We start from the raw sequence: 144,179 nt of genomic DNA, 5'->3' as shown, positions 1-144,179 counted from the left end.
CCACGTCCGTCATTTTTTCCCCTTCACCTCCTGGGGCCGAATTCTCTAAAAAACGGCCGTCGCTTTGAAACGACGGGGTAGCGCCATTGAAATGTATGTGTTCTGGGGTTGGGGCCGCCGCTTTGAGGTGGGCAACGTGAAGTAGGAGCTGCAAGAAAAGCACTGTGGCAAGGACGCGAAGCGACAAGTGAAATGACGGAGGGCAGTGGGTGTCGCTTCGCGTCCTTGCCACAGTGCTTTTCTTGCAGCTCCTACTTCACGTTGCCCACCTCAAAGCGGCGGCCCCAACCCCAGAACACATACATTTCAATGGCGCTACCCCGTCGTTTCAAAGCGACGCCCGTTTTTTAGAGAATTCGGCCCCTGGTTTGTCTTTTTCTCTTCACTTTGTACTAGTTGGTGATGGTGGCTCTTCCTACCGGACTTTCCCACCTCACCCTTTTCCGATCCTCATTCCAATTCTTCCTCATTATAATCTTCACCTCGTACTCTGGTATCCTGACGAACATCCTTTTTGGTTTGGTAATTGATTTAATATTGATTGCTATTGATTAATTCCTAATAAGGTTAAATCCATCTATTAGATGGGGCACGTCGACAAATATTTTCGCCATAGATCCGCCATAATTTAGAGCGCGCGACAGAGGAGAACAGTCGCGGTGCTGCTCTCGCACCGCCTCCACCGTAGCTAGGACATGTCGAAGCGCGTCTCGCCACCCGCCTCTGCCGATTGAAGCGCCGCTGGCACGGCATCTCGACGGCTCCCACGACTCCCGTAACCGCTTGTACGCGCTGCAAAATGGAATGCGCAGTCAGTGCAGGGCTATAGTGCCTAGAATATACAATATTCAGGGCGGCAGGAGTGGCGGCGACGATATAACGATACCAACGGACAACGAAATGAGCCACAGGCTGCCAATAAAACGAAGAAACGTGATCACCGAGACGGTTAGGGCGCCGAGCATGGTTGGCACGATGCCGGAGCAAGCCATATCCCGCGAGAGACGGACGAGATGCTCACGCATTTATTAAGATCAACAGATGCATCTCCTGCGAATTTAATGTTGTTTTAGGGGCGAAACACCTTAAGGCCGAGGCTTGTCCGGCGTCCGGCGTCCCTGCTCGCGGCACAGCATCCTGTAAATCGAAACGGTGAACAAAATGTTTACAAAAGGTTAACAAAACAAAATAAAGGGTTCACAAAATGTTAGAGAGAGAGGGAGAGAGAGAGAGCGCTCCTGGAAAGCCGTGCTGCGCATGCGCGAGGAGCATTGGATTAGATTAGGTTGGATTTGGATTGAATTGAAATGACTTGGATTGGATTGGATTAAATTATATTGGATTGGAAATCGTTTTAGCAGCAGTAAGCACTCTCACGGGTGATTTACGGTACGAACGATCCCCAGTGCTTCGCCCACTCGTCATGATTCATGGAGATGCGTGATTTTTTTTTTTGTTTCCTCTTGCCAGTAGCGGCGCGGGGATTTATCGGTGGGCTACGTGCAATCACGGAACTACAGGGAAGGGGAGTCGGTTATGCATATTTCGCAAACAAATAAACTTTGGACGACAATGCTGACCTTAGACGCCTTGCTTGTTCACCCGGTAGCTTATCGTTCAAAAGATACGACACGTCCAAAAACAAGCACAAGACACACGGCGCAGGCCACAGTATAATGGAGGATGAAAGCTCGTGCTGAGCACGGCAAAGAGTTGAGCGGCTGGCTGCGCAAGTTTGAAGACAGTACTCATAGTTCAAGTACAGCGCCACAGATGGGACACAGAGGTCGGAAGAAAACAGCACGAATTCCGCTCACGATGAAGTAAACTCCATCTTTGCTCGCGTTTTCATGCGTATTTATTTTATTATTATTGTTTCACTTATGCTATGTGCTGCAAGGTATACCTGTATAAATAGTCGCTCTGTTCGAAAACGGCAATACCCCTATCACACGGCAAATCCAATGTCATTCAAAGTGAGTGACATTATGTGCGGGTCTACACGGCGAAACAAATGTCATTTGATAGTGATAGCGGTTACGATCAGTGAGCTCGCAAAACCAAAAAATATATATTTTGACTTCATCTAGAACGTTTTCATACCATAGAGATAATATACTGACTCTAGAGGGAAAGCGCGCCGCTGAGCCAATGCATTGGAACCGTACGACACATAGTGGCATACAGGATACAACGATTTGAAGGTTGCCAGCTGAGCTTTTGCTTACTGAAAACGGCGAAAGCGATGGGTTGTAATCTGGCAACGTGCTACTGTGGCGTTTCCGCGTCCGGCTAGCGAAGCATGCCGGGATTAATTGTAACATGGCGGACCGCTGGCCAAGCGGATTATGTTTAGGCGGCATTAGAGTGAACTAGAATAGGGGAGTGTCCCGAGCGGCGGCGCTGAGCCACTCCGGTTGGCGTCGACACCGCGAGGTGGCGCGACTGCGCCCTTTCGCAGCTGGACTGGCGCAGTGAGACTACGCGTCTGGCCACGGGGCGGCCTCTTTAGCATCCACCGTGGTCCCGCGTAATTCGCAACAACAGCGCCAAATCCTCCCCTAGTAGTACGTGGCGTCTGAAAAACGTTGCACTTATCGTCATGGCAACGAGTGGCGAGGGGAGAAAGGAGGTTGGTGACGTCGCGGACGCTGCTGACGTCATTTTTCCCGCTGCAGCTAGGCCTGGCTGCCGCGCGCCGGCCCCTGAAACCGACGCTGGCCCAACTTCCGCGCCTGCCGCCGGTCGCTGCCTCATGGGCCGCTCGGCAATGGCACAAGGCGCGGAAGTTGGACGAGCGGCGGCGATGTCTCCAAATGGCCGCTGCCCGTCGTTTGTTATGTGTGAAGTAAAGCGCTAACCACATGCAGCGATTTTTCCAGCGACGCGACGAGCGACGCGACTAGGATCCGCAGTCGCCGAACCGAAGTCGCTCGCCGAGGCAACCACATGACAGCGACGGCTCGAGCGACTGAGGACGGCGATTTCAATGTTGCCGCACTCCGCATAGTGACGCGCTTGGTACGCTCGTTGTTTACAAATATGTAATACCAAATATAAGTGCGACAGCAAGAGTTTATTTGTTCATTTGTCATAAAAAAAACATCACTAAAATGTACTACGCCTTTCTATCTTGCTTTTCGCACTTCATTGCATCCCTAAAACTGGTTTGGGTTTGCGATAGCGCGCGCTTTTCCTTCTGCGCCTCGTCTCTCGGCTCCAACATGAACGCGATGAACGCAGAGGAAAAGCAAAACTTCAATGCGAAGCTCATCGAAGAAGTGCGCAGACATGAATTTCTGTGGAATGTAAGCGACAAAAAGTACAAAGCGACGCATGCCAAGGAGCCGACGTGGCGTCGTATCGCCGAACACCTGGGATCAACTGGTGAGCAAGAATTCATTGTAAACAACGGCTTGCCTGCATCCCGCAAAAGTAAATTCTCTACTGTATGCATTGCTGTAGCAGAATGCAATCCGTACGTGCTGTTATGTTTGCATTAAAATGTACGTTTCGAGCTACGGGGCTATTCGGAAACCCGCTCAGACCATATGTGCGCGTATTACGAGGCTCCGAGAACGAATTGCGAATTCTGAATTTTCGCGAGCTTAGCGCCGCCGACACATTTTGTTTTTGCAGTTGCGGACATCAAATCTCGCTGGAAGAATTTGAAGGACACTTACCGCCGCATTTTAAAGGCAAAGCTCCCGCTCCTGAAAAGTGGGGCTGGAGCAGAGGAGCTGGACGGGCCCCGGACTGACGAGTCCGACAGCGAGGACAAGTGGGTGCACTACGACAGCCTCCACTTTTTGGCGGCCACCATTATCACCAAAGGGCAAGTTTGGTTTCCTTTGAGCAGATTTACTGACCACCACGAGCCGTCATTGTTTGTTCAAATGTGATAAGTATATACACCACAACCTTTAATGCTTAACAAATTCAACCAGTAAATATATAAGGAATAAGATAACACAGGGAATGTTTATCTATAAACACATGAGAAAACAGGGAACACTTGCTGCGACCTATACAATGAGTGCCATATACATTGCACAGGTAATGAACATTAAAAAAAATATTGTGCACCCCACTGCTATACAATCACAGGAGAACCAGAGTAATTATACAAAACAAATGCTTCAAGATGCACAATATGATTAGGTTGGTCGAAAAATAAAGGTTTCCCTGAATGCCACTGATTTTGAAATCACAAAAATAAATGAAACGAAGTTTCTCTCAGCAGATTGCATGTGTGGCATCCTACACGTGGTTATCTTGCCATCTGCCAAGGCACAGCCAAGATAAAATGCAGGCCACAAGTGAAAATATTTTCCTGCGTGTTACTTGATTGTCTGAAGAGTCGTTTAGTTACTTGTAGGTGTCTCTAGCAAGCGTATTATCGTAAGCTATGCGGTCACAGACGGGGAGATTTTCTTTCTTGCAGAACATCAGGAAACTTGGCGCCCCTGGAAGCGCCAAACAGTTCGACAGGAGGAGACGAGAGTGCCCAGGCACTATTTTCAAAAATGTATGCCGACGAAGACAGTGACGGGGATGTCTCAACAGCCCGGTGTACCCCTCCCATGCCAAAACCATCGGCTCCATCAGCACACACTAGTGGGACAGCGGGGGGCACAAAAAAAAGAAAAAGGTATGAAAATGAAATTGCCAGCCTTACTGAGATAATCAGCAAGCCAGCAGATGAGGCTGAACACTTTGGTCTAGTGGTTGCGTCACGAATAAGGCGATGCCCAGAGCGTCTACAAGGTCAGCTGCAGGCGCTCATTCTGACCACCATAACCAACTTTGAAGAAGAGATTATCTACCGTTCCTAGGTCCACTTTCTCCCACCAACTCTCCCGAACTAGTACTCTGCTGAAATTTCTTGTGTAAATACCTTTCTGTGCATGACTACATCTCCTTGTAACTAAAGCTTCATTTCACTGTGCGATTTCATTGTTTACGAAAGTATTAGTTCATACATTTGATCTCGTTTACATGTGCAATACAAGTATTCAGTCAACTCTCACTATTTTCCAGTCACTTAATTTAAATTTTCAATTAATTAAAGTGATGTGCTGGTCTTTGCAATTACACGCAATCTCATGAAAGAAGCTGCTTGATGCGCTGGTCTCTGTAATTACATGCAATCTAATGAAAGAAGCTGATTGATAACTCAAAAGTCTAATAAACCGATTAATTAGAAGTTATTTAGATTCAAAAACACTGAGGCAATCATCATTTCTTAATATTCAAAACTTTCCAGCGCAAAAACGAACTCATATAATGTGATATTACAATTTATATGTGATATAGTACAAAATTTATATGTGATATAGTACATGTGCAATATCAATAGTATGCGCTAATCATTTACACGTACCTGAAATGCTCTAAAGGTATATTTCTGAAGTAAAATTTCATGTCCACCTTAGATGGCTGCAAAGGAAAGCTGTCGCTTTCTCGAAAACCTTGCAGTAGCGACAAAAATTCCTCATTCCAGGATTCAAACTCGGGACCACATCTGGTCTAACTTTCCCTCACTTTGAGTTCTTGATCAATTTGCTGCTAAGCACAAGGATGCGGGTACCCAGCCGTGCCGACTGCTTTTCTGATGGAGGTGAGAAGCAAAAACGGCCGTGTTCGAGATTTCGGTGCACGTTAAGACCCCAGGTGGTCGAAATTATTCTGGAGCCCTCGACTACGGTGCACCTCATTGCCTGCGTTGCATCAGTGCATTAAACCCTACAATCCATCAATCAGTTCTTGATTAATTTGCACTCGTGCTACAAACAACCAGCCTCCTGGTTAGCTCAGTTGGTAGCGCGACTGCCATAGATAGGCATTAATCCCAGGTTCGAATCCTGGACCAGGATGAATTTCTCTTCAGCCGCGAGGTTTTTGAGAAAACTGTATAGCTTTGTTTTGTAGCCATACAGCTGCATTTCAGGTGGATGTCAAATTTTTCTCTGCAGGAACCTACACCACCTTGGGAATTTCCCCGAAGTTTCGTCGATTCAATGTATTTTTGTACACAGTGCAATACTAAGACTGTTCAAGAATGCAATGAAATGTGATTTTGAAATGTGACCTTTTTACATGCTTTTAACTTTTGCAGGTATATTTTACAATCAATAAATAATCAAGTTCCTTGTACCACCTTGGGAATTTCCCGTAAGTTTTGTCGATTCAATGTATTTTTATACACAGTGCAATACTAAGACTGTTCAAGAATCCAATGAAATGTGATTTTGAAATGTGACCTTTTTACATGCTTTTAACTTTTGCAGGTATATTTTACAATCAATAAATAATCAAGTTCCTTGTTCATTCCTACTGTTCTGTTCATTTTTTTTACACGAGATCTTTTTCCTGCTTCACTGACTTGTTGGATGCATGTGATGCTTAAAGAGTGCAAGTAACACATGGGTTGGCAGAAGTGTTTTGCACCTGCCACAGTGGCTCAGCAGCTAAAGCATTGTGCTGCTGAGGTGAAAAGCTTGAATACAAGTTTGGTTCATTAAAAACACTACTTTGCCCTGATAGCAATGATATTAATCCTCATAGCACAGATTTTTGAAAAAGGGCACTGCTACTGCTCACGCTGTAAAAGGTATGCAGCTTTTGAACATGTTGCAGCTGTTGAATTATTGCGGCCTACATGCTCCAAACATCCTCCACTGCCACGGAACCTGTCCTTCATGTGAAAAAAAATGGATAAAGTTTGAGCGCACAGCAGCTGCAGTTTGTGGGCTTTTGCGGGCTTTTGCCCCTTCCAGGGGAAACATTGCAGCCCCCACTGCAGGTTCCTGCCGCCAACCACCTTCACACACATTCCCGAATGTGTCGCAGAAATCTGCGAAGCCTGCTGGGCAGTAGTGGGCTGCCGCATTTGTATCAATGCACAAGAAGTTGTGAAGGACACAGGTGGCCTTCACAGCATTCTCCGCGTTGGTGGGCTCCAAGTTGATGGTCGTATGGTATATGGCCCATCGCGATGCCAGGATGCCGAAGGCATTTTCCACGCACCTCCTGTAAGTCAAGATTATAGCAGACAGTTAACAAAAATGTTCTTTTTCTAACTGAGCAGCTTTAAACGGTTTTTCAGTTCGTTTCACCATGAGTGTCGGTGAAATTTTTCTTTTATCATTTCAAATTTGGGCCTCTTGCTTTTTGCGTGAAAATTATCCAATTATTTTATGCAAGCATGCCTGGTTTTCTGCCATGTTTTCTTTGCAACACAACTAAGGCAAAATATAGTTAAGCATTCCTGGTTTACTCAGGCGGTATAGATCATTGCATCTGATTGGCATTCTTGTATTTTAAATGTCTGCCAAATAGCTTCAGTTGTAAATGTAGTGCCCCATTCTGTCTGCATGCACTACATTAGTAACGACGCCATACCAAATCGTCTAGTCCAGCTGTCTTCCCCAGGTGTATTCATAACACCCCAGAACAAAGGCTTACCGCTGACTGATAGCATTAAGCATGTCCCAAAAGGATATAAATTACAGTGGATTGAACCACACCTTGCTCGACTGACACGATAATTGTATATCATGTCGTGGAGGTTGTCAGCCCGGCTTCCTGGCAGCGGTCGCATGAAGTCTGGCCGCAACTGGAATGCCGCATCTCCCACAAACACATGTGGGCAAACCAGCTGCGAGCCAGGAAGCTGTGCTGCCCTAGGCAAATTTAGCTTGCCCTGCTGCAGTCGCTGTCCAATGGGGGATTCCTTGAAAACCCCGCCGTCGCTGAGACGGCCAGGAGCCCCCACATCAACAAGGCGGAACAGATATTGACTATCAACTACAGCCATCAACACGATGGAGTACGTCCCCTGCAGAGAAAAGCAGACAAAGATGAGAATTCGTATATCCATGTTCATTTTGCTAATATGTGTCACCCATCTCGGAATTGAGTGAGCGTACAGTATAAATCATGCTGCCATGCATGAACAGTTCCCACATTTTTTTTTAAGCAAAAATACTAATTTAATGGCTGTCACTACAGGGAGCTAGTTATGGCCTTCATGCAACTGCAAGCATTTCGCAGGTAAGAAGGATTTATGCAATACTGTGTCTACTCCAGCTTGTCAAATATCTGTGCAAGCACTAGTTTACTTCACCTTGTAGTTGTAGTACAAGCTCCCTGAATTCTTGGGGCACTTGATGTTGACGTGCTTCCCGTCAACAGCTCCCAGGCAGTTGGGAAATTGCCAACGCTGCCAATAACCAGCAGCAATTTCCCGCCACTCCTGCTCTGTTGGGACCTGCACGAAACAACCTACGGTTTATTTACTGTGTAAAGAAGGTAACAAGCCTTGTACGTATTTCAACAAGTATGGTATCGCAAGAAACGGAAGAGTGAAGAACTATAGCATGTATCGCTGTTAGGTGATCAGTGAGCTAATTGTTCTGGTTTATTAGTAGAGCTACTTGTATGTTTATGGGTTTTGGGTGGGGGGCAAATGCATACTGGGAAGAGAAGGCTCTTCACTAAAAAGCAGTGTTATGTCAGCTGAAAAACTGACGTGATATTCTGCTAGGGATTGAGAAAATAAAAAGAACGGCTCTGGGCCCAGGAAATGGAACGAAAGGAAAGGACTGGCAAAAAGTACGGAGCGTACGTGGGACCTTCCATCTACGTACCTTCATGTAGATAGGAGACAGCACTTCCCAGAGCACTCTGCAGGTCAAGTGAATGGCCTGCCGCGCCGTTTCGATGCCGACACGAAACGCGACGGCCACGTCGGGAATGCGCATGCCCGAAGAGAGGTACCTGCGAGTAAAATGCGCAAACAAGAGTATGGGGATATATAAACAATTGCAGCCATTGAGATGGCATTAGGCCGAGAAAAATTATGTAGGATTGTGCACTAATGGCCCAAAATATATCCGGCGCTCGCGAAAGAGTGACATACACACCGCAGAGTTATGGCAAGGCGCTCGCCGGACGACACAGGCTCGCGGCACAGCCACTCTTTCGTGAGTCCCTCCTCCACAAGAGAGTGGAGAAAGTCGAAAGTAGCAGGTGACATTCTGAAAAACTTGTAGAACAGCGAAGGGTCCCCGTTTCTCATGAGTCTCATCTGTAAACAGAGTTTGAAAGGTTAAACTCCAAGAAAGTCGGAGGGCTTTCTCGCGCAGTTCAGCTTAACGCAACTCACCACTGTGAAGAATTCGCTTTCTTGACGTCGGTTTTGCCACACGGGTCTCACCCAGTGTGTGCGGGAACATTCTTGCTGCTGCTTCAGCATGTACACAAGCTTTAACATGCAAAGCTTTCTTCGACGCTCCATCGCAAAAGCCGTCTGCGCGGATTTTGCGCGCGCGCCAAATCTCCCCCCCGTTCTCTTCCAAAACCGGAGGTTGCGTGCTTACGTAGGGGTTCTGCTATTGGCTAGTCGCTGAGGCCACTTCCGGGAGGCGAGCGACTGTTTCTGGCGGCCCAGAACCGAGCGATTCGATGAGCGACTTGGTGCGCGGCGAAAAGTAGTTCGTCGCTAGTCGCGTCGCGCCCCAAGTCGCTCGCAAAATCGCTCCATGTGGTTGGGGCTTAACGTGTTTAATAATTGAACGAAGAAAACATGTAGGTGATAGTATGTTTTCTGGTGTCGAATTGTTGTCTTTGTGGCGATATTAATTGGAGTGTTACACAAACATTCTTTTTGCTTTGCGTTTATTAAAAATTCATAAGAGGACGTCTTTGATTCGAAGTCAAGAAAACACATGTACTACAATCATATATTTCACATACATTTTTTGTACACACTATAAGACTAAGCAAAAATATGACATATGCAAATTTAGGCATACAATATTGTACAATAGGAAAAAAACGTGCTACATACACATTTACAATAACACGGTTAGGCGGGCTAGTTGGTATTCTGAATTCATGGCTGTAACTTTTGCGCAACTTTACACGGAGACAGATACAGGTCTTCGTGTCCCTTTTTGTATCTGTCTCCGTCTAAAGTTGCGCAAAAGTTACAGCCATGAATACACATTTAGGTACACAATACTTGATTACGAAAGAAAAACTCCGAAAGTTCTAGTCCCTACACAGATATTTTTTTTCGCGCACACCTCGGCGGGAGAAGAAAAGAACTTGGAAGTTCCACTCAGTGTATACTTATTTCTTGGGCTCACCTCCAGAGAGGAATGTTCCTTAGACATTAAAAAAATTCGTTTCAGTTCAGAGACACAATAATTGGGAGCCTATATGTTAAACGAAAGCACGCACACGTATGCTTCAAGCCCTGCCTTTCGGGTGAGACAAACGCAAACTCTGAAAGAAAGCGTTGAACAGCCCATTAACCTGCATACACTTTGGAGAAATCATGTTCACACCAACAAAATGCATCCATAAAAAACTGTTGCAATACAATGACCGCACTGTAGACACTCATTGCTGGATTATATCTACGCACAAAAACAATGCGCAACCATGTGCACGTCGTAGAACACAGAACACAAATCGAACGCACCCACCTTTTCTTTTAATGGCGCGTGAATGAACAGTCTGCTTACCGGTGGTGGGAGGGAAGGCGGGGGGAGAAGACACCCACAAATAAAAGCTTTCCTATATTGTAAGCCGCAGATATCGGCCAGGTTGTTACAAGCTACCCTCTAGCTCGGGCAGCGCCTCTTATCTCATCCTGTCCGATACGGCATGACCATTCTAACTTCAGAACGATGGAACACCAAACCCACTCGCGATAAGATGACAAGGCGCGGGCGCGCAGTTTAGATTGAACAGTAAATCCGGCAATGCTACTTGGTTTTATTTATTTATTTTTTAATTAGCGAAACGCTTGCAATGGCGGCTGCAGACAACGCATGTATTTCGGTTCGGCCTTCCAATGCTTTATGTGAAAATCGACTTGCATTGAACACCGCGGTGTTACGTCAGGTTTTTCGTAGCACTGAAGCAACGCTTGGCAGTAGTTTTGCCGCAAATATACGTTTTGGAGCAAGACGGCGGAGGAAAAAAATGCTTAGGGCGCAGCACCTCCATGCCACCAATCGCTGTGGTAGTAGCTACGCCGTGAAAGGCAAGCAGCGCGTACAGTTGAGCTTGCCTTCTTTGTGAGCCGGTGCGTCGTGATGACATTGGATGGATTGAGGAGAGTCACCGGAGGAAACGTCCAATGAAGTCGCAAACCGTCCTCGACTTGGGGCCCAAACCTAGATTCATACCTGCTGCACGAAACAACAAAAAATACCTTGATAAGTATACTGAATCGACATTCCAGCAGTTACTAAGGAATCAAAAGACGGCAATGCCACCACAAATTGATCTAGCAAGCAAGAGTGTGCGTGCCAAAGACGCGTTTACTTCTACCAAAACTTTGCGCACTTGCACAGCTGGGATATATTTGCACATTAGTTTCCACTCCAAGACGAGTGACATGTCTCATTAACTTTGCGTTACATGCGCGAATTAATTTGAAAACAGAAGAGTGCGATCGGTCGGCTTTTAAGGAATTCACTATAACTTGTACGAAGCTAATTTGCTTACCTGTCGTCTTTGGAGAAGGCGAGAAACTTGGCCGAACTTTACCGCCCTGTGTTGCTGCACCACAGAGCTGCGCAGGAGTGGTAACGCTCCTTCCTCCGCTACCCCGTATTTAGAATACATTCGAATGTATTTTATAATGCAGCGAAACTTTCAGCCCGTGGAAGCGTTTAGGCAACCCGCGCAACCCTTCGCACGCCGGCTCGCTCACGCACGCACCAAACTGGCCCGCCGTGCGCGCCGAGAGAAAGAAAAAAAAAATATTGACGCCGGTGAGCTGTTGCGCATGCGTGAGGAGGCAAGGAAGCGTTGACGGCGTGGAAAGAAACGCCGAGGGAAAGAGAAGGGCCACGCTGCAGCACCGTGCCGCTAGGATCGCCACAATTTCGGAAACCGAAACTAGCCAAAGTCGCCGACCAGTGGTCTGGCCTTGCTCTGTCCTGTTCTCGCGTTCTCTTTCGGCTTTCAAAGGCATTCAGAAGCTAAGCAAGATTCTAAACGGCCAAACGTGATTTTTGCTTTACTTACTGCTGCTCTAGGTCGAGCACAAGAACTGTGGCCTCGATGTGGTGAGCCGTTTTGGTTGCAGGCACCTTAGTTCCGCTATCCGCGATTTTGATTCACCCCGAGCTTTATATCTGGCGCGGGCGCTTCTGAATGTCAATGAACTGTCACTTGTGTTCTCTGCAACACGCCGAATATTGCCTGACGAATGATAATTACTTACTTCTCGCGAACTGGCATGGACTGTTAGTCCCAGCACAGGGCAGAGCATCGCGGTTCTAAAAACGCGTCATTGCTCGTATAGCAGCATTTAAAAGCGACAATTTTTTAGCCGGGGTATTGCAGTCAACTCTGATGTATTATTCAGCGCATGTGCGCAAATTAGCGCGTTGACCCCCCCACCCCAATCTTCTAAAATGAAGTTTAGACCCACCGCATAACACAGAAACGAAACTAACTGCTGCTTGCTTGCCAATATGGTACGGAGTCTTTACTATTTTTCAGAGATCAGAGGTGCTATCATGGCGAAATAAAAATTATGTTGTAGTTATTTCTTGTTATAATTACTATAAAAAAGAACAGTAACTAATGTTAACTCTTACATGCAATGCTACATGTTAAAGTTGTGTAGAGCTAATGGCCCAGCTTCACCTTTTTCAAACACGATTGCAATTTTTATAATATACATATAGTAAACGAGATAGAACAGATTACCTTTCAGTCAGCTGTCACAGTTTATTTCGCAATTTGATCCAGTACTACGGGCACATACTTTGCAGATTGCCGTCTTTTTGCATTGCTTCTGTTGATGCTTTTGATGTAGAAGTGAATGCGGGTCGTGAGGTAAAACGCACCTCTGCCGCAACAGCCTTACAATGATCACTGCACCCAAGTTCACACTGCTGCTTAGCCTTCACCACACTCAAAATGTCAAGGATGCTATCAAAATGAAGCTCAAGAAGACTGAAACATTCAGTGAACGCGTTCTCCATGCTTAGCACAAACCTGTGCAGTACGGTCTGTACACAAAGTGAAGCTCGCACACTGCAGCCGACGATTCTGTGAGGGGCTTGTCCTAATAGTGACAAATACGTTTCCCCATCCAGTCAGGATGCATCTGTTATTTCCCACACAATTCGACGCACAATGAAATCCTGTACTCAACCAGGCACTCTATGGCACATAATATGGGAGTGCGTCAAGAACCCAGACCTCCCACCTCCTTTAAATTTCCTTCCCCTACTCCTGAGCAGTGGGAGATATGCTGCTGTCCAGCTCCCTCCCTCAAGATCAACTTCTGCTGGTCGAGAGGGCCAGTCGAGCCGGGACGGCACATGGTTACCTGAAATGAGGAACCACCCCACCTAAAAGCTCAATAAAAAAAGTTTTGTCTCTCTCTCCTGCCGGCGCAAATTGCGCTTCCACTTTTTTCGAACCTCTTCGTCTCTTGGGGCGGCGAACACAGACGCCTTTGGAGAGCCCTGATAGCCGGTGTGACAGCCTGGGCAAAACAGTGCGCATCAGTCCTTCTTTTCGCCATCTTCCTCACATGCTGGTCCTTGACGAAATGCACTCTCTTACTGTTTTGAAAAACACGTCAGAACCTCCGCACCGATTCCACCGAACGCACGTGCACCCACCGCCTTCCAAGTTCTACGTTTCGTCCGGTCTGAGGGCTGCGGCGAGAGCGCGGGCGCGGCTGACCGGCTGCGAGATCGTGCAACAGCGCCCCTAGCCACCCTAGCGGCGGTCGACGGCGCGCGGCACGCCGAAAGCAACGCCGTCTCCGCCCGCTCGGGCCACTCCCCTATTCTAGTTCACTCTAGGCGGCCTCCATGTTAGGCGGCATGTTAAGCGGCGTCGACAGCATCGCGTAGTTTATCTCCTGTGGGTAGGTAACCGATGTGTTTTCGGTTTAGCGTGTGACTTATATGTACTGAGACTATTTGAGCAAGATGTGGCAACGCTCACACAACGCTCGCGCAAGCTCGAATTCGACTAATCGCATCCGGGAGGATGCCAAGGGATCAGCTGATCCGTACTCGGGCGCACAGAAAAATGAATCTCCGTCATGATCTCCGTGCATTTTTGCGCTGTGCCGCTTTATTTGCCATTCTGTGACATTTTGCGAGTCGCTCAATGCTTTACAAACGAAGTGAACTGTGGCTTTAGCTGAATGTGAAACCTTTATTGACACACACACACACACACAAAAACGTTCTCGCATGGGCCAACGGTGATATTGCCGGTGAGTCGCGGTCCCATTGAAGCACAGGAACGAAAGAGTGCGGTCGATCGCAGACCAACGGAGTGGCAGAATGTATGCCAAGGGAGTATGCGAAATACAGTCAGCGGCGTGTCCCGTTTTCCTTTCTGTCTGTATTCGTCAAGTTTTAGCTGCTTTCCACCACTTCAAAGGAAAAGCTTGCGGGACTGAATGGGGGCGGTAATTTGCCGCACAGAGCGCGCGGGGAGAGAACATGGACTTATTGTGAGTGATTAAAAAAGAAACCGCATTTCGTTACCTATTTTTTCGTTCTACCTTCCCGAACGTTTGCGCAAAAGTTCGAAGCACGGAGAGCTGAAAGCAGTTCCATGAATAAAACAACGAGAACCGAACGATTATAAAGCTCCTTTTATTTCTCTTCCAATGGGAACGATCGCTGGCTACCACTCCGTAGCCTGTAGTGAACTTGTGGTAGTCAAGGTCAGATCGGAATCGCTGTTCCGGTGTCAGTTCAGGGGCAATAGGTAGGGTGCTTAACGTGAAGAAACGAATGACAGCCTCGCAAGCGCCCGCAGAGGCACTTGCTCAGCGCGTGCATCCGAGTTTTACCAGTTGCACACGTTTCGCACGCACGCAGATCTGAGCTGGAGACTGCACACACACACACACACACACACACACTGCGCAAGGCAGGCATGAGGCAGGCGGAAGGGCTTTGCCAATCGAAACCAAAACTGTACTACGCAATTACTTTTTGTTCGCTAATTAGAGCTTAATTACACTAAAAGTTTTTAATACAGCTAGTGCTAATTACTGAGGCAAATATTTGTAACAATTTTGCTTCAGTCCTTTGTTTTAGTTAAATAATTACGGAACAACTTTTTAGAAGGCTGAATACAATTGAACTGGCAACCATGGGAATTGTATCATGTCAGCGCCCACGATTCGTACGGTCTCGGAGCTCGCTTTATCCCCCTGTTTCATACATTATATATTTTTTAAAACAGAACAAAGGTATATTTTTTTGAAAATAAAAATGAGAAAATCACCAGTTAAGGTGACAATTCGAGTCCGCAAAAAATCAGCATTAGGGTAGCGCGCACATTGAGGACGAAATTTTGTTTTGTGTTCGTACTTGTTTGTCTTTCTTTATTTGAAAAACAACATGAAGGGGAAAATATAAGTTTATTCACAGTTTTTATAAACAGTATTCTTTGTTTATTACTGAACTTGTGACGCGCTGTATGGCTGCTGAATGAAGTCCCGAACCTCGGTTAGCCGCTAAATGTCACTCGCCTTGAATGTCATTCGGTATGCTCGGGTAGCTCCGAGAGCTCTTTGGATAAGCACGGCTGGCTCTGTGGTAAAATGGGCCCAATCACTGCATGGATTGAGGGGTGTCGGTCATTAACTTCTGGACATCACTGTGTTATATGTGCTCCAACACCGACAGTGACTCAGCGGATCGCCTTGCTCTAAACGTGCCATCAGCTGCCAGCCGGTGTGCTATCAGGCGGGGTGTACAAGTTGAAAACGTGCGCGGATTTTTCCCCGATGAATGAGTCCTGCTGCGTTATAGAATTTTCGGGATAAAGATAACTTCCGTACAAAACGGCGACTCGGGGCGCAATTCTGAGTTGCGGTCACGGCTGAGCGGCCCCTGTGGTGCGCCGAAGACCCGCCTCGCTTGTTTTGCCTGACAACCGGGACGTGTGCCTACCGCTGACCACAGCTCGCTGGTAGGGTTGCCACCTTTCCCCGAAAAAGACCGGCCCTCGGGGGTGGGAGGAGGGGGTATATAGAATGTTTATTTTGCGTTGAAAAAAAAAAAAAAAAGACTTCGTGCAGTGCCATTCATTGTAGCGTTTTCTTAAACAGAAACCAACTTAAAGTTTGAACTTCAAATGATTCAGAGCGTGGTTATTGCTCTGTATGAGTTTCACTGAAAATTAACGGTAATTGCTGGCTGCGGCGGCAGAATTTCGTTGTTTTCTTTCTCCATTAGGTACCCCTCCATCTCAGGCAGCGCGCTTGCCCGCCTATTTTCTTTGCTCGCGTGTCTTTGCGCAGCTTGTCGACATATATTTATCGCCTTAGTTGTTGCACTGGCGCTTATAAAACGCCAAAAACTGACATAATCACGACATGAGGGCCAAAAACCCGGCCAATGACGGCCGGTTTTAAGTATGGGGCGGAAAAAAGTGTTGAAAAACCGGTCGGACCGGTCCAAAACCGGGCAGGTGGCAACCATACTCGCTGGAAGGGAACGCCTTTAAGCCGGAAAAAGAATGCTGGATCCATTGGTGGATCCTTTGTGATTCGTAAGCATCTAGTTCCTCAAGGTTCCTCAAGGCTCAGTACCAATTTGTGGGTGGTACTGGAACTTCTTTGACGCCGTATGACAGGTTTGGACTGTTAGTCTGATTTGTGCACTTTGTTCACTAAATCATTTAGAGTGCATCACCCTTACTACCGGGTCTGCTTTGCAATAACGAAAATCGGCCCGGCGCGCACACCGTTTGCCAGCCGAATCCGCACACCGTGCGAGACACCTCGAGAAGCGCCACCGCAATTATCGCCACCGAGAGAGAGAGAGAGAGAAACAACCGAGAGTAACAACCGAGAGAAACAACCGCCACCGAGAGTTTTAGCATACGGGGTACCGTCCGCTAACGCTACGGCGGCGGGTAGCGGGGTCCGTCTGGGAAGGTGAAAATTCGTTCCGGTGGGGGGATTAGTTCCGCCGGCCCAACATTACTAGTTTATTCTAGTAACGTTGCGCCGGCCGGCCTTCGCCATGCTCGCGCCTTCTCTCCACTGAGGGGCAACCTCCTCTCCCTCCCCGCGCGCGCATGCGCGGTCGGGTCCCGGTAAGAGATAGAGAGAGAGAGAGAGAGAGAGAGAGAGAGAGAGAGAGAGAGAGAGAGAGAGAGAGAGAGAGAGAGAGAGATACATTTATTGAACGTCTAAATTGGGAGTGGTTCCTTATTCACTACAAACCAACACCAGCGGAATGCAAATACTGCCAAGAACCTGGTACACTACGACATATCATCCTAGAGTGTCGAAAAAACATGCACCCACCACCCCTTCCCCGCATTTCAAATCCCCCAGAGCAGTGGGAGACACTGCTGTCCAGCCTCTCGGCTGGACAGCAGTCTGTCTCGGCAGAGCTGGTCCCTCTCGGACCAGCTTCTGCTCATCGAGAGGGAAGCCGCTGCTAAGACAGCTCATGGATTCCTGTGAAGAGGGAGCCACTCCTACAAGAACACCGTAAATGCTCTCACAATAAACGTTTTCTCTCTCTCTCTTATTCACTGGAGCCCATATGATGTCATGGCCGCCTGCGCCCGGTCGACCAGCGCTAGCTGGGTCGCCAGGGAGGAGCTGGACATCAAAATCTCCCATTGCTCTCTAAAAGAGGGGGTGGGGGGATGGAGGAGGGGTGGATTTTATGAGCTGAAGTCGCACTCCCCAATTATGTGGCGGAGTGATCCTGGTTTTTTACAAAATTTGCATTCGGCCGAGTATTGCTCCGGGAACATGAGGCGTAGCCTTGTTGGGTGGGGGAAGGATCCAGATTGAATGAGGCGAAAGACTGTCTGCTGCTCCTTAGAGAGGCTAGGATGAGGTGGAGGGAGTGTCTGTCTTTCTAGCCGGTAGTGCTGCGTGATTTCTCTGAAAGTGATAAGCGGGCAGTACTCCACGCCTTCCTCCGCAGCCTGGGGGGCGAGTGCGCAGGCTTGTTGGTGGGCAAACTCGTTACCCTCCATGGAGGCGTGAGCAGGCGTCCACACCAATTTGATTTTTCTATTTGCTATTTTGTTCTGCAGCAATCTAAGGGTCACTGGTGACACCCATCCTGATTGGTAGTTCCGATATGCTTGCTGCGAGTCGGTGACAATTGTTTGTGCCGGCGTCTGTGTGAGGGCCAGAGCAATTCCCCTCTCCTCCGCTTCAGTGATGTCCGTGATCTTGACTGTTGCGCTTACAAGGAGACTGTTCTTGGTCGATACCACTATTGTTGCGTATGGCTTGCCTCTACAGCGGGAGGCGTCCGTGTATACGACTCCGGGGTCTTTTCCAAAGCTCGTGTTGAGCGCTCGAGCTCTCGCTGCTCTTCTCGCGTCGTGATGGGTGGGGTGCATGTTTCTTGGCAGTGGGTGAATAATTAAAGACTGGCGCCAGGAGGTTGGTATCTGTACCTGCGGGATCGCGTCGAGGGCCGCCCACCCTATCTTGAGGAGAATTTTTCGTCCATCTTTAGTTCGGCTGAGTCTGGCCTTTTGACTGGATAGATGACCTTCGATCAATTCTTCTGCGGTGTTGTGTATGCCCATCCTGAGCAGCTTGTCTGTGGACGCGCTCATGGGTAGTCCTATGGCATGCTTGACTGACTTCCGTATGAGTATATTGAGGAGATTTATGTCGCTTTTGCTTAGTAAGAAGTACGGTGTGATGTAGGTTATCCTTGAAATGACGAATGACTCGACCAAACGCAGGGTATCGGCCTCTTTCATTCCTCTCTTCCTAGTTGACACCCTCCTAATCATGTGCATTATTTGATCGGTAGTTTGCTTCAGTTTTTTTAGGGAGATGTCACTCTTGGTGTCTGCTTGTAGGTGAACTCCTAGGATTTTAATGCTGGGACTAGGAATTATCGCATGGCCTCTAGTTGGACTTGGATGTCTTCCTTGATGTTCTTTTTGGCTTTCGGGCGGACAACAAGGAGTTCGAACTTTTGTGGCGCACACTGGAGGCCACAGGCCTTGGGGTATATGACGTCCGTTGCTCTCTGGAGTGTGTCCTGAATATCGCCGAGGGACCCGGTTCCCGTCCAGACGGTGATATCGTCAGCATAGAGAGCATGTCCAAGGTTATCTATGGCATTGAGTCGTCTGGGGAGGTCAAGCAAGGAGACATTAAATAACAACGGTGACAGCACAGATCCCTGGGGCGTGCCTCTAGCTCCTAGTCCCGGTAACCCGCCACCGTAGCGTGAGCCTCCGCTAGCCGCTATGCTAAAACTCTCAGTTTTAGCATGTCTATATAGACAGTTGTGTTGGGTTCTTAGATGCAATAACGGCTACGTAAACTTGTCGGACGATTCTAAAGTTGGGTAAGGGCTACAATGACATCAGCGCTGTTTGCATTGACCTACGCTTGGCTCCACCCGTTATGAGTGCGAATAAAACTACTAGTATTAGTAATCATTTCTTCTTAAATGCAATAACTGCTACGTAAACTTGCTGGGCCCTTCTAAGTTTGGGAATGGTCTACATTGACATGAGCGCTTTTTGCAGCGCTCTGCACCTGGCTACGCGATCGGAGTAGCAATAAAACTATTAAAATCAGTATTATTTTCTACCACTTTAAATTATCTTCACTGGTTTCAATGACTACGGTTTCCACGCCTGCCTTAACGATGGGATACCTCGATACGTGGGCTTTGAAGAGAAAGGCACTTACGTACGAGATCGATTACCGTGTGGCCATGCAAACTTCGCGGCTATTTACACTTTCTTTCTGTAACCGTCAGCTTTGTGCCTTCGGTTTTGGTGAGCGACACTGTGACAGCATGGGAGCCTGAGAGCCGAAGCGGAACTCTACGTTTGTAGTTGTCATTTTATCAAGAGCCAAAGTTATTCAACCACTCAACAGCCCGAGGTACAAACCATCCCCCCCTTACCCTTCCCATTTTACCACCCGCGTGAGTAAAGGCTGGCACCGACAGTTAAAAAATGTGGCATTGTTAGCGTCAGCCTGTGTGTTTTAATGATTAAGTATTCTTTGTCCATGCAGTACCTAAAACATCGTGTAATGCCTCGTGAAGAAATAAAAAAACGCGCGACTAGTTGCTTAAAGGGGCCCTGAAAGGCATTTTGAGCACACTAAATGAACTAGCGCACTCGTTAGATTGGGTCGTCAACGTCAGCTGTGCCAAGTATTACTCTTTTACGCGCAGCGGAAAGCTCACACTTTTGTTGCAAAGTTTGTCGCTTTTTTCTCACCCTTCCCTTCGTGTTTTTGGACGCCGCCATCTTCACATGTCTACATCATCGATTCCCATATGTTCGTCATGAGCTAGACATCCTGCTATTGGGCGGCTTTTTCACGCACTTCCGGCAAAGAGATGAGTCGTCTGCTCAGCGTCGGCTCGCCGGCTGATCTGCCAGCGGAGTGGAGTGCTTGGACATTTTACGACAAACGAAACAAGTGTAAACAAACGCTTAACCGTTCGTATTGAATGCAACACGGTCATAACACGACATGGATATTTTCTTACCTGAGTACGTTCCCTAAAGAAAGCGTTGAAGCCCCGTGGCACTTCTTTCGTGCAATCGCAGAGAACGTCCTGAGCCGAATGCCCGGGTTTGACGGATACATTTTATTCAACTTCAAAACAAACCAGAGATGCGTTTCGAACGAACACAACGTCACAACATGCGTTGCAAGTCTGAACCGCGATTGACAGACGATCCGTTGCTTCCTCCTGCCCGTCGTAAATTCGGCACTCACCTCACGCTTTGTTTGCGGGGACGAACAGCAAGTCACTGAACTCTGGCACGCAAGCGAGAAGGCTTTTAGCCAGGCACACTACACATACCCCATGCGAGGTTGAGTCGTTCGTCGTTCGAGAAAGATAATCCAGACCATGGGAAGCACTATCCACACGCAGAAGTACAACGTCGCATTTCATCGCGAAACGAACGCTACACACAGGAGGCGATGCACACACACACACACAGCTTCGGTCGCTGCATTGGCTTAGCTGCAATCTTCGTTCGGACAGTCAGCGATGCTACGACGATACAGAGCTGCGTGAGGGCGACGTGCTAACCACTTCACGTATTTAAAAACACAGGGGAAAAGAACTTGGTTCATTGGAAGCAAAAGATCTTTCCTCCATTATTGTGCCTGAAATATACTGGCTAGTGTTGCTAGTGTGCCGAGGGCGGGCCCCAGGCGGGCGCCGGGAGCGATGTACGCGGCCGGCTGCCGCTTGGGGCGCTGCCGTGCGGGAGTGTGCGCGTTCGTCCTGCCCGAGCAGATCGCGCGGTTGCCTCCGCGCTGCGTAGCAGACGGCAGGGGCAGAACTTTCCAATGCCGCTTGCGACGAAAGCGAGCGAAAGCGACGGGAATTCTGTCGCGCCACGAAAATTTCTCCCGACAATTCGACAAACACGATCGTCGCGCGACAAAGCGACGAAATTCCCATCGCTTTCGCTCGCTTTCGTCGCAATTGCGAACGAGCCTTTATGCGCAATCTCCGTCCCACATAAAATAAGCTCTTGCTTGTCGCCTGAGCATACGGTTGATATGTGACTACGTTACACTGTGCTTGCGAGTGTATTTAAACGATGTCACTAGGTTTGAAACGTAAGTGCTCGGCGTGCAGCTTTGTAAACGCAAGCAGCCTCACGTACGCACGCTATTTTGCTGCTAATAGAAAGTTTTAGTACAGCGTTTATGCCTTTGCATACGCTAAACGCTAAATTTTTGCGTCCCGCTACGTAAACATCGCGAGGGGAGTTTTAGTAGAACGTCTCATCAGTTTTGCGTTGCGACACGCTAATGCATACGGCGCCATCTGTTAAATGTTTTCCGAAATGACTCGGCGGCTGATCTGTTAGCGGAGTGCCGGAGTGCCTGAACATTTTACGACTATCAAAACAAGTTCAAACAACGCTTTCCCATCAGTATTGAATGCAACACACGGGTGCAGCTTGGCAGAACACGGATGCTCGCTGCTCGAGTGCGGCGTTGGTTTGCTCTGCGCCTTCCCCTTAATCGCCACTGATAAAGCAATCCGATCCGGCGCGTTTTGTGCACGGGTTCTGTGTCGGTTTAAAATGTATTTTTTTCACATGCCGCCGGTAGTAGGAATTACAACCGCCGCAAAATAAGACCCGGCACCAGCGGCCCACATCTGAGACCGCGCTTTTTGGATAAACAGTGCGCGGTGCACCAAAGGAACGAGCGCACGATTCTCCCTGCGCGGCTGCGAGTTCGCCGCCGATACCAACTGCAGCTACGTACACCGCGAAAGGGCAAGGCCAGGCCGCACACATGCGGCCAGGTCTTTCGTTCGCTTTTCCAGCCTTTAGAGGAGTGTCCATGGTGTCAACAAAGACGAAAAAGCCGGAAGAGCTGGCCCGTAGCAGACGGCAGTCTGTGGGAGCGCAATAGCGGAAGTACGTCACCGCTGAGGAGCGAAGCATCATGGGAGGGGAGGCCAACAGAGAAGAAACAGTTGAAAGGAGGAGGAAATACGGCGCGACGATAATGCGCGGTTTTCGATTTACTATTTCTCAGCTAATACTCATCGCTTTAACAAAATTCTTGCAGGAGGAGATTGCTAATACATTGCTTTATTTGGTTACATGTACATCCATGCATCGGCGGAAGGCATTTCAGGACCCCTTTAAAATAGGGGTGCATCAGCCCGAGTCCTCCAGCACAGTCGCAATTCCGACATGCTGTAAGCAGTTAGGATTTGGAGAGGGGTGCATGGAACTGCAAAATTAAACAGGAAAGTCATCCAGCCCTCCGTCTAACGACGACGATGGTTGAACGCGAAGCTTTCTTCGTGCGAAATTGATTGGGAAAGGGTCCAAGTCAAAGACGCTGCTATGAAAATAACGAACTGCGTGCTGGTCAAATTCAAAGCTCGACTACTCAAAGTTAAAATCCAGAAGGCAACCAAGGGAACACACGAGATAGCTTTGCGATAAACCATCATCATCGCTAGACGGAGAGCATGATTTTTCAAGCGTCGGTGGCAGCTAGCTTGTAAGCCTCGACCGCAGCATTCAGTTTTGAAACTGAGGGAAGGTTTTCGTCAGGTCCTTCACCCACGCAGGAATTGTTTTTTGAACAACCATTAACCAACTAGCTAGCAATCATTGCAATACTTGTAAATCAATGTTTTTCCCCTACAAGCAATAACGTTCTACTCAGCATATCACTATCCGCGTTGTACCAAGTTTCAGTGAACATGATGAACATGATAATGTCAAACGGGAATTTAAATCGATGAAGTAACGTGAAAACTTCATCCTGTTTGGGCGATAGGGAGGGCGCCTTTATGTGTATTGACGATACTGAGCGCTGTGAATTAACCAGCGTCAGTTCAGATGCATATATTCTTGGTACTGCATATTTACAGCGTGTTCCGTACACATGAACGCAGAATAGATCACGCAATTTTGTTCAGGGCGCTTCCTTCGTTTTTGCGAGCATACATTTTGCCATTCCGCGTCCAGAGAAACCGCCAGTGGCAATCGCGTTTCCTTACTCCAGCTAGAAAAAGCAGGCGCTTCAATGCGGGACAAAGGTGCTCGTTTACGAAGATTGGGGATTCGTCGACAATTCCAATCTGGCTGTTCCTGAGGCGGCTCTTTCGAGCTTCCTCAAGCACAGAGTCGCGCTTCTGCCGGCTTTTAAGTTGAACAATCACGTTAGTCTTGTCTGCGTCTCGGGTGGGCACACGGTGACATACCTCAATGTCGTCGGCAACAAGAGGCTCACCTATCACTGTACCTGTCTTACATACGAGTTCCGTGACATCTCCGCCGTCAGTCTGCACTATGCCCTCGATGTCGAGGTTTGAGCGGCGGGAATGCTGCTCACACTGGTCGAGCCTCTTCTGAAGCTGCGCAATGGCACTCTCATGCTTGCTTCACATTCCACGTAGGCTTTCATTCTCCTTCCTTAATGCCTCCCTCCCCAGACGCCCTTCTTCGAATTTCTTTTTCATTTCCTCAAATGCCTTTTCCATGAATTCGACTCCTTCTCGCATTTTTTAAAATTCGGTACGAAGCTCCCGCATTTCACCACGAGCTTGTCTGTCAGACATAGCACGTCACAAATACAAATACAAAAAAAAAGGCAAGCACGTACAACACAAGGGGGGCGTGCACGCACAGCTAGGCTCCATGCCGCTACCGACATTGCCCGTTGTACTAGTTCGAGATTTAAACGTGGAAGTCTCACGGCTCAGCGCGTCCTGTGAGCTGTCCTCCGTAATCGAGCGGTTTCGGCCTTGTTTTGTGTCTTACACAGACAGTAAGATGCCTACGACGGGGGCAATGAAACGGACAGTCACATGTTTGACCGCTAGAATAACGCTCGATACCTGCCTGCTTTAACTCGCTATGGGACGGACGCATGTCGTTCGCTTGGAGGAAAAGCGGGAATCGAGGAAGTGTCGGCTAGAACACAAGTGCGAATTGGAGCCGCTGCCGTTGCGCCCTCTAGTTCCAGCTGGTCGGGTAGCTGCAAATCCCCCCCGATGAACGGAAACTTACCCGCTTGGAAAGCCGATGAGGGGCAATATTACTCGTTCAGCTTGAAGACCTCAGCTTTTAGAGCGACATTTTCGACGGTTTCTTTCACTTCTAAGCCCGCGCGGTTGCCAGCGTGCACGGGTAGGGAGGAGGGGGTGGGGTGCGCTGATCGGGTGTCCGTTGTGCTGGCGGGAGGTTTAAACGTTGACGTCAAACGGCCAAATGTGACTCGTCCCTTGTCCTCTCAGTGGTCCAGTGGATTTTGTTAGAGTGTTACACAAACAGTAAGATGCCTAAGATGCGGAATTAAAACAGACAGTTCCATGTTTGCCCGCGATGCCGAAGATCGGGTACTTCCATGCTTCATTCAGCTAATTGGCTAGAAAGTATGCTCAATCGCAAATTGTGAACAAACGTGTTTTCTTTCGTGCACTCCGTGGACTGCGTTCAGCTTCGCAGATCATCCTTCTTCACAGAGTGGAAGGGCACTAATTTTTATTTTGCCCGAGGCTACTGCCAAGAATGGCGGACCGGCAGCTCGCGCATGTGCAGAGCGCTACTGGAAAAAAGGTCCGTTGAGATGGCGTCCCGGGCGGGGCGTTCGCTCATGCTGCGTGCCTTCGTCCGTGTGCGCGAGGGTGTATATACACAGTTGCATCTCGGAGGCAGGAATGCATGTCATGGCGCGCTTGGGTGCACATGACTGCTTCAGTTAAGGGTCCAAAACATGGCACGGTCGCATACGGAAATGAATATGTGTATCCTTTCATCATCAGCCTGTCTACGCCCACTCACTGCAGGGTAAAGACCTCTCCCATTAATTTCAAATTATCCCGGTCCTGCGCTAACTGCGACCAATTTATCCCCGCAAACTGCTTAATCTCATCTGCCCATCTAACTTTCTGCCGCCCCCTGCCACGTTTGCCTTCTCTAGGGAACCACTCTGTTACCGTTAATGACCAACGGTTATCTTGCCTTCGCATTGCATGCCCTGCCCACGTCCATTTCTTCTTAATTTCTACTAATATGCCCTCAACACGCATTTGTTCCCTGACCCACTCCACTCTCCTCTAGTCCCTTAATGTTACACCTACCATCTTCCCTTCCATTGCTCGCTGCGTCGTCCTCAATTTAAGTTGAACCCTCTTACTGAGCCTCCAATTGTTTCTGCCCCGTAGGTTAGTACTGGTATCCTTTAAGGTACGCGAAAACGATGCAACGGCGTGCCACGTGCCGTCGGCAGGTCTCTACAGGAATAAGCGGGCGCAAAACATTAGGTGCACTGAACGTCGCATCCAAAGATTCTAAAGAGCATTTATAGTTTTTTTTGCATGCCGATTCCCACAAAAACTTCATTTCTAACAGCGCGAAAATACGGGACGAGACGGAATAACACACGGGACCAGCGCTGAACAAACAACTGAACGCTTTATTTTCGTACCAAATGATCATGACGTACTTTATAGATTACCTATGGGCACTCGAGGAAGATAGTGTCATTGTTAGGAGTCACATGAAAGGTGTTTCGGAAATTGGTATTGTAAATTACGTAAAAATGTTTTAGTTAATAAGAACTGCATAAATTCGAGCATAAGTTGTGTGTTGTTACTTGTTAGTTTACACAGTGAACTAAGGTTAGGGATAATTATTTCGTGAAATCCGCCACATTAAGTGCACGAAGTTCAGCGGAGTTATAAAAGCCGCAATGACGTCACGAGAAGAAAGCAGTGTGTTTTTTTGTGTACTGGCTGTGACTCCTGAAACGAAGTATCCCAGGCGCTGATGACACTCGTAAAAAGATGGATTCAGCGAGAGAGAGAGAGAGAGAGAGAGAGAGAGAGAGAGAGAGAGAGAGAGAGAGAGAGAGAGAGAGAGAGAGAGAGATAAACGGGTACTGTATCCCAAATATTTATTTTGTACAAATTACCGACTCAACAGGGATCTCGGCATGACGGCGTCTAACCAGGGTATGTTAATGGGGATCAATTCTGACTTAGTGCTCAGAGGTGGTATTACCAAATATAGTGAAAAAGTGGGGCAGTGGACATCACCAGGCCTGGGGTGCTGTCTGGTCTCGCATCCAACTCAGGCTTCACTATATAAGCGCAACCATGCCACGATGACTCGCCTGTACACTACAAGCACTATCCCACATCGACAGGACCTCGACACCCTGGTGTAATACTGGGCCACAACCTCACCGTGATCAAACAACCTCAGAAGATCTGGAGTTGAAAAACCAGACATAGACTGGACGCCGCCGAAAGTTCAACAAAAACGTTTTATCGACCAATACCACATAGAACGTTTCAAAGGTTAAAGAAACGTCGAAAGAGGCGGAAGCTTAAGAGAAACAAGAAGAACCTAGCTATTGGGAAAGATAGAACGTATAAAAAGGTAACATTGCGCGAGATAATGAAAGTGGCAGCACGGACCAGGAGGAAATAGTGAAACTGCCAATTTTGTTCGCATAGTCCAATTGTTAAATAAAGTGGAGGCAGAAATTGTTTTGAAGGATGAAAACAGAAAAATCAACAGGAGACGACGCAGTAATCTTGGATCGCCTAAAGGAGGAAGGGAACATTATCCCAGCAATGCTTGAGAAATTATTTTTAGAATGCCCCAGGGGTAATTTAGGGTCGTTTTCGGTGGAAAACTGCCAACCTAATGGCGATTCACAAGAAGGGTGATGCCTAAGAGCTAAAGGAGCCATGAAGAGAAAACACAAGTTTGGTTAATTCAAAAGATTGCCCCGTTAGAATCATACTGACACCACTTTTAACGTAAACTTCGCTCAAATAAGCTACATAATTAGGAAAAAGGGAATGGCGATGCTACCCACTAGCTTATTTCCCGGAACAGAACCTATGATGTCATACCAGCCAGCTCTGCGATTGGCGGGGAGCGGTAACAGCAAATGCAAATTAGGCAGAGCTTAGAAGCTTGCCGAACGAGCTATTTGCGCTTAAATGTAGGGCACATTCTTTTTAAAGCCGTAAGATTGGTGGGACAAACAGTGGAAGTTACGAAAGCACGCGTAAACATAGAAGTACCAATGCGTACTGCTGTTGGTACTGTGCGCACTATGCTTGGTTTAGCTGCACAGGACTGCGGGGCTTAGGGGTTGTCTCAGACGACACTGGCTGATTGACGCAACCAACGGTGTCGTACGTGACCATATTTTTCGAGCGACCACTATGTTTCACGAAACGATTACTTTCTTCCTAAACAAAAGCGAGCCAGGTTTAAATGCGGTCAAAAACAAACGAAAGGCAGAAAACGGCTTGCCATGGTATGGTGGCGCCATCTAGGTTCGCTAACGGTAAACAAGGCTTCCCAATCGGCTGCAGAGCGGCCGCTTCCTGTGATGTCATTGCAGACCATGAAAACGCATGATTTAGCGGGAAAATCAAAATTTTAACTTCAACTAATTAATTTCTCAGTGAATAAAGCAACGTTTGCATTCGGACAAGCGATGGGGACAATATAAAGCATGAACTCTTTCGAATAACACAAACTTGTATTTTGTCTTCGTGGCTCCTTACGATTCGCAGACCTATTAGCCTACTCTCAGCTGTGTACACGATGTTTACAAGTTAACGGCATAAGTGACAGCCTTGAATTTCAAGAACAATTGGAACAGGCCGCATTTAGGAAAGGTTACTTTTAAGAATCGATCAGATACATGTCGTCAATCAAGCAACGAATGAACTGTGGAGCCTACTAAACCCATTTACACAGCATTTATATGGTACAAAGAAGTATTTTAGTCTGTAGACACCACCGCAGTACTAGAAACATTAAAAGACACGTAATAAAGAAGGCGTATGACTTTTGAAAGTTTTATTAAATGAATGAACGGGCAGATCTATCCATCACAAGAACGGTGAAAAGTTAACGCTTAGGATGGGCTTGAGGCAGCGAGGCACTGTCGCACCAGGATAGTTAACAGTGTGCCTCGAACCGGTATTCAGGAAGCTTGACATCAGAAGTTCCGTCTGGGTGTAAATGAAGAATGATTTAGCAACTCGAAAATCGCGCACATCTTTTAGATGCGGAACATCTTATAGTCTGGGCATGTCCCGCGTCGGCGTCCGCACTCACACTGCGCATGCGCAACTCTCTTCCTTCCCTCTCTCCCACAGCTGCGCGATACTCCCGCCACTTCTTCTCTCGTACCAGCTGCGTGCACTTCGCTTTCGCTTCTCCCGCGTTCTCGCTTCTGCTTTCGCGGCGCATGCTCGGCGCTTGCGCATCTCTCCTCCTCTCGTCTCCTCTTCTTCAACCTTAAATGTAAATGGGGTAGCGCGCTGCGCGCGTTCAGTTCAGCGCTTGCTGCGGTTGACACCACTTCACTCTGTTCTTCCGATGAAGTGTGATGGAAGCAACAGTCCCGTCAGTTAGTGGGTTGGCGCAAGCAAGCGTCAGCACCACCCCACAAACAACACAACGGAAACACAACGGAATCCCGCGATGCTCCGCATCTACTCAGCGTTCCCTTCGGGAAGATGAGGCTAATGTTTTTTTGTTCAGTAAGTGCCTAGAACACATGCGCAAATGTTCCTGGCCATGCATTCTGGAAAGCTTGAGGGCATGGATAATTGTAAATATAAATATGAATATTGTAAAATATGGTATTGTATGTAATTGTAAAATATAAATATGAATACGTCGAAACTGCAGTTAAGTAGACATGCCGGAAGTGCCCCCTCATCTTCAGGTTACAAAATGTTTGAAGTGGATAAATATAGCTAGTTCGGACATCTTTGTTTACAAGTGTAAACAAGTTTACAAGTTTAGTCCGGAGCAAGCGCCGATCCCGACTAAGAGAACCCAACAAAGGCTTGTATAGGGGCTCGTTGTTACATCCTTGGATTCATTGTCTGCGCACTAAAGTATGGTTTGTCTGTTCCACTGTCTCTCTCAATAACACTAAGGCCAGCTCTACAGGCCTGGACCCGCCGCGGTGGCTCAGTGGCTAGAGTGTTGTGCTGCTGAGAGCAGGGACGCGGGTTCGATTCCCGGCCGTGGAAGCCGCTTTTCTGATGGAGGCGAAAAGCAAGAACGCCCGTGTGTACGATATTTTGGCGCACGTTAAAGATCCCCAGGTGGTGAATATTAATCCGGAGCCCTCCACTACGGCGAGCCTCATCGCCTGCGTTGCGTCGGCGCGTTAAACCATACAACCAATCATTAAACCTACAGGCATGGAACGCCTAAGGACAGGAAACGAGCGCCTTGAACCAAGGAATAAACTTAATCAACTAACTTTCGTTTGAGGTACAAGTGGCGCATGGGTTTGAAACTGTCGCATCGTTGTTGGTGCAGCCCGAGGAAACAGCGTCAACGCACAGAAGCCATTCTCTGCTCTTTATTTTTGAATCGCGTCGTATAGGGTGAAGGTCTGGCAAACGCTCTTATTGTCCTGTCGCGCCGGCGAGCTGATAGCGAACAAAGGGGCTGTGCTAAAGCTAGATAAGACAACGGCACGTGTTTGCGGAACCGGCAACATAGTAACAGGGCGCGTGGCAGACTCCCAGGGTAAACAACCAGTGCTGGAGAATGACGCCAAAATAGCGAACCTTTTAGGCAGCATTCACGAAAAAAGTCCCCCGCATTTCCCCGAGGGGGAGAATGTGAAAGTGCGAATGCACGGTTGTCGGCCCGCTTGCGGCGCTTGCGCTCGGCACCCGCAGCCCACCGCCTCGCCGCCTTCTCTTCCATCGGGTTTGTAGTATGACGTGTACACCACGCAGTTATCAAGCCGCTATAACGCCGCCGAGTCGCCAACGCAACGCCGCTGACGACGTAGTTTGAATGCGTTAAAGATATAAGGAGCGTTCCTAACGCTGACATCAGCGTGGCTTCCGTGGCTTAGTCGGTAGAGCGTCGCGCTGCGGCCGCAACGTCCTCAGATCGAAACCGGGCGCCGGATGCTGTTATTTTTTTATATAGTGTAGTGGCCTGGCTGGCGCGCCGAGAGAGGGTGTTGCGAGCTGGAGAGTAGGCGAGGGGGGAGAGGAGGCGCTACGCGAGCGCCCTCACGCGTCGGAAATCCGGCGCCGTTGCTAGGCTGCGGGCGGCGGACGAAGTAGGCTCGACTAAGAAGTGCATTCGCACTTAAAACGAAGGACAGCCAAAGCAATAATATATTCGTGCTGAAAGTTCGCCAAACGTCAGAGTTGGAGAGGCTGCGCACGCCAGAGGTAAAGAGAATGAGCATTGGCAGCAACGCATCCCTACGAATTCTTCCAAACTAGTGTCACCAAGCCTACAGTGCGTGTAATTCTCTCCACCACTGTGCGTGCGCCTGTGCAGGTATGCGTGCGTGCGTGCGTGCGTGCGTGCTAGTCGGTTGCGATGTAAGCCAGCCTTCTGGCCCATCCGATAGGGGTAAAAGGCGAAGCTGCTCGGTGACCTGGTGATCATGATCGAACGAAGTCAATACATTTGGGCGGTTTCCGCCCTCACAGTGAGGGACAAGCTGCAGCAATAACAGTATTATTAAGCCTGCTCAAGCGATCCGGGCGAAATGACGGGGCAGCGACTGGGCCAGGTGGTTTCCAAGTTACAAGTTGACATGCTTATAACTTATAACGGTTATTCTTAGCCCCTTTCACAATGACAGACGGAACTAGGCAACGCTGTTTTAGCGGACATATTATCGGTCAAACGTGGCATAATTCACTGTGAAATTATTGTACTAGAAGGCGATTTCCAGTTGTCATTTTCCGAAAGGACACTCCTCCGCCTTTCCCCACGAGCATTTTAATGCGTGGACGAGGTTTGGGAAACGTCTTTTTCAAACTTCTTTGTGTGTAACTACAGGTGGGAAATACGCGAAGCTCCGCACGGTGATGGAATCTTTCCAGCGTCCGAATGCTATATAACTCAGTTGCGCTCTGTTGCACTTAATCTAGAACCACGAGTTTTTCAAGTGGAGCCGATTCCACCCATCGTAAGCTCGTAAATCTCGAGTTTTGTTCTATCAGTCCCAAACTTTGCTCTGGTAGCTTGCTACACCTTCTTTCAGCAAAGAAATGGTTTGCTCAATGAGTGAATTCGCGACTAACGAGGCTATCTGTCCTCGCGTTATCGTGATCACTTCGCTGGGTTGCAAAATCTCATTTCGAAGGAATCGCACGACGCTGGCGTGTGATTCCTCAAGTAGCACTTGGCGGAAAAACAACAACAACAAAGAAACAAACTATAATGGCACCTATAGGCTATACGCGAGTTATGACCTCGGTGGGGAGAGCCTTTTTGCGGTCAAGTGCGCACGCGCGGTGCGTAGACCTTGAGCATTCTGTAGGCCTCGACCGCTGCGAGCGTTGACAGGTGCATGCTTCTTCCTTTTACAACCGTGCATTCACCGGAAATACGTGCCGTGCACACGCAATCAGATGTCGCGACCCGTGCGTGGTAGTGCACATTTACTGCTACATAGAAATATACCGCGTGCTTTGCGGTGTCGTACACTTTCCTGCAATGAATGCTTGCTAAATCCTAAACCTTAAATATTCGAGGCGTGATTGCACGCTCGTTTCGTGTTAAAAATGTGGTGGTAAGTAGGTCGATAAAACATTTTGTTTACTGGCACAAACAAAAAAAAAATCGCGCCAATCCACCCCGTGAATGTGGTTGGAAAGCAAAGCTGTAAACGGTACCCATCACGATTACCCATGCGACGTCACTTAAATTCACTCTCATCGCTCTACAAATAGCAAAACCAGAGAGAAGTGAACTGCACTTAACCACACCATTTATTACTTCAAAGATATATTCTTGGTAAGGTTAAATCAATGCATGAACCGTGTTTGGTTGAGTTGTATTGGTGTAGCACAAGAGTGGAAACTTTTTTTATAAAATTAAAGTAAGCTCCAACCCGGTGTTAGACGATCTGTCTTCTCCGTCTCTGCGCCGCGGACGGAGGCGACGAGATTTGCGCCAGAGAAGGAGGAGGAGGAAGAAATACTTCTGTTCAGATTTCTGAACGGCCCAGAGTGCAGCCCTGGGGAGTGATTCCTTCTTCTGTGGGGCCCATATGCAGTCCGTGCGGCCTGTGTTCTGTCCACCCGCGGAAGCTGGGTAGATAGAGAGGGCCTGGACAGCAGCATCTCCCATTGCTCTTATTGGGTAGTTGACGGAAAGAGAGGAGGGTGCTCAGGGCTAAACTCGCACACCCCGATTACGGGGCGGAGTGTTCCTACTTCAGAGCAAAATTTACATTCAGCGTCGTAGCGATTCGGATACATTAAGTGAAGACCCGTAGGCTGTGGGAAGGAGCCCGGATTGTATGAGCCGTAGGGTAGTTTTTTGTTCTCTGGAAAGGTCAGTTTAAAGCGATGGTACGCTCTGTCTCAGAAGGCGATAATGCTGGGTTATCTCCCTGAACGTGACAAGCGGGTGGCTGTCCTCGTGCAGCTTCATAGCACGGGAGGTAAAAGCGCAGGCTTGTTGGGTGGGAGTATTTGTTGCCCTCCATTGAACCTTGAGGGGGTGTCCAGATGAGCTAAATGGAACCGTTTGGGGAATGGATTTTAGCACGCGCAGTGCAGGTCAGGACACCCAACCCTACTGGTAATTCCAGTACGCTTGCTGGGAATCGATGACTACCCTCCGAACCCCTGGTTGAGCGAGAGCCAAGGTGATGGCTGCCTCTTCTGCTGCCGTCATTTCTTGGGTCCTAAGCGAGGTACACGCAAGGAGGTTGGTTCTGGAGGTAGCCACGATGATGGCGTATTGCTGCCCTCGATGTTTGGAGGCGTCTGTGTAGATAACTGCATGATCCCCACCGAGGGTGGTGTTTAGCGCTTGAGCCCGTGCTTTTCAGTGACCCTCGTCATGTGAGGGGTTCATATTTCTAAGCAAAGGGAGCATCTTTAGTTTTAGTCGCCAAGAGTCTGGGAGTACGTCAAGCGGAGTGACATTCTGGGCTGCTCAGCCAATCTGGTGAAGCATGCGGTTACCCATCGCAGTTCTGAGTCGGACCTTCTGGTTAAAAAGATGGCCTTCTATTAGCTCTTCCACCGTGTTGTGGAGTCCCGTGCTAAGCAGCCTCTGTGTGGACGCATTTCATGAGAAGACCAATGGCCTGCTCGACCGCCTTTCTAATCATTATATAAAGCATCTCTATGTCTTCCTTGTCGAGAAGAAGATACGGGGTTGACGTAAGTAACTCTCGAGAGGACAAAAGCTTCAATTAATCGAAAGGTACCGGATTCCTTTAGGCCTCGCTTCTTGGTGGCAACTCGCCTGATCATGTGTATGATTTGATTAATGCTGTTTTTGAGGCGCTGCAAGGAGACGTCACTCTTGGTGTTAGCCTCGAGATGTAGGCCCAGGATCTTGATGCTGGGGCTTGGAGCGATGGCCTGGCCATCAAGGAGTATTTGAATGTATTCCCATGTTTGGCGTGAGGGCGAACGACAAGGAGCTGTGATTATTTACGTGAACACTGGAGGCCACAGGCTTTAGCACATTGGCGTACTAGAAGTGAGATGCCATGCATTGATGTGAGCTTACTTTAATTTTTATAACTCTTAGCACATGAGCAAGGTGCGCACAGGGCCGCTAGACGGGCGTGAGTGGTCGCGTGACGCTTTCACGTGGCATTCAGCGAGAACGCAGGGGGTAAACCCGTAGATGTGCTTGGTGAGTACACCACCTGTCTTCCCAGTCTTCGCGTGGGCTCGTAGCTAAATCGGTAAGACAACGGGCTCTCGCTTTGTTAGTCTATTAGTTCCAGGTTCGATTCCCGGCGGTGCGAGTAAATTCTTTTATTTGTTCGCTAGAGTTTTCTGGTGACACCAACGGTCGCGAAAGAACCCTTGGGGGGTAGAGGTAAAAAGCTTTGCTTTAAAAATATGAAATAGATAGATAGATAGGTATGAAAACGTGATTATCTTGCACTATTGAGCATGCTTAGCCGAGGACGCTTTCGCGGTTGTGCCCCAGTTCCAGCGCGCGCTGGATGTGAGCCACATAAGCAAGCTGGTCTGTCAAGGTAGCCGTTCGATTCGAATCAGCCAGGCCGGGCCTAGCCGGATGCGCAAGGAAAGCGGTAAAAGCGTTTGACCAGGTCCCAAGAACGCTTTGTTACCTTCGACGTCGCTATCATGGAGTACAGTACAGCTATACATCAATTGTTCGCACATAAGATGTTTTCTAGGTCCTCTCATCCATTGCATGGGCTGCGAACAATGGCGTTGCAGACCAACACCGCGGCGAAGGTCCCTTACAAAACTTGGCATAAAACAGTAATCTCTACCGAAATGCAATGCGCCGGCCACACGCTAAAATGATACGGCCAAGTTACCCGGTGGTTTTTTAGGTGTCTATCAGGTTGTACGTGCATACGTGAGGGAGGAAATAATGATGTTCTAGAACACAAGTATTACCGAGGAATGCAAAATCATCCTTCGATATCAATATCTAACGGGTGTGGGAAATTTTGTTCTTTTGTGAGCGCTAACTTTGGTAGCAAATAAGTAGTTGCTTATTATGACGAGCCATTTAGGACATGCAGGCTAGGCGGACTTGTGTCTTCTGGCACACACATACATGGCCCACTTGCTACAAAGATGAACACACGCGCGAACTAGTTTGATAACAAGTTGTAATAAAATAACATTTTAGCATGTAAGCAACGTCGTTGTTGGCGCGGTGAAAAGATAAGTATGTGTATACCCACCGTGGAGGTAATTACTATGCGAAGGGAAATGGCGTTTGGTTATGGCCGTCTCCTGCTTTGCAGGAGGTCCTGGGTTTGATTACCAGCCCCGGAGCCCATACCCTGGGCGGAGCCAAGGAGCAGAAACGTTGTGCATACGGGACTTTGGAAGAAGAAGCACATGCGGCGCAGATTTATTCGTAGCCCTTACCCACTTCTTTCTCCGTGCCCTTACTTAAGACGTTCGAAGGGTAGTCTAACTGTTACCGTATAAACCGGATTATAGGTCGACCCGGTATATAGGTCGACCCCCTACCTTGAGGTGGGAAAAGTTGACAAAAAAAATAATTCGGCACAGAAGCGCACTCACAATGTCTATATTTATTTTAGACGCCCGTCCGTCACTTCCACTCACTATGCCTGCCGAACTCACTCGATCGAGCTCTCAGAGTCATCCGAGGATGACTGCTTCGCACTGTCATCTTCCACGCCATCAGGCACGTTGCTGATGGAGCACTTCCTGAACGCTCGCGTAACCATGTCGTCGGGCAGCGACTGCCCAGAGAAGGACACCCAGCTTGACACGGTCGCAACCGGCCCGTATAGGTATTTTTGTTGTCGCCGGCTATCCACTCATTGTACAGTTCGCGGAGCCCGTCCGCGCATGGCCTCCGGAGCGATCGTGAGCGAAGTTCCCGGACGAAGTCCGCCACTTTGTTCTCCAACTCGGGGTGCACCGCTTGACGTCCACGGAACGATCGGTTTCGGGGGTTGCACGCGCACAGCTTAGCTTTCTGGTTCTGCCAGTACCGCACACTTTTCTACGAAACGCCTAACTGGCGTTGCGCCGCCATATTCCCATTCTGCTCGGTGACTCAATCGCCGTCAGCTTAAACGCCGCGGTGAACTGGCGTCGACTGCCGCCACTCATCTTCGAACAGAGACTTACAGAAATGTACGCACGCACGCACAATAAACGAGTAAAAGACGAAAAACTAGAGAAAAGCGAAACCAAATAAAGGCCTGATAGTGCGAGAGAGCAGTCCGACACGAATGGCAATGGCGACGGACTGCGCTTGCCCACTGTTGCCAGACAACGATTTACATTCTGCCAATGACCGCTATATAAGACGAGGGGTGACTTTTGTGCGGATTTTTTTGGAAAAAAACTCGACCTATATTCCGGTTTATACGGTAAGTGCGCACGCCCTTGGCGGTAAACTTCAGTAGGTGACCAACTCTGCCGTCCTCAGACATTCCCGGGTTCACAGGCATGTACAGTTGGGTATGGAAGCCGTCCCCCGGTCAATGCTTGCCGTGAGAACCACCGTTATCTTCGGGATATCTTTTTGAGTCACTGCCCCGTACCGAAGCGATCGGAACCTGGTGAAAACAAATTGCCTACACAGTGCGTCTTCCGGACTTGCTCAGCTGTAAGCAACAAATACAATCGACATGTTATATGTTATATGCAACGACATGTTATATGCAAACGTATTGCAGGATCTTTTGGCATATTCTTTCGCGAAAGCGTTTTCTTTTTTTTTTTTTGGGGGGGGGGGGGGGGCTGGGTTTGTTGCCTACCCTGGTGCCTAGGTCGACTATAACCTACAACATCGGCATCAGACTCAATGCCGCTACTTTTATTAGAAGGGCTATCCATGCTGCTGCTATAGTGTCTCCACATAAGCTGAAGGCCAACCAAGACTGCACGGGAAATTCCTGACGCACGCATCTTTTTTGTTATACTTGTGCTATGCGTCGTAAGCCAGTGGGAATTGACCGCGCATCGAATGTTTCTTCCTGTTGTAGCGAAAGCTACACTACGCTGCCTTGGTGCCTCGGGCGCTCTTCGCGGGGTGACCAGTTTTGACCTTGAGAGCTAGAGGTCAACTCCCCCCCCCCCCCCCCCCACCGCAAGCGCCCGGCACGGACCTGCGACCCGATGGCTGGAAGAGATAGGCTTATTCTTGGATGAAACCAGCGCGACGAACGTGAACAACGACAAAGAAAGTGGAACCCAAGGACAGTCGCTGGCCTAAAAACTAAGGTTTAATAGCAAGAAGGGTGAATGTAAACACTTAGCACAAACAATAAAAAACACTGCGCGTGAGCAAAACAAGTTTACGAAAGCCACAGTGATAAGGCATCTAGATGGACACCGGCTGGAGTCAAAGCCGACGCACATATGCAATTTCTTTGGGATGAAGAGGGTTGAGTAGGTGCGCTTCGCATGGGCTCCGCAAATAGCTATTTCCGAGTGGAATATTTCTACGTCAACCTCATTATTTTATTACTGGTGCGTCGCTGATGTGCGCCGCTGCCCACCTGACCGCCTTCTGGAACTGTTGGACCATTTCCTTGGACCCTAACACGTCCGTAGTTTGCACGGTCCAGCGGCTCGGCTAACCCTAACGTCGAGCGTCGAACGGCACTCCGCCGGCGCCGGCGGTCATGTCGGCGCAGCGGCCCCCTCGCTACAAGCATGCCACGCGGCACCAGTTCCAACAGCGACGCCTAAGGCGCAGGCCTCAACGTTGGGAAGATGGAACCCGTCGTGGTTCAAGGTGAGGACATATCTCCTGACATGGTCACCCCCGAGAGGGGATGGCTAGAATGCTACCGCCAACGGTGGCGCTCGCACTCTGAAGCAGCATCAGAGCGCTAAATCCAGCTCCTCAACAATCACGCAGGATAAGTTCTCGCGACAGCCTCGCAAGCCAATCCGACCACCTCAGTTACCGAGGGAGCACCTCAAGATAATCATCCGCCCTCGTAATGGCCTTGATGTTACAAAGGCAGGCATGGCCGAACTCCGAGACGCCATACTTCGAGCTGCTGTTCTCCAAACTAACGAAGCCAGAGAAGACATAATGCGCACAAATACAGAAAAAAAATATCGTAGTAGTACGCACGCCGAATCTTGTGCGAGCAGAGAAATACAATGCTATTGCTTCTCTCTCCCCCTATGACCTAGAATACCCGACCACCTCTTATGCGGCCAGCCCTGAAGGTACATCCAAAGGGGTCATTCACGGAATCCCCGCCTACGACTCCCCCGAAGAGATCACTGCAAGCATCATACACTCGGGCAACCCGACAGCGATACAGGCGCGCCGCACGGGTCACACCAACACCGTCCTTATTGTATTTGAAGGCTTTCGGGTGCCACACTACCTCTACTACCGAGGAGCATAGTATCGCTGCCACAGCCACCGAAGAAAGACGGAAGCCTGCCTATATTGTGGGGCTCTCGGTCACCGCGCCGATGTATGTCCCAATCCTGACCCTTCTCGCTGCCAACAGTGCGGTGTCCAAGCCTCTCCAAGTGACCAACACTCATGCGAACCCACGTGCGTGGTGTGTGGAGGCCGCCACGTAATGGGTGTTAAACTGTGTAAGCAACGTTTCCAGCCGCCAATACACCGTTCACATCCACGCACCTCCTGCACAGAGCGGCAAGTTGGTGCCGCTTCCACTGACGCATCCCGGAAATGGGCTCCGGAAGTCTGCGAAAAACTTGCCCTCCCTCCGAAAACGACAGCAGCCACTCAACACGAAGCCCCGTCCACAGCACGTCTCCCGCCGAACACTTCAACGTACGAGCATAGGGCTGGGGACTCGCGTGAAAAACCTCCTCAGCGCATTTCGGGTCATCACCCCAGGGTAAGCTGGTCAGTTGTGGCCTCCCGCTCTCCTGAAGCTAACGAAGTAGCACACCTTAAGCAATTTCTGGACATGGTCCTAGCTGAAAACGAAACCCTAAAAACTGAACTCAAAACTCTCAAGGCATCCATCAACAGCCTTACTCCTCCCTCAACCTCCACCACGCGGGACGACACGATGGATACCGAATCCCCCTCTACACCGAAATCAGAACCCAAATCCCTCAGGCCCTGGACTAACACCATTCCTCTCCCTCCTCCTCCAACTCCTCCTCCTTCTTTCGCAACCTCCACCTCACGCGACAATGCAATCGATACCGAATCCCACCCTGCCAAGCGCCGCGCACCCCTCTCTTCGAAATCCACACCAGAATACATCACTAAAGAGGAGATTGAATCACAAATGCGAGAACTCCGTGCCAATCTAGCCGAAACGGTAGCTAAACAATTACAACCTTTTTCCGAACTGGTAACGACACTCCGCTCTCAGATAACAGACTTGAATTCTCGAATGACTGTATTTGAAGCCAACTGTTCACGACCATCCGCATTATCCAAAAAATCTTCGAAACCCTACGACCGACCCAAAACCCGTGCCACTTCTGATAATGGAGGTACAGAACATTATTATCTGGCAGTGGAATAGCCCGGGGATATCGCCGCAAACGTGGCAATCTCCAGCACCACATAGACTCTAAAACATTAGGCCCACCCCCAGATGTCATTTGCTTGCAAGAGACGGGCTGCGTAGCAAAATTATCCGAGTACAAATCCTTTCCAAACAGTGACCCCGACCTCGTGAAACGACCATCCTCGTCCATCGTAACCTCCCAGTAATACAACACACATCGACCATGTTTTCATCGAGCTCATTCCTCGATCCAGTAAACGACAGCAGAGTGTGTTCATATTAAACATATATAGCAGCCCCCGACTACAACGTCGTTTCCAACTACTTTATAAACAAGCGATCACTCTGGCAGGCAGACATCCCCTCGTAGTAGCAGGCGACTTTAACGCCCATCACCCCGCCTGGGGAAATGTCAAAGGGCGCCGTCTCTGGTTAGACTGCCAACAGGAAGGTCTCACCTTACTCACAGACCCCGCATACGAAACCCCCACTGCACCCGTTACCATCGCCAACCTCGCAACGTGGGAAGAAGCTCTACACGAACGCCTACGCAACTCTACACAAACAGTAGACAACAGTAGTAAACGCCTCTCTAAACAGCGGCACAATCGAACCATTCGAAGGAGAATAGCTGCTCTCGACCGCGACATTGAAAAATACACCCTCGTGACCCTCCAGCTCTTCACTCGTAACTGGCATTCTGCGTGCGAGGCTTTCAACTCGCACTTCAATCTTTCGCAGTCGTGGAGCATACTCAAACACCTGATTGACCCCTCTTCCACACCCACCACACAACGCCAACTCGTATCCCACATCACACATCAATTCACTGGTACTGACACCGAACTCTTCGATTATATTCAGAACAAATACGCTCCTGCTTGCCCCACCCTATCTCATTCACGTTACTGTGGGGATCCCAACCCAGAGCTGGATCCACCCATAACGGAGGCGGAGGTGCGGGCCGCCATCCAACACCTTAAAACCAAATCGTCTCCGGGCCCCGACAAAATAACTAACAAGCTATTTCGGAACCTCGACGACCCTACCATCGCCGACCTGACTACACTTTTCAATGAATGTTGGGAGAAGGGGGAACTCCCACCTCAATGAAAGACAGCCAAAACCGTTCTTATTCCCAAATCGGGGAAGCAGCCACACGCCGATATCCTCCGACCTATATCATTAACACCGTGCCTAGGCAAGCTCTTTGAGCACGTCGTTCTCACCAGGCTCAACAGTCACATCGAAAAGCGTCACCTGCTCCCTCACTCCATGCGGCGGTTCCGACCCCAGCTCTGCACTCAGGACGTCATGCTACAACTAAAACGCCACATAGTATAGATGCTCAATTCAGTTCCACACATAACACCAAGGCGATCTTGGGCCTCGATTTAACGCGAGCGTTCGACTCCGTTAGCCACTCGGCAATCCTGGAAGGAGTAGCCGCGGCTGGAGTCGGTGCGCGAGCATACAACTACATTTGTAATTTCCTCACGGGTCGAACAGCCACACTCACCCTTGGACAATTGACTACAGCCCCCATCCCCCTCGGTAGCAAAAGTACCCCAAGGATCGGTTCTTTCCCCTTTCTTTTTAATATGGCCCCACGAGGTCTACCCCCGCTCCTCGACTCCATCCCCGACCTACACCACAGCATATGCGCCGACGACATCACGTTGTGGGTTACTAGAGGATCTGATGGTCACATCCAAGATACCCTCCAAACGGCAACTGATGTCGTCGAAGCGTATGCTGCCTCTCGTGGTCTGTCCTGCTCCCCAACAAAATCAGAGCTTCTTTTATACAGACCTAAAAGACCATAAAAACTACCACCTTCCCCACTCCCCCTCATCCAAATCACTACCTCTAACGGCCAACCCATCCCAATAGTTGACTGCATCAAGATTCTAGGTCTCCGTATACAGGCAAACGGACATAATGTAGATACTCTCCGTGCCCTAGAAAAAAAGGGGTTTACCAAACTACACGACTCATCTCTCGCATAGCTACCAAACATCGAGGAGTGAAAGAAAACAACCTAATACGTCTCGTACAAGCCTTCTTCATCAGTCGCATAGCATACGTCACCCACTTCCTAAACCTCAAAGTCTGCGAAACGCACAAAAAAAAATTGATGCCCAACGGGTCTCGCAACTTGAGCGACTCACGAGGAGTGACACTGGACTCCACATTCTTCAGAGTCTTGGCCTCAGTCACCTGGCTATTTCTGACAGCCACGTCGACATTCCTCCAGTCATTCGAGACCAACTGGTAATACACCCCCTCCTTACACACATGCAGCCGGTTCATAACGAAGAAAGGCGCCGAGCGAGAGCACAGGCTTTACATAAGCAACACTCCTCCAACCCACATGTAGCCTACGCGGACGCTGCAGAATACCCAGGACGCGAAGCCATGGCAGCGGTCGTAGTTGATTCATCTCATCGAACACTAGCCGTCCTCTCCTTCCCTACTCAATTTCCAACCGTAGTCGAAGAAATGGCTATCGCTCTTGCCATTATTTCCAGCCCTAAGATTACCACGATAATAAGCGACTCCAAATCGGCCATTACCAATTACTCCAACGGGCGAGTTGACCCCCGAACTTTACGCCTTCTCCTGCAGGCACGCAAATTCCCGAAACGAAAAATATATATTATTTGGGCACCGGGCCACTCCGACCTCCCAGGAAAGGAATTGGCACACGAGGTTGTTCGAGAACTGGTAATCCGAGAGCCCAGTGACTTTGCAGAATCTCCTCAACCGTTCTCCCATATGGACCGCCTCTTGACCTACTGATCGGTAGTCGATCACTACCGACTGTCCAGAGCTCGCTTCCCACCACCCGACCCCAGGGACGTAGCCAGAGGGGGGGTTTGGGGGTTCGAACCCCCTCCGAAATTTTTTTCCGGGCAGCCCGCGAGCAACACTTAGTGTCCCTTTAGGCAAATCCCCTCCCTTCCGATAACCCCAACCCCCTCCGAAAAAAAATTCTGGCTACGGCCCTGCCCGACCCCTCCCTCTCCCGCCGCCACGCTGTTGTATGGCGCCAACTTCAAACATCCACATTTCCCACCCCTGCCCTTCTATCACTCCACTACCCCGAATTGCACTCTAACCGATGCCCTCTTTGTCATCAATACGCAGACCTACCACATGTGATTTGGTCCTGTAAAGAAAAACCCCTTCAAACTCTTAAAAAGCACCCTATTTTATTACAAATTACGAACGAGGAGCAGTGGGCTGCTCAGCACAGACCCTATGACCCAGGTCTCATATGAGCCCAGGTGGCCGAAGACGCCGCAGAGATCTACATGAATCCTGCCGTCGCCGCAAGGACACTGAAGTCGTCCTGAAGCAGAGTACTGCAGAGTACTGCATTCACAAATGGGAGATCCGGAGCCATTACTCCTTTCCACATTCCTCTCATTAATTTATATTTGTTATACCGTCAAAGAGCTCTGTGCTTCATTACAGCTGCGTTTCGCTTTACCTTACCCTTAAAGGAGCACTGACACGAAAATTTTATGTTACACTTTTATGGCTTTTATCGATGCTTAATGGTCTGGCGAACCTGAAACAGCACTTCAAATACTTCAGTTCGCGATAGTTAATTACATTGAACGGCTTGAAAATCGTTTGTTTCAAATTCCCGCGCTTTCCTCCCGAACGGCGCATATGACAGCCTCCCGGTTTGACGTCACCGCTTTGTGCGGACGTCACCGGTGCCCGCTTGAGAGGGTGTTGCGCCCGCTCGCCGCTCGTGGGGTCGCGCGCGTGAAGTGACGTCACGAGTTTTTGGCGAGCCCTGCGCGTCACTTCTTTTTCCTCTCCTGAAGTGATGTCACGCTGATGTCCATTTGCTGAGTGCCGCTCCGCGCGCTGCTCCGTCGGCGCGATAAATGCGATCCAATTGAACTATGTTCTTCGCGTCGCAGGCCGCTCATATTTCAGCCAGGGTATTCTGTTGAGTGAAGGAAGCGAACTGTGCAATAATATTAACGCCAAAAATTGGTGTCAGTGCTCCTTTAAGTTGCTCCTCGTGAGCTCTTAAGTAGTTATCCCCTTCGTTTATGCAGACTCCCAAATATTTATATTCCTTGACTATGGGTAATTCGACATGCTGGATTTAAACTGCGTCAATGCTAGTGTCATTGAAAACCATTATTCCCGATTTTTCTGCGCTAAAATTTAACCCAAGGTCGGTGGCTTCCTTACAGCTAATATTTATGAGCCGTTGCATATGGGTCTGATTACCAGCAAAATGAACAAAGTCATGTGCCGAAGACATTCCCAGAATATGCTGCTGTACTACTTCGCATTGCAACATATTGCAACATATCGCATTGCAACAAGGTTGAACCCTAATTGACTTTCTTCCAGTTTCTTTTCTAACGCTGACATGTAAAGCAAAACCGTATTGGGCTCAAAGGGCATCCCTGTTTCAGTCCCCGATGGGTGTTGACCTGCTTGGCGAATTTCTGCCCTTCCCATGTCAGGGCACTCCATTATCCTTACAGATTGCTATAAGGAACTGTAGTAACTCGTCATCTATTCACACATGAGGAGGGTAGGCTCTGTCACAAAGCACAGGAACACTGCACGATACCTACAGTACGCGCAAACAGAATAGCGGCGCGCTGAATGGTAATAGTGCGAACGTAATCTCCGGTGAATATATTCCAGAATTTAAGTTAGTTCTTTTGTCTGGCAGGTTCCTAGTTTGCTCCTATTGTAAATAGGCGTGCATGTTTAGAGATACTGTATTCTGCGCATAATTTTACTTATCTCGCTTGTGTTTTTGTCTCTTCTTAAAGGGGTCCTGAAATGCCTTCCGCCGATGCATGGATGTACATGTAACCAAATAAAGCAATGTATTAGCAATCTCCTCCTGCAAGAATTTTGTTAAAGCGATGAGTATTAGCTGAGAAATCGTAAATCAAAAACCGCGAATTATCGTCGCGCCGTATTTCCTCCTCCTTTCAACTGTTTCTTCGCTGTTGGCCTCCCCTCCCATGATGCTCCGCTCCTCAGCGGTGACGTACTTCCGCTATTGCGCTCCCACAGACTGCCGTCTGCTACGGGCCAGCTCTTTCGGCTTTTTCATCTCTGTAGACACCATGGACACAGGCTGGAAAAGCGAACGAATGACCTGGCCGCATGTGTGCGGCCTGGCCTTGCCCTTTCGCGGTGTACGTAGCTGCAGGGCTGCAGTTGGTATCGGCGGCGAACTGCAGCCGCGTGGGGAGAATCGTGCGCTCGTTCCCTTTGGTGCACCGCGCACTGTTTATCCAAAAAGCGCGGTCTCAGATGTGGCCCCGCTGGTGCCGGGTGTTATTTTGCGGTGGTTGTAATTCCTACTACCGGCGGCATGTGAAAAAAGACATTTTCAACCGACACAGAACCCGTGCACAAAACGCGCCGGATCGGATCGCTTTATCAGCGGCGATGAACGTGAAGGCGAAGAGCAAACCAACGCTGCACTCGATCAGCGAGAACCCGTGTTCTGACAAGCTGCACCCATGTGTTGCATTCAACACTGACGGGAAAGCGTGTGTTTGCACTTGTTTGGATAGTCGTAAAATGTCCAAACACTCCGGCACTCCGCTAGCAGATCAGCCGGCGAGACATTTCGGAAAACATTTGACAGATGGCGCCGTATGCATTAGTGTGTCGCTACGCAAAACTGATGAGACGCTCTACTAAAACTCCCATCGCGGTGTCACGTAGCGGGACGCAAAAATTTAGCGTTTAGCGTATGCAAAGGCCACAAACGCTGTACTAAAACTCTATTAGCAGCAAAATAGCGTGCGTATGTGAAACCGCTTGCGTTTACAAAGCTGCACGCCGAGCGCGTACGTTTCAAACCTAGTGACATCGTTTAAATACACTGGCAAGCACAGTGTAACGTAGTCAGATATCAACCGTATGCTCAGGCGACAAGCAAGAGCTTCTTTTATGTGGGGCGGAGATTGCCCATAAAGGCCCGTTCGCACTTGCGACGAAAGCGAGTGAGAGCGGCAGGAATTCCGTCGCTTTGTCGCGCGACGATCGTTTTTGTCGAATGGTCGGGACAAATTTTGGTTGCGCGACAGAATTCCCGTCGCTTTCGCTCGCTTTCGTCGCAAGCGGGAATGGAAAGTTCTGCCGCTGCCGTCTGCTACGCAGCTCGGAGGTAACCGCGCGATCTGCTCGGGCCGGATGAACGCGCACACTCCTAGAGTTCCCTGCGGGAGCTATATACAGGAACTCTACACACTCCCGCACGGCAGCGCCCCAAGCGGCAGACGGCCGCGTACATCGCTCCCGGCGCCCGCCTGGAGCCCGCCCTCGGCACACTAGCCAGTATATTTCAGGCACTATAATGGAGGAAAGATTTTTTGCTTCCGATGAACCTAGTTCTTTGCCCCTGTGTTTTTAAATACGTGAAGTGGTTAGCACGTCGTCCTCACGCAGCTCTGTATCGTCGTAGCATCGCTGATTGTCCGAACGAAGCTTGCAGCTAAGCCAATGCAGCGACCGAAGCTGTGTGTGTGTGTGTGCATCGCCTCCTGTGTGTTGTGGACGCGTTCGTTTCGCGATGAAATGCGACATTGTACTTCTGCGGGTGGATAGTGCTTCCCATGGTCTGGATTATCTTTCTCGAACGACGTACCACTCAACCTCGCATTTGGTATGTGCAGTGTGCCTGGCTAAAAGCCTTCTCGCTTGCGCGCCAGAGTTGTGACTTGCTGCTCGTCCCCGCAAACCGGGTGTGAGGTGAGTGCCGTATTTACGACGGGCAGGAGGAGGCAACTCATCGTCTGTCAATCGCGGTTCAGACTTGCAACGCATGTTGTGACGTTGCGTTCGTTCGAAACGCATCTCTGGACTGTTTTGAAGTTGAATAAAATGTACGCGTCAAACCCGGGCATTCGGCTCAGGGCGTTCTCTGCGATCGCACCAAAGAAGTGCCACGGGACTTTCTTAATGGGACTTACTCACGTAAGATAAAATCCACGTCGTGTTATGGCCGTGTTGCATTCAATACAAACGGTTAAGCATTTGTTTACACTTGTTTCGTTTGTCGTAAAATGTCAAAGCACTCCGGCACTCCGCTGGCAGATCAGCCGGCGAGCCGACGCTGAGCAGACGACTCATCTCTTTGCCGGAAGTGCGTGAAAAAGCCGCCCAATAGCAGGATGTCTAGCTCATGACGAACATCTGGGAATCGATGATGTAGACATGTGAAGATGGCGGCGTCCAAAAACACGAAGGAAAGGGTGAGAAAAAAGCGACAAACTTTGCAACAAAAGTGTGAGCTTTCCGCTGCGCGTAAAAGAGTAATACTTGGCACAGGTGACGTTGGCGACCCAATCTAGCGATTGCGCTAGTTCATTTAGTGTGCTCAAAATGCCTTTCAGGGCCCCTTTAAAGTGATTGTTCGGCTGCGGAATACTGCGCTCTGTCTCATTCCTTAGGACGATTTCGCCAAAAGCTTGGAATCACTCTTTGTCAATGGTTGTTGTCCGCTGATGATCATTTCGAACTTTTGGAGAGATCATATTACCTCCATGATGAATCGCTTCAGAGCTCTTCAGTATTTTTGAAGTTTTTCTGGTACAGTCAGCAACAAATGTAAAACCTTGCTTTGGGTTCAATACCACTGTTATTTCGTTGTTTTGTGGGAGCGACCAGGTGTAATTTTGTAGACCGCACCATTGGACTGCCAATTTTACCAAATAGTAAATATTTCAATCAGTAAGTTTTTTGGTAGGATGGTATTACAGATATGGGTTGCTAGGCCCAACATATCCTCTTCATAAATAGCTTTTACTTGGTCTTTGTGAATGAACCCAATGTGGGAACAAAACAGAGAGAGAGAGAGAGAGAGAGAGAGAGAGAAAGAGAGAGAGAAAGAGAGAGAGACGCACACGCACGCATGCACGCGTGCGCACGCACACACGCACGCATGCTCGCACGCACGCCTGTACGCACACACACACGCACACACGCACATGCACGCGCACACGCACACGCACACGCGCACGTACGCAAGCACGCACACACACGCACACGCAGGCACGACCGCACGCACGAACGCACGCACGCACGCACGCACGCACGCACACACACACACACACACACACACACACACACACACACACACACACACACACACACACACACACACACACACACACACACACACACACACACACACACACACACACACACACACACACACACACACACACACACACACACACACACACACACACACACACAGACTTCAGCCAGAGTGAAGTGAGCATCTTTGTGGTCGGGGTCTTCAGTCCTATGCACTGCGCTGGTACGGCCGGCTGTCTTCGCCCTTTCCGCTAGCGAAAGCTACGTTTCAAGACAAGAGCTGGCCAGCGTTATCTCCCACTGTTCGCATGAGGGTTTGTGGATGAAGGGAAGATCTGGGTTTAGTTGGCATTCCCTGACAATATTGTACAGTGTGCCTGGGGCTCGGCAAATAATACAGAGGGGATCATAGAGAGTATAATGGATGGCGTGAAGTCGTGTTCGGCGTGGGTATGTATTGGTCTGTAGTTGTCTCAGGATGACTTCCTGTTCTTGCATGATCTGATCTGTGTCTGAAGGGTACAGTTGTTTCGCTAGTCGTTAGTTTTGAGTAATGTCGGCGTATATAAGAAGTAGTTGCCAGGTCCGCTCCTACCCTTGTTGCAGTGCCCGGTGGGCGAGTTCTCGGGACAGGGCGTGTGCCCCCTGATTGCCGCAAAGAGCAGAGTGGGCTGGGGTCCATATAATTTTGACTTGCTTCTGTGGGGGTCATTGGAGGAGAACGAACCTGAAGTGCTTGTCTTGAAATCCTACCTGCTTGGTATGCTCGGCTGGAGGCTTGACAGTCAGACTCGGTAATAATTACTTTGGCCTTTGTCTGGGAGAGGGCGACGGCGATAGCCGTCTCTTCAGCCTGCTGGGCCTTAAATGACCAAGGCGTCAGACTTGAAATGAGGTCGGTTACGGAGGTAACGACCACAGACCTTACCAGGTACCTAGGGTGTTCCTCCGGGTCTGTGTGGACGACGTGATCTAGGCCTCCATACTGTTTTTCCAAAGCAGTAACTCTTGCTATGTGTCTTCCCTCATTATGTTAAGTGGACATGTTGCGGGGTGTTGGTCGGACCAGAATTCTGGTCCTTATGTCAGTGGGATGTCGACTGCGCATTCCGTGTTGCGAGGTGCCGTGCATTCAAGCTTACCCAGCGTTTCCCTTCCCGTTGGGCTTGCTCCGAGGCTTACCTTCTGCGCCGTTAGGTGGGTCTCTAGGAGTTCCTCGATGGGGTTGTGCAGGCACAAAGCCGCGAGGCGAACCGTAGAGGTGCTCGTAGGAAGTGCTAGGGCTTGTTGGCTTGTTTATAAGCCTGATTAAGAAGTGCGTCTAGCTTTTGGCGCTCCGATGCCCCCAGAACCGCGTAAGGAGCCACGTGAACAATTCTGGAGACGACGAAAGCCTGCACAAGACGGACCATGTCGTTTTCTTTCAATCCATCGCTCCTGTTCGCTATCCTTCAGCATCCGAACAGTTTGATGCGTGGTTTCTTGAAGCACATTGAGGAGCAGTGTGTTTTTGCAGCTTCCCTGGTACATCATTCCTCATATATTGATTGAGAATGTCGGTTTGATGATTATCCCGTCAAGCCATAGTTTGATGTTGCCTGAAGAGTCCCGACGGCATTTTTGGACAATGATGAGCTGTGACTTATGCGAGGCACAAGCTGAGCCACATCAGCTGGCATAGGTGTGTACGACGTCCGGTGCCGTTTGTAGGCTGACGCTGTGATTACCTTGGCAATCCAGATCGTTATATAGGGCGTGCTTAATGTCGGAGATTTTGTCTAATTATCTGGGAAGGCCTATCACGCCTATGTTGGAAAGTAGGGGCGATAGCACTGCCCCTTGTGGTGTGCCACGAGTGCCCCATTGTATGGGGGGAGACTGGATATTGCCAAGTTTAATGATTACCATTATATCTGACAAGAAAATTCTTGGCGCATGCGAAGTACCTTCAATGACCACGTAATTCGCGGCGCAGCACACTTGTGAGCCCTTTTCTAATAAGTGGCAGTGTGCGAATCGTTGTCCACAGATCGGGACATGTGATCCTCACCCTCCTCATCCTCAGTCTGTCAATGTCCGCTGTAGTAGCAAAGCACATAGCAAGTATACCTACCGCTCCTAACCTGCACAACTGTATTCATTCTTTGCCGTCACATTTTTGCACTGCTAAGGAGGATGTGATACCCTGTTAGGAGGTCTTCGAAGTCATGCCAATGCTGTAGTCACGCCAATGTGAAATTTGTGTCTTCTTTAGTACTTGAGAAATAAACTATAAAACAGGCCTGATACTTTGTTTTTCCTGCCTCTTCTGATGACAATTCAGCCTCAAGTTGATGAGATCCAATGTCATAATATATTGTAGATGAAGAAAGTACAGAAAAATGACGCGCTAATGACTTGGTTTATTTCAGAATATTCGTACAATGGTCATACGGGTCAGGTGCACGTGCTTATCACACAAAAATGAACGAGGTGAGGAAGCGCATATTTACAAAGTATGGGGATGCCGGCATCACATGTCTGCTTCTTGATGACCATGCTCGGGCTGTTTGAAAGGAATACGACGGCGCACACTCACTGACGTCCACAGATGAAAGCTACGTGGTATTTCTTCATGTTCTGCGTAAAATATATATTCTTCGCGGAAAAGCAAGCTTTTTGTGCGGGAGACAACGAAGCGCTTGACTGGTGTAAGAAGTTTTGCCTGCAAAATATATTTCCTTGGTTCACCTAAAGCTCCAACTGATGGTTAGTCTCGAGAAGAGGAAACATGGCTTGACCAAAGGTTATCTTTCATTAGCAGAACTTACGGCACTTTGCTGCACTTAAAATGGTACACGATAGGTGCCAAGATAATTCAGCGTGTTTCATTGAAACTATCAAGAAAAATGTAGTCTTTTGTTTCAGTAACGTGTGCCGCATGTAGGTTGTTAGGGCTTATGAATGCATAACCTTACGGGTCCCCGCCTGCGAACCTATGCGGAGATGTCTGTCAGGTATTAGAGGCGTGCTCATCAGCTTCCCCAGTGGCTCATCGACTCAAGCCCCTGTCTTCGCTTTGCGATTTTTCTTGAGCTTTCCGTTCAACATTCTTCGGCGAACGGGCGAGGAGATCAGGATGAAGTATATAGCCCCACCCACCAACTTGAATACCCTGGCTAGCAAGACCCGTTGCTCTACCAATCGGCCGCACATGAGTGACTGCAAAACTGGTCACCAGCTGATTTCTCGCGTCTTCCGTCTGGCTCTCTGCCTACCTCTTGAAGATTCATTGAAGGAGATACATTGACAGTCGGTCGTCCATGCACGCGAGACTGTCAGCGAAAAAGTGGCAAGGCTTGGCAGGTGTTTCTGGTTTCGTGTCTCCGTGTGAACGCACAATGATTGTGCCGCCATCCTCCTTTCTGGGAAGCGGACGAATTCAAGCGAACGAGCGCCGGGTGGCATTCTGCCTCTGCTGCTTCTGAGTCTTTGCTGAGGTCCGGCGGATGCGGCCCAGCAGGAAGTAGTTGCTGCTGCTGGACGGGAAGGGGCTGGCTGCGTGCGGCACTGGGCTGTTGAGCAGGAACGTCTGGAAGGACTGCAGCGGGCTGCTGGACACCACGTGGGTCGCGCTGCCGAATGTGTCTTCCAAGTCGTCGTTCTCGTCGTCGATGCCCACGTGGAACGGGTCCTTGTCTGCACGGTTGCAAAACAGAGCCCGTCGAGCGTAAGCTTCCATCTCGTTCACAGACCAACATGACAACGTACATACATGTTTGGGAAATCGCAATCAGTGTGTACTGATAATCGTTCAAATCAGATAACAAAACAGGCAAAGTTGAAGATACTGTATGATTTAAACGACGACTTCGGCTACAGAGCGACTGATGAGGAAACAAAATGATAGAAGCGCAGGTTGCTTAACATAGCGAGATGGCGATGTTTGCTTCAAAGTACCAGAGCTATAGAAAGACAAAAAAGCCGAAGTTTTAAGATCAGATCAGTCGTAAACGACTTTCTTGAAAAATGGCTGCTTGAACTTAAAACGTAAACGGCTGCTTGAACTTACAATACTCATCTGGCCCATTACTTTTGTTCTGTGGGAAGTCTGCGATATAACGACCTAAAAAAAAACCTGATACGTTTTTTGTCGTCATAATTTTAAGCATACAGAGAATGAAACGTTATTAATTGTTGGTAAATATGATAAGATCAACAACAGCCCTTCGTTAACGTGGGCATGTTTGGATTATTAAGTTTTAGGGATAACGTGAAGCACCGAGCGCAACTCCGGTATTTAAGCAATTTAGAGGCTAAATATAAAGAAAAGAACCGAATTCCCCTGATTGACCCGCACACCAGGGAGCAGTGAGCGTCGTAGAAAACAACGAAGTGTGTACAGGTAACGAAGGCAAGATGACTTAAAATGGGATAAACAAGTAGCATTCGTAACCAACAAAGCCCTTGCTTCGCTATATTTACTAAAGAGGTCGATATGTATGCCCACACCTGATACCAAATTATTTGCTTACAAATAACTTTTACGACCGATCCTTGAATATAGTATAATTTGCTGTTTGCCTCATACAAAACATCTCATTGCTAAACTATACAAAGCGTCAAGCAATTCGTTTAATCTTTAACAAATATTACCTACAAGAAGTCAACAGGTCAAAATTTTATACCTCAATTTTCTTTTTCAACGTATTCATGGCAGCCTCAACATACCACGTCAAAACTTTATTACTCCATCTGTAATCACGTCTACAAGTACGAAGCATGACAAACATCTTATAGAGGACAGATTACGCAATGACTCCTTCAAATACTCTATTATCGAATACTCTTATAAGGTACACCAAGTTCAAGCATGCTCCTCTTAAGCGATAAAATGTAGCGTGTAGGAACTTTCACACGGCTTCGCACGCACTGAGCCGAATGCTAAGGTTCGGCCAGGTAGCAAGTTCGGTGGGAATGTTTGCGACGTCCACTTACCGCAGAGTCCGTTGTAGGTGTTGATGGCTGGAACAAGACCTGGCCTGCATGTCGCCACGGGGGACTGCTCGTACATGGAGGTGCCGATGATGTTGCCACTGCATTTGGGATGTAACCGCGGTGTCATTAGAGAAGTATGCGTTTCTGTTCCGCACGGAAGAAAACAACAATTACCGGACACCTACGCGAACGTAATGCGATTATTCAGGCTTCACCTGCCATGCAGACCAGGCCTCCTACGGCTTACATCACCGCGAAATATGATACACTATGAATATAACATTCATATAGGCTCCAATAGCCAATACACAAATATTTTTAGTAATGTAATCACTTCCGATGCTTTTGACAGTGCCGAACCTACGAGAATCACTGCTGAATCTGGTTCGGTATTAGATATTTTAATTACAAACTCCCAGCTCTGTACAGAAATAGCTGGCGTGATATCGTACGATATCAGCGACCACCTGCTTGTGTTTCTCTGTGTGAACGGTAGTAGACTACAGACAAATAAAAACGAGGACGCATAGTATCAGCTAGTAACAGATACTACGCTTCACAAGCTCCACGAATACGTGCTAAAGATTGACTGGTCAAATGGAAGCCAGTTAACTGATGCAAATGAGCGGTGTGATATGTTTATTGGGCAATTTAATAAGTTTTAATTCTCTAATGTCCCTTTGAAGTCTCGCCAAAGAAAACGCAAATACAAAAGCCATGGGTAACAACAGAATTAAGGCGCGAAGTGGAAATCAGGAACCTGCTTTATCAAAGACTAGCGGTAGTACCCGGCGGTGCCCGGGGGGGCCATTATATTAAGGACAGAAATTGGTATTTGTTAGTCGCCATATTAGGCTACTTCATTGGGAAGTGGTACACACTCGGAAGCGCCTGCCTACTGTCAGTATATCGGCTTCTACTTCAGGCGCGTCGTGGTAATGTGTTACGACTGGTGTTCGTGTTTTACTCCAACTCTCGCTAAACAAATTGCACCAAGATGGCGCGTTTGAGCGAATGAGTCAGTGAGTGAAAAAGATTTTATTGAGCCGGCGAAGTGGGAGTGGTTCCCTATTTCAGAAAGCCATGTGATGACTGGGCAGCCTTCACTCTGGAGGAAGTATTGTCAGGACATCCAGATCGCGGATTGTCACCAGGTTCTCCCACAGCTCAAGGTTTGGAAAAGTGGATGAAAGAAGGAGGAGCTTGGTTTGCTTTCGCTCTTAATATATGAGGAAGAGTGCCAGGTTGCAGCCACAACTTGAATTCGGCAGGAGACTGCGCAGGGAACACATGATGGAGGCCGGCTGGGTGAGGGGTATTCTTCCTCGTAGGAAGTGCTATCTCAGAAGATATGAACGATGCTCATCGGGACAGTTTTATCATAAGTACCATGGGCTTCCTGCGGGAGGCGCGAGCTTGCAGAAAGTCCCAGCAGATACCGAGGTCTAACCTTTGCTCTTTTTACTGGTACATCTTCTCTTTTACAATTATGATATATGACACCTGCTCCTACTGGAGACGCGTAGTTGCCGAAGGTGTCAACAGATAGCGACCGCTTAGCGAACGCGGGAAAACTCAACTGAATTTTACGTCCAAAAGGATGCAGATTAAAAAATCTCCCTGGCCTTCTAATCCGCATCTTAGGACAAAATCCTGAAAGTGGCTTTTGGGCAATTAAATGGGCAGCATTTTCAAGAAAAAACGAATGGGATATATTAACTGGCTGGGTGATTATTTGCTAAAGTGTAAAAACACAGTGTTTTCCCGAAATCCCGCTTGCCTCTATTGGGAGGGTGTCATTGAAAAATGTTGTATAACAGTGTTGAGATAAGTCAGTAAGTTGCCTATCTCAACAAAAACCTGTTCGATATCTCCGATGGCGGGCGGTAAAAAAATTAATATGTGAAAAACAATTTTACCGCTTTAAACTGTCTCCATGGTGGAATTTTTAAAATTTTAAGAAATATTGACACCCAACACCGTAATCAGAACGTGCCCTTGCAATCTGTAGCCGTTTGAAAAAGCAGTTTGGCTAGACGTGTACATAACCTGTCGGGCCTTTTTGGCTCATCAGCCGTGTAATTTGTAAAAAACAATTTGACCCTTTTAGCGGCGTCGCAGAGCGAAATCCTTAAAAACGGTTCTGTGCAGTTGTATGAGTAACATATTCTAGCAAAAATCAGTTGGATTACTGAATCGGTGAAAGATTTATTTGAGAATCTTTAGGAACACCGTTTTAGATCCGGAATGCGGAATCACCTCGCTGGTGTAGGTTAGGGCGAATTCCAAAAACTACTTTTTAGGTATTCTTAAGGGCTACTTATATCAGCAAAAAGCGCTTCGATGTGTGGATGGGTGACCGAGAAAATCACGATTTCGCGAAACCACAATTTCGCCCTTTTCTTCGGCTAGGAGGGCAATTTCTGAAAAACCCGACTTAGTGAGCACCTACTCAATGACGCAAATAAACTCGTGAAATTTCAAGTCTCTAGGTCTAACAGTTTTGGCTGGGCGTTGATGAGTCAGTCAGTCAGTCAGTCGGGCACTTCTCTTTATAGGTAGATATTTCTTAGTGCACTAGCACCTGATGACTTATAGCAGTGCCACACGACTGTTTCGAGGGCCTTTGAACGGAATGTCATTTGAGGCAAATGCTACCTTGAGCTGCTCCATGGCGTTTTTCAGAGGCATTTGGTTGAAATGCCGCTGGAGTCAAAAGATCACAACACTGTCCGTCCTTTGGGAATCTCAAAGCCCTTTGAAACGCGAACGCTTCTACTCTCGCACGCAGTTTCTGCCTGCCATATTTACAAAATAATTGTTTACGAGTAAAACTTGCTTTTAAAAAGCCCATTCTTAATCACTTTTCTTTTTGTTTACTATCACTTGGCCTACGCTTGCAACGTAGCTTGGTACTCCCAACACCGGCGGTGCGAGAAAATATGCCTACGTTGTGCATGTTGTGCTCGTGGATGTAGATTATAATAAATGTTATCACTAATAATTGTGTGTTTTTTGCCCATTTTCACTCTAAAGTTAAACTTTTTGTGATTATAAGGGAACGAAAGTGGACAACAGTAGTAACACCAAAACAGGACGGGTGAACGCGGAAAGTCAACTGCCTTCGAGAATTGTCATGTAGATCGGCGGAACCCCTTCCAGTTAGAATGGCATTTGAAATTTCCAAGGATATTTGGCTCAAATGCCTGTTCAAACACTCGTGTATTCGTGTAGCACAGGTATCAGTCATTTTTTCAAAATCACAGAAGCAAGTTGACCAAGAAACTGAGATGCGCACGCAGAGAGTGTCACTTTTGTTTTCTAAACGTTGAACATGGCAGACATGATCTACTATGGTCTCGACTGAGCACACTCCTGCACCGCGGCAAGTCTCACGCCGCACCTTCGAAATTACAAGTCAATGGCCAAGAATTACCCGAAAAAAAAATTAGCTGATGCATTTAACTCCTCTTCTTTGGTACTGCCACGAGGACTATCTTGCAGGATGGCTTAGAATGCATGAGTACTCCCAGTAGCAATTATATATTTTTGTAAAGTACCACAGCTCACGAAATAATGCCTGGAATCCGGAACCTAAAAAATCGAAGGCCTAAATATTGAAGTCGGTGTAATATTCTGTGTAAAATATTTATTCTCCTTTAAACTGCGTTTTTAAAGAACGGTATAAATGTGTAAAGTGCCAGACGATACACTATTTATTGCAGAATGGCGCACGAACATAGACAACAACCGGAAAATAAAAATAACTCAATTCAGGAGCACAATAATCATGTTGGTCGGCAAAACTAAATGAGTGAAACGTACTGTCAAAGAACTAAGGTCTTGAAGTGTTGTAAGTATTTGAAACATTTTTTTATGTGTGCTACTTGAAATGCCCACTTCTTCATGGCAGGACAGGAAATTTTGAAATACTTAGGGGGACCACGCAGGTTTAGGAGTCAGGAACGAAAATGCATTTGTTCAGTCTAAAACTGTGAACAAAATACCTCGCGATGTTTTTATTATTTTGCAACCCGCAGCTTTCAATGCGTATTTAGCTTGTATGACCGAGTTCAAAGATACTATAGTGCATGCAGTTCAGTTTTTATTTAGGGCATCAGGGAAGTGCAAGCTTCTTCAAACAGGAAAACTAAAATAATCTCAGCAATAACGATTTCGGCCCTATAATAATGCTCTCGAGTGCCATTTAACAAAGTAACATATGATTGCTATTTTGAGGCTAATACTTCGCTGACGTCGCTCAAATCCTAATTTCTGCCCACCTTACTACAAAGATGTTGAAGAACAGATTATTCAAGTTGCCTATCGTTCAGAATGTAGCATTCATATCTAAAACCTCCCGTAAAACAACATCGGGTGCTGTATCTGCCCATTGTTTTTCCTGAATGTGATTTGAAAAAACACGATTCTGGCGAAAATAGCTCCATATAGGGCAATGAGCTTTGCAAGCAACTTTTTGTGTAACTTTCTTTGCTGGCTATGTTGCCCTTATTCTTTTAGACCGTCGGGCCGGAGTCAATAGGGGAACACAATAGCGTAGCTCACGCCACCGCAAACCGAGTTGTGCACTGTCATTGCAGTGCAAAGCTGGCTGCGCCTCTCAACGGGAGTAAAATGCGCCCCGTCATTGTTTTGCCCCGACACGCGAGTTGTGTCAACTGACAGAAGAGGCGCGCTATCTTCGTGGCGGTGTTGCTGGATAACCGGGCCACTCACCCGGGTCCGTAGTTGCACACGTAGATCTTGGTCAGGCCCCGCACGCTCTGGCGATAGTAGGCGTATCCGCACCCAATCTTGTACGTGTCGGCCCAGACAAGCTGTGGACAGGGGAAACAGAATGATCAATGACGATATTGTGGGGACCGGTGCAGGAACTGCGTTGCCTAGCAGAAGGCCGGCGGTGGGATTTCTGGCGGCATGCATCCCAGCATAGTCGCGAATGGAGGCGTAGCTGTCGCCCTCATGCGCCTGCTTTGAAGCAAACTTAACTGAGTCAGGAATGAGCACTGGGATCACGACATCGCTCCAAATCCCGCTTGTCACATGCGTATTCAAAAAGAGCAGTGGAACGTCGCTGTTCCTTACGCGTGACCAAAAGCCAGCCCTTTCCTTCAAAAGCCCCCTGCAAAGCGTTCAGCGTTCCACAGCCGTGCTTCGCGGAAAGACGACACTAAGCGGGATTTTTGTATAAATTTTCAGTATCAACGTATTGTTCCTCGGATTTGGCAGATTGACACGAGATGTCTTCAGCTCGCACGGTGCCTCATCTATTTTGCTTCAGCGAACAACGGTGCATTTACAGGTGGTGCTCGCTGATTTAGGGCAGTGATATGAACCAGGTTGTTTTCAAATCTGTCTCCATTTCTTGTATGTGTTCTTGAGCGCGTTGTTCCGCCTTGACATAGCGGCGGCTTTGCGCGGTAACGTTGCCTAAGCGTATTTTTTTATGCTCGCACGCATTTCTAATGCGTATTTTCCTTTTGTTTTGCTTGCATATCTGTTTTTCATTACGTCTTCAGCACCAGTACCATACCTAATTGAAGTCTATTCGCATCTATTGGAACTATGACGTCATGACATGTCACACCAATCATAACTCAAAATAGCAATGTCTATATTCTTTCCATAAAACATGTTTTCATGCACAATTTACGGATGATGTGCTGAATACGTTCTCCCTTCTTGAAATTGATTTCACACCATGCATTCCTGACTGTATAAGTGGTTCAAAATGGGGTTTATTCTGCCCATAGTTGTCCATAGTACAGTGTACTAGAAGATAGAGGTGTTTCGTACGGCGGAGAAACCAATGGAGATCGCAAATCCCTTCTGCGATGAAAAAATTGTATGGTGCGCAGGCGTTCCCCAGAGAACTGCTTTTGCAGCCAGCGCAACCTAAAGGCTTTTAAATCAAACTCAATAGTTATTTGAGGCGCTTTTATAAAACTTTATGCCATCAAATGAAAAAATAAGACAATTTAAGGCAATGAATAAGGATTAATTTAAAAGACAAGACTTGTAAAGCCAACTGGTAAGCGGCGGCCGCCAGGGGCGCTCTTACAACAGGAGTTCGTCAGCAGAAATTTTCATTGCAAAAGGGACCCTCCCCCGATCGGCCCCGAACAACGCACCTCCCTTATAGTGCACTGTAGCAATATGCTCAAAGACGCCCAGTATGCTCGAGGACGCGTACGTTGCTGTTGTATTACCTCTGCCCGATGTTTCCTTTTCTAAACCCTAGCAGAGCACGGGGCCAAGTCGAGACATAGAAGGAAGGTGATCCGCTTGCAGGTGCGTGCCCGGGCCGTTTATCCTCCTCACCTGCGTGAAGTGTCCGAGCTTCTTGCTGAACTGGAAGGGGCTGATGGAGGCGGACTTGAAGTGGAACTCGGTGGCCTCGTTGTACCAGGCGTAGATCTGCGAGTCCCAGTCGGGCTCGTCCAGAAGGTCGTCCTCGTACTCGTACGTCCACACCAGCGCCACGTTCTGGCCCACGTGGAAGCGACCTGCGTACAGCCAAGGTGCAGATAAAAACGTCTTGTGAAAGGTGACGGGGCTGGCATACCACCCCGGAGATGTGGCACTGCAAATTGACACCCGTTACTTAGCCGGGACAAAGGCAAGTTAGTAAGTCGGCGAAGCGCTAAAAGCGGGCCGTCCTATCTGCATAATGCTAATGCTTCCGACTAACACGGAGGCCCATAAAATTGTTTGATAAAACGGCGAAGTCTATTCGTTTTACAGCGTCGAAGACTAAGAAATTATTATTGAGAACCGTGTGCTTGCAAAATGTTTTGTGTCTTTAGACAAGGTTAAACGTTAATAATGTTGTGATGGTGTTGTAACCGGGCTGAGAAGCGTGCACAGTGACGCTGGGCACAGGTCACTGCGTCGTATTCCCAACGCCTACTTGCAGACATGTGTTAAGTGCAGAGCACTTTAGGGGCCCGCCTTGTCGTCGTAGCTCGTTCGCTGTCACACTGTCAAGCGACGGCCGGAATCAGGCGGCGCAGCGATATAACGGACCCAAGTAGAGCCCCATGGCGTTACGGCGTAACGGACCCAAACAGAGGCTTCGAAAAACAAGCGGTTTATATAGTATCCCCCGTGTTCATTTAGTTAGCAACGCCCGCTGGATTGTTTTTTTAAGCGAAAAAAGTGGCCTCCAAAAACACGCATTCCAAACTGAGCAGTAAGGCGCCGGCACGTGCGACATGAAAGCAAGGACAAAAAGAACAGAGCTCCTGCTCGCGCTGTTCCGGGCCGGGGGCGCACGAACATTGCGAAGGCGGGAAATTTGAATTGCATTGGACAAACCTGCGTTCCATTTATCAAGAAAGGAGTAAGACAGGGTAGCGAAGAGCGTGTTGGATGGTAGCAGTAAGCGGATAACGGCGCCATAGCCCATCATGGCGAATCACTGCTCTGCACTTCCGGTAGCTTTCACGTTGAGTGGAACGGCTTTAATTTTTTTTAGATTCAACTCATAAAAGGGACGAAAGAAATGAACTGAAAGTGTTTATACCGTGGGATATGCTAGCTCATACTCGATTACTCGATTTCAAACTCGGGTTACAACACGGCTTTAGGACCTGATGTTTATTTTTTTGCGTTAGTATTAAACTGATGGAATCGGCTACTTGCTGCCAGTGAATATCTTATCCTCACATGTGCTCATCATTGATTATGCCAAGGCGCACTCCATAGCAAAAGTTTACACATAACGATAACGCCGATTCGCACTAATTTCTTGTCTGAATTATAGGCCAGCATTTGTCGCAATTGCGTTGAGGGCTATTATTAAGTTAGAAAACAGCTTTCACACGCAGCCCCATTATGGGGCTGTGTGTGAGATTTCTTTAAAAATTTGCCAGCAAACTTTTGCTGACAACTGTACAGTCGGTCACCCAGCGTCTTACACTGAAATCTATTCGAGCAAAGTCTGACAGCTGCTGAAAATGATGCTTCCGCAGACGTAGTGCTAACTGTCTTGGAGCTGCCCTGTTACAAAAAAAAAAAAAAAAAACTTGATAGGCTCTGTTCTGACGTCCCGCTAATGCGTGTCTGTTCACAGTGAGTGGTCTATCTTAACAGGCGTACAGAAACAGGGGCGTATTCTACAAGATGAAACAGACACCTACACCGCAACCCTGCTTGCTAGAGTCGGCTGTTTCGGTACATCAAGGCAGCGGCTGCACCACCCTTCACCGTAGCCGAGCGAGTTGCTCAAGATGGTGCAACTGCGTAACTACGAACAGAGGGGGAGCAGAGAGAGAGGGCGGGACACTCACTGACGCTCCGCTCCTTGTCGTGGCCGTCGGTGCACTGGTCGGCCCAGCGTTGAGCGATCACCGCAAGCTCGTCATCCCAGCTCTGCGATGAGAAACACAAGACACGAGAATTGTTTCATTCAGGTGACACCAACTTGGTGCACGTGGACAAATACCATTATAACGAGAAGAACACGAATTGGACATTAGCGCACATTCCTACGGATCCCAACCCGGATTCCAACCATGAGGCAGAGATAATTAGAAGGATAAGAATGGGGGTGGAGTGCATACGGCAGGCATTCTCAGATAATGAATGGCAGCCTACCATCGTCCCTGAAGAAGAAAGTGTATGACACCTGCATCTTACCGGTACTCACCTACGGGGCAGAGGCTAGGAGGCTCACTAAGAGGGTTCCACTTAAACTAAGGACGACTCAGCGAGCAATGGAACGCAAGATGATTGTTGTAACATTAAGGGACAAGAAGAGAGCGGAGTGTATCGGGGAACAAACGCGTGTTAAGGACATATGAGTAGAAATTAAGAAGAAGAAATGGGCGTGGGCAGGGCATGTAATGCGAAGGCAAGATATAACCGTTGGTCATTAAGGGTAACAGAGTGGATCCCTAGAGAAGGCAAGCGTGGCAGGGGGCAGCAGAAAGTTAGATGGCCAGATTAGATGAAGAAGTTTGCGGGAATAAATTGGTCGCAGTTAGCCCAGGACCGGGATAATTGGAGATTAATGGGAGAGGCCTTTGCCCTGCAGTGGGCCTAGATAGGCTGGTGGTGGTGGTGGTGGTGGTGGTGGTGATGACGATGATGATGCACATGCCCATGCACATTCATGTACGAGGAAGATGAAGCTGCGTGCGGAGCGAAGCCAGCGCGACCGCTGTAAGGCTGCCATGTAGATAGAGTAAATACATCGTCCACCTGTCTCATTCTTCATGGCCTTAGTCCTGCCACCACGTAACAATATTATACCTTCTGATTTATTTTTTGCTTCTGTGCTTCTTTCAAATTTCTAATAAGCACAGGCTTCATCATTTTGGTTTGACTCTGGAGTGGAATTAAAATTCTTCTTCTTAGGTCCTTTTGTCGCCTGTTTGGGATACACTTTCCCTCCACAATTTTAATTCTAACGCAAAAATAAACATGTGCTTTTGTCTGTCGTACGCTGGCTTCAAAAATTGTGTTTGAGAAATAATTTTGAAGAGACAGCTCCGAAGCCCGAGAAACTGTCCCTGACATTATCAAAAGTCCGTGTGTGTGCGTGCACGGCAGTTTAAAAAAATGGCCCGTTTACTCGACAGTCCAAGTTCTGAATATAGATCGCACAGCATACCTGAAATCAGTTGGATGCTTCTCAGTGTATACGTGTTCGTGTGGTGTTCTATAAGTTTTTCACAACCAGCTTTGAGCTCAGGCTGGAAATGTTTAGTACAGTGTCGATGTCGATTTTCCATCGGGATTCGCTGTAAATGTAGCGCATACTTCGCATGCACGACTTTTCGCCGAGCAGTACTCCGGCCATTTCGCCGTTAAGGACCAAAACCTATTTCCCCACTTTACACAGATGGCGGTGATTAAAGCGAAGCTTTCAGCCTTTCATTGATGTCGTCTGTAGTCCAGCTGAACACAGTGCAGGAAAGCCAACTTTCTCTGACGGTGACGAAGGTCGTGGATGAAGTGAAGAAAAACTACAGCGCTTTTAGTTGTAGGAGCCGAACCCGGGCCCCTCGCGTCGTGAAGCCAACGTCTATCAGATTGCGCCGTCACTGCACGGTCGACGCAGTTTGGATTCGGAGAGGGGTGCACGGAGGTGCAAAATTAGACCGAAAATCAACCCTCCGTCTAACGACGGCGATGGTTTGAACGCTAGGGAAAGTTATGGAATGCCCGTATCAGTGAAGCTGTCCCGATAAGAAGCAGGTGCTCGCATAAAGAGCGCTCAGTCTTACGCCACACCCTACTAACAATCATAAATGAGCAGGGTCCGTTCGCTTCTCGGTTGGTCCGTTTTGCGTTGGACTTGATTTTGGAAATCTTCGCGTTCCCCCCTAGTTCTCGTTTCGGCTGCAGAGGGTTAGCTGATTTTGACCTGAGGTATTCCAAAAAAAACTCCTCTTTCTACGCGCAACGCCGAAAGGTGTACTTTCTTTGCAAAGCCGACCGTTTGGGTACGCGGAGTTGTTCAGCAAAGGTTTCTATGTGTGCGAGCAGCTCGTGCGGCAAGATGTAGGTTACCGATTACGGCGGTGGCAGCGAGCGCCGAAACCGGTCTGAAGCAGGTATGGACGTATAGTACGAGAATAAAGGCACCTGAGCGTTAAAGCACTGGGCACGTGAGATACAAGGGCCCCCAAGATCGCTACCCTGTTGTAGACAAGCCAGAAACGCCCGCCTACTCTGTATTCGGAATAGCCGTTAGTTGCTTGGCGAGAGGGTTGCTGCTTTGGAGCTACCCTCTAGCGGTGTTGTGTCTAAGTGTACCGCGGCCTACTTCAAGATTGTTTTCGCTTAATCAAAACGAATTGGCCGATGTTTTCGGCTGTGTTAGGTCACACACCTTTTAGTTATGTTCTCGGTTGACAAAGGATCGAGGTACTTTAAAACTATAGTTCCCTTTCTGTCATCGTCCATTGGTGGTGGTTGTTGGGCTCCTCTGTAAGCAATGGTCTTTGTCGTGCTAGTCTAATCTTCCAACTCGAGCAGATGTCTGAAAGATATTTCGTCATCAGTGCGACACTGCCCTAAATGCACAGTTACGGGCTGCGCTTTGTGGGTAGATTTTGATCAAGAGTCGCCAAGTTTTGCTCAGTACGGCAAGTACGGCATTGCAAGAAGGTTGAACCATGTAGGAATTGGAAAGGATATCGGATCTACTTATAAACGGTGGCTTTTCTAAGCCGCTGCGCGCTTATTGAGTTCATAACTTTTGTCTAGCTTGCGTTTTGATAATTCTAATGGAGCTCATTTTGGGGTCTGCCGATATAAACGTACGAAGCCGTTCTTTCGCTTCTTACTTTTATTTGAGAGGCAGAAAACACAACCCTTGGCAGACTACATAGCAGGCAGCATTTTCAAAATGTAAAATATATACACAAGGGGTACATTTTCCCATGTTTTTCAGTTTTTTCACCCGCACTTTTTATTTGTCGCATAAAAGAACTGTCATTTGGTGACGTGCATTCAAAAATTGTTTGCTATTCATATTCAAGTACTACGAGCCCCGTCATATGCGTCAGTAAATAAAAGCGCTAATCAATTACCCCGTAGACTCTGGGCGTCTCGATTGGGGGAACCTTTGTAGGCGGCTTGAATTTAAATCATGTATTTTCATTTTATTGAACGGGTACCGAGGCCTACAACGCCACGTTTTCCCGTGCGTGCATCACGCCGTAACCGGGTCTTTTCGACCCGCTTTTAGTCTTACTTTATACCAGCAATGTTTGATTTCCATGTAAAGAGATTTCATCTTTCTGGTTCGATTGCTTCTTTTATAATATTATGCCCTGTTACATCAAGTGCTGGGAAAAAACAAAAGGTGCCTACTCTATTCCCACTTACATCAGTGCAACCTTTGTCATTTAAACCTTAAAACTGTGATGTTTCACGGCACAGCAAATGAAATAAAATATTTCCTGTGTGAGTTGCCTTGCAAGACGTGAATGTTTCTCACTTGCGAATGATCCGTTCCCCACCCAGCTACAAGGAAAGCAAAGTGGTACCCAACAAAGAGAGAGGGAAGTCGAAGGAAAATCGCAATGAGCGTATACGGTCATCGCAAAGCCGCACGCCTCTTTCATTGAGGGTAAGGTTTAACGCGCCGACGCAACGTAGGCGATGAGGCGCGCCGTAGTGGAGGGCTCCGGATTAATTTTGACCACCTGGGGATCTTTAACATGCGCCGAAATCTCGAACACACGGACTTTTTTGCTTTTAGCCCCATCAGAAAAGCGGCCGCCGCGGTCGGGAATCGAACCCGCGACCTTGTGAGCACAACGCCTTCGTTTCTGAGCCACCGCGGCGGGTCGCACGCCTCTTCGACCGCGAAGTTAGCGTTCTACGCAGCACCAAGGTCGGGGAGTCGGGGTTAGCACCCTTGAGAAATCCGCGCCGCCGAGCCCTTTGACGCCTCGCTGGCTTTCTTGACAGCCGTCCAAGAAAACAAGTGGGGCGCCGTATGACGAAAAGGAAGCGAGTGCCAAGAGCGTGAGTACGATAGAGTCCTCCACCACCACCTCCTCCTTCACCCGGCCGAAAATGCGCTCCTCCTAGGTATTTATAACGCATATTTTTGTGTCCATTGTCCTATACTTAGCCGCACTTGTACGGACATGCTCCTCAGGAGGAAAAGGTTCTGTCTCTAAGCTTGCGGCTGTAATACCCGTGCCACACGTACACGAAAAACGACAGTAACTGCTTAAGGCCTTAATATGCCGTATGGCATTAATTGGTCGGGTCGTGCTGCACGCGAAACCGCAAAGGCATTAAATGTGTTAGGTATGATGCATGGTGATCATGACCAAAAAGAGAATTCCCTCATATTTCAGAAGTCTTTAACGCAGAGAAAAACGTCTTACAAGGGTTAGAATGTTTTTGAGAAAGAAAACGTTATGAGAAACAGTGTTTTCTTAAAAATGGTGTGAGCCGTTTCTAAAAGTGGCTTCAGCAGCTGCCGCCGCCTGCCAGTGGTAGCCAAATCCGAAAAATTCAACACGACGAGTGACACGATGTTTTGCCTTTTGCCGCTGTATTAGTGAACTTCGTCTTCTTAAAAACTTCGCCACCAAGATCGCGCACAAAATCGCCTTATTTCGATGTCCAGTTACGTTTCCGCGTCAAAACCCTGGTGCTGAGAGTTTCGTTGGTTTCATTTAGTGCTCATCGCGTTCGAGGGTAGGCAGATTTAAGGCGTTCGTAAAGGTAAATGAGTTGTCCGGAACTCCTTAAACCAAAAATGACATTAGAGCGAATGGCATTAGATTTTTGCGTGTAGCAGCGAATTAATAGTATGAAAGCTTAAGGTATTGAGCACTTAATGTCATTTTTTGTGTACGTGTGGCACGGGTGTAAGCTGCGCGGCGAGACATCGAAGCAAGCCGGAGAAAAATAGCAATAATACAATAAACAACGAGAACGGCAATATAAACCCTGCTGTGGCTGCTGATAAGTCGAAAGGTACAGTGAATAAATAAAACTCCTCGGCATAAACGTAGGCTGCGACTAAGAACTGCATGGAACTGCATGTTGCCGTGAATGTTGCGTGATATATGCGCGCGGCACTTTTCTTCAATACCACCTCGGGTAGCGAGTGAGCAAGATTTTGTAAAAGTCAGCGTATTTTAATTCAGTACAAAATGTCACGAGCTCCACGGTCGGAGTACAGGACAAAAGATAAAAGTAAACGCAACACAGAAATAGCAGTCAAAACCCCACTTGAATACTAAAGCACGCAGACAGACAGACGCAGTTTTATAAAGATATAAGGTGCACAAAGCTGCTTTATGTCTGAAGGAAACCGGCGGAATGATCTGCTATCGCCTGAGTGGATAAACATGTGCTGAGGGATACGTGATCTGGAGCCTGAACGTATACATTGCTTACACAAACTGTGGGCACAAGAAGTGCGCTATCTCCCAGTGGTATCGGTCGTTCTCAAGCGGCTATTACTACAATGTCGCTTACGAAAACCTCCCCGTGAACGCCGGTCGAAAGACGACAAAATGAGTGCAGCTTCGCCACATCCACCGAGTCTGCGTATTCTGGGCTGCGAAGGTGAGGCAAGCGAGTGGAGCGATGGATAGGTCCGTTAACGTTTGTTTTATGAGCATGGGTATGCACAACGGCTATCATCATCATCATCACCAGCCTATCTACGCTCACTGCAGGGCAAAGGCCTCTCCCATTATTCTCCAATTACCTCGGTTCTGTGCCAACTGTGACCAATTTATCCCCGCAAACTTCTTGATCTCATCTGCCCATCTAACTTTCTGCCGCCCCCTGCCACGCTTGCCTTGTCTAGGGATCCCCTCTGTTACCCTTAATGGCCACCGGTTATCTTGCCTTCGCATTACATGCCCTGCCCACGTCCATTTCTTCTTCACAATTTCTACTAATATGTCCTTCACACGCGTTTGTTCCCTGACCCACTCCGCTCTCTTCTTGTCCTCTAATGTTACCCCTATCATCTTCCGTTCCATTACCCGTTGAGTCCTTCTCAATTTAAGTTGAATCCTCGTAGTGAGCCTTCAAGATTCTGCCCCGTAGGTGAGTACCGGCTATTGCCGCCGTCAACTATTCAGCATCCCACCGTCTCTTTATGCATGCGGACGCACTGCAATTTTACACCGATGGCAACTTAATTCAGCGCCGTGTTTATCCTTTGTGAGTACACGACGCATTTGTTCCAGATTTTAAGTCTGTGAACTCTTTTCGAAAACATAGCTGCGCGCTGCGCTCTTCAAATGTATCTCTGCGAAACTACTCGGAATTGTTCAGTATCAGGGGAGCCCGCCAGTCACTGAAATCACCGTCTCGCCACGGACACAACAGCTAATTTGGGATTAAATTACGTCATGTTTTACAGCGAAGCGGTTAGCCTCTAGCTAGTCAGGAAAATTTCGTGCCGTAAATAAAAAACCCAGGCTGGACCCAGCAGTTCTCGCCTCAGACGCCGACCCCATGCGGCGTCAGGCTAATCAGCTCGAACAGGCCGAAACTTGAGAAATTACACATTGTCTTAGCGTACCGAAGTCTAGTAGCCGTGAACTCCCACTGCTCGTTGCAGATAAATATGCAGTGATCGAGCTAATCACGGCGGTTCTAAGCGCGTTTGGCGGTACTATAGACTGACCAGTTTGTAATAATTTGAACAGCGTCAATTTTCTGAAGATATCCCAATATTTTTACACTACATTTGACGTAGTACGGATCATCTTGATAGACTTGTCACAGATGAGAAAGTGGAGGGCCCGCTACGTCCCGCGCTCCCGAAGGAAGAGAAAGCACGCTCGTTGTTATGCTTGAGTGAGGACCGCCGGGCCCGGAAGCGCGCAAGTCAATGGTCGCCACGGAATCTGGCCGCGGAATCTGGGCGGCCTTGTGCGCAACTGGAGCGGAGGGCACCTCTCGCCATCTGGCGCGATGTCTTGGAAGCTTCTGCCGACAGATGCAGAGCGCGGGAGTTTCGTCGCGTACCATTGGCAAAACATGCAGGCGTACAGGGCAGCAAGCGTCAAAATGTCCGCTAGGTAATCAATTGAGTACAAATAACGCGAGTGGCGTGTTGAGCGATGCGGGTTTTGGGAATTTCGGTTCGAGCGTCCGGTGTGCGGAAGCACAAGGGAACCGTATTATATTTGATTGTTGAAAGGGTCAGACTATGTTTGGCAGTTACATGTCTCAGCTACGTTTCATGTACCCAGGCATGCTATGCATACAACGCTATTAATGGTCATCCCCGAACGTGTAGTTAAAAAAAAGAAACTGGCCTCAGTTAAACTTTTCATTTCAACCTCTTTCTGCATTCGTCGCCTCCGAAGCATCAAATTTTTGATGGACGATGCAGGGGCTTTAAGTTTACAACACTTTTCGAGAAAAGATTCGTCCAGTATCAAGCAAGGACGCGCATATACACGCTAGGTAAGGCGACTAAAACGTCTTACTCCGAGCGCTTCTGATAGCTTGCCCTATATTCGAACGGGCGCTTCGTTCCTGAATCCCATGAATCCCCTGAACCCTGAATTCCATGATGATTCACTAGTTTAAGAGAAAACTGCGAAAAAATTTACACCATCTTCCCGCGAGGGGAAACATGGGGTAGATGCGACGCATCGGGGGTTGCCGTTGCGTTATTCAAATCATCGGACAATGTCATCGGAGCGCCGGCGGCGGAACGACTGAGCGGAGCGGCGAAATTACCGCTTATATCAGCGGATTGAGAGAGAGCAGCGCATAGCAGCGCATGCGCATGTGTTAACCGAGCGCAAGCTGCGCGCTAACGCACAGCTGGTACGGCGACGGGAGCGAGCTGACCGGGCTGACGCACAGATGGCGCTGTGGTGAGAGCGGCGGAGCGCGCAGCTGCCGCACCGAGGATGCGGGCTACGCCGCGACAACGACGCGGGACAAGGCGAGTTAAAGAGGTGCGTCGCATCTAAAATTGCTGACCTAAGGGCGATTCACTGGCGTAGTTCAACAGGCGCACTGCTCACTTTCACGTTCAGTGGCCACGGTCGCTTGCTCGAGCGTCGCATACAGTGAAACAGGAATGAAAAAAAAAATACTTGAAAGCTGGGAATATTCATTACGAAATAGTATTACTTTGTGTCTGCCTGGCGTGATTCAATTACGACACAACAGAAACAGACACAAAATAATAAACGCGAGGGAGGCGACAATTTATTAGAATTTAACATGTTCTTATATGCATGAAGGCTGTTGGGTATAACTCTCGAAATTTTTTCATAGATTTCTGACTTGTACAACGAAGACGTCCCAATATTGCTCAATGGACGTCCACACATTTGAAGAGCATCTTTGAAATGTGTTTAGCAGCCAAACGGATTTTTTATAGAAAGGCGAATTTTAGAGCCCGTGGGCAGAGATGTTAAGGCGCAAGAAAACGCAGCTGTGCACTGATGTTTCGCCGTTTTAATTGATCTTCAATGGAGGAGTGATCTGCTACAAAAGGCGAGTTCAATGCTCACGCGTTGCGTTGAAACTTATGTTGGATGGAAATATGCTTTTAGAAACGAGGATGCGACCGGACATGTAAGAATAAATCTGTTCGGAGAGTACGTGGAGTGTTATAAGAATCACTGTGAAAATTGGGGAAACAAAAGCTAACACCATTTACAGTTTTTTCATTTCAAAACCGTACCCTTCTTTTACTGCGGATAAGCGTTCCATTTCACTGCTGATAGCTGTTGCTTAGGGAAAGTTGGTTCAACTAGAGGGCTAGATTCAACAAGAGGTAAAACAGCCAACATAAAAACGCCCTCGAACTGCACTCAACAGCTAAAAGTGAGGATGAATAGTGTCAATATAGGCCCCGATTTCGGAACATGCGCGTTTATAGACATTTATAAGCATTTAGGCACAAACGCCAAAATAGGCATCTATAGGCACTATAAAAACACCACTAGAGCCCTTCTTAATCTCTGATTCATGCTCATATATCAAAATGGTGCGATAGGAGCGCAAGAAAAAAAAAAGGCATTTGTCTAAAGTCCGGTCTCTACTTATAACACGTGGTGGCAGATGGAAGGGCGCCATTATGTTCTGACATTCCTGCATGTGCGGTTTGGATATTTCGTAATTTCATTTATAAGCACCGGAAGGGATTAGCAAACGCCCCTGCATGCATCTAGTACCGCGCGTTGTCCCATGCTGAACGCGAACATTCTGCGAACAACGATTACGGTCGCAGAGAACATGTTACGCCATCGATTGCACGCGAGGATTACGGTCAGCGAAGTGAGAGGAAAGGGAGGTTGAGGAGCATGTACGGCAGTAAAAAGCGCGAATAGAAGTTGCGATAAAAAATTGGCGCGCTACACCTCTGTGAAGTTTTTTACGATCGCTGGTACTTCTGCAGCCTTTCTTGGCTCTCTTCTTTGCACGATGCTTGTTCTTTGTAGATTACTTTAGCGAGAAGGATTGTAGGAAGAGTGCATTTCGTGTCTGGAAAATATGATTTCCCTTGTTTGCTGGGAGTTTCCTTTGGCTGCGTCGTAAACGTTCCGTGGGAGGCAGCTTTGTCGACACTGGTTCGACTTAGTCCCAAATGTGTTCTTATGATCACTGCTTTAATTGCTCTTCGGACTAATAGTGTACCGACTACTACAAATAACGAAACCCCAAGACAGGAAGCGAAGCCACTGGGTGGCACACTGTGACGCGAAATGAATAAGCAGGGCTGAAGACGGGGCGTCAAAAAGGGCGGATGACTTTGAACCTAACACTTTCAACTCTCCTGTGAACTCTTCTGCAAAATCATAAAAATAGAATTATCGCCCGCAGCACAGAAATATACAAAATATGCGCTGACCGACCACATTTCTTGCAAAGGTGATATCGTTTTTCCTGCAAAAGCGTTAAAAGTGCGCTAAACAATAGACCGCGCTTCCAGAATATTTCCCGAACATTGGTGGGTGATTTTACATTCACCGATAAAGGGCTCACGAGCGTCAAAACTTGCCGGAATGTGCGCACAGTCGACCGTACGCGCATACGTACAGTGCAGTCGGCCGTCGTTCAGAGAATTTTCGTGTTCTCCAGGCCTAGCGTTTCCCTGTATTGCTACCTGACCAATGTACCCTCCGTCATACGACGGTGGAGTTTCGTAGATCACGCGCTTCGACAAACCCCATAGCTTATCGCATCGTTCTTTTTTGTCCATGCAGATGTTTAACCATGTTATCGTTTTGCCGAAAAGAAGGTTACAATGCTTGTTCGACCATGCAAACATAACCTCGGCGCCTGTCCTTTTAGCAGTTCGCTCGAACTTGTGTGAAGCTCCGTGTACAAATGGCGCAACAAATGTGGTGCGGGTCTTCGATTCCCGGCGATTACTTCACAAGTTATATTCTAGATTGTTTGACGTTTTATTACGTACGTAGCCCGCATTCCTTGATTCGGGATTAAAATGATGACCCAGATAATCAACAAACTTCCAGCCAATCGATTCAGACGACAAAACATTGTTCTCCAGAATCCTGGCGGGCCTTTTTAATGCTGCTTTCACACACGACAACGGCACCTTTTGCTGTTCGTCTGTGCGTGTGCATCGATTGTCCCGCAATTTAATGGAGACAACTTGAAGAAGGCGCGCTGAGATCGCTGCCAGCGAAGACTGTTTGCGCAGACTATCTGCGAATGTGAACAATGATGGCAGAAAAACGCGCCAAAAGCAGAGCCCAACAAAGTATGCAATACGCGCGTGCTTCTTGCGTCTGCCCCATGGTGGTTCCGTCCAGGCCTCCAGAGTTGCTGCCTTGCTGACTGTACCGTTGTACTTGTGCTTACGAGCGGCTGTTAACGCCTTTTACGTTTGTTAGTTAGTTTGTACTTTTTTTTTTACTGAGAAGTCGTGTAAAAATTGCGTATAAATACCGTATTTTCCTTTGAATAAATAGTTGAAGGTTGGGGCTGTATCTGTCGCTTCCTGTCTTCTTCCTCGTCTGTTTAGCGCCGTGCATTTTTCCTTTAAGTCAATTGTTAAGGCATGTAGCTGCGACAGAAAGCGGGCTATTAGACGCCATTTCATTCTTCTTTCGTTGTAGCAGCACTAGCAAAACCCAAGAATGCACAGGTTTGAAGCTCGAGGAATACGGATGCTTCCAGATCGGCCGTTCGAAATTTGTTAAACGGCAGGTTTTCATCTAGAACCTTGGCAGCCTCGTCGCAAGGGCCCACCCCTCATATCCGTACCTTCCGCGTCATCTGGTACACTCTGGCCTAATGGGAAATGAGAGAGCCAACGAGGCTGCTCGAGATATGGTTCGCCGAGAGCCTCACAGGACCCCTGATGATAGCCCGCGTCCTTTTGGTTATAAGGATAGCCTCAATACTTTCGGCGATATCTCCGACGATTTCCTCCAGGATCGCGCCTGTTTTTCACCACCGCACCCATCGCTCAGTCGTAGGCATGCAGTCCTTCTCAGGCAGCTTCAAAAATCACCATTCCCCATTCCACGTCTCATTACCATCACGTCTCATGTCCATAAAGACGCTTTGCCCATTCTGTTCTGTAAAACCAGCCCCACTTCACCACATCATTTGGCCATGGCCAGTCGTGCCGGCATTACGCAGGAGAACTTATCCCATCCTTCATATAGCATATCATCCTTACCAGAGTGGGGGGCGGCCCAGCTCCCCTTGTGCAAGAAGCCTCCGCCCAGTCGGCTGAAGACACCGACCTCCCAAAATATCGGGAGGACTAAGTGAACAACTCAGTGGTGCATCACCAGATCTCTTGGGCAAAATAAAGTTACTTCTTCTACTACTACTACTGCGTACTCACTGAGAGTGCACGCGGGCAGCGGCCGCATTCCGCGCTGGCGCAGGCGTGGGCAGCACGAGCCCCGATTTCGTCAATGGGTCGTGTGCTCCCTAGAACACGCTGGAGGTTAGCGGGGCGTTTGCGTGGGCCAGCCACAATGGAAGCGAAGGCTCACATTCCGTGCTTTTGCAGGTAAAGAATATTCCTTACATGGTGAATGATTTGGTTGAAACTAGCACACAAAAAGAAACCAGAATGTAAGAAACTGGCCTCCTACTTAACTTTTTGTGATTAAAGGCGAGACCAGGGCTAATTCCGTTTACAATGCTTTGTAGTGGACTACTTAATTGTGCGCTTTCGATGAACAAAACACATGATTCCTAACATGGTATGTGTCTGCGCTGATCCCATACACCGGACCTCTTGCGCCGCGTTTTCATTTCGACAGTCGCGATGATAAAAATTGTGCGTGTCACACCTGGACAAACGAAGCGAGCATTGCGGACGAGGAGCAAGCTCGTGCTCGGATAATCTCAGCCTCAGTTTGGGTTCAAAGTTCAAAGGGAGTTCTTGCGGGGACAAAATTGGAGGAGTACAGAACGTGATGTCAGCTGTAGGAGTTGCATTCATATATACACGAAAGCTCGGCCCCCCTCAATGCCGTTCCTAAACGTTAGTGAGGATCACCTAAGAAAGCGTAGTCTCTGTTACAGAGAAGAGTGACAGATCCCGCTCCCCACCCAGATTGATGTACACGTCGTCTTTCAGGGGAGGAATCGTGAATGTCTTCGCCGCCCAAGTGGTATCTATCTGTTCATCCATCAGTTTATCTCATTCGTTACAGCTCTTACCCACTTCTCGGTAACGCTATTCCACGTTACTGAATAAAAGGATGACGTCCAAACATCGCAGCAAGCGCTAGCTACTTTCAGGAGATAAGCGACCACGCGCATCATTACCTCACCAACGTCTGCGGGGCCTGCACTCTCATCGCGCGATCACTCGACAGCGACAAACGTGCGACGGGTCTCTGAACCCGCAATGTCTGGCTGCTCAGAATGAGTAGTTTTGCAACTTGAGCCCTGTTTAGATACTGACGTTAGCGCGCATGCCGAACAGATACTTTTTCTTAGCGTGCACCGTAATTGATACAACAGTCTTGCATTTTTTTCTCCTCCTGTTGCATATGTGATTGAGACTGTTGCCGCGCTACAATAGGCATCCGCGGCCGGTGAGAATGATCGAACGCGTCCCATTGAGATTCACCAGGCACTTCGCTACGTCGCAAAAATACTCCGTCCCTTTTCTCTACCGCTCGCCAGTGTGATTGAAGTTGCTATCGAGAGGCGATCGCAGGTATACACGAATGATCGAACGCACTCATACCTGGGAAAACAAAAAGGTGGTGCGCTTGCAGGCCATACATAGAAACGCACCGATATAGCTTCAGGTTTGCTCGCGGAGTTGTTCATTTTCTGTCTCCACCGAAGGTCGCTGTTTGTCCTCTTACATAAGCAAGTACTCATCGTCGTGTGCGGCCCGTGCACCCCTCTCATTGTACGTGCGGAGGAGCAGCGGCGAACGTGGTTGATCGGCTCAATACAGGCGCTTGGCAAGTGTACGGCGTGTAAGGTTTGAAACCGATCCAAATTCAGGTCTCGCCATACAGCACGCGTGCGCAGCTGTTACGCACGCGTCTCGGCCACTTTCCTCGTGGCGCAATGCGTGACAGATGTCGCCTGCTCGGTTCAGTGACTGGCAACGCTTAATTTTTTCCTACCGGCGGCGGGGAAATTTGTGGTCGTGGACCCCGTGGCGCGTTGGTTGCGTGGCGCGCACTGACGCCAGTTGTCGGCGGGTGAGGAGGGAATAGCGGCCCACTATACGGTATGGGCGCGCGCTTCGCGCGGACGAATTGGTCTTGTATCGCACCCAGCACGCGTCGCAGGTACGTTGCCGGAATACGACGATTGCATGGGGGTGACCAAGATAGATTTTAGCGAGCCAGGTGATGGACATGCCTGACCTCTGAGCTTTACTTGAGCGTTAACTCAAAGCAGCTGCGGCAAAAGGACAAGGAAGGAATTACGAGTTCGAAAAGTATACACCTCTAGCTGAGCAGACATTGAAGGCACGCAACGAAGTTCAACGTGAACATGTTCCCTAAGTGCTTAGGCATTATGCATTAAAAAAAGCCTGTATCACATGCCACATTTACAGTACTACTTCGCAGAACGTTGAAAATCGTGCTGTTTTTAGAGAATCAAGCATTCACCATTTCGACGTTAAGACTTCTCAACAATGAAGTCGAGGAGCGTAAATCCTGTCTACTGTTAAGTCTACTGGCGGATGTGCACGATTTTCGCAAGGGCGCCCACACATGGCTGGACTGCGTCTGTCTTCTTCAAGTGCTGCGTCACATGAGTCACGCTGCGCCTATGACTCATTTCATTCTGCAACAGTTTGCTTTGTCAGAAACTAAGGGGCGCGCATTTTTAGTCACAAGCCCAGACGAATGTCAATACGGGCTGCAACACAATTGGCAACGAAAGGGTGTATTCACTCTTGTACGAGCATACACGGTGCAAACAGGCTGTAAGGCGTTGTTCAGTGCTAAGTAACGCGAAAACCAACGATTAAATACAAAACAATTTGAACTTTCCCTTCATAATATTCAAAGAATCATTGCGGTAGTTAGGTATGTGCCCTAGGGAAAAGGTAATTAAACGACGGCAATATTAGGAGTTTTTCCTCGGAGACGTTCTGCGTAAAGTGCACCTTAGGACCGCACAATGTCCTTTCGCGTCCGTGCGCATTGCATTTACTATCGCAAAAAATTACACAGGCACCGGCAGGATTCGAGCCTGTCTGGCAGACCAGGCAGAGTTAGTGACAGTCGTCCTACCCATTGGGCTACGATCGTGACTTAGTACGCGAGAGTCCAACGGCTTACTCCCTCGCCTGTAACGGTGCGGAGTGCCTTAGGACCTCCCAATGTCCGTCCGTGTCCATCTGTGCGCACACCACCATCAAGCGAAAATCAAGCGAAATTCGATCTGAGCCGTGAGTTGCAGTTTCATTTAGGGAATAATCAAGGTGCAACTCACGGCTCAAATCGAATGACGGTCGGGGCGCAAATCTGATGTCACTCGGGGCGCAACTTGGATGTCATTTCTGGTCCCCGTACTCCGCACCCTCGCCATCATCCACGGAGTGGAGATTCTGCCATTTTTACTTCATAGTATTCAAAGAAACATTGCGGTAGTTAGGTATGTGCCCGAGGGAATAGGTAATTAAAAGACGGCAATATTCGGAGTTGCTCCTCCCACGCATCATGTGCTCGAGAAAGTGTATACGCAACGTGCTTGGGCACGATACGAGCGACTTCCACGCTGATCCGTCACTTACCAGTGCCCTCATATTGGCGGCCGGTGGAAGACCGGTCTGGAAGCCGCCGGCGACCCAGGCCCTGAGCTGGTTGTGCAGGTCCAGAATCCGCACCTGCTGCGCCTTCGTTACTCCTCCGGACCCTGCGCGGGAGGAAACGCTTGTTGATGTTGCAGGAAACAACAGCAGCAGCAACAAGTACCGGAAGAGAGCGCTAAAACAAACCATCCCCTGCTTTCTCGCTCGAAATTGCGACCGCTCAGGAACCTATCAAAACCAGGGAAAGGAAACTGATACTTCGCAAACAGCAAGGAGCCGACCAGGACATGAGCTGTGTAAGAATACTTTGCAAAATTTGAAATATATTTGTGTTATTCCTTGTCAAATGTTACTTCTTCCCTTACATTTAAATTAGATAGGTTCATGGCTCTGGAACCCGGCAGAATAACTGGCTGCTGTGGAAGCTGCGCACAGAAGCAAGGCTTTGACATCAACATTAGCTGTGCGAAAATAACTGGCGCTACAATAAACAACGCCAAAGCAATCACTTTTGAAACAACTGCGGTGAGCCTGAAAGCTGCACCTGATGACAAGACGAGGAAAAGTATGCAGGAACGTAGACGGGCTACTCCTGTCAGCAAAACCAGTGATTTTTTTAACGTACTGCCACGGAATTGGAAAATGAGGGCCCGCATTCGCAAATTCGCTCGCACGTAGCCTAGTTTGCGGTTCGACAGAGCGCCACATGGGAGGTCGCTTTCAAGGAGGACCAGTCCAGCGCTTGCGCCGAGATATCCCGAACAGCTTTCACGATTTTTCACGCACGAACAGCTTTGTGTGTAGGGGCCTAAAAACTTTGTTATTCTCTCCTATGAGTAAGAATAGTTTCTGCGCAGCGCAAAGGAAGAACTTCGTTATTTTTCAACCTTGCCTGTCCTCGCAAAGCGCCCAACGCCATTGTATTGCGAATAACGCTTTTAGCGATTCTGGCAGCTTTAGCTTCAAGCTGAGGTTACGCTTATGTTTCCTATTCCGATTTCCGATGGTTTTTATGCACTCGAGCTTTTCAGCGCATTAAACGAACAAGATGCTACATAGCCATAATCAATGAAGCTCCCAACGCGCTTTGCTCAACTCGCACCTGACTTTTTATTCCATTGTTTTAGGGGTAAAGCCCCTTCGGGGCTGGGGCTATTGGCGTCTCCTGTCGTGGTCGTCGCAATCGTCGTCTCATGTAGTCACGGTACTAAAACACTGGGGAACTCGTTTACGCCTCGCACTAGAACGTAACGCGTACTAAAAAAACACCGGGACACTCGTTTACGCCTCGCGCTGGAGCGCTACGTAACGCGTACCAAAAAAAAAAAAAAAAACACCGGGGCACTCGTTTACGCCTCGCGCTAGAGAGCTTCGTGCTTCAAAGACAAGAGACCTGTACCGCCCAGCGGTTTCATCTGCGTTGGCAAAAACCCCAAAGCGCCAAGAACACGCTGCATGCTTCGCCCCTCCCCAGGTTTCACGCTAGTGGAGATTGTCCCGGATTGTTTTTCTTTCGCTTTGCTGCAGTCCTTCTAGTGGCTGTCGGCCTCTCATTGCCCGCTTACCCCTCCAGCTTTTCTTCGTGATTACTCCGTGGTGTGACAAACGTAAAAAAAATTGAGCCGTTTGGTACATAAGCCCTTATCACCCTCTAAAAGACACCTTCTAACTCGACTTTACGTCTACCAGTTAAAGCCCAGCGTCATCGTGCATTTACTTCCGCGCTGCCCAATACGTCACGGCGACACGTGGACCTCTCGCGTTGATCCTCACGAAAGCGGTATTCCTCGTCTGACGTTAAGCCACGATCGCATACGTAACCTTGCTTTCTGCGAGGAATCGAAGGGCTCGTGATTCACACCATCTCTCTCTCCCTCCCAGTGGCTTCCTCTTGCATTCGACGGCAGCGATTCAGCCGTGGCCTTTAACGAGCGATGTCCTTGCACCTCGTCGGCGTTGGCCGCACGATTAAGTTCCCAGAACCCGAGCACGAGGGCACCATAAGGCGGACTGCTTATTCTACCTCAGTTCACAAACAGGAGTATGCGTTTGGGGTTCAGGGGCTGCTAGCACCTTGGTATGCATTTCCTGTGCTTCGGAGCGTTCGTTGTGATTGTCATAATCCGTTATAACTATGTATTCCTATTACTTTTACAGGGGGGTTTGGGGGTGGCTCAGTTGGCAACTGCACTCAGGCAATCTAGAAGTAATGTTCTTGAATGTTTCAGTTACGTAGCTCCTTACGACCACTCAAGTGGGCATACAAAGTGCCCTCCCACAAACGAAGTCTGACCATCCATTGAATGTAACGCGCCATTCACGAAAGGCACGAGAGATCGCTCGCCCCGTAGTACACACCCAAGTACCCAGATTTATCACTTCGGTGCTCCTTAAGGCACCATCTTAGGGCCGCTACTTTTTTGTTTTTTTTACCGTTCATCAACGGTTTACCTTTTCGGATACTTCATTAGCCTTCCGGGCTTCGCGCAGGATGGTGGACTGGGATGAAAGTGGCACAGAACTGCAAAACATAACTGTGACCTTTCACTGAGCCATGACAGGCCGGTTTTTACCTTACGACTCTACTTACCACTACTCATTAGGGTGCACTGCAAATAAAACGACTGTAAAAAATAAGAATGTAAGAAATTACGTGGTGTAATGGTCATTTATGGAAAATTTATTTTATGCTTAGTGTCCTTTAAAATGCTTAGCATAGTCTACATCGGTTATCTAGTTTCTTTTCATCATTAAAGACAATACTCCTCCTCCTAGTGCCGAAATGCGTTCTGTCATTAACTTTTACTACGCTTTCACTCGTTCACATGTAAGAACTATTGCATGGTTGTTTGGGGAGCCATGTTTAAAACCATTTAGCACTTCAGTTATTTTTTACAATCCAGCACCTTTGATTCGAACACCAAATATCCCGTTCAAGAATGCTTAGCCAGGATATAGGCTTTTAAGCGGACGAAACGATTATTATTTTGACCTAGTACCATATAGCATTGCTCTATAAACTTATAATATTGCTCTACCGAATTATTTACAATAATCATGAAACTCGATAATTTAGATATTAATCTCGATAAATGACGCAAAATTACATTTGCGCCCTTTATTAAGCATTAACAGGTGTGAATGAAGATAAACTTTGTCGTCTCAGGTTTACACTAAATGTGTTCATTACGCTCGGGAGTTTGCAGGAATCACCCAATGGAATTGTTCGGATAGTAAGTGAAAACCAAAGCTCAGGTTATGTATGAAACTCTTAAGACGATCGCTGATAAGCAATGATTACGTTTTTTGTTTTTTTTATTCAGCAGTGGTGTACAACTGCGCGCATTTGTGACCTCTCTACGATGTTATATCAGATAGTACAGCCATTATATGCGGTTTTTATGAAGTAATGTTCCGGATATCGAAATAGATGTCCCTTTACCGTCAATTGCATGAATTTCATTTGTTATATTTTTGTTGGGACTTTTTAGAAACTTTGCTCGGTCCTTGAACTGCGCATTTAGACGTGTATTGCTCAGTGGTACAGTAAAACTCAACTAAATTCAATTGAAATGCGCCCTTTGACATTCGTGCTACTGTTTAGTGCCAACTTGTTCCTCTCACAGAGATATCTTTATTATGTCGTGGGCTGTTTGGAGTTTTTACTGGCAGAGCTTTAATGAGACGTCACTCATAGGTTCTCATCAGCCTCTCATATGTTCATCAGAGCCGTCATTACTCGCCAACCGAGAGTAAAGTAGGGTTCGATAATGTTTGCATGATTTACAAATAACGGCTCAGAGTTTGTTTTAAACCACTTTGTCTGGCTATGCGTGAGTTTTTGAGCTACCAGCGCAAGAAAAAAAGAGGGTTGTAAGAGAGCCTGGAAAATGAGAAAGACATTGATAGCGTGGTCCAAAGCACGTAGGCAAACGTTACAAAACAGCATGTAACGATCATGGCAGACGGTCCAAGGGCAGTCGGTGTTGCCATTTCGCTCTGCATCCTACCTTTTGCGATCGTTAATAATGTCGAAGTCCAAGGCAGCAGCCACCGCGCAAGGCCACCAGTGAGTACAAATCTGGCCTACTCCCATGTATGCCTTGCCGCAGCAAGGCGTACATCTGGCTTGGAGATGACGTGGACTGCTCACTTTTTCTTTTTTTGGGGGGTGGGGGGTAGGTTTAGGGGAAACTAAGCCAGAAAGCGATGCCTACAGGGCTATCGAAAAGCTTGCAGTGATTCTCATTGAATTGGTTGAGGCTACTGTAAGAGTGGCTTCCAACATGCTTATAACAGATGCACAATAATGACCCTACAGTATATAGTTCGAATCGTGATGTGCAAATTGAATCGGCGTGAACTTAAGTGATACAAGGGATCATCACAGATAGCGCTGCTTCACGTTTCATGCTGCAGTGAGGACAATTTTTCCTTCCGCTCAATCTGTTCCCTTTGATTGTGCGAATATTTTCCGATAGCAGCGCTGGTCGTGGCTTCGCCTCATCCCGAGGAACATGTGAAGGCCTTCATCGTGCCAAGGGCGAGCGTGTTGCCCCTTCGGTCCTGCTACGAATGCTGCCTTCGTTTTAACTCGTTCGACGGGCTTCCCACCATTGTAAGTGCTGTTGTAACCCGCGTCCATAAGGTCGCCCTCGGAACGCTGAGAACAGATCGGCCGCGGCTTCCACTGGTGCTCCAGAGGAGCCCATCGAGGCAGTGCACCCATGCTCTCAAGGAAGATCGTGACGGTTCCCCGGAAAGAAAACTTCGCCCGTCTTCGAGGGTTATTCTTGCTTTGCTTCTCTTCGCCACTGCTACCGCTCGGCCGCGGCGTTAATTGCCTGGGTCGCCAAATGCCAGCTTCCTTCGTGACTCAAGCTCGTGGCGGTAAGCGGCGGCCTGATTTCTCACAGGTGACCCCGTAGGTGCACTCGTATGCAACGCTTGCGCTGGTTTGCCGCTGAGTAGCGCATAGTCACAAGTTTACTATGATTTGGATGTGCGTGTTTTAGGGGCGAAGCACCATAAGACCTCGCTTTGTCCGGGGCTTGGCGTCCGTGTGCAGAGTGTTGCGCATGCGCGAGGAGCATTGGATTGGATTGGATTAGATTGGATTGAAATGGACTGGATTAAATTGAATTGTATCGGATTGGATTGGACTGGAATTGTATATACTGTACACACGCGTTGTCACTCATTTACATGCGCGAGCGGGAAATACCACGGGTGATTTACGGTAAGAATGATCCCCAGTGCTTCTTCGCCCACTCGCCATGATTCACTTCCTGGAGATGCCTGAATTTCTTTTTTAAAGGCGACTGTCTTTCTTGGGCTATTTAAAACCGAAAATTAGGTCTTTCTGTTCTGCCTGCCGGTCTGGCTGCCCCTCGATACAGCCTCCCGTTCAAAACTTAACACAACTCTTCAACGAGAAGTTTTTTCAGGCGAAACTTTTCCGAACCACCAAATCTGAAAACACTCTCCATATTTCTCAATATTGTTTAGCAAAAACAAAAAAAAAAAAAAAGAAGAAAAGAAAATCACATTAGGCATATTTGACGCAAAGCGTCAATACATAGGTGGCATTTGCAATGTTCTTTCAATTGATAATATCTGTCTGCTTGATCTTTGCCATAGTAAATGAAAAATACACGTTCAAAACAGTGTTTTGACCCAAAAATACACAAAGCACTCGCGTCCTTGTGGCGGCATTCCAGAAGTAAAGAAAGGTTCTCACAGATGGCGCGCGAGCAGTGGAACGCGGGAAAAATAAAATAACTTGAGCAGACGTCCACCATTTGTAGGATGGGAGGAGTGAGACGGGAGGGAAAGGGCGGGAGAGAGCAGAGGCGCGGCAGAAGACTGTCGCCTTTCGGCGACATCTGCAGCAAAGTGAGCAGATATGCGGCCAATTTATTTAAAGGCAGCATAAAAAGATAAAGATAAAGATGTTAGATAAATGTAAAAGATAAAGATAAAGATAAGATAAATAAAAAAAAGATTTGAAGATAAACATTTAAAGATAGCGAGGTTGCGAATTATTTAAAGATAGCATAAAAAGCTAAAGATATTAAACAAAGGTAAACGCTAAAGATAAAGATTAGATGAAGATAAAAGATAACAGTAAAGATAAAGATAATATATAACAGCAAGATAGCAATTTATTTAAAGATATCACAAGGACGCAACGCCTGAGCAGCGGCGGTGTGCAGCCCTTGTAGATGAATAATCCAGTGGGACGGAAAGACCGGCCGGTGCAGCAACATGATGCGCCAGTTAGTTAGAAAAGCAGGTGGGTCACATATATGCACGCCGTCACCTTACGCGAACGACGAGGGCGCATGGCAAACGACTGGTGAAAGCGTATGGGTTCAAGCCTTTACCTAGCAAACACATGTCATGATGGACTCCATGCGTAAACACCTGTAAAAAGTTTTCCAAAGTGAACTGAAGGTAAGGTTTGGGGTTCGATTCCAGTCCACGCCAGCTGTATTGCAAGTACAGAGAGGTGAAACAGATTGGTTGGTTGTGGGGTTTAACGCTCCGACGCAACGCTGGCGATGAGGCGCGCCGTAGTGGAGGGCTCGGGATTAATTTTGACTACGTGGGGATCTGTAACTTGCGCCGAAATCTCGTACACACGGGCGTTCTCGCTTTTCGCCTCTACCAGAAAACCAGCCACCGTGGCCGCGAATCGAACCCGCGTCCTCGTGTTCATCGGCACAACGCATTAGCCACTGAGACACCGCGGAGGGAAGTGGAATACACCCAGGCCTGACGGCCTCTTACTCAATTTATTGTGAAATAACAGTTCTTACACAAAGTTTTGCACTGTTTATGTGGAAATTAATTGAGAGGTTCTGAATCTGTGTCAATCTGTATTGACGGGAACGAATTCTAGGGGCTATGTCTGTTGTGTAGAAGTGAGGTTTTGTGGGTAAATGTCGTGAAGAGGGCCAAGCGGGCAGAGAAAATGAAGATTGTGGACTAGATTGTGGCGCATGATGCGAAATTTATCTTTAAAAGATACACACGCGTATTTTGAATTCCACCACTTGCTTCTGTTTCAATGAGTGTTGATCGAAATCGCCACGGGCCATGCGTACGCTCTCAATGCTCGCGACAAAAAAGAATGAAGCTTGGATGCTTTCTTTAACAAATGGTATTCTAATATTATTAAGTGAATGAATTAATTAAACTCCAGCGCAAATCTACGGAGTGTCATGTAGACCTCCACATCTGGAGAGCGAAAAGATTGTATTACATGTGTGTCCGGAAGCGCCGATTCCCTCAGGCATTTGAAAAATGGAGAGCCGCCAAATGCTTAAGCTTAATGGGCTGCTTCGCCAAGCCGGAATTCATGCTGAGGAATAATATACAAGAAATTTGTAGCTCTTGACCGCTCAGAATAAGTACCAGCTCGACTTGCAGAAATCTAAACGTTTACGGAAGTCCAATTTAATTTACCGTTTTAGCTTGTCTCTACTACCATCTTATCGCAACAACAAATTTTAAGCCCCGAAACGGTATAAAATTTAGCGGCTGTGGTATTTAATTTGCAAACTATAAAACAGCACGTACACTGGCCCCACAAGAATCACGAAAAGAATGCGTGAAACGGCGCAGCCGTTCTGAATAGCGACTAGCCTTCGGGCACGCTTTTAAGCCGGCCGCGCCGGGATAACTATCGCGGCCAGCCAGCGCGCTACGGCTTATATTGTGGCATCTTCCTGCTTTAAGCTAGTGGTCTATTTTTCGAAGCTAGTGGTCTATTTTTTGAGCTAGTGGTCTATTTAAGTGGTCTATTTTTAAAGTGGTCTATCTTTAAGCTAGTGGTCTATTTAAGCTAGTGGTCTATTTTCCGGCGAATAATGCGAAATCAATTTAAGCGTGCGCCACAGGCAGGGCTTACAAGAATGCCGGAACAGCTTCTTGGTATGAAACAGTCCAGCACTTCCTTTCTCCCTTGTGTATGTAACATTCGCCCCGTTAGCTCGTTTCTCCGCCCACGTGGAGAACGGCCCAGTGTGTTGACATCGCAAATAAAGGCGCCGGCGCAGCGTCGCGCAGACGCGCGTGGTGCCTTTTTATAGCGCGATCACGCTGGGAGCCGACGAGGGCGTGTCGTGTCCACGACCCTTCCTGCACAGAAACCCCGCGGCTGGCACGTCGCTCTGACTGGACAAAAGGCCTCCGCGGGCACTTATCAGTGGGACGGCCCGAGCCTCCTTTTGTTGGGTCCAGTGGCCTTCGATAGAACCGCAGTGTGATGCAATCGCCACAGCCGACGTGTATGGTCAGTTAAGAAGCTCCTTCTTGGACTGCGGAAGCTTCGATCGCTATTTTGCCTGCCAAGTGGCGCTGACAAGGCTGACGCGTCGTACAGCGCGAAAGCATGCAACTGGGCGGGAGCCACGGCGCGAGGATTGCATTGTCGGGGGGATTGCATTGTTGGGAGGATTGCATCGACGCACACAGGCGGCAGACCTAACGCGTGGTAACGTCGGCGGTGCTGCAGGGTTCAGTTTATTTTTGTGTGTTAGAAGGCTTTGAAGACTAGTTGTGAATTTCAAGTCTTTACATGCGTCCAAAATATTCCTAGCCGTGGGCAATGATCTTGAATTTGATTCTGGTGTGGCTTGCGTATGCTGGTATGTGTGGTGTGACAGCAAGCGTGCGTGTTTAACGAACAGGCGCAATGCTGGAGAGATGTAGCAGGCGGCAGAGGCGGCTGGGGTGACTCGGGGCTACGTGCGAGGGGACAACGTCTTTTGTAGAAATGGTTAAGATGGGAAGGTAGACGGCCATTACTTTCTCGAGAAATGCACTAAAAGCACGCGGATTTTCTTCTACATCCTATTTTTTAGCACGCTAATCAGTTTCCTTCATTGCCAGCAAGAAAATCGTGAGGGGACGCTTGTCTTCGTTTTATTTTCCTAAGGTTAAGGCTGACGCCGCCGTTAGCGCTATTTCGACGAACACGGTAAAACGACTGTGTTTATCTGTTTCACTCGTATGTTGTTATCGCACTGGGCTACCTGCATAATCAGATATCGAAGTCAATTTATATGTTCACCGGTACGCTTGACCTTCAAACACAATCAGCTACCGTGCACAAACAAGAGAAGCAAATTAAGCTTTCACGACGGCGTAGGTATCAGTGTTGGAGAATGGGCAGCCCCATTCTATTTCAATTCATTTCGAAGAACGCAATTCAATTTCGAGGAATACCAAAATTTTGCCTATTCCCATCGTGGAATGCCGGGCATTCTTGCAATTCCTCAACGTAGAAATTACTTCTTGGTGGCTATAGCTGGTTACGAACGCAACGTAACGCTGAAGTTATCAGACGCGTTGACAACTGCAAAAATATGCATGTACGTACGTCCCCTAAGTGGAGGGATGGCAGCAGGTTGCTGCCATCTCTTGCAGAGAAAGATTTATAAAAAAAGCCATCGTGACAACGATACTTTCTCTTGAGGTGTGAGAATGCGCGAGAATTACTGCTCTTTGAGTTATGTCAACGGGTAATGTCGCGAAATTTAGTGTCGCTAAATTTTGTGCTGGTTGAGTTAAGCTTTGCTGATGGTATGATGTCGCGAAACATGCGACACCACTAACAGACCGAATTTCTACCTTTTCATCATTATCATTTTTACCCTTGAGTTCTTTTCTTCTATCCTTTGTTATTAGCTTAATGGGGCAATCGCTCTTAGTAATATTGGCAAGATCGCTCTTGTTAGGTTTATGCTATCGTTCAGCCCAGGAAAAGTTATCGTTCAGGCTAACGACGTACCAAGCAACGCCAAACTTATTGTACGTAAAGCTTCTGGCAGCGGTTGAATACGTTAGACCTCAAACTGTGCACATCAGGAGTTATAACGTCGGGCCATGGCATATCCGCGTCCATCCTGTCTTCGCCAGCCCTCCGGCGGCTGGTTACATTTCGACATTTTCATATCTTTTCTTAGGCCACCGGCCCCCGCTTGCCAAATAAAGATGTATAATTCGTAATCAGCATTTATTTTCAGCCACATCTCGCGTAACAGTCGGTGGGGACGTCGGACCGGCGCGTAGTCACGTGCGCAGCCAATAGAGACGCTAGTCCAACGAATACCCGCAGGCCGACACGTACCCGCTTTCGGAGCGAATGCAGCATATCCGCGTTCGCAGCTAATTGAAATATTGCGCACACATTTCTGGCGTCACGCATACATGGCTACGGCGCGGTTTTCGCCACCTTAGCCCCGTAATTCTCGACCGAGGCTCACCCCTAAAAAGGTTCCCATGCGTGCCACCCTTACACTACACCGCCTGGCAGCAGTGCGCGTCACGCGCCTGACAGCGGACGCTCTGCGCGCGAAGTAAAACTTGTAAGCGTTAAATTAAAAGTGAACTCCTGAACTGTAATGTTGGAGCGTGAACGGTGGACAAATGGCACCACGGCACAGTTGTGTCAATGTTTTGAAATTAAATGGCCGCGCAGGAATTTAAGAGTGTGACCGTGTCCTATCCGCTCCCAATTTGTTGAAATGTCGTATTTTATTTCGGCACATTACGTCTTGTTTTATCCCAGGCTGACCAGTAGCTTTTAAAAAATTGCTCGTTTATGCTACCCACTCAGATGAGACCCACGGCGGCAGAGGTTGGAATCTCCATGGCGGGGAAGGGTGGCCGCGCTTGCTGCTCTGGGCTTTGACGATTGCACGGCAGCGGACTATAGGACGGTAGTCGCGCGGAGCAGTCAGTTTGGTGCACCTTGGCTGGCAGAAGCATTTTACCTGTCTGGAGCTTCTTTGTTTGGCAGATTCACTGGGAGTCACCGCTTTCATCCACGAGTTCACAGCGGAGAGCGGCCAGAGCGAAGGCTGTGTTGGAGCAGCACCTGAACGTTCCGGGCACCAGATTCGTCGACGCCGCGGTGGCCGGTGCTTCGCGGCGGTGGTGATAGACGGGAAGGTGGGAGTCACGGTGAACGCCGCGAGCATCGTCGCGAAAGACGGACAGTGAGCGGAAGAGCTGGCCATCGCCCTGGCCATCGCGGACCCAGAGACGACGACGGTGCTTAGCGACTCAAAGAGTGCGGTGCGCAATTTCGCCGAGGGTAGGCTGTGCTATGGAGCAGTGCGGGTGCTCGAGCGGGTGAACATCGTTGGACGCAAGGTGACAATCAAGTGGTTCCCCTCCCACGCGGGGAACGAGATATCGGAACTCGGAGTCGCCACCAACCACAACGAGACGGCGAACGCAGTCTCACTAGGATTAAATGGCCGCGCGGCAGCAGTGGTACCGTCTGCAGAGTGGTGGACCGACAGGTACGATACCTTTCAGGGTGTCACCAAATATTATAGAAATAGCAGGAGGGTGCTGGCACCGCCTCACCCCGAGCTAACCTGCAGGGAGGAAGCGTCCACGTTCAGACAGCTGCAGACAAATTCACTGATGACCCCGGTCGTCATGAAACACAGCAAGCCAGAACTCTATACAGACGACACGTGCGTGTTGTGTGACAATGCTAAGGCCTTGACCACCCACTTGTTGTGGGACTGTGTAGTGCGACCTAACGAGGCGGCAACCAGGACAGACCTACCGCCGTGGATCCAAGAAGCACTGCGCATTTATGACAAGGACACCCAATATCAGCCATCCAGCAGGTCCTGGCGGCCCTCGAAAAGCAGCACCGGAGCGAAAGCTGCGGGGCGGCGCCCTCCCTTACGGGGTAGCGGCGTCCAACCCCGTAGCGAGTAGCGAAGGGGTGGTCCGAGTAGGGGTGACGTCGGGATCGACGAGTGGCTACGTCCGGGCGCACTGTACACACTGTGTCTGTTGCAGGCATTCAACAGTCCTTCTTCCTTCCTTCCTTCACAGCGGACACCGAAAAACGAAAGACAGCGATTGGCTTCTTGTGTTGCTGTGATGCTGGTTCCTGAGCCAGCTCGCTAGAGGTTTGCTCAAGCCAATTTAAATTTACCGCTTTCCACTGTCCAAGTCAGATGCCTCGATGCCAGCGCTGCCGTACGGCGGAGACGCACGTGAATCGATCCCTACTCACTCATTTATATAACCACGTTTCCCTACTCCACGAGCGTTCTAAGCGAAACGTGGAACCTATCTAGTGGAACCTTTCGTTACTGTTGCCGTTTGATTTCTTAAAATGCTGTCAGGAGCTATACTGGCGTGGGCGACAGCACGCGACGGAGTGAATATTTTTCTCTGCAGTGTATGTAGTATTTCATAAAAACCGAACATCGATTAATTTTAAATAAAGGAACACAGCAAATATCACTTATGTATTGATTTTCTGCCTTATATTTGAGCAATGTCTTGTTCTTGTAAGCCACTGTTGCAAGCATGAACATTGACACAAAACTTGGAAATTTAGATTGGGCTGTGGGTATATAAGACTATTGCGCAGTTTCTGTTTCACTTTGGCCGGGCGGCTGAACCGAGTCACAAACAGACCAAAATGTTTGCGTTTAAGTAGCCCCAAACGACTTTAGAAAAGTGAGAATTCCCGACCGTGCAGATATGTGTGCCACTCACGTAGTAGCTGCTTTCCGGGACAGGCCTGTGGCCGGAAGCGGCAGATGCTGTGCCGGGGGTCGCCGTACGGGCAGCCCAGGGGCAGCACTCCGGTCAGTGCCAGCGAGAGGACCAGCAGGAAGCAGGGGACGTGGCGGAATCTGCCCAGCTCCATGGCGTCACTCGGCGAAAGACCAGGCTGTTCCTTTTCTGCGAGTAACACAGCCAGTGGCTTTTGAACCAGTGATGCGGGTTCTATATATTATACATTCTATACATTTCGACGCTTTAGTCTTGCTTACCGCGGGTTAGAAGACGTCAGTCTTGGATATAATACCCATTGCACTTTGTAACACTCCGGCAACAGTCTACGCCTCGGTTACTGTAAACACTGGATGCACAGGCGCAACTTAAGTGCCCCCCAATGGCTGCCAATGCCCTGATCCGGTGTACGAATAGCTAAGTGAGACTGTGCTTGGTCATTCTTAGATGCGGTCGTAACAGCTGCACGTTAAAGTGTTTTACTGTGATGAATTAGAGCGCAGAAAATAAATGCTCAGTGAGTAAATTAGGCAAGGCCTGACTCCTGCAAAAAGCTTCCAGTACTAGGTACAAAGCTTACGATACAAAACGTCTTAACCCTACTGCTACGTTTACGTCGCACAATCAGGAATTAGATTCAGATCAGCCGGAGTGTTGGTGAAAAGGGGCTCGAGTTTGTTAGAAGTGTGAAAATTTTCGTTAAGCGGGAGCTCGGACACTGGTTTTGAAGCAGTGGGCATTGCGCCACACCACGGTCAAGCACCATGGTGCAAATCTCCAGATGCCCCTAAGATGTACACCCTTTGCGAAAAATTTCTACGCCAATCCTAAGCTTTCTCAACCACAAAGGATAGAAAGAATGAGCTTTACCTTTAGTGTGACAAAATAATTTATGGCACTAAGAAACAAAGGGGTTTTCTTAAGCATTCGGCCTAAAAATTTTCCTGCCCGCTCGGGCGTAAGCTTATGGGTTGAATTTTTCTCGGCCTGTGCATTTTCGGCTTGGCCTAGAAAATTTTGACACAGACTGCACGCACACACATGCAACAAAAACTGTCAGTAGTATGAAAGCATAACGGCAAGGTAGGATTAGATTGCATTTAATGGTACAGGTGAGGTTAGCCGAGCTATTTCACTTAGCTTGCCACACCATATGAGAACAAAAACATGAAGGTCTATGAATTAAAACAAAAGTGAGGTGATGCGCACAACGTAGGATGAGATGTTCTAGTGAGGTGTTGGCAATTAGAATTGCCGCCGCAGAAATGCAATGATAAGCAACCTCCACATTGAGACATCTGCGCAAGTCCTTACACATTGAGATGCATGGCGTATACAGTCTACGGTTGGCAATTGAGACTCATCTCCAAGCAATCTTTCAACCTGTGATGCATGCAAAAACTGATGAACCTGTTCGCGCAAGTGATCGCCGCTTGCTTTGAGCCGCACATTTCCGCGTCAATAGGCGCTCACGTGCCGACACGCCCCCAGTCATTACTTACGTCTAACGCCCTGTTCATTAAAAAAAAAAAAAAAAAAACCTTGCCGATAACGACGCGCAGCAATGCAGCCGAAGCCTTCCATATGCACTTCTCGGCGCTTTCTAACCCACAGGTGCTGACTGCATTACAGAAGGAGTCGCTCCCGCTGCCCGGAAACCGGCTCGCGACAGGCAGAGGCTCGCTCACTAATTGCCTTGACTGGAATTAACATGTTTCCGTTTTCAAGGTCCGAACATGGGTATACAAGGCGCCTGTATTCTTACGCAAGTGTTTCGTCCCATCCGAACCCCGAGGCAGCGGGGATTGCATCGCAGTCGTGGCGGGGGATCCACAACGTCCGCGTGGCGTCGCGATGGTAATGCGCAATTCTCCGCCGACCTTTGCCCCCTGACAAGAAGTTAATGATCGAAAGTGGGCGACGGGCGGGAACCGCGAATTGAAAATGCAACATAGCTGCGCCCTCTAGCATAGACCCAGTGACACTTTACACGCAAACTTGGATCTTTAATAAGCGAACGAGTGATCCATCATAGGCGCCGCGTGATTTAGTGCTATCGCAGCGGGATGCATTCGCATCGATGGCGGTCATTACAGCCAGAAACAAGCATGCCACTTTAAGCCTTAAGGTTTTGTGCATTTAAAAAGAAAAAGCCAAGAAAAGTGAGGCCGGGGGGCAAATTTCGCATACATGAAAAAGCTAGTCATCGGATTCGCGCGTTCCAACTTTTTTATTTAGTGCTTAATTCGGGTACAAGTTATCCACTCTTCATACGCAACGGATAATAATGCCATACGGCACATGGCACAAACATTCCTTGTCGTACCAACTCGGGCTGGTTCGGCGTGTCGCAAGTCCGGCTGGCTAATGAAGCGCATCCTTTCAATCTCGTGAAAACTTATAGGGAAGGTCGAAACATGGCAGGTCGACAATTATACACTCGGAATAACTTGGTTATCTGTTGGATGCCTGTAAATTTGGCGTGCACTACGGTGCTAGAAGTGAGGATAACGGTAAGGAAAGAACATACAAGCGCTTGTGTGTGCTTCCCTCGCATCCGGGATCGTTTTTTCAGTGTAGTACAATATAGCTATATATTAAATAATTTGTGGGAGGCAGTTCGGGAACGCTGTCAGTAATGAAAGGTATCTATTTACCTTTATCACCACAGAGAAAAAATTCCCATTGGCTGCATTGTTCCGGTAATTGCTTGAAGGGACAGAACCTCAACGTTCAACCTAGCATAATGAAGTAGATCTTAAATTACTGCTCAAACTAACAACAACAACAAAAAAAGTTTGGTGTCATGTTTGTGGGTAGTAAGACCGCATCACGCATTCAAATAAAATCTATGGCACAGCACATTCCCGCTCACACCAAGCAAGAGAAATGGAGTTGCGAAGGACATGCAATGCAAAAGAAGGGCCACACAAGGACGGCACCTGGGGCCGGGTGGCTACCCACGTAGGGGAAAACACGCGGGGGAGTGGTACAATGCACTGCTCGTGATTATTACCGAAATCAGCGGTAAACTACGTAACACGGCAAGCAAAAAAGTCCGCAGGACGTACGGCTGATGTTCCGGTTTGGAAAAATTATTCGGGGAGCACTGATTAGCATACTGCAGAACAGGAGGAGTAAGAGCTCAATACTAATAAATAAATATATAGCATAACATGGCAGAGCATTATTAGTAGTGGGGTGACACCTTTGTCTGCATGGGAAACGGAAACCGAAGGGAGAGAACGTCAAAAAGTGTGGTAATTGCGGGCTCGTTGGAACAAGCTGTTGTCGACAGCGCATTACACACACAGATTGTAATGTACCGCCGGTTTGGCCTATGTGAAGCACTGAGGCGTAAAACGACGGCCTTAGTTTGCAGGTTGTGCTCAACGTGTCTGTGGCGGTTCCACCAGGCTGCCAGGAGTGCAAAGCTCTGGTAGAAAACCGGAATAGTGCGGCTCCTCGGCGGTGTGCCCAAGTTAGTCTCGTTCGATCCGTGCACTCAGGTAGTTTGCAAAGCGTAGAAGTCGGCGAGATAGGCCGCATGCTATTGAAACTCATCATCTCCTTCCGGGCCTTGGGAATAGGGAAAACTACAGTTATGCGACCCCTTCCGTGCTCACTGCCAAGCCGAGCCTCTTACGCAATGTCTGAGAATGCCAACGAAACCCACACCTTCCCCCACCCCTAACCCCTCACGCTAGTAGCGGGAGGATGAGCTGCCCAGCTCTTGCCCCGATGCGCAGCATTTGGTAGCGGAAAGGGCGAAGACGGCTGGCCGCAACAAGGGCGTCTTGGACGGTAGACCCTGACCACGTACGCACTCCGTCAGGTCTCGTTAAAGTTCTCCATCCCCCCTCTCCACACATATTGTCTGATTCAGACAGCAGCTGTATCCTGACATCTTCACCGAGGTTCTGCACCATGTGCCATGTGAGGCCATCTTTGCCTGTAGCGCTTTTCAGTTTATCGCCTGCAGGGCTATTGCAAATTCCTGTCGAGTGAACGGGGCGTTATGCGCGATATTCTTCTCCGGGACCTGCCGGGGTCGTGCTGGGTTGCGGGAAAAAGTGGCGAGCAGCCTCTTTCTCCGACTCGCCCACGGAAAGGCTGCCAGACATATTGCGCAATGTAGGGGTGGGGTATTTACAACCCCGCCAACACACGTAAGAGGTGCTATCGTTTACTAGAACGCTGAACGAGGGGCTTTGGTCGAACCATCGCGATCTTCCGAGCCGTTTGGCGAAGTGCCGAGCCGTGGGACAACCTTCGAGTCGCCGCGCCCGTCCATAGAAGCGCGCTCTACTAGAGTTCTACTAAACACCAGCAGAACGTGCTTTCGCCTGTTTGCGTTGCCATGGCCCGGGACACAATGCGACAGCCTGCACGCACACACGCAATGGGCGGGGCATTCGCTCACGGGGACTCATTCACTGGCAATTCTTTGGCTATTGGCCATTGCGACTTCTTCAGCCATATGTGGTCAGGGTTCGCTTTCAGCCGTGTTGCGGCAAAGGGTGTAGGGCTTATTGCGGGTGCATGCAAGGCGCCGAGAGAGCTGAGAGCGCTGCCTGGCTGCACGGGGCTTGTAGGCCCAACGCATCGTTGCGACCGCCCTCGTAGAGTTTTCGGGTCGCCCGCGAAATGAAGCGGTCTAGCGGGAAGAACGTGAGCGGTTCAGATGAACTCACCTTGTGGTGAAGATAATTAGCGGTGAATTTGAAATATTGCGGTCCGAATTTCCTGGGCGGCAACGGTCATTGGACTCAGTCCCTCCCGCCCCTCCCCTCGAGAGGACTGGCCGGTCAAATTTTAAATAAATAAATAAATAAATAAATAAATAAATAAATAAATAAATAAATAAATAAATAAATAGTGATTGTACGTATGAGTGGCAGATTAGGCCACTGGACATCTCGAAACCTTGGGAACGTATTTGAACCACTCTGTCGCATTAAATCAGGAACTGCGCTGAATAACATAATAAAGAGACTCACGATTTTAATTGTTTCGTGTCAGCCATACTAAAGGGAAAAGAAAAAGGTCGCAAAACATGACCTGTTCAAGCTGGTGGCGTAGGCGATTTGGTGGCATATCTGAACACAGGTGTTTCGCTTTCCCATCGGCCGCAGGCGATCATTTGAGACCCCGGCGTATTAGCCTAAGAGCCTTCAGCGGTGTTCTGAACAGGAACAAAGGCTGCAAAGGCTTGTGTAAACCGTTCCGTACCGTTCGCAGGCGGTCACTCCGAACCAGAAACGAGTTTGAATTGAAAATTAAGTGCATTGACGTAGTTTCGTGCAAATCGCGGGGAGACTGGGAAGTTTCGCGAGTTTGCCTCATCAAAATTAATGGCTGCCCACATCTACGCGGTAATCCGATTCACGTGCGCCTCTCGGCGAAGCGTGCGTTGCTTTGTTCATTAACGTTTTCTGCTATCCGTGCATACATCTGCACGTCGCGGAGAAACCTGTTAATTTCAGCGTTATGACGTAACCAACATTACGGGGTTTTTTGTTGTTGTGTATGCATGAGTGCGCTCACGCGTGTGTGGGTGTGCACGAGTTTTTGTAGCGTGAGCTAGGCTGAGCCGTTTCGCGTGGCTCCTGGAGAGCCATGCTGCGCATGCGCGAGGAGCAGTAACGTCTCACGGCGCACAGCTGGCGCGCCGGAGTCGCCGCCGTCGCGATTGGATTTGATTGGATTGGAAATTGTTCTAGCAGCAGTAAGTATGATAATCAGCTAACGACAGACAACCAGGAAACCTAAGAATAACCAGCTGAACCTTAGCTCACGCTACGTATATCCTGGCATAGCCGAGCTAAGCCCCTGCTAATTTTTTTTCCAAGAAAAACGCCAAAATATACACCCTCAGCTGTGTACACAAAACATCTTGTCGATGAGCCTTTGTTGGCGCGGTTCTACGCACGTGTCGACAAGCGAAAGTAGTTGGTGTGCTGTCCCCCATACATGCCTAAGCCAGTGAATAGAGTTGCCGCGGCATTTGTGACGACAGCGAAGGCCACGAGTCCAATTCGTTCCGCGATTTTTTCTTCTTCTCGCTAGTTGTCCGTGCGGCGCTGTGTGATGTTAGCAGGTGTTGGCAGATTTCGGAGCTAATGAATCTGCCCGTCTCGGACCCGTATGTTCAAGCGCAAGCGCCTCATGCGAGCGAAAAGTGCGCGCTAGTCTTTTGGATGCGCACCAGCGCGCTCCCGGAGGCCAAGGATTGTGCTCAGAGGCGTGTGAAGACGCCGGCTTGTCAGGCAGAGCGTGTGTCGGCGCTAAGAGGGCCGTCTGTATGCGCGAAGCGTCCTCAGGCGGGGAGGGCGGCCAAATTGAGCAGCCCGTCCTGACTGGTGACAATAAGCAATTGCTTGGCAGGGGCACCCGTTTGAAGGCGATAATCCGTTTGAAGGCGCATTAATAGAGGCAATACAATATGACTGTATACAAGGAGAGAACGCCTAAATATTCTCAGAAAACCGTTTACGTACTGCGGGATAAACAGTACAACAGAATTTCGAGATGAAGTAAGTTCGAAGCAGAAAAACTCGTTTCTTTTAGATGGCATCCCTAGCTTTCTCGCTCAAAATTTTGACTTCTCAGGAACCTAGCAAAACCACCTCAGGATAGTGACATTTGGCACAAAGCAAGAAGTCAACGTGGAGGTGAAGACACCAAAAGAACTCGAAAGGATTATGACTATTTTTTGTGTAATTCGCCGTCAAATCTTGTTCCTCATGCATTTGTATGGGTTCTTTTCCATGGCTCTGGACTTCAGTCGCGCCATGTGCTACTCTTGAAACAGTGCACAAAGTAGGTATTCACCCCCAGTATTAGCTGCGCAAAAAGAGTTTACATTTCGCTAAATGACTACAGAGTAATGACTGTTGAAAGGACTGCCATGAGCGGGAAAGCTGCACATGCGGTTTGCCGAAATCGGTGAAACGGAGTATGTCATGTGGCATTCCGCAGCGGGGTCATCGTCCGCGCATCACGGACCTACACCGAGCTAAAAATGTGCTGAACCACCATTATTTACAAAAACAACGCATATAATTGATGTAAGAAAATATTTTTTGCAAAACACAACCGCGGAAAAATTGCTAGAACTGCTGGGCTCGAACTCAGGCCATTAATCCAGTTTACCTCGAGGCCACGAGGCCGAACAGCGGGCTCTACTTAACAGTTGCTAATTAGCAGAATTCGAAGTGAACCGGCAGATGGCGCCAGGTTACACAGGAAGTGCCCGGCTTGTACGCACAGGGGAGTGGAATGTCACCTACGTTTCTGCAATGGAAACATTTGTAGGCGCATTTATTTACCGGCCACGTTTTCAAAATAATCTGTTTCGCTTTCCCCATTTCTTTGCAGGAGTATGGCTGGAATTAGGTGGATCTCAACTGTTCGAAAAAAAGTTGCGAACACAAATTTTCACTAAAAGTGAAAGCAAGCGAAAATCTTACAACCTATGAGCTTAGGAAGTTACACAAGTTGAAATGCTATGAATGATAGTTGCCGCTGAACATTGTTTTTAAAGGCTTACAAAAGGGAACGCCGTTTATGATGAAATCAAGAGGGAAGGCGACAAAGAAAGCACTTTGCTTGCGCTGTCTGTTGTTTTACCTCCGCTATACAACAAGTTTATTACTGCCCCAAAGTGGCCAACTTCATTTCGCGTGGCTCCAAATAGAGAACCAATTCATATTTACCAGAGCATTGCCATGGCGCTTCCAAAATGGAAAAGGTAGCAAGGAGCAGCTCCTACGGAAATAAAGACCTTTCTTTCTGCTTAGTTTTTGTAGCGCGAGCTACACTGGCCGAGGTTGAGCGGTTTCGCGTGGCTCCTGGAGAGCCGTGCTGCGCATGCGCATGGAGCAGCGACGTCCCACGGTGCACAGAACGTTGCTCGCTGCCCGGTGTCTCTCACACACCCCACGCGCCCAGCGTCTTCGCCGACCGACGTTCCGCACGTGGCGGCCCGGTCCACTTGATGGTCATGCGATGGGTGGCCGGGTGTTGAACCGATGGCTCGTGCGTCGCAGCAACACCGGCGTGCGCCTGTGGAACCAGCTTAGCTCTGGGGCGATTGGCGACGCTGCGCCGTAGCCGCTTGATAACTATGCATGTGTCACATAATGCGCATACTGTGTGTGTAATTGAAGCAGCAGTAAGCACGATAATCAAGCTAATCCTAGACAACCGGGAAAGCTAAGCAGCTAAAGCTAAAGCAGCTAAGAAAGCAGCTAAGCAGCTAAGAAAGCTAAAGAATAACCAGCAGAACCTTGGCTCACGCTACGTATAACCTCGCATAGCCGAGCTAAGCCACTGCTAATTTTGTTCAAAAGGAACTGGCCCGATGCTCAGCCGCTGGCAACAGTTCCCGCCGCGCTTGGAGTATTTCCACCGCTTCCTTCTTTCGAGTGGCGCGAAGTTGTGATCAGGCGATGCGGGGCTTGTCGGGCGTGCTAGTGGATTTATCGCATCCTCCTTTTGTGTCATGCCTAATGGCGTCGAAGCTTCCCCTCCAAAGTCCGCACAACCACGACACAAAAATAAGACACTTCGGAATGGGAGGCTTAGTGCAAAAAATACGAGGACGGTGGCAGACCAGACAGGCGCTTTGCCTGTCTCGCTCTGCCTGTCGAAAGGCGAGGACGGTCTGCCACCGCCCTCGTCTTTTTTGCACTAAGCCTCCCATCCAGTATGTACCAACTAGCCCAACAGCACGTTTTGTTGGAGACGCTTTGGATCGCTAAGCGTAGCGAACCGATTGAAGCAAGCGCTTTCCGGTTGCGACTGCAGCCTGGTATGCCTTGTCCGGCGTTTCCTAGGTGCGATGCGTATCAGTTGAGGTACCTCTCAGTTACGCCGTTTGCAGTGGAGTAGCTAGCGCCTCTGAAAAGGCCTACTCCTGGACGTGCATTTACATATGCACACCGCGGTTAGCGCTATCTTCTAATGTTTCCGTTTCTGGCAGAAGCTTTGACACGGAAGGGTCTCAGAGGCTGATAAATGGTTTGTACCGCTTCCCCCGCCTTTTTTCCCCTAGTTGTGTATTCAACGCCGGTAAAGGAGAGGCGCCTTCATCGACAGATTTCCAGACACGCACCCTAATTCTTCGGCCGAGGTGTCGTGCACGTCTTGCATTGTACTTGGGTCAGCGCTGCTTTGACGCTGACGATAGCTTATTAACCGTTCCCCGGAAGAGCGGAGGTAGATAAGGGGGTGCGCGGAGGTCGCAATCGTATACGGTTGCTTGGACATCGGTCGAGATCACGCGATGTTCAGGCGACTTCGGAGCTAATCGGCATTCTGCGGTGGCTGCGGCGCCCAAGACGGACACATCCGCAGCTCTGCGCTGTGCTCCGGTTATAGCCACTAAAACAGGGCGTAGGGAAATACACGTGAGGCGAGTAAAAACTGGAAGAGGCTCTGTAGCTTGGATTTCCGGGAAACAGGTTTCTTTAATTCATTGAATAAGCTTCAATAATAAAAGGCGTTTCAAGGCGAGTGGACATGCAGAGTTATTTTTTTCTTTTGCGATAGTATGCCCTTGAGCATAAAGTCTTAGAGGTACAAGTTGGCACCCGTTTCCCGGAGTAAATCCAGAAGACAGCGGTGGTGGGGCCCCCACAGACATCGCTGAAGATCGGGGGGTCTCCCAGGATGCAGGCCTGTGCCGCGAAGGTGTCTGGATCTCGCTGCACTCAGGGAAGGGCACGTCCATAGCAGGTGGTTGGTGTCGGCGTCTTCGGCAGGAACCGTACAGAAGGGGCAGGTGTTGGTGAACGGGGTATGGTATCGTGGTGGCCACGCCCGGGTTACCGCAGGAGAGAGGGCCACCCCAACTCGAAGTCTACGCAGCAGGACCTTCTCCCAGCGAGCGAGCCCACTGGGAAGGTCTGTGGTCTGTTCTACACGGTGGGATGAGAGCTCGTGTGGCGCAACGCAGATCTTCCTTTAGTTGAACAAATTGTTCATGTGGGTCCGTTGTCAGCAAGGGAAGCGGTCGTGGAACCGAGGAGATGTGACAGGAACTATCCGCCGCAATATGCGCGTTGATAGTATTACGCCGGGTCCAAGACAGTCGGAGAGTTAATTAAAAAAAAAATCAAGGCCATTTCGCCCCGCGAAGGTGGTTGGCCAGCGAAGCTTTACTGTAGCCCTCACAATTACATCATTGGTCTGCATGGTACAGGCATCACCACATACGAAATATTTGTGCAGTTTCGAGCTCGGAACATACAGACTCGCACGCGTTCTGTGCTTTAAACATAATGTGACGTCCCCCACTCGCGAGACCGCATGCTTGCCACACACCATTCCAGGGTGACCACTGACTTGAACCACTAAGTCTATCCAGGTTGTTTGGAAGCACAACACGGGTATCTTTCAAAGGACGGCACGATGCCGTACATGCCCACGAAACCATGACGCCCACCACGCGCAGAGTATTGACATCCGCCAGAACTTGGTGATAAGTAATACGCAACTAAGACCATCGGCCTGTTTTCGCACGAAACTTCAATGGTGCTCTGGTCGTATACAGTTTTACTTTAAGGACGGTGCGGAAGCGTCTACGCTGGGTGTGTATGATACGCGGCCACTGACCGGATAGCCCTTCAGAACTGTGAAAGCAGTGTCGCAGCCACGGTGTAAGGGTATTTTCTTACAGAGTGGTCGCAGCAGCATGGATAGTGATTCTGCAACAAGAAGCTGCAACGAGTCTGATGCTAAGACGTCGGCAAAAGACTAGTCGACGAACCTAGCCAAAAAAAAAGAGCGCTCCCTCTCTCTCATTTTATAAGAATATGCTTAGGGATCGTGCGCAACCTTGTTTTGTTGCAAGGCCAGTCACTTCGGAAGGGGGTTCACGATGAACTGAGCTGTAGATTGTCCGAATTACTACTTCTAATGATGCAGCATTGAAAAGGTTCTAACGTGAGCCCCCGCTCGGCCCGCGGGGTGGAGTGACGTGAAATGCCTAGCAATCATTCTAGTTTAAGCACTCCGCTGGACCTTTCAGAAAAAAATTAAAGCCCTTCCACTCAATGTAAAAGCTGTCGGAAGTGCAGAGCAGTGATTCGCCATAGTGGTCTGTACCGCCGTTATTCGCTTACTGCTACCACCCCATGCAATTCAAATTTCCCGCCTGCGCAGTGTTTTCTTCAAGTGTACCTATAGTTTTCTTTGCGCTAAACAACGGGAAGATGTATGACAAGCGCCAGCGTATCACGAGTTTCTAACGCTTATGACTATATAAATCGCTTGGCTTACGAAGCCTCTGCGGTACGCCGCGAACAACAGCGTTACTTGGATTGGATTTGATTGGATTGGCTACACTGGCCGAGGTTGACCAGGTTCGCGTAGCTGCTGGAGAGTCGTGCTGCGCAAGCGCGAGGATTGGATTGGATTGAATTGGATTGGATTGGATTTGTATTGGATTTGGAATGAATGAAAAGCAGCAGTAAGCATGATAATCAGCTAATCCTAGACAACCAGTAAAGCTAAAAATAACCAGATGAACCTTAGCTCACGCTACGAATATCCTGGCATAGCCGCTTGGCTTTAGAAGCCTCTGGGGTACGCCGCGGTGAAGGGACCGTGACAGGCTACACCGTAACGCCGTGGCGATATGCTTGGTTCCAGCGAGCGAGCTAGGACGACAAGGCGAGCGCTTAAAGTGCTCTGCACTTAAAAAATAAGCAGTGGCTTAGCTCGGCTATGCCAGGATATACGTAGCGTGAGCCAAGGTTCAGCTGGTTATTCTTAGCTTCCCTCGTTGTCTGGGATTAGCTTGATTATCATGCTTACTGCTTCTTCAATGACACACAAACGGTATACGCATTATGTGACACATTGATATTTATCAAGCGGCTCCGGTGCAGCGTCACCAATCGCCCCAGAGCTAAGCTGGTTCCACAGGCACACGCCGGTGTGGCTGCGACGCACGAGCCATCGGTTCCACACTCGGCCACCCCTCGCATGATCATCAAGTGGACCGGGCCGCCACGTGTGGAACGGAGGTCGGCGAAGACGCCTGGCGCGTGGGGTGTGTGAGAAACGCCGGGCAGCGAGCAACGTTCTGTGCACCGTGTGACGTCACTGCTCCTCGCGGATGCGCAGCATGGCTCTGCAGGAGCCACGCAAAACGGCTCAACCTCGGCCAGTGCAGCTCACGCTACAAAACAGCGAACGTTGTTCCCCGCGACGGCTCAAGGTAGACAAACTGTTTCATGGATTGTTTTGTGGGGCTGAAGGGTTGATGTGTCGCTGCTGCGGCCTGCCGCCAAACCACCGGTTATCAAATCGACGCAGGCAAAGCCTTTCGTGATCAGTGCAAAGATGAAAGCAGGCATGACAAGACGCGCACGGAGACGCTTTTTTCTGTAGCGCGCTTGAAGGATTGATCCAACACAACGCATTGAAGATCGCGTAATTGGCATACGCGACGCGTTTGGGGATTTACCATCTCAAACGGAGACGGAAAGGCGGTGTTAAACGGGGAGCGGAAAACGAAGCGCAGAAACCGATCCGTCCGTCACCCTCAAACGTGACTCCAATTCCAATACGCGAGGCTATAAAGCGATCCTTCGGGCAGAAGAGTAAGGCGCGCTTGACAAACTACGCGTCCCAGTTTACTGTTACTACGCGGCAGAGAAAAGGAAACGCAGCGTGGTGGACGACGTGATGTCCGACTGCCTCGTAGCGTGCGAGCGCAGTGCCGCTTCTTGAATGCGAATGTCTCCCGCCGCTGGATGGCCGCGCGACACAGCGCAACGGGTTGTGACCTGCGCCCGCTCCTTCGCGGCCTTGACTTTGACGCCGCTGGACACTCGTCGTTGCCGGCGCCCGTTGCCTCGGGGCCTACAAGGCGGTTGCGCCTTGTCGGTGTTGTAAGCTTTCGTTCAGTTTCCCCTGCCTCCTGGGTTGCTTTACCTAAGGACGTCAAAAACCGATTCTTAATGGCTCCCTTGTGGTACCACGAGTGCGGATTAACGCCATTTGTGTGTTTCTGATGAAGAGGGACAAATAAATGATCATGAAAGAAGCGCGTGTTCTGTCACATCAGACGTCCACATTTTTTTTGTTGCCCATTTGGTTGGTTTGAAGTTTTTTGTGCGTGAAAATGAATTGCTGATTGTTGAGGAAGTTTGTACCAGTGCAAATCGCCAAGAGCGATGAACACTACTTAGATAGCTGTTGTCTCTTGCCTCGCAACCGACGGGAGATCGCCAGAAGTTTTGATCGCAACTACAGCACAAGAAACACAGGCTCGGATGAAAGGTAAGGCCCCGACGCAGCGGTGTAGTTGCAATTGTTAAACAAATATCCCCAGCCTCAACCTCACACATACTGGTTTCTTTGAAGGCCTCTGACGTGACACACGAAATATCCGTTAGCAAATAGCAACCGATCGGCATGCCAGCCTTAACTTGGACTAGAAGAGCCTCTTTTAAACAAAGAACCTCTCCCATCTCAACCTACGTCCTCCACTCTTTCGGAGCGTAAACCAGCAGGCGTAAGACCCCGTGCGCGACTCAATGACTGCCCCCCGACCGATACGAGCGCCGTTATTGAGCTGCTAGGCTCTTGTCCCGCACAACCACAGGGGTGGATACTAAGCGACTAGGAACAAAGAGGCTCGAAAAATGAGACGCAATATAAATAGTGCAGTTCCAGTCTAAACTCACAACAGGTATACCGCAAAAACCTAACAAGGATTCCTGTAGTATAAGACAAAAAATTTTGTTGGGGCAACCGAGAGCCTGTTGTTACGACAAAGCCATCTGTTGTTACGACACACATTTCAGTCGCAACGAGAAAGGCAGTTTTATTAATGCCAAATATTACTGTAGTCACATCAGGACTGCCATTTACGCTACTCTTTTTAATGGGCAACAACATTCAAGTCATGTGCAACTACTGATGGAGCATCAGGATCACGACAGAAATAAGACACACGACAGAACATCAGATTCACGACAAAACAAGAATACGACAAGACGACAGTACGACACGCGAAAATACGACAAACTACAGAATTTTTTCGTGTTGCCATTTTGGACCGGGGTATTTTTGTTTTTGTGTGCGTGTGTGTCGAGGGATTAAAAGGCTCCGGTTCTTTCACGTTTATTTCGCTGCGGAGGGGGGGGGGGGTAACATTGCAGTTTTTATTTTAGTCGTTTAGTTCGTATAACCCCAGGGTGCTCTCGCGACCCCATCCGCAGACTGCTCTGTCTGCTTTTTAGCGCACCCGGTGAGTTTACGGTTACAGTATACGGCGGGCGAAGCAATAAACAACCGCTTGCAACCGAAAATGTAGGAATAGTGAAAAAAAAAAAAAAAAAAAAACGTTGTGCGACAGATTTACAGCGAAACTATATGTAGCGAGTTCGGGCTCGTGACATCCTCCCAAATTCTTCTTCTGGCGAACATGGCATAGATTTTGATAGTTTTTCGGCAGTGGGTAAAGTAATCAAAGCTAGTGTTCGGGAAATGGCGGTTAATTTACTGCCCGTTATTTTCTACTGTTCGCTGTGGTCAGCCGTCGTACTGCTCCATTTACGAGCTGGCAGTTCGATTTGAATTCTGTTAGACCAAACTGCTATACGCCTATACACCTCGATGTGCACCTCTCTACCCTTGCGGTCGGCTTTACGGGAAGTGCTCCACCGTAGTAGTTTTAGCACCGTTAGTGGGTGCTAACTAACTAACTAACTAACTCACTAACTAACTAGCTAGCTAGCTAACTAACTAAATAACTGAAAAACAAACTCACTGACTAAAAACAAACAAACAAACAAGCAAACTAACTAACTGACTAACTAACTAACTAACTGAGTAACCAACCAACCAACCAACCAGCTGGGTGAAGTGATGGAAAATACTCGTGTGTATAAACGCAATGTTTCCTGAGGGCGACGTTAACTCTGCGAGAGAATACTTCGGTAAACTCAACAGGCGCTTAATAAAGCATGACATTTCTTGGCGCGGGTGTAGTGCAGAATCTTATTCTATTTTTCAAGCGTGAGGCAGTGTCCGCAGTTATTCCGGTTTGCACATTCGTAAAGTCACGCATGGCTGCTAATTCAAGGCTCTCAACACTCGGCTCGCCGTGATGAATGAAACGGCGGCCAGGTCGCGTAACGCTGGCACATATACACGCTCCGTAATGAGCCAAGTTCTTGGGAGCTCGAAATTAGCTCTGCGGTGAGAACAAACAGCTCCGCCTTCAATCGCTCGGCTCGCGCGCTTCCGCAGACAAACGAGCCGCAAAGGATGCGCTGATTAATGGAACAACGCTCGATGTGGCACCAGAGGAACCATTCCCGCCGAGATGCGTTCACGCTCGGGACAAGGCATCGGCCATAGAGCGCAGCAGGCGGCGTTGTTGTGGGCGCAGCGTGTATACACTGCCAGCCAAGTGACGGAGGCGAAGGCTTCGTACGGTGCCAAGGAGATGAGCGGCGTGACGCTGGCTGGCTGCGGGGCTGCCCCTGCGCCCGGGTCAAGTTCGGTCTTCGTCGGCCAAGGGAAGAGACGCGGCCACCAAGGCTTTTCCGCCCGGGCGCCCTTCATTAGCACGCCCAGGAGACACGGGGGCGGCAGTGGTCAATGAATGGCGAAGACCTCATTCGGCTCCGCGCTGGCTCGCTCGCCCTTTGTCGTCTTTCCTTGTGGCGCCCCCTGTTTTAACCGACGCGTCGTTCTTTTTTCTGTCTTTGCTTGAGGACTGACCCCGTGTGGTTAACTTCAATGACGCGCCTTGTCGATGAGATCTTTGGTGATTTCGATGGGTTCGTCGGCATGGCGTTCGATGACGGTTGTACAGAATGTAACTAGCATTCCTGTCGGCGCACGGAGTAAGGCGTGTGTTCGAATCAAATGAGCAGAGGAATAGGCTATATTGTTTATAGTTTTAATTCGGAGGTACAGAAGCCGGCGGTCAAGAACAAAGCAGTAACCAGCACGGATTCTTTACTCTACGAGTGTATACATGAATGGTGTATTGCGGTTGAGACTTGCCTCAGAGGGCGAAGGAAAAATTCCGGGGCGTCTCTTGGTGACACGAGAGAGAGTTTAATGTCACTACGCATGCTAGAACTATGCCTTCTGTTATTGACCCGTTTACCGGCATGTTTATCACGCCTCTCGGTAAGTGTCCTTTTTTGGCGCCTGCATAAGGTACTGATGTCACGTCGCGTGAGAAATGTCTGTCGTCAGAGGCTTGTTTTGGTGCGCCGAAGGTGTCGAAACGAAGTTGGGTTAGCAGGCAAAACCGGCTTCCATTGGAGGCGTCGACCCGAAGCAAGTATTTGCTTAAGACGTGTACACTCCGTAGCACTTCGGCGCAAATGTATCTCCCCAGTCTTGTGCATTGCCGCATGGAAGTCATACATTTCGCTTGTTAAGCACAAACACACCCTTTTTTCCGCCGAAACGGCAAAACAACGTCCGCTTTCAAACTGGCATGACATGTGGTACTGGAAGGGCTCTTATGTCTTGAAGTGCTCTAGAAGCATGTTTCTCTGCGAATGAAAAATACCACGGTACCTCAAAGTTTTTTAGCGGGACTTCAATTGCTTAAAATGTAAAATATTTAGTGCGCCTAGATTTTCAGCCAACGAAGCCATATGTCTGCACCGAAAGGATTTGTTTAAAGGAATTTAATGAAACGCGCTCATATCCGCCTCCCAGCAAGTTTTACCTCATTTTTGAACATCCCACACGGAGGCTGCCAAACAACAGCGTGGCTTAGTAGGTAACAAATAGGTGTGAGTAGTCGCGATGGGATATTCAGGAAGCTAACACTTAAAACAGAGCTACAGTAAAATTAGCCCGAAGGTTGATGTTCACCTGACAATATTCAATGTGCGATTTTCAGCTACATACATTTTCAGCTTCAGCTATACTCTGAAGTCTCTTATTGGGAAACAGTTTGACTACAGCGGTTGGTGGTTACTGCCATTGCCCGCACGTCTAAAGGTCCCCGCTGCGGGTCTCAGAGCTGGCATCGAAAACAGGGTTACAGAGTTACAGCAAGCAGCATTATTTGAGTGGTTACAAATACAACTGCATGTGAGCAACGGGCGGAACACGTTTCAGACTGAAAACAGTGCACTGGCTGGGTTTAGCTACACTCACATCTTTATTGGTCAATGTGAAACTGAAGATATAAACGCATGATCAGTAGTATGTTACTTATGAGCTGGGGTATGATGAAGGGTGAGCCTTAAGCCAAAATAGCCGGCATTTGCTTTGTTCTCTCTTAAATTGACCCAAAACAAGTTTGGGCTCCGGTGATTCAATTATCCGTTTCGGGTACCGTTATTTTCTAATTAAAGCGTTTTGCAGACTGCAAAAATTTCAACGATCATGCCGCACCATACGAACTTTTGTCATGGTTCTAACGGCCGTAGCCGATTTATTTCACGTTTTTAAAGAATATCCCCAGCCTGTGGCCTAAACCTTGATGGTGCCTTCTAATCAGCGGCATTTATGAATACGGTTTAAATGTAGCTCTTTCCAGTTTCATCGCAACGTATTCTAAAAAAAAAAAAGAAATGAAACTGGCTGCTGTAGCTAACTCCTACCTTGAATTGGCAAGAGGTCGAATGGTCGTTCACTGAAGCTCGTCGTCCGAACACCCGCGTGGTTGTCCAAAGAGCAGCGGCTGATCCCGACCACACAGTGCACAAAAGGATTGCTCCTCTGTTCAGAGCTGCGCGTGGACTCCGCTGAGCACTGTGCTCGGATGAGGATGGCGACAGGAGCAGCGGCGTCTTTATGCTCTGCGTCCGACCGCTGCTATTCTCACCCTTTCTTTTTTTTTTTTTTCCTCCGCCATGTAGATCCGGCGGAGGAGGGAAAGGCTGCTCAATACGGAAATCTCGCGCCAGAAGAAAAGAAGCGAGCCGGGAGGAGTTAAGACATCGCCCCTTCTCACCCGCTCATCCGTCTTTCGAGTGGAGCGAACTCTTCACCGGGGTGAGGGCACTCGCGGGGGCGACAACGGTGGCTGCAGTGAGCACGGAGGCAGCGCAGGCAAGGTCACCGGTAGAGGCTCCTCGCAGTCTCGCGTGCATAGTAGTCGCGGGTGGCATGAGGAGATATTCGCCCTTTCCCGAGCACCCGCCGACGTCGGAGTAACTCACCTTCTCGGCCACTCTCGCTTTCTCTCTCTCTCTCTCTCTCTCTTGGCTGTAGTGGAGAAGGTTTCGAGGGGAGGAGGAATACCGAAACCCTCCTTCGCTCTGTTCTCCAAGTGCTACTGCCTCTTGGCACATTTTCTCGTCACAACAAGCCTACACCTCACGCGAATAATGAACAGTGGGTGCAGGCAGCGGACGGAGAGATGTAGAAATCGCCGGTGATGGTTGGCTATCGATGGCTCTTAGATAAGGCGGAGCACCAATTCGGAGCAAGAATGAGCGGAGCTCCGCCGTCTGATCCAGCCCTCTTTTTTTTTATGTCGTGCGAAGCCTCCGGAAGTAGTAGTGCTGGGGTGGCATAGGTCTTAAAATTTGAAATAGTGCACGGAGGTGCGTTTAAAAAAGAGAAAAAGCGTGTGATGTGTCACGTTGACCAGAACTTGGAAATGAACACTTTCAGTTAATTTATTTTTTTGCAGAGAGGATTGGGAAGGCGCAAGTTATGGCCATTTTAATTAAAACAGGATCAGTATTGATGGCAATGGAGGCGGGCAGGGTGTTCCAGTCCGATGCTGTCTTCGGGAAAAATGAATTTAACGTAAAGTGGTCCGGTAACTGGGGACTGCAACTTTTAATCTGCGGTCAAAGCATGGGGAAATCTAAGTTGGTAGCGAAACAATGTCAGTTTTAAGGTCGAATTACCGTAGTATATTTTATGAAAAAGGCTTGAATGTGCAATTTTCCTGCGAGTTGTTAAAGTAGGAAGTTTAAGGTTTGGCTTCACTGATGATACGCTAGCTGCTGTAATAGGAAACTATGAAACGGGAGGCACGGTGCTAAGTAAATTCACGTGACGAGGAAAGTGAAGATAAATGCAGATCCCAGATAGCCCAGGCATATTAGAGTTTAGTTCTAATAAGTGTTTTATAGAGCAGTAATTTCAAGCAAACAGGAGCTAAGGAGAAGTTACGACGTAAGTTGCCAAGCGTGCCATTATCATTGTTAGTAACATAATCTATGTGCGTTTGCCATGAAAAGTTGCTACTGATTTGAGTGCCAAGGTATTTGTACGTGTCAACTGCTGTGAGCGCGGTATTGCTGATTACATGCGGATAAAGACAAGGGGAGTGGCGACTGAGGGAAACTCTGATTAGTTTGCACTCAGTAAGGTTAAGCTGCACGGACCAGTCAAAACACCATGCTGAAACGTTTTCCAGATCAGTTTGAAGTGGTAAACAGCCGTTAGTACTAGATATTTCGCGATAGATGACGCAGTCGCCTCAAAAAAGCCGAAATTGAGGAACCAATATGATTAGCGATTAGCAAGGTCGTTAATATATATAAGAAAAAGTAATGGGCCCAGCACAGAACCTTGTGGTACACCAGAAGTAACTGGGTGAATCGCAGTCATTAGCTCTAACATATTGGGTATGGTTGGTTAGAAAGCACTCACAATGATACACTTAAGAATTGGGGGATCAATTTTAAGTTTTCTTAGTTTTAAGAGAAGCAAGCTGTGAGAGATTATGCCAAATGCTTTTTCGAAATGTAGAAAAACGCAGTCAACATATGAACCCCACTAGACGGCAGAAAATAGGTAGTTAGTAGAGGAGTTGGGTTTCGCAAGAGTAGTTTTTCCTAAAATCATGCTGATGTTTATAAGAAGTTGTTAAAATCAAGGAATGTAATTAAATTGGAGTAAATAGCATATTCAAGCAGTTTGCATGGAATACTTGTAAGGGGGACGGGTCTGTAGTGGGGCGGCTGACTTGGGTTGCTCTGCTTGGGCATTGGTACCACCCTTCCCGCCTTCCGTTCAGGTGGCAGTATAGAGCATTTCAGAGACTGCGAAAGAATTGACAATAATAGTGACATGTATGTTGCAGTGCATTTAAAAAATTGGGATGTAATCCCATCGATACCAGTTACTCGAATTAGGAATCGTGCACCACCGTCTCGGTCGCAATCGTGATCAACAACCCGTGTTAGGTTAAATTTCCGATACAAAGTTTTCTACCAGTGATGTACAAATGACCCGGTCTTGCGATCATGATGTACAGTTTGAAAATATGAACGAGAATACACAAAAAAGCGCAATTTATTTCCATGCAGTCCAAATAGACGCGTGGCTTTATTACAGTATCAAAGTTGGAAAAGGGAACTACCCAAATGGACCAATAGGGCGTCGTTATTGGACCTCCATGAATAGTATTTTTCAGTTTTGTGTGTTCTGGTTCGTATTTTCGGGCATTTCATTTGCCCATGTCCCTGCAAAACAGCGCAAGGCAGACGAGGACAAAAGAAGGAAAGATGACACCACGGCGCTGAATTCGCAACTGAAATTTTATTAGGAACGAAGCGCACATTTATACAGGCCTGAGAACACATATCACTGCGAAAGTATAGAATCAAGTGCCAGTTGTTACCTGCAAACCATTGCGTGGGTTTTACTCCGAATTCAACCATTCAAATATACTTTCTACTAATTATACAGAGGGAGCACTCACACCCTCGTTACTTCTGAAATGATAAGCTGGTGTTACCGCTCTGAGGTATTGGTATTTTTTTTGCAACAGTTGTATCCCCGAAGACAGAAAAGAAACTACAATTTCTATAAGGTATAAGCTTGGGCGTGTTGGTATAGCATTCTCGGAACAGCGCAAAGGGACGAAGACGAGCTGTAGACGGGACACAGCGCTGGAATGTGTCCCGCTGTGCCTCGTCTACACCTAGTCCTCGTCCCTTTGCCCTGTTCCGAGAATACAACTTCTGCTATGCTACGCAATATGCGAATGCTCATTTCTCCGTAAAGAGCGCTTATCCTACATAGACGAACGTTACGGCATCGACCCGTTGGTGAAATATAAATTTTGCCGCATAAAAAATAAATTAAATACACCACGTAAACACTACAACGCACAAATCTTGACACATGCTGGACATGTTGGTTTTGTACATATGAATTTGCACCAAGTAGACCAACTTCTGTGCTCAAAACTGTTTCCCGCGCTGTGCATGAGTAGAAATTTGATAGTGCATGCTACATGCGGCGTCTAAGCTTCCCTTGCTCTCCTGGCGGATCGCCTGTCTCGCTTCCTCGTACTGCGACGGGGTCGTTTTCCTTATTCCGGTCTCTTAGTGTCATTCTTATAACCTTTTTTTCCATGGTCGTTTGCGGCGATTCTCTCATTGTATCAAAGTGCGGCGTAAATTCTTGAACTTCCTTCAAGGAAAAGGGGGGGGGGGGGGACCACGCCAAATAATAAGAAAACAATCCAAGCCAGCATAAATCAAATCAAACGTTTACTTTTGACGCTGTGAACATTGCAGCTCAGCAAAAGAAAATACTAAAACAGCTCAACGTTCTAGCGCTCCTAGTACACACTAATCGTATATTCTCCTCTCAGGAGATAGAAAAAAAAGCAGTTTCTGATCATCGCTCCAAAGGTATTTTGAACACATTCCATTCGATGCTACTTAGTCGTCTGATATATCTACCGTCTCTTGTTCATCATTGGTCATCACTTGCTTTTTTCCCACAAGAAACAGGGCTGCATCGATTGCAGCGTTTTATAACCCATGAATTCGTGTAGCGCAAAAAAAGAAAACGACAGAGGACACAGGGAGGCGACGGGCACAAGCGCTGAGTTTATCGAAGAAATGCATGAATTTAAACACTGGGGCGGGACATTATCATAAAGAAACAAAGATAGAAAAGAACAGAACAAAAGCAAGGCATGGCAAAATTTGCAGACATTTTTTCAGTAAACTCAATTGGAAGTTAGCGCTGGTACCCGTCGCCTCCCTGTGTCCTCTCGTTTTTTTTTTTTGCGCTACACGAATTCTTGGATTACCGCTACCAACTAGCCCAAACCCAAACTCTGATAAGAAGTTTTATAAGACTCTTTTACCATTAAACTCTGCTAACATTCATCATATTAGCCCAGTCGAAATCCTGCTGTTCGGGACTCCTATAGAGCTTTTGCGGTAGCAACAAGAAATGCGGTCGTCTATGTTGCTACCGGAAGGAAACAAGATAAAACGGGTCGAGTATCGCTTGTTGAGCTAACGACCATGTACGTGGAACCCTTGTCTGATGCCTTTTTTTGGATAAAGTCGGCAATAAATGAACCAGTACACGGTGTTGGGACGGTTGCTGCGACACGCGGCTTCGCTAAAACATAGAAATCGAGAGCCTGGTTTCACGTTTCAGAGACGGGTCGGAATGCAGCACAAGAAAACCTGATCCCTACCTCGCATTCAGAATTAGTTTGCCTATAGTATATCACAACTACACACGGGATCGTTTTCTATTGTGAGCGCGATATTGCGTCGATGATATGATCATTATGCCAAGAAAATTGGTCATGCCAAGGGATCGCAAATTCCTCCGGGCAGTAATGTCATGCTTACGTGCTTAGAAGGCGAAAACCTGGCCTTTTTTAAAGCTACGTTGTGATTCCGTTTCTTTTCAGATTTGTTTACTCACTTTTTAGCGCTAATTATTTCGAACGACTTCCTTGCTGCTACACCGCGTTTACGTTTCTTACTTAGCTCTCGTACCTTTGTTTTTTGAAGCTAAATAATTGAACAGGCAGACTGGTAAAGCTCCCTAGAATCAGAGTTCTGCGTGGTGAGGGTGCCCCTGTTCTACTCACCTGCCGTCACTTTCACGCGGCACGCACTGTTCTAACTTTTGTTGCACGCTGCAAACATGCGGAGATAGCGCGGTAGTAACGCACTCAGATCCTGCGCTGGTGGCTCGGGGTGATTTCCCGTAAGAACTCGAAGGTGTTTCAGGGGTGAAGCACCTTAAGGCCGAGGCTTGTCCGTCCGGCGTCCGTGCTCACGGCACAGCACCGTGTAAATCGAAACATCTGTGAACAAAAGGTTCACAAAAGGTTAACAAGAACAAAATAAAAGGTTCACAAAAGGTTAGAGAGAGAGAGAGAGAGAGAGAGAGAGAGAGAGAGAGAGAGAGAGAGAGAGAGAGAGAGAGAGAGAGAGAGAGAGAGAGAGAGAGAGCTCCTAAAGAGCCGTGCTGCGCATGCGCGAGGTGCATTGCATTGGATTGGATTGGACTCGATTATTGAATTGGATTGAAAATTGTTTTAGCAGCAGCAAGCACTCTGACGGGCGATTTACGGTAAGAACGATCCTCAGTGCTTCGCCCACTCGTCATGATTCACTTCGTGGAGATGCGTGAATTTTTTTATTTACTCTTTGCACCGGTGGCCATTTCCTGTATAGGACAGCGACTACAACCGCCACGACAGTTTTTCGCAGAACGAGGCACTTTAGGATGTCACCTTAATTGGCCTGAAGGGCCGCTCATGTTCTTCTCAGCAGCATGGTACGTCTGATTTCGTATTTATGACAAATTTCGCCCAATAGTATGTGCGTTTGTGCAGCACTTCTTGCGTTACAGAACAAGCAGTTCATCTCGGAAGGTTCGCGTACAAAAAAGCACAGATGGGCACCTTGCTGAAAGTTGCACTTCAGGCAAGAGTATTTTGAGTACACATAATAATACCTCATAACGTCGGTACACTTTCCAGTTCCTGCCTCTGAAAATTGCTCGTGCTTTCCACGTTTGGAATTCTTGCGGGTTGTTCAATAAGCATCGACTCTTTTGACGACGACAGTCAACGGAAGAAATACCTGTTCTGAACGGCTACATCACCATTTATTGTCGAAATAAAACTGGCATTAATGTGTCCTTTCAGTTTTATGTAATTCCATTCAGCAATTACCTTGAAAAGAAAATGAATTCACGATGTGCTATAAAGAACGCGTTTTTTAAAAATGGAACATGGTTACCACGAGTTGCAGTCAGACGCCCGCCGACTTCGTCGCAGGCAGGATAGAAGTGGCAGGAGGTTTTGGGCTGCAGGCAGGTGGTGAAACCTGGAATAAACACAAGGAGCCCGCAAATAAAATAACTACAGGTGGGAACGGAATCCGCATCACATTGGGTGTCGTCGGGAGCACTTCGGAACAGGCTAAACGCGGGAGTTTTTGGATCTTGGGGCACGTAAGTAGGAATATACCCAGAATACACCACAATACAGACTAGTATACAGCGAAAACTTATTGATGCAAGTTTTATTTCTCCAGAGGATAAGCCAACGCAATTGGTCAGCCAGCTTTTTATAAAAGGTTTTTGGATTAGATTGGAAAACATTTAATGAGCATAAAAGCGGGTCCAGCATGAGTTGCTGGACCCGCTGTGCTTCGAGGAGCTCAGAAAGGGAATTGTGGATACCTAATTGCAGAAGGCGGACGGTAGGCGTGAAGGCAGGGAGGCCGAGGGCGATTTTGTATGATTTCCTAATAAGGGCGTCTAATTTGGCATGTTCCTTTGGTTTGAGGTTGACGTAGGGAGTACCATATGTAATGCGGCTGATCAGTAGGGCTTGAACAAGACGGCAGATGTCTGGTTCTTTTAGGCCATAGCCCTGGCCATAGCCATAGCCCAGATTCTGGCCATAGCCCAGATTCTTCTGATGAGATGTGTGAGCTGGGTGACTGTGACATGAAGTTGTGGGAGAATCGCCGCCCCAGAGCCATCTGCGTGGAACGTGACACCAAGTATACGGAGTGAGGGCACTTGGGGAACGGGCGTAGAATCGATCGTGACTGACGGGTCCGGAGTGGAGTTTGGGGGATGGCCTCGGGTGCGGGCTCTAAGAACGAGGAGTGCGGATTTATGTGGTGCACCTGTCAGACCACGCTGCTGCAGGTACCCGAGTGTGCAATCAACGGCTTGCTGGAGAATGTCTTGTTGATCTCCTGGGGATCCTGCGTTAGTCCAGAACGTGAGGTCATCCGCATAGAAAGCGTGCTGAAGGTTGGGGATGGCAGAAAGCTGGGCTGGGAGTTGAAGAAGGGCTATGTTAAAAAGGTGCGGAGAGATTACAGAACCCTGTGGTGTTCCTTTCGGCGGAGTCGGGAAAGGGTCAGGCTGGAGGGGGCCAATACGAAGCGTTGCGGTGCGGTTCTTGAGAAAGGCCCGGACGAAGTTGTATGTGGCCTCCCCGCAATTGGTTGTTTGCAGTCCTTGGAGTATTGCGGCATGCGTGACATTGTCAAATGCTCCTTGTACATCTAATGCAAGTATAGAACTGGGGTGCGTTTTGCTTAAGTTTTCGATAATTTGCTCTTTAAGTTGTAAAAGCACATCTTGGGTAGACAGGTGTGCTCGAAATCCAAACATGGTATGAGGATAGAGGTCATTGTCCTCCAGGAATGCCGTAAGTCGGGAGTGAACGAGGTGCTCGAAGAGTTTACCCAGGCATGATGTGAGGGAAATAGGGCGAAGGTTGTCAACGGAGATTGGTTTGTGTGGTTTCGGGATGAGGGTGATGTCGGCGTGGCGCCACTGAGGAGGAAGGGTGCCGGCTGCCCAGTGCTTGTTGAAGAGGGCAAGGAGGGAGTTGAGGGAGTCTTCGAGATATTTATTGAGGAAATGTAGGCACAGTGGCATTCCTATTCCACTCTGTGAAGCTTAATGACGAGCCAAGCTGAGGTCAAAGAGAACTTTTAACAATGGTGCTGATCCTTGACCGAATACATGCTGCGACAAGCTGTTCCTAGACGTCATTTATCTAGGACGTCATTTATCTAAGACGCACCTTTTATCTGGACGTTTGCAGTGCGCGTATTTTTTTTCTAAGGATTGTGTTTTTTCGCTCGGCAAATCACCCTATAGGCTATTTCGGACGTTTCCGTTCGATGTTTTGATGTTTTTATATCTTCTAGTGCCTCCTGCTCATGTTATACATAATTTCTTTTTGTGTTTGACCTGTATTTTTGACACGGCTACAGGAAATTTTACAGTGCGCGTATTTTTTGTTTATTTGTGCCTATGCTCCAAATTACTGTTTTTCCTTCGTGTTTTCACGTGTACTGTGACGAGCGCAGTTTTTCAAGATGTTTTTAATTACTGTTTTCCTTTTCCGTGCTTTTACGTGTGTTTTTGTGACAAGTGCAATTTTTCAAAGATGTTTTCTGCTGGCTAAGTGTTCTTTCAAATTGCATACTGCTTTATTGCTTTTCAAATATTGTTGTCTGCCTCCTGCCAAGTGGACAGGGCAGTGGACGCCTTCAAGCCCGTTTTAGTGGCTTTTTGTTCATTGCCCTCAGCATCTCTATCGCTTGATGTTGATGTTGAAATAAAGTTTGATTTGATTTGATTTAATCTCGGTAGATTGCCTAGATCGAGGGCAGATGTATCTCTTCTTGGTGGGGAAACGGGGCATGCGCCTTTAAGCAAAGGTTTTTTACGCATCGCGCGCACTTGGAAATTTTCGACATCCCCGGTTTTCGGGAGTCCGGACTATACGTGGTCTTTCCATTAGGGTTAGGCCGAAGAAGTGAAATTTGAAGAGAAGAACGGAACCTCGTCTGCACCCAGTGCAAAAGAAGCCAACGATTTCCTTGATGTCTGCCTCAAGTTTAATCTCACTCAGCTGATAACACAACCTACACGTGTTACTCAAGACACCGCCGACATTCTTGACCTAATCTTAACAACTGATTTTGAGAGCCGGTCTTCTATAACATATCCAAATGAAATAAGTGACCATAAGGTCATTAACGCTTATTTTACTTTCGTTCCTCAAATACGCCAAGCCTGCCGTAAAACAATTAGGCTATATGACAAGGCTAACTACGGGGCCATCACTCATGAACTTTTCCATCACTCGTGAACTTTGCCTTTGCTCCGACGTTTCGAGATGGTTTTTGGGAGCGACCCATTAACAATAACTGGTTAATCTTCAAAAACAAATTAAACAGGCCAGGTGATCAATTTATCCCTAAAATAAGTTCCTGTCCCACCCGCCAAAAACGTTGGTTTACTAAAACTTAAAAAATACTTGAAAATAAGAAGAAACGCCTCTTTCGGGCAGCGAAGAAAATGGCAGCATCTCCCCTCCGTGGATGATGGCGAGGGTGCGGAGTACGGGGACTCGAAATAACATCCAAGTTGGTCCTCGATTGACATCGGATTTGCGCCCCGACCATCATTCGATTTGAGCCGTGAGTTGCACCTTGATTAATTCCCTAAATGAAACTGCAACTCACTGCTCAAATCGAATTTCGCTTGATTTTCGCTTGATGGCGGTGCGCGCACGGATGGACGCGGACGGACACTGGGAGGTCCTAAGGAAGGTACTCCGCACCATTACAGGCGAGAGAATAAGCCGTTTGACTCTCGGGTACTAACTCACGGTCGTAGCCGAATGGGTAAGACGACTGACTAACTTTGTCTGGTCTACCAGGCACAGGCTTGAGTCCTGCTGGTGCCTGTGTGACTTTTTGCGATTGTAAATGCTATGCGCATGGACGCGGACGGACATTTTGCGGTCCTAAGGTATTCCGCACCTAATAAAAACACTGACTGTGCACGGGAAACATACAAGGTTGCCGAGAAAGCATATTCAAGTGAAGTGCGGAACGCCAAGCACTCATTTTTTCATAAGAAACTACTGAGAATTCTTGCTGATTCACCGAAACGTTCGTGGCAAATAATAAACCCACATAACACGCCCCCATCGCCCTTACTAATCAGTCTGGTCAAGAATCAAGTTGTTGAGGATGTGCCAATACATTCAATGCCGCCTTTGCGTCTGTGTTTACGAATGAATGTAACCGCGTTGAAACAGAATTAGTCCCGGTTAATCTGCCTGAAATGCCACCCATAAACATATGTTTCAATGGTATCCTGTCCTTAATAAAAAAAATGAAACTGTCATCTTCGGCTGTTACCGATGAAATTACATCCAAGCTGTTGAAAAATACTAAGCACATATAAGCCGAGTTTTTACTTTTGCTGTTCTCTCAGTCACTTTTCTCAGGTGTCCTGCCTCTCGACTGTAAGTGTGGGAAGGTCATTGCGGTGTACAAGACAGGTAAAAGAGACTGCCCGTTAAATTATCGCCCCATATCAATAACCAGTGTATGTTGCAAAATCATGGAACATGTCATATGCACTCATATCATGCATTTTCTTGATTGTAACAATTCCTTTCATTCCTCTCAACATGGTTTTCAAAAAGGCCGCTCATGCGAAACTCAACTTCCCCTTTTCCTTCCCGACCTGCATGCTAACCTCGGCGATAACCTCCGAACTGATGCTCTTTTCCTTGACTTTACTAAAGCTTTTGACAAAGTTTACACACCAGAGCCTACTAAAGAAACTTTCTCTATCAATCCTACCACCTGAGGTTCTTAACTGGGTTGCTCGATTTCTGATTAACCGCTCTCAGTTTGTTTTCGTTAACAACGTCAAATCTAACTCGCGTTCTGTTAGGTCTGGAGTGCCGCAGGGATCTATCCTTGGCCCGCTTTTGTTTCTAATCTACATTAACGACTCACCTAACAACTTATCATGCAATATTCGCCCGTTTGTCGATGATTGCGTTATCTACCGCAAAATAACTCGCACATTTGATCAAGTAGCAGTACAGAAAGACCTTAATGAAGCATTAGACGGGTGAGATCGTTGGCTTATGACTCTTAATCCTAACAAATGCAAATTAGTTTCCTTCCACCGCCGCAAAAATCCACTCCAATTTTCCTATGAAATTGATAACATACCAGTTGAAACAGCCGTATCCTATAAACACTTTGGTGTAACATTAACCCCTGATCTTTCCTGGCGAGCGCACATCACTAATATCATTTCATCAGTCAACCGATCATAAGGATTCCTAAAACGTCACCTACGTCACTCAGCGTATCATGTGCGTCTTTTGGCCTACCAGTCGCTAAATCCGGTCCAAACTTGAATACGCATCACCCATCTGGTGCCCTTCCCAAGTTTATTTGATCAACTCTATCGAAGCAGTGCAAAATCGCGCAGCTCTCTTCATTAATTCTTCTTATTCTTACGATGTCAGTGGTTCATCCCTTAAAAACGAATCCGGTCTGTCAAGTATTTCTTTTCGCCGAAGAATTGTTACTTTGTCACTCTACCACAAGTTTTACCTCAGCTCGCTTCGCCAACCGCCTTACATCGCTCCCGCCGCACGCATTTCCCCCTGCAGATGCCATTGAATTCAAGTTTTCCGACCCCCGATCGGGCACCTCAACATTTTCTGCAACATTTCTCTGCCGCGCCGCCAAAGAATGGAATGACCTTCCCCACGATGTTGTTTCAATCACCTGTCCATCACATTTTATTCAAAGTATGTCTATGCATCCGCAATGTTAACTTGTTGTTGTTTGTTCGTTTATTTAATAGCCTCAAGGCTTAGTAGACACCAAGCGGGTCCGATCTATATCCAGGAAACTAGGTTGGCCTCCCGGATATAGTCCAGTAGGGAACGGTAGGCAGGACCATGAAGCCACCGATGGTAATGCGTGTCTTGCTGCAAATTTAGGCCTGCTGCCATCAAACATTTTCTTCGAATGTCCTTAGTTCCAGGGCATGTCCATAGTAGGTGGTGAAGGTCTGCCGGAACCGTTTCCTCGCAGCAGGTTGGACATTTCACATGTCCTCGGTAGTCCCCTTTCCATCCACTCGTGCGGGCAGGAGTAAGAGCCACGCCCAGTCGGATCCTTCGTAGTACAACCTCCTCCATCCTGGTAAGATTGAGGGGGAGGAGAACCGAACACGGAGGTATGAGAGCACGCGTTCGGCGTCGAAGGTCCTCCTTTGCAGCCATTCTTGTGGCCCATGGGTCACTTGGGAGCTGGGCGGGGGATGATGGGGCCGGGCAGTTGTGTGACAGGAAGTCAGCCCGTTCATTTCCTGCAATACTGGTGTGACCGGGAACCCATGACACAACCACTTTGGATGGCATTTTGCTGTGGAGCTGGTGGATGCGTTGGCAGATGATGGGGGTCTGCGCAACCTGTTTCAAATAGTGGATCACTTGCGTAGAGTCGGTACGAAGATTGATGGTATTCAAGTCTTCATTGGAAGCGGCTGCACATAGTAGGGCGTCGTGGATAGCCTGCAATTCCAGCAGGATTGGGGTGCATGTAGCAGAGGCGTAGGGAATACTGCCTTCGATGCTGGGATGAGTGGGGCTGGTCCACGCAGTGACTCCATGCGTTCCTGTGCATGAAGCGTCGGTGTAGAGGAGGCATTGATCGTCTGGTCCCAGGTGATTTGGGAGTGGAGAGAGCTGCGCTTTACCCTCCTTGGTCCGCCTTCTCTGCAGATGGCTTGTTTTGTTGGAGGTTATAATCGTATAACCCCAGGGTGGAAGCTCATCCTGACTTTCCGGAGGTGCCAAGTTGCCCGGGTTGAAGTGGTCGTACAGTGCATGGCCGTTCTGCAGACATGCATACTTTGACAGTCGCACAGCTCGGCGTTGATTTATGAGCTCGTCAATTGTGTTGAGCTGAGCTTGTTCCTGAAGGACCGGTATCGGGGTGATGCGAGGGAGACCGGTGATGGCTCGCATGGCTTCTCTATTAATAGCTTCCAGTTTAGCATGTTGGGATACGGTTAGGCGCTGAAACTGGGCTTCATAAACCAATCGTGGTTGGAGCACAGCGCACGCCAGCCTACGAGCGACCTCAGTTCTTGCACCACCCGCTTTTGGCGCAATGCGGCGGATCAGGCGAATAGTATTTCCCGCCGTTTGCCTCACTGCTTTCAGCCATGCTGTAGCGGTACCAGCCTGGTGAATATGCAGGCCCAGAATACGGAGCTCTGTTGCTTCAGCAAGCTGATGAGCGCCTATGCGTATAGATGGAAGGTGGACGGCGAGCTTCTTGCGACCAGCTTTGTTAGCGACTGTCATGTACTTGGTCTTCTCGGTGGATACAGTGAGACCAACCTTCGCTGCAAATGCCTGGATAACTTCAAGAGCCTTCTGCAGCGCTGTATACTGCATCTGTACGTTTTTGTGCGTCGACCATACTGTGACATCATCCGCGTAGATGAGGAAGCGTGTGTGCTGCACAGTGTCGAGCTGCCACGCTAAGTGAATAAATACAATGTTAAAGAGTATTGGTGACAGCACAGCTCCCTGGGGGACACCACGCACTGAGTGAAACAGTCCTACTGGCTTCCCTTCTACACGGACAGCGAATGTACGGTTTTTTAAAAAGGCGGCCACGTAATCAACCACACGACGTGGCAGGCCCAACTCAAGCATAGCACGTATGATAGCGTCGTGGGATAGATTATCATACGCCTTCGAAATATCGGTTGCCAGTATTGTGCGAGTGGCGTGGCTGTAGGATGAAACATTCAAGATGTCTTCGGACAACATCGCGTTAACTTGCGGCTTTTGTATCTGTTTGTACAACCCACCCCTTACCCCCCTGTGGGGTCTTTAAGAAAATAAAGTGAAGTGAAGTGAGGGCAATTTTAAGAGTCCATGAAAGAATTCTTATAGATTTTGGTTAAATGCTGAGAAGGATACTGGTTGAAGTTCTAAGTCTGAGTTTGGTTTCAAGTTTGGTTTGGTTTGGTTTCAAGTTTGGTTTCATGATCTTGCTTGCAGGAACGTCGTTTACAAAGAAAAAAGGCCTGAGTGCTGCCTTGCGCCCAAACGACCACTGTCGTTTTCCATAGGCAGTTCTCGCACTTTTCGTTGGTCGCCATGTCTGCTAGGTGCTGTTGTCTTGGAGAGAAACCAACGGAAGCGCAGTATCTTGCTTGATGTCAACCATGTGGTGTGGCAGCCATTTTATAGGCACCAGCTTTATTTCTATTCCCTTTATCTTCACAGTTTATTACTGCCTATTTGTTAAAATGAAAGGAAAGGACTTCGAAGTACTTAAAAAATTATCGAATATTCATCGGAAAATGTTTAAGAATGCGCGAGCATCTCGTCCCCCTCCTTCAGGAACTTGAAGCTCGGCCCGATGCGCATTCCTTGATCCCGATTCAGAAGCGCGAAACGCGGTGTTTCTCGCTCGATTTTCGTACACCGTGCCCACTGTGCTTAGCGCTCTAACGGTCTGCATGTGGTCACATTTGCCCGCCTTGGCAATGACACTGGCTGCCCGCCGGGTCGTTTGTTGCTCCCTGGTATCAGCATTTTTACTGCAAAGCTGCATACGTCTACCACCCAACGGCTTCATACCTGTGCGTAAAAATGATCTCCGTGGACGAAAATGCCGAGGCACCAAGGCCTGAAACGCCGAGTGCATGTTTCAGGCTAATCAGGCATACAGCATATATCTCAGAATAAGTCTAAGGTAACCACAAAGGAAGTGTCGAAACCGCATTATGGATGATAAGGCAGCTGCGAAAAATTGGACCCTCCCCCATGTGTCCTAGTAAAGATTATGTTTGCAGATTATCTTTGAAGGCTAGGCAGAACTAGTGTCACTAAATAGAGCAGTTCCTGCCCAAGACGCCGAGCGCAGGCCACGTTAATTCACTTGAGCGAACTTCTAGCGTGGGAGGAGCGCGACAGAACAGGAACAGCATGAGAGGTGAGCGGGAAAGCAAAAGGAGGCATTTCCTTGGTAAATGTGTCGACGAAAGACTATCGTCTTTTGTCGACATTTTTATCGAAAGGAGCAGATACGCAGTCATTTTTTTTTACGCTCAACCTACCGGACGCCGCTTTTGTCCGATGAGTGATGGACGGGCATCCCCCGGAGGAACCGTGCGACGTCGATCTGCTGGCGGGCGCCTCCTCCAAAGAGCGCGCCAGCCTCCCAGCTGACGTGGACATCTAGGACAGCGAGCTCTACTCAGCGCCCAGTGACGAGGACTCCGACGATGGGTTTCAACTGTACCTTGGAAAACAAAAGATAATAGGAGGTTCCTCAATGTATCTTCGCGATCGAGCACCTTGGCTGTGAAACCCACGACTAAACACCCAGTGCACACATACTGTTCGCGCCGGAGGCCAAGGCGAACAGCTTCAGGTTGTTCAACGAGCAAGCAGTCTCTGCGTTCCTAGAAGCTACCGTGCCCGGTGAGGTCAAGGAAGTGAGGATAAATTCCTGGCGGAACATCTTGGCCATGGACGTGGAGCATCGGAGTGCACGCGAGGTGTTGCGGAAGATTACGTCACTGCAAGACATAAAAGTGCGAGCCCATGACATTCCGTATGCAGGCGGAACTGTGAAACCAATTTTCTAATGGCCTTCACCTTGTTATAGCTATGCTGGAACTGGTGTATTCCCATTTTCATTTTCTTTGTTTTTATTTTTTAGGGAACGTAAATTTTTTTGACGTACGGAGACGCGACGGTAGGCGCCATTTATGACGTTGATGCGTCCATTCCTGAGAAGGACCTGCCAATACTAATCCAACCTGCGGATGAAGGTATTGTCGCCAGGCAAGTAAGCCGCATTGGTATGTCCAGGCGCCTGAAGATTGTTTTTAGGGGCGACAGCCTTCCCTCCCATGTTAAGGTGGGTCATTTCCGTCAGCCTGTCCAACTGTATGTGAGAAAACCCCTCCAGTGCCACAAGTGCACGAAGATTGTCCATGTCGCTGCGGGAGCGCCACTCTATGTTCCAAATGTGCTGGGCCCCACAAGGCTAGCGACTGCAGTGAAGGTTCCCTCAAGTGCGCCAACTGTCATGGATCTCACGATGTCTGATCGAAGAAGTGTCCACGTATGAAGCGGGAGGTCGCTGCCTTGAAGCAGAGGGTGAGGGACCACTACACGCATAAGGAGGCAGCCGGGACGGCACGACAGCTGCGGCGGCACCGGTCTTGAGGTCTTCAAAAAAAGGCTGGCCACTCTCTAACTAATGCCAATATGGAAACGGCTCCTCCACTAGTGGAACAACTACTTTTACGTCTGCTAACCCAGCGGCCGCCGCCACCTCCACCACCTCCGGCTCAGCAGGATTCTCCGAAGTGCCGCAGCGAGGTGCAACAAACCTCGCTGGTTGACGCGTGCCCCCTCCCCCTGTTACCGATTGTACGTCCGACTGAGCCCCAACGCTCAGTGCTGAAGACAGTCACGAGATCATACGCCCCGCGAAAAGCAAAAACGCCCGTCTGTACGAGATTTCGCGCACGTCAAAGATCCTCAGATGGTGAAAAATAATCCGGAACCCTCCACTACGGCGCGCCTCATCGCCTGCGTTGCGTCGGCGTGTTAAAGGGACACTGAAGAATTTATCAAGCTCCCGGTTTTGGTTACACTGTGTAGAATAGCTCAAATTACCACACTTTTCATCGTTTACCCGGTTGATAAGTCGGTAATTACTCTATAAAGCGCGAAAGAGGAAAAAAATACCATGTGTGGTCTGTGGTGGCCGCACAAACTAAAGGCTGTGACGACAGGAAGAGCTACACCTTGATTGGATCATGTCCAAGGTTAGCATTCAAACAAGTTTCGGTTTCAGTTCTGTAAAACAACATGCTTGAAATCCGACGGCATCGTTCGATGGGCATCCTCGATATCTTAGTAATCGTCATACCGCGCTTCTGCCATGTTGTCGGCTGTAAAATGCCTAAGATAAGCCTCCCAGGATGGCTTGGAATCGTAGCAATCAATAGCCGAGGCCTACGCCTTCCGCGTCACCGTAGACGCTCAAATGCCATGCGCTTTTCCCGCATATTCGCAGCTTGCCTCACTCATGCCTGTATCGTAAAAAGCGTGTTCGCACCAGGCCAAGGGTCTGTTGACTGTGGCCTCTGCCCACTGCCCGCAAGTAGTCGGTGCTTGTGGCAACAGCAAGCAAACGAGAACTCGCAAGTGCGTCAGTGACAGTCTGCGCGCGTTCCGCGAGCTCGCTCGTGGAGCAGTGAACGTTACGACTTAAAAATGGTGAACTCAGTTTAGAAAACATCGGCCGCAAATGAAAAAATCAACTTACAAAAAAAACATGTACCCTCGGAGATTCGAACTTGCGAACACAATAGTCTTAGCGCTTTAGACAATTCGGCCACGAGCTTTTTTTTTTTTCTTTATTGCCAATCTCGGACAGCAACACAAGGTACCAGGTACAATGGCAAAGAAAAAAATCACAGTAATGCCACCATGCCCCCCAGGGCCGGTGTTGTAATTTAAAATTCCCTAAGCGTAGTTAAGGGTTCAATTTTAGACAACCACTCTTGTGGAGAGTTCTTCGCTCTCTGAACTTCAACAAACTGGGACACACTTTTCCTAAAATACTGTCTCGTTGGTCGCGCGTCTACATCACAATGCAGCCAAGCCATGCGCGAACGCCAAATGCTGTGCAGACCCAACAACATGACACTGTCAAATGGCACACCGTCCTCACTATCAATGCATAAAAAAACGTATGCCGTGTGGGCTAAGTGGAAAATCTTTCTGGAGTGACCGTTGGAGGACATCCCAAAGGAACACTGCGGCCCAACAATGTAGTATTTTTACATAATGCTCATCTACCCCCTGGTTCCGTAATGCCTGAATAACTGCTAGAGTTTCGACTAGTCAAATGCTTTCTCATAATCTATGAAGGCTATATATTGGGGTTCAGTATACTCAGCGCACTTCTCTATCACCTGATTGATCGTGTGAATATGGTCCATTGTTGAATAACCTTTACGGAACCCTGCTTCTTTTTTAGGTTGACTGAAATCTAAGGTTGCAGAAATTCTGTTAGCGATTACCTTGGTAAGTACCTTGTAGACGAATGACAGTAAGCTGATCGGCCTGTAATTTTTCAGGTCCTTCATGTCACCTTTCTTATGGATTAGGATGATGTTCGCGTTCGTCCAAAATTCCGGTACGCTTGCGGTCATTAGGCATTGCGTATACAGGTTTGCCAGTCTGTCAGGTACAATTTCTCCGCCATCCTTCAAGAGGTCTGCTGTTATCTGATTCTCACCAGGTGCTTTGCCCCCTTTCATTTCTTTCAAAGCCTTCCTTACTTCTTCGGTCGTTACTGGTGGGATGTCTATCTCCTCTGAACTACTGTCTCGTTCTGTATTATCCTGGATGCCCCGGCTACTGTACAGATCCCTATAGAACTCCTCGGCCACTGTGACTATGCTATCGCTATTTGTGATGACATTGCCTTGCTTATCTTTAAGTGCATACATATGATTTTTCCCCACGCCAAGACGCCTCTTCACTGCTTTCAGGCTACCTCTGTTCTTCACAGCGTATTCGATCCTCTCCATATCATACTTCCGTATGTCAGCTGTCTTGCGCTTATTGATTAACTTCGAAAGCTCCGCTAGTTCTATTATGTCAGCTGGTGTGGAAATTGTCATGGTTTGCCGTTTCCTAATTAGATCTTTCGACTCCTAGGAAAGTTTACCAGTATCCTGTGTAGCCATCGTGCCCGCGACTTCTACTGCGCACTCCGTGATATGCGTGTAAGGTTGTCGCTGGCTACCTGTGTCGTAAGCTCGGCTTCCTCGGTAAGAGCTCGAGCAAAAAACTGAGTATACCAATATCTGTCAAACCCTCCAGACCAGCTTCTCGACGCTGCAGGCGAACATCGAAGAAATGCGCTCGTACATTCGCGGGATGGTCACTGGAGTTAATAATCCAATTCCGTATGCCCCCGTTGTCGCCCAGCAGTATGACGAGACCCTTCAATAACACCACAGAGTCCCTACGCGTCTGGCAGTGGAACTGCAGGGGCTATAAACAAAAGCGCAGTACCTTGCAAATGCATTCCCAAACGCTAGAGAAACCCCCAGAAATCATAGCATTGCAGGAAACCGGCACGAACGTTAAACTCCCCGGGTACAAAGCTTTTCAAAGCTCTCATGACCCTAAAACGGCAGTTTTAATTCAACGAAATATCCCAGCCGAAAGGCTTGAATTCGAGAGTATTAATATCCCTCATGATTTTGTTGTTCTGTACCCCACTAAGCGGTCCGCAACCAGAGTTTACATACTGAACGTATACAGCAATCCTAAGGCCCACAGCCACAATTTTAATCTCCTATTTTCCCTTGCTAAAAAAGAATCTCAAAAACATATGCTCCTAATCGTGGGTGATTTCAACGCGCCTCATACTGCATGGGGATACTCGCACTGCACCAAGAAAGGCCGCCTCTTGTGGGATCAAGTACAAGCGCATCGTCTCACTCTAGAAACGGATCCCCTCGTCCCGACCAGGGTCGGAAACAGCGTCCAACGCGATTCCACTCCTGACCTCACCTTCACTCATCACGTCACCAATGTTAATTGGCACTGCACGGACCATTCGCTTGGTAGTGATCATTATATCATTCAGATTGAGCTCACTCTCGCTCAGCGTATGAAGCCGCACCCCAAGCAGTCATACATCACCGACTGGGATGAATTCAGGCATATTCGCACTCAAAATGAGAATACCGTACTTGAAATAGATACTAACAACCTCGAAGGCTGGGTTCACCAGTTACTGACGGACGCGCGCAATGCCAGCAAACAGGTGGATCCTGACCTTCCATCAGACGCTGTGGACTCCCGTCTGCAACACTTGTGGGCGGCATACGGAAGCATACAGCGCCGGTGGAAAGCAAGAAAGCACAATCGCAAACTTCGCCGCAAATTGGCAGAATTAGATATCAAAATCCGCGATCACGCTGACCGTCTCGCCCGCGATCAGTGGGGACAAGTATGTGACCAAATGAGAGGGAACCTAGGCATGAAGAGAACATGGGCCCTACTTAAACACCTCCTTGACCCCGGTCGTTCTAAAACAGAACAAAATCACCGCCTCACCACAATCATCCACAACTTTCCCGGCACGGATGAGGAACTCGTAGACAAAATTTGTTCCCTATACGTACCTACCGGTGAAAAACAGCCCCTACCAGAGTATAAAGGTCTCATCAATGACAGTCTGGACTCTGATATTACTGAGTCGGAGGTGCGGGGGGCTCTCCTCCAACTCAGACCCGGCTCGGCACCGGGGCCGGACTGTATCACTAATAAAATGCTTCGCAACCTTGACGATAGTTCAATTTCGGCCCTTACAGCGTACTTTAATCATTGCTGGAAGCAGGGAACCCTGCCTCGGGATTGGAAGCATGCTAAAATCACCCTCATCCCCAAGCCAGGAAAGCCACTTTCCATCGAACATCTCCGGCCCATTTCCCTTACCTCCTGTTTGGGAAAAGTCCTCGAACACGTCATCCTCACGCGTCTCACCAATCATCTCACTTCCACAGACGCGCTTCCGCATTCTATGATTGGCTTTCGCCCCGGCTTATCCCCACAGGACGTCCTCTTTCAGATATCCCGCGAGGTGATAACTCCCCCCAGTAGGCTCGATTCGGCCGCCATCCTGGCCTTGGATCTCACTAAGGCTTTTGATAGAGTTTCGCACACCGCCATTCTGCGCGGATTAGAATCTGTAAACCCGGGACAGCGCACATACAACTACGTTCGCAGCTTTCTCACGGAACCCACGGCAATCCTCCAAATCGGACACATCACATCAGACACCTTGAATTTGCCATCGATAGGTACGCCGCAAGGGGCTGTGTTATCACCCATGCTCTTTAATCTGGCCTTGCTAAATATCCCCAAAGAATTACAGAAAGTTCCCCGTCTACGCTTCAGTATGTACGCCGATGACATCACTCTCTGGGTGACAGGTGGCAGTGATGCGCACATTGAAGAGACCTTACAAATAGGTGCAAATATGGTAGTTAAACAAGCAGAGTTAGCAGGCCTTACATGTTCTCCTAACAAGTCCGAGCTGCTCGTTCTGCCACCCAAAAGAGCAGCCCGCACAACGTCAGATATCTCTATCTCTATTAGTGGTTATTCGGTCCCGGAAGTTCAAACACTAAAAGTTCTCGGGCTCCTTATACAATGGAATCGATCCAATACACAATTCGTTACCCAGTTAACTAAGCATGTTGTCCAAACAATTGGTCTCATAAAAAGGATTGCCAACCGCCGGCATGGGCTCTGTGAGAGTGAGAGATCGCGACTCATTCAGGCCTTCGTGATCAGCAGAATAACATACTCCCTCCCCTACCTTCATGCCAGTGCTGCTGAGTTTCAAAAAATCAATTGCCTTATCAGAAAAGCCTACAAAGCGGCACTTCAAATACCCCTGTACTCTTCCACTGCCAGATTAGACCGTCTGGGTATCCATAATAATGCCGAGGAGCTTGTGGAGGCGCACCTGACAGGACAAATAGCCCGCCTATCCACTACCTCAACCGGTCTGCACATCCTAGACCGACTCGGGATTCGTGCCCCTACTTTGCCGGCTCATAAATACCCCATTCCTCGCGCTATTCACGCTCGACTTGTAGTCCGTCCTGTACCACGCAACATGCACCCTGTGTATCATGCGGGACGCAGAATGCAACGAGCGCAGGCTCTTCAGCGACGCCTACCTGTAAGACCAGATATTTTATACGTGGACGCGGCAGAATACCGTCACCGCGATGCTTATGCTCTGGCCATTGTGAATCGGCCTGACGACCCCCCGTTATGCTCCCTCACAGTTCGCACCCCTTGCCCTGCCACGGCGGAGGAGGCGGCAATTGCACTCGCCCTGTCACAAAGGCCGACCCCCACGATCGTAATCTCTGATTCAAAGACGGCCGTTCAAAATTTCGCCCGTGGTCTCATTTCGCCACTGGCACTCAAAATTATCTCTCAAAATCCTCCAACTTCCCCGGTAGAACTGCTATGGACCCCGGCGCACTCGGGACTCGGGGGGAACGAGGCGGCCCATGACGCGGCTCGAGGATTCACAATCCGAGCGGGAGCCAGCCTAGTTCCTTACCACGGGGCCCGATCCGCCAGAGACCGCCTAATTGCGTATCATGACATACTCACACATTACCGCCTCGCCCGCCGAAAATACCCCCCGGCGCATCCCCAGCTCAGCAATGAGCAAGCGCGCACCTGGCGACTTCTGCAGGTTCAATCCTTTCCCTGCAGGGCGGTGCTCCATCACATACACCCTTCCCTCTACCCCTCACCTCATTGCCCCGCGTGTGGCCAGCGCGCCACACTTCCCCACTCTATGTGGGCCTGTCCATCCAATCCCTTCCCTTTAATCACCCGTGACGAGCAATGGGAGGGTGCGCTGGGTAGCTCCGACCCGGGCGTTCAGATCGCCTTGGTGGAACGAGCTGCCATCGTCGCCGCCGACCTCCAACCGGCGGCCACCACGCTTCCCTAACCCCAGTCGCTCAATAAAAGTTTTTCTCTCTCTCTCTTTCGGTAAGAGCTGAGTATCGGTTCTGCAGCGCGATCCCGAATTCTTCTACTTTACGCCTTACTGTTAGCTCATTAATTGGCTTCTTTCGTACTAGCTTGCTACGGTCCCTCCTCAAATCTAGCTTAATTCGAGATCTTACCATACGATGGTCACTACACCTTACCCTTCCGAGCACTTCCACATCCTTCACGACGCCAGGGTTATCGCATAATATGAAGTATATTTCATTTTTATGGTCCCCATTCGGGCTCCTCCACGTCCACTTCCGGCTCTCCCGTTTACAAAAGAAGGTATTCATTATGCGTAGGTTATTCCGTTCTGCAAACTCAACTAGTAGGTCCCCCCTGCTATTTCTACACCCCAGACCATAGTTCCCAACTGCCTTGTCTCCAGCCTGATTCTTGCTTATTTTAGCATTGAAATCTCCCATAACTACGGTATACTGTGTTTTTACTTTAGCCATTGACGATTCCACATCTTCATAGAAGCGTTCCACTACCTGGTCGTCATGGCTGGATGTGGGGGAATAGCCTTGTACCACCTTGAGCTTGTACCTCTTATTCAGCCTAATTACAAGACCTGCTGCCCTTTCGTTAATGCTATAGTATTCTTCTATGTTGCCAGCTATGCTTTTATTGACTATAAATCCCACGTCCACTTCTCTTCTGTCCTCTAGACCACGGTAGCATAGAACGTGTCCATTTTTCAGCACCGTAAAGGCTTCACCTGTTCTCCTAACCTCACTAAGCCCTATGACATCCCATTTGATGCCCTTTAATTCCTCGAACACCTCTAGACTGGCTTCACTAGATAAGGTTCTCGGGTTAAACGTTGGCCAGGTTCAAATTCCAATGGCGGCCTGTCCGGGTCCACGTATTCTTAGCACCCTCTGCTGTGTCACAGGTCTGACCGCCGCCGTGGTCAGTTGCTTCGCAGCCACTGGAGACTTAGGGCCATGTGTTAATTGGCGTATTCATGGGAGGTTGTGGCCGTTACTACACTAGGGTGGCCAATCCTGGTCTGGTGAGGGAGTGCGTTAACGGCAATGGTCGCCGGGGTCAGGGCGCACCCCAAGCGCCAACTGCAATTCCATAATTACGCGGTTTTTTTTTTTTTTTTGGTGGGAATTGTCCGGCACCGGGATACGAACCACGGTCTTCCTACACGCGATGCGGATACTATACCTCTATTCTCTACCTCTACGCCACCGCTGCACCGCACGGTGCAGCGGATAATCAAAAGTTGTTCAGGGGCACATACCGTAACATTGTTCTCTAAACACGCAGCTTATTTTCTTCCCGCGGCGGAAACTGAGCTGGGTCCCGGGAGTCTGTGCGAACGCGAATGCGCTCGTGCTTTCTGAAATGGCTTTGAAATACACGTCCGGGAATTAACGCGCTCTAGAAGCTTCGGAATTAGAATTCCTTCGCGGCGGGGCCAGTGGCCTACTAAGAAAGAGAAAAATAAAAAGTTGCCCAGGGGCACATACCGTAACGTTGTTCTCTAAACACGCGGCTTATTTTCTTCCTGCGGCGGAGACTGAGCTGGGTCCTGGGCGTCTGGATAAACGCGAATGCGCTCGTGCTTTCTCAGTTGGCTTTTAAATACACGAAGGGGATTTTGTCTTCATGGCTCCTTTAATACTGCTACTCTCGCCCAAGGTGACACACACGAAGCAGAGCGGAGTGGAGCGCCCACCTCTGGTGCCAGAGCTGCCACTGGTCCAGCAGGTGGCGGTAGGGGTCCACCCAGAGCTGCGCACGGGGGCTGGACGACAGGGGGCTCGGGTGGCTCTGCAGGGCGGCCACGCTCACCGTCTGCACGTCCCCCGTGCGGTCCAGGTAGCGCTGCAGAAGCTGAGAGCCCTCGTCGCTCATGCCAGTCAGCAGCACCCTGTTACTTCATGGCTGTTACTTCTGGCATCTTTGAGGTGACGCGTCGGAGACCGTGTACCCCGGCCCGCTTGTCACATTTTCAGAAGGAAACCAAGGCGAAAAAGACTTCAAAAACAAAATGTGGGGAACATTGAATCTTGAGGAAGCGGGGACGAAGAATGAAAACGATATGAAAGTAAGTGTGAAAAGACAGTTAAACCGTTGCGATTTCGCTTGGTTGCACGAGTGTCCTTGAATGGCTGCAATAACCAACCAATTCGCGATCGAAGCAACAGCGAAGGATCTGAAATCGGGTGTTGATAGCTCATATTTTTTAAGTCATTGACTTTTCTTCATTGTGTCCAGCGACGCAGTCGGTGATTTCACGTAGCCGGTGATATATAGAAGGGGCGTATCCTATGCAGCGCCATGAAATTAAACTGAGGAAAAAAAAAAAAAAAAAAAACGAACGAGAAGGTCGTCGAACAAATTATGCGTGAAATAGGCATTTATTGTATTACCTAACTGTTATTCAGGTAAATCTACGTTTTTTTATTTTATTCTCCTGTAAGTGAAAAGCGAAATAAATGAGTATTTGCGTGTTTTCTGGGCTGCTCACATAAATGAAGCGGATAGCATTGTGCTCATATTTTCTACTTTATCATGGTTCTCGTTGGGGGGGGGGGGGGGGGAGGGCGGGTACCACGGAGTTCTAAGTAAAGAAATATTTCAAGCTGATGACCTAAATATTTTGCTGTGGTAGGAACATTTTTAAAGGTAGCGCTCTAGTAAAGAAAGACAGGGCAGCAAAATTAACTGGATAATAAAAACATACACACCTGGTACGCCCCCCCCCCCCCGCCCCCCCTTTTTATCATTCGCCATTCGATCCGCAGAGTGTTGCTCATCTCCGAAGATGGTCGGGAAAGAGAGAGAGAGAGAGAGAGAGAGAGAGAGAGAGAGAGAGAGAGAGAGAGAGAGAGAGAGAGAGAGAGAGAGAGAGAGAGAGAGAGAGAGAGAGAGAGAGTGAGATGAAACATTTATTGCGCTGAAAATGTAGGGGGGGGGGGGGAGATCCTTTGTTCAGGAAGACGTGTTGACCGTGGTGTCGCAGCCCGGGTTACAAGGAGTGCTTGGTTCTCCATGCGACCGCTGGACAGCGACCGCTGGACAGCACTTCTCGGGAGAAAGGGCATTTGGAAGGGGTGGCAGGTCGGGGTTTTTCTTTCAGTCCACTATAATATGGTGGAGCGTACCCTAATCCACTACAAAATTCGCAATCGGCTGCGTACTGGGTTGGTAAAAATAGACCCATTCTTTCAGGATGTATGAAAGTGCCTGGGGTCATACGATTATTGAGGTGGGCGAGAGGGGCAGTTTCTGTGTCAGGCGAAGCGTTCTGCCGAGTGCTTTTTGAACGTTACTGGAAAGAAAATGTCAAAGACTGTGCGACAAAGGACCGGACGCCCGGTGTCGTATGCAAGATTTTTGCGCTGAGTGCACCTCCTCATTCATTGGGGAGAGAAAAAATCTACTGGAACTAGTCCGGCAGCGGAACAACGACGTCTGACTGCAAAACCGTCGCCCAGTACCTTGAAACATCAGACCGCAGAAGAGCCTCCGGTGGAACGTTCCGAAAGCGTGACCAGCTGGAGAAAAAGACTGCTACTTAAGTCGTACATGTTTAGAGAGCTGCAAAGAATATAAATCCTTCCCTCCTAACCCTCCCACTTGTGCACAGGCGGGCACCGCGCTACACAGCGAGGTGCTCTGTGAGTGACCGGTGCTACAACGTGAACCCAGTCACCCCTATAGGGAACCGAGCTTGTTCCCGAAACGTCTGGTTCTTGGTTAGTACTTTTGGTTGGAGAGGGCGATTTTATTTTTTCAGCTACTGGGAAAAGGTTGATTCATCTAGGATTCGTCTTGAGCTAGTCGACTGCACAATGACGTGAACGAAATCGTTGATACCAACGCATTGGGATGGCTGCGACCGAGCGGCTGTGAGACAGTGTATGGCGCCGATACATTCGGGCCCATGCGAATCTGATATTATACTCACAAGTTCCTTCTTTATCGGTTCGCAACATCCTTCGATTCGGATTTCCTCCATTGGCTAGTGGCCGTTTCACTGGTAAGACAAAACCTTAATTTTATACTAGGTTCACTTCCCCAGAACGAAATGTCAATTAACTTAGTTGCAAATGTGCGATGCAATTCTTGCTATAACTTACGAAAGGAAACGACGACATCGTCGCCGACAGACATTTACGCGATCAGCCGTGCACTGGCCGTAGACGACTCATGTACGGCCAGGGGTCTCTTTCGCCGTTAAATGTCCTCTTTATATTTGCTCCCATCCTCAGTAACCAGATAGCAATTTAAATAAACAGAGTTGACAATGCATCTATTTCAAAGCGGCTGAAATGCCCACCTAGATCAATTTTCAGCATGTTGTTGCTGCCACAGAGGCTGCCTTTAGTGACAAACCAGTATACGCAGGCCTCCTTTCGGAATTTCTGGAGTGGACATTTGCATTAGCATTATAAAACACTTTTCCTGCACAATATTTGGAAATAGAATTTTTAAGCCAGTCCGACTTTTGTTTAATTGCTGGGACAACCTCTATTTCTCCCCCAGCATTCCTTCACCAGGCTCCGACTGCGGTCCTTCAAGCTTCATTTGTTTAAGGTGTGTTCCAAGACACACGAAAATTTATCTATATGAAGTGACTAGTTGTCTTGCATGTGTTGCCTTTAAACAGCCCTATCGTTGCTGGCCACCTTCTTCCAACCCCCCGTGACGTCTTCACGATTTAGTCGGCACAGAAGGCTGCAAAGCTTTCCGAATGTCTCTGGCGACCCCCTTAGTGTCGTTACTTGACGAGGCCTGAGACTTTCTCTCACGCTTACAGTGCTCTTGCCAGCGCCCCTTCGCTTGGTATCGACTGTATGATGTGATACTCTCACGCTTCCGCGCATCAGCCTTCACTTTCCCCCTACCTCGCTCTGGTTTGGCGTATTACACCCTGTGCGGCCCCAAGTATCTCTTGGCCATTGCTTGGATGCTAACGGTGTTTTCGTGCTCACTAGCGACACACTACGGTTCTCTTTACTGTTAGGATTTTTATCGATGCCTATTTCACTGAAAAACGGGGTGTTCGTGTATTCATGATTTGCACCCTATTCGGAGTTTGGGTTCTATAAACCAAGCTCGTGTAGCTATTACGGTTTAGTTTGCACAAATAACATCCGGTTCTTATTTTGCTGCTTTCTTTAACCGATATTATTACCGGCTGTTTATAAATGGCTACACATTAACAATTATCCTGAGACTTCGATCATTTGGCATGGCATGTTGTCAATTATGCATGCTTGCATTGACATTTTGTAGCCCACGCATTCAGTATCCGCGAAAAGATTTTTTTTGTATATTGGTACCTAATGAAATTCACAAAATTGGTCGAGACCAATCGCTCTTGTCACGCGACGAGAGCGATGCCAAGCGACAAGAGTGACAGAAATCGCTTTTGGTATCTCCAATCGCAAGTGAAAACGAGCCTGTAACGAGCCTGTAACGATGAAAGACATCAATATTATTAATAATAACAATAATACTTGTTTTAGTATTATTAATTGTTTCCTATATGTCAGGGGGTGACAAATTTTCTGGGCGCCGGGTGCAAGTTTACCCAGCAACGCCCCTGCCTGTAGGTACCACCTAAAATAAAGTCTATGTGCGTTTTTCAGGAAAGGTTCCTAGTAAGGTGAACCCCTAATTATATAAATGAAGTTACAGGCTCAATGTTTATGCTATTAAGAGTATAGTTGAACAATCTTACTTCATTTCGCGTGGTAAAGCGCATAACTAGTTTTTTAGTATTAATAGACATTAGCCAGTCAGCACACCACTTTTCCCGTTTACGTAGGTCATTTTGAAGTTCAATAGAACTAGACCGGTTAGTTACACGCCGGTAAAGTACGCATTCATCTGCGAATAACCTAACAGAAGAATTAATGTGAACAGCTATGTAATTAATGCAAATTAAAAAGAGAGTGGGGCCAAGCACCGACCCTTGAGGAACTCCAGATTTTACAACTTGGAATGAGGACTGCAGATCTTCTATAATAACTGCTTGGTGTCTATTAGTTAGGTATTTTTAAACCACCTGATTACATTACTTTCTATCTTAATATTTTCCATTTTGTGTATAAGGCGATTATGAGGTACACGATCGAACGCTTTGGCAAAATCAATAGAAATGACATCAGTCTTTAGAAGTTTGTGTTGAGAGTCGTGAATATCAGTTGTTAGCTCGAACAGTTGAGTCTCGCAAGAGAGCCCGCGCTGGAAACCGGGTTGATTTGGGTATAAAATCTTGTTGCTTGTTACGTATTTCATTATTTGTGATGACAGAATATGGTCAAAAAGCTTACATACGACAGAAGTTAAGGATATTGGTCTGTAGTTGCTGAACTCGTTTTTATCGCCCGATTTGAATATCGGAACTACATGAGCTAGTTTCCAATCATCAGGAATAACGCCAGCGTCTAGAGACTGTAGAAAGATGAGTACAAGAATCAGTACCGAAAACTCTTTTGTAATTGTTTGTAATTTCTTGCTGATGCCATCAGGACCCGGGCTTGAGTAAGTGGGCAATCGCTCGATCGCTTTCATGGTTCCAAGGCATGATGGAGTCAGGGCTAGTAGAAACGGTTGTAGATGGCATTGAACTCTCCTGTTCAAAAACACTACAAAAATAGGAACCCGAAATTCGAACCCGATTTTGAGACAATCTGAGGCATTTCCTTCAAGAGTGACGGGAAAATAACTTTCCAGAATTTTTTAGGGTTGGTTTTCATAAAATTTGACAAGTCAAGATTAAATATTATTTTTTTGACTTCTTCAATAAGTTTCTTGCATATTTTGGCGCAATCGAGATAAGCAGACCAGTCCTCGTCTCTTTTGCTGCACCTGGCTTCGGCGTACAAACGTTTCTTCTTGTTCAAACAACGCTTTATATGTTTCGAGAACCATGGCCTGTCGGTCGCTTCAAAGAGACATTTCTTTGGCGCGTGTTTTTCCTGCAACGCTCTCAGGCTATCTCGGAATAGCAACCAGTTCTGAGGTGCCGAATGATTTTTGTGAGACTGCGAAAAGGTCCTGTAAAACTGCTCTAAATAACTGCTTATGCTGTCGAAGTTGCTTTTAGCAAAATCGTAGACCCTTTTCTTTCTGGAAGCCTTCTTTTTGCAGCATACCTGAGCAGGCAATGAACAATGCGATGATCACTCATACATTCTAGTACATTCACGTGAGCGCTATATGGGTGTGTGGTAAGAACCAAACCAAGAATAGCATCTGCGCGTGTGGGTGTGATTACCAAATGGGTTAGTTGAAAGAACGATATAAATTCCCCAGGAGGCGTCCTGAGCCGTCGCTGTTCAACCTTACACTAATTGGCCTGACTTCCTGTCTTCCAAGGAGGGTTTACGTGCCGATATACGCCGACAATATATGTTTTTGGGCAGAAGGCCGGCTCGTCGGAATGTGGGCGCACGACTGCAAAATGCCGCAGACTGGCGAACTCCTACCTACATAGACAAGGGTTGGAAATATCCAGCAGTAAATGCGCAATGCCTGCGTTTACTCGAAAGCCTATGTACGCATATCCTTTGTATATTGATGGCAAAAGGGTGTCCTATGTGATAAAGCAAAATTTTCTCGGCATAGTTGCCGACAGAGGCCTTTCTTGGAACGCTCACTTAAATGTTATAAAAAATTGGCTCCAATCCACGCTGTGACGGTGGTTGGAAAGCAAAGCCGTAAACGACACCCACAACAATTGCCCATGTTACGTCACTTGAATTCACAAACGTGGCTCTATAGAGAGTGAAACCAGAGATTCTGTCTGTCATTGCCTAGAATTCGCGGGGGCGGCGTCCCGAACGCAGAAGTGTCGGCCATGGCCATGCTAGAGCGGCGGACGCCGCCGCGGTAGCCCCAACGTGCGTCGGCAGAAAGAAAAGAGCCAGGAGTGTCATTGGAAGGCTGAGACAGCGGAACTTAGCCATCCTGATGTGCTAGCTCGGGCACCACGCGACACAAGAGAGGACACCAAAACAATTCGGCATGTGAGCTTAGTGATTCCCATTTATACTTATTTAAACTAGCTAATTTAGTACGTTTGAGAATTAAAAAAAAAACTGCGAAATTTTGGGTTGGCAGCTATGTTTTCAATGCATGTTAAAGACGCTTAATTAAAACTGCTCTATTGCTAAAATTCTGCTAATTCGTACTTTCTGCTTGTTCTAGTCGAAAAATATCTGCTGAATACTAAAAGTCCAAAAAAAAAAGCCGATTACCTGCATGCACGCATAAAATTGGAACGGCGTGCCCCAGCAACCACGTGTGGATTAAGGAAGAAATAAATAAAAAAAACAAGATGCTGGCATCGAAAACGTTGTTCATTTGGAACTCTTATGCAAAGCGCAAGCAGTCACCCATTATGGATTTTTTCCGAGTGTAAATAGTGCTTCCTTATTGTGTGTGAATGTTGTGTTATTAAATATATGTGAACATTTCTTTATAACACAAGTTGGCATGTTGCCCCGAATCCTATATAAGGAAGTTCTGATAATTCAAATTTCGGATAATTCAAACATCCTAGGGTCCCCTATGAGTTTGAATTATCATGAGTGTTATGTAGTTTAATTCGATACTGAAGACATGATGTCTGTTGTGCGGTTTTTTGCAGTACTTTTTTGCAGAAATGTTTATGTTGACAGTCGCTGTATCAGTGGATAAGAAATTTGGCTGAATCATTCTAGCGCATGCGTAAAGATAAATGTATTGTTTGAAGCCCCACAACTGAGATAAAGGGTGTGCATAGAACTAAACTGGATATAAAAGATTATAACCTAATTGGTAGTCGAAATATCACTGAAATTCTAGACAAACATCAGGATCGACAAAATTTGGCGAGTGCGTACTGGTTTTGTATCTTGAACGACAGCGTAATAGACAAAAACAGCAGGGAACAAATGCACCGTCGTCTGGTCGTTTTCGTTCAATCCTGTTTTTGTCTATTACGCTGTCGTTCAAAATGCAAACATTAGGAACGTGTTTGCACAACGTGACATGGGTATCGGTGTGACAAGTGCAATTTCAGTTTGGTGCGAAATTAAAATTTTTTACCACTTGGTGATCAGTGTCTGTTTCGCAAAAGGTGTGGGTTCCGGGCTGAATGCTCCATAATCAGTCATGCAGATTTCGCTCCTGGCGTGCCTTTATGCGAAATGAGTACTTTAGTGACACGGATTTTGCTATTGCGTCGAAGGTTTTATGGTAGTTTGCTATTTTGTTGTGCTAGATGAATTTGTTTTCCTAGATGGCGGTCGTGTCGTGTCTCATGTTTTTAAAATTTTAGTGTTCGTCATGCTTGATTGTGCAAGTAATGAAGAGTGAAGAATACAAAATAAAAAAAACTACGATCACTTGGAGGTGCCGGGGTTCGAACCCGGGGCCTTTCACATGCGAAGCGAACGCTCTACCACTGAGCTACACCCCCAGACGAACTCAGGCAGGCTAAAAGTTGCAAACATTCTTTTGGAAATAGTATCGCATAGTGCTTAAAACGACGCGTGATTGAGAAAATGAACTAAAAATGGCGGTGAATCACCATTCACATGTGAGTGTAATTGAACATCTGGTAACCATTACTTCAGGTCACTATCACAACTTGTCGGAAGGCCTTTGTTGGCGTCGATAGGCTTCAACTCTGTAGCAAATTAAGGGCAAAAGTATGCTAGTTTTACAAAGCTGACGTCGCATTATCATTATCGTCGGATTGTTTGCTTGCCACGCCACCGTTACTCTAGACCACGGTTTTGGCAGTCATCCTGAGAGTAATTTTAGTGCGTGCAGGTTTGTTGAGGATGTTGTTCTGGGTGTGTCATGTTACTGGCAGAAACTCCACAAAAGTTTTCACTTAGTGGACTACGTCATGAGGAAATGTAGGGCAAGGTCATGTAGGAATTTATAATAGTAATATTGTTGCGTGCGTGACAGGTAAACGTAGGCTTTATTTATAAGGTGTGCGAAATGATGGTTGAGGCACGTTTATGGGAAGGCGGGACAGCAGCGAGCTGGAAACTCCTTCTTCTGCTTCCGCTTCTACGTGCCAGGGTAAAGCGCCCATTTGTGTTCCCTGTAACATACCCTACACAAGGGATTGGCAGCTGACCAATCTAACAGTAAGACACATTGCGAGCGTTCTGTAGCTAATACTGTAACAATATGAAATAAGGGGTTTCTCATCCGTTATGTGTTGCTCGAGAAGCATTCAATGTTGTGATACAAACGAAGGTACATAAAACACGGCTTTCCCGGAATGTCTTCTGCTGCCGCGAGGAATAAAGGCGACCGCAATTTACGCGAACTGGAATGTTGTTGCAAATGTAACTAAAAGAAGAAGCAGCTTTGAAAAAACTAGATGCTGCTTGGTCTCTTGCGTGCTGTCACAATGGTGGTCTGCTCTGTGTCGGTGCTACTGTTACTATATTCTTCGTTGATAGGGCTCGTGAATGCTGAACGTACTAGTGTAACATAGCGGAGTTCGGCATTAGGCTGAGGGGTCCGCTAGTGTAGAAACCATGCGTCATTTACCCGAATTTTGTTTCCTAGGAGGAATTCAACGCGCTGAGGTCACACGTGTGGTGTAAAGCAAACGGTATAAGAGCATAAAAGGACGATGAGATAGAGCGACAGGGACACAGCTGGCAGAAAGACGGACGGACGGACGGATGGATGGATGGGCAGACAGACAGACAGACAGACAGACAGGCGGATTGATGGATGGATGGATAAATTGATGAATGGATGGACGGATAAATGGATGGATGGATGGATGGATGGATGGATGGATGGATGGATGGATGGATGGATGGATGGATGGATGGATGGATGGATGGATGGATGGATGGGGATGGACGGATGGACGGAAGGACGGATGGACAGGTGGTCGGTTGGTAGGTAGGTAGGTAGGTAGGTAGGGTGCTATAAAAGACGAAATATTAATTTATTTATTTCACAATACTGCAGGCCAATCTGCTATCCCAAGCAGGAGTGGGTACATCAAAACGTAATTGTAAAAAACAAGAGACAACAATACAGAAGAAACGGAAGTTCAGAAAGAAGGTGACGCTCCAAGTCACCAAGAATCTTACTTGAATGAAAAACGTCACAGGGCAAAAATTCCCATCCCCCGCAGTTCAAGGAAAAAAAAAACTATATTTAAAAGCATTTGACCGGGCAAAAATTTAGGTTAGAGCATGTTCATGACCATGACGAGTACGTCATGCTGATAGCGGTTTAACATTGTGAGGGAGATCAATTTTTATATTAACAGACAAAAAATTGTAAAGAAAGGAAAGACTACTGAACTTTCTCCGAGCTTCGAAAGTTGAAATGTCGTTTAATTGCATTAGGGTGGAGGGGGAATCAAGCCTGCGATTGATATGTCGCCAGAAGACGACAACGATGATGTGCGCGCGAGAAAAACACTGGGTATGTGGCACGAGCGCGCCTCACGCGGCGAACACTGGCCGATGCTTTCTATTAAATAAGTGCACTTTCCTCTGAAACGCTCTGAAATGGGTGTGGAAACACACAAGGGTGTTATGTATATTGGCGAAACTATCTGTGTCGCGTCGTGGATGTTGTCTGTATATAGATGTGTATAGTTCTCTTGTTTTTTTTTAACTATATTCCATTGCTGTAAGGGATCATCTATATATATGGGTGTGCTTGTGTACTACACAGAGCAAGTAGTTACTGAGTGCGCATCTTTCATCCGCTGCTGTATCAATGTACTTAATCTAACCCCTTGTGGTTCCTTAGGGCAAGTATTGTACCTTTTGTATACTCCAATGCCTGGAGTAGCCAGCTCCTGTTTGGGTTGGAGCTAAACTCTCCAATAAATAATTATTTCTCTCTCTCTCTCTCTCTCTCTCTCCGACGCACAAAAAATTGTAAAGAAAGGAAAGACTACTGAACTTTCTCCGAGCTTCGAGAGTAGAAATGTCGTTTAATTGCATTAGGGTGGAGGGGGAATCAAGCCTGCGATTGATATGTCTCCAGAAGACGACAACGATGATGTGCGCGCGAGAAAAACACTGGGTATGTGGCACGAGCGCGCCTCACGCGTCGAACACTGGCAGGTGCTTTCTCCGACGCCCGAAATAGACCCAAGTTCAGACTTTTCCGCGGTAACGATGGAAGAGATGGCTGATGTCATCATGCGTCCCCCGGACTCCTCTCCAGGGCCCGATGGTATCTCTACCGGCTGCATAAAGCTTCTCTTTCAGGAATCACCTGAGGATCTGTTAAATATCGTCGATACTTCCTTAGAAAAATCATGGATCCCCGCAGATTGGAAAATGCGAAAATTGTTGCTCTGCTAAAAAACCACAATCTAGGAACTATCCCGGGCAACATTCGTGCAATCGCTCTGACTAGCAACTTGGTCAAGTTGGTGGAGAGAATTTTACATGGCCGTTTACTCCGCTTCCTCTCTAAAGAAAATATTCTTAATCCTCATCAAATCGGCTTCCGCCCAGGCTGCTCTATTTGGTCAGCTCACGTTGACTTGGAGAGCAGAATGCAATTTTCCCGCAGAAGTAAGCAGGTTTGCGCGCTGGTCACACTGGACGTGGCCAAAGCATATGACAGCGTGGAGTATAGCATCCTGATTGCCAAACTCAAGGATTGTGGTCTTCCCAAATACATCATTTCCTGGATACAACAATTATTAATCGGTCATCAATTCTTTTGTTCCCAAAATGGTTTTAATTCATCGACTCGACCGCAAACAAGGGGTGTTCCGCAAGGATCGGTTATCTCTCCTATCCTTTTTAATATATTGCTGAGTTCTATTCCAATCAATCAGACAGTTTGCTCTTATGTATATGCTGATGACATAGCCTTCTTTTCTGCTGCGCGGTATATTCACGATCTATAAGAACAATTACAGCCATATCTGGATTCTATCGAGAGGTGGATTACAGGCTTGAATTTGTCCAACAACGTCGCTAAATGCGCGGTCCTGGTGTTTCCGTTATCCACTCCTGTTAACCTTTGTTTCAATTATCGCGAGAAGAGCATTCCTCAGGTGACTGCTTGGAAGTACTTGGGTATTATCTATGACAGTACGCTTGATTGGCGCCCGCACATAAACCACTTTTCGACAAAAGGGGAAAGAGCTTTAGCATTGTTGCGTAGAGTTAGCAACAGAAAAATTGGTACCCTACTCTTTATATACGGTGGTTATGTAAGACCCATTTTAGAATTTGTGTGTGTCCCCTTTTCGGGTGCAGCAGTGTACAAACTGCGTCCTCTTATTCTTTTGGAGCGACAAACACTGAGATTGTGCCTCGGCCTTCCGCGATATGTGGCAAACAAGATTGTGTATTTAGAGGCCCGCTCGCCGTGTTAACAGTGAAGACTATGATGGGAATCTTCAAGTCTCCTCTGAGCAAATCTTTGTCATTGATGGCGGCTCAGGCAGCATTGTTTTTTAACTATCCATGGTCTCGATGCAATCGTCCTCAATGTGTGTATGCCCAAAGCTTACTTTCAGCGCTCAACATCCGGAAATTCTTCCGACGTTACCCGAAGTCGTACCTGCTCCTGTGTCCTTCGATAACGTATTCCCCCATAACGCCAAACTGCTATCCACACGGATACTAATGGGTTTGCTGTACGAGCACCTGGTTAACTTGCGCTCACATGTGGTAGTGGCAACGGATGCATCGCAACGTGCGGAGAGGGCGGGCGTGGGAATTTTCAGCCCACAACTTAATTGGTCATTTTCTTATCGTTTGCCTGATTTTACTCCTATATTCGAAGCTGAGTTTTTTGAAATAGTTATGGCCTTAAAAATTACCTCAGCAATATTTAAATGTTGCTATTATTTCTGATTCCCTGTCGGTTTGTATTGCGCTAACATCTCCAAAAAATTCATTACTTATCCGTACCTTCAGCCACCTTCTGTCTCCCCATTTACGCGACATCCGGCTAATCTGGGTCCCAGGGCACAGGGACCTATGGCTCAATGAAACGGTTGACTCTTCGGCCGGTTCAGCTTTAGATGGCCCTACGGTGGACCTCAGCCCTACCCCATTTCTCCTGGTGCGAGCAAGGTTCCGCAGATATATACGGCTAGGGATGACACAGGAAGGTACTATCACAGACTCGGATGACTATGCCCATCTTGCTCACACTTGGAATGCGAGATTCTGCGAGTCCCGCCAGTGTTAGGTCACTTTAACCGGCATCAGATGCAGAATACCGCAGCTTAATTTTTATTTGCATCGCGCTGGTCTCACCTCTTCCGGTCTTTGTGCTGCTTGCGGTGAAATCGCAACAATTTAACACTTTTTCCTGTACTGCCGCGGTTTTTCTTTCATTCGGAAACGGTATCTAGCCGCACCAATTCAACGCATTGGCCTTCCTTTGTCGATGCCTGTGCTCCTTTCGTTCGGGTGGCCACATACCTGGGGTTTTGTCATAGAGGGATTATTGCGGCCATTCACGCATACATATCAGAGACAAGACGAATTTCCTGCTAACCCGGTCAACATTTTTTTAGCCTTTTCACCCAAAAATGGCATCATTCACTGATTATTCTCTAGATCTATTATATAATTCGGTAACCGTTTCCCCAATTCCTACAGGCTGATTATATAGGGCTATGAGGTGGGCGTTGTAGCCCCAGAAAGCCACCACGTTTCTTGGACAATCCCCACGTGGGTATGTGCCACTACAAGAGGAACAGCAACAACAACAATGTTCCTAACTCTTGAGTTTAATAAATCGTCGGCAGCCATCCACGGCTGTGCAGATGGTAGAAGCAACGCACAAGGACAAGACTTGGACATTAACACTTGTGGTATTTAATGAATCAGGATGTAACGTCCTCGGACGAAACTGGTTTCCTCATTTAGTGATAGAGCTAACAGGCATCAACGACGTAACAGACGGCGAACTTGTTTCCAAGCTCCTGGACAAGTACCAGTCTGTGTTCTATGAGGAAATATCAGGTCATGTCGGTCCTGCGGTGCAACTCGAACTTGTGGAAGGAGCGAAGACAAAGTTTCTAAAAGCACGGCCAGTTTATTTCACGCTGAGGTCGCCTG

The 144,179-nt window shown here is 48.1% G+C and overlaps 1 protein-coding gene and 1 non-coding gene across 2 annotated transcripts; both read right to left on the bottom strand.

Moving 5' to 3' along the window:
- Positions 1-50,005: 50,005 nt before the first annotated feature.
- LOC144180139 (uncharacterized) lies at positions 50,006-130,986 on the bottom strand. Its single transcript, XM_077708531.1, has 10 exons — positions 130,808-130,986; positions 106,855-106,885; positions 106,502-106,715; positions 88,875-89,063; positions 76,311-76,432; positions 60,913-60,994; positions 58,943-59,127; positions 57,338-57,438; positions 52,601-52,698; positions 50,006-51,301 (listed from the first exon to the last, which is right to left on the bottom strand). Exons 1-10 carry the CDS (start codon positions 130,984-130,986, stop codon positions 51,045-51,047), a joined length of 1,458 nt encoding a protein of 485 aa, XP_077564657.1. The 3' UTR covers positions 50,006-51,044.
- Positions 130,987-138,481: 7,495 nt separating this feature from the next.
- Positions 138,482-138,553, bottom strand: Trnaa-cgc (transfer RNA alanine (anticodon CGC)). Its single transcript has one exon. It is a non-coding gene; the product is annotated as a tRNA-Ala (tRNA).
- Positions 138,554-144,179: the final 5,626 nt, after the last annotated feature.

This window comes from Haemaphysalis longicornis, unplaced genomic scaffold, assembly GCF_048455015.1.
Source record: "Haemaphysalis longicornis isolate Haplotype H1 unplaced genomic scaffold, Haemaphysalis longicornis Haplotype H1 scaffold_4, whole genome shotgun sequence".
Lineage (NCBI taxonomy): Eukaryota > Metazoa > Arthropoda > Arachnida > Ixodida > Ixodidae > Haemaphysalis > Haemaphysalis longicornis.
The sequence above is the reverse complement of the archived record's forward strand: the minus strand, read 5'-3'. Positions and strand labels throughout refer to the sequence as shown.

Bases quoted from the DNA above. Each gene is read 5' to 3' on its own strand.
- LOC144180139 (XM_077708531.1), bottom strand. From the start codon at position 130,986: ATGAGCGACGAGGGCTCTCAGCTTCTGCAGCGCTACCTGGACCGCACG. The intron at 76,433-88,874 runs GTGAGTGGCACA...CCTCCCGCGCAG, and splicing joins TCCCGGAAAGCAGCTACTAC to GGTCCGGAGGAGTAACGAAG. The intron at 52,699-57,337 runs GTGAGTGGCCCG...TCCCAAATGCAG, and splicing joins GTGTGCAACTACGGACCCGG to TGGCAACATCATCGGCACCT.